This window comes from Electrophorus electricus, chromosome 13, assembly GCF_013358815.1.
Source record: "Electrophorus electricus isolate fEleEle1 chromosome 13, fEleEle1.pri, whole genome shotgun sequence".
Classification (NCBI taxonomy): Eukaryota; Metazoa; Chordata; class Actinopteri; order Gymnotiformes; family Gymnotidae; genus Electrophorus; species Electrophorus electricus.
The window spans coordinates 8,874,079-9,018,257 of record NC_049547.1 but is presented as its reverse complement, the minus strand read 5'-3'; the positions used below and the strand labels follow the sequence as shown (position 1 = coordinate 9,018,257).

Sequence of the window (144,179 nt, the reverse complement as noted above, 5' to 3'; positions counted from 1 at the left end):
AATCCTGCAGTTGGGAACTTACTCAATCTTAAACGTTCATAGTGTTATATAACGCAGCCATTAGACTGTTATATCCTTTGAGAGAAGCAGTAGATTCGGTCTGCATGTAGACAGTTCTAACAATAATAATAATAATGTGTGACTTTTAGGAATTTACATCTGTGTGACCTGTAACAGACAGGTGTGCAACTATGGAGAGGTTTCAGTGTTTTATGTCTGTCATATTTTGACATCGTTCAACACTGTGCCTTTGTGTGCATGGCATGTTTGGTTTTTACATTAAATTATCGGTACAGGCTGAGATGGTTCCAGAGATGGCTAGCTATTTTCAGAAGTGAAGAGGTTTGCACACGCGTGTGTGCGCGCGCGCATATGTTTGTGTCAAGTTTTGCTTTGCTGTTGTGGGGTAGAGGTGTGTGTGTGTGTGTGTGTGTGTGTGTGTGTGTGTGTGTGTGTGTGTGTGTGTGTGTGTGTGTGTGTGTGTGTGTGTGTGTGTGTGTGTGTGGATATAAGGAATGTTAAGAAATGTGAATATCCTATTATAGAAGAAAAATATGTCCACTGATTTCTTTTTTGTGAATATTTGTTTGCTGTGGGGTTGTGTTTGTTTTAGTGTTAGAGTGTCAGGAAGGAGTGTTTGAGGATGAGTGTGAACAGGGAGCAGGGGAGTTCACGAATTCTGCCCCCACGCAGCCTGGACCTCAAACAAAACTACAATGCCAGCACAGGAAAACTACAGTCCCTAGAATCCCCCATGACCATATCATCTGACCTCAGGCAGGACTTAAGCATGATGGAACAAAGGAAGAGGGTCACACAAACACTGCAGAGCCCGGTAACAAACATATACATATACACCTATACCCACACACAAACAACAGTACAGGAGTTCCATAAAATGAATTCATTAACAAAGCCACACAGACACACAGGAAATTCCAGTTAAATATCTCATGCACACACATACACACAAACATGCAGTTGATGTCAGGTACATCTCATACATTTGCAAACAAAAAACAGTAGTCCAGTAACACACACACACACACACACTGCATATCTGTGTATTAAGAGAAACCCACGCTAGAGTTTGATTGCATAACATCCAAACAGTGGATATCCATCACCATGGCAACCATGTGAAGAGACTTGGAGGAATGCTGGCCTTTCCCCAGATGAACAGCAGTGGAGGTGGGACTGTTCAGCACAGGCTTAGTCTAGCTGTTTATGTTTTCCTTATGCTGCATCCATATCAGCACCATCATAAATGTCTACTCCTATACTCACACCTGAATTAGCTTCACACACTAACATCAGAACCCAGAAACACTACACTTAAATGGAACTTAAATGGAAATCTGGGAAAAAGCAACTGATTCTGTAAGTCTAAAAACCTGTTAATGCCTCTTCTTCCAAAACTCTTCCCTTCATTTACATTTCACATTTCAAGTATTTGGCTTTTGCTGTGTGCTGCTTGACACAGCATTTTATCCAGATCTTACACAGGTGCTTTGCTATCTCCTTGTAAAACTTATGTCAGTGTAAGTGTAGTTTTTGCCATACTTGTGGCTTTAAGCATGCAAGGTAGGATTTGACCTTTGCTCTTTTGAGGGAAATGATCTACTTTTGCTCTGTGTAATGCACAGACAAGTTAGTCATTTTGTAAGTGAGTCATTTGCATTCTAAACAAATGATTTACATTTTAAACAACTTTTATTTCTTGAAATGAAGTGTCATTTTAAACATTAGAAAACATAAACACCACTCAAGCTGAGCTTTTGCAGCAAAGCCATCTTTCTGGGAAGGTTGTTAATATTGGCAAGTGGTTCAGTGCATTGGAGAAGCAAAGCATAGGGATTGAGTCTAGAAAAATTGAAATATTTTGTGTTTTAATGTAGAAATTTTAAATATTTCCTTACTGATGAGGATCACAATGTTCATAATTTTAAATGCAGTGCAATGTGTGTGTTTTAGGTATTTAAGGATGAATTGGAGTGTTTGGTGAGGGAGCAGAACTCTAAATGCAGTGGGTTATTCACTCTGAGCCACATTGCTGACCTCATCATCAACAATACACTCACACACACTACAGCACACAGCTATAATGGTGAGTACACATGCACACGCACACACACACACATCTCAATATTTAACACCAATCAGACAAAGAGACATATTAAGATCAAGAAACAAAGAGACAGGCAAAAAGAGAAGCACAGAGATAAAAAATAATAAAATAAGACTGAATGTACTAACAATAAGTTAGTATTTCTGATCTTACTGGCTCACAAATAGTGTCTACATGGCCATATGGCAGACTTTGCTGGTGTGTCCAGAACATCTTCATTCATACTGTGGAGTCTTGTTCCTACCAAGGTTTCTTCCTTAATCCTGCCCAGGGAGTTTTTCCTTTCCACTGTTGCCATCAGCTTCCTTATTAGGGGCCTGGACCCATACACTGTAAAGCTGTTTTGTGACAATGTGTTATAAAAAGTACTATATAAATAAATTTGACTTTGAAATATTTGCCTGCATGTGTGTCTGCAGGTGTTGGCTCTGTGAGTCCGGTCAATGATGTGTGTGGGTTGGAGTGGTTCTCTAAAGCAGAAACACAGAGCCGCTGCAAACTGGCAAGCCTCTACCGTCTGTTAGACCTGTACGGATACGAACAGTTTACCAATGCCTATATTACTGTGAGTATGCACATATTATTTTGTGCTCTTACCTATACCTCAAATTAAATTGAATTAGATCACTTTTATTGTCATGTCTTTTGCAGTATGTAAATACACGATATATATACACATTAACACACTCTTTCACTCTCTGTTTGTGGGGTGAAAAGGTCTCGTGGTGTACAGTGCAGTGAGCTGTATAGTTACTGTTCTCCTATGTAAATTGCAGAGTGTGGGTATGCTGTGGATTGTCTATAGAGGTCACGCTGATGATGATTCCAGTGAGATGTGTGAGTGACAGGCTGTTACTGGCTATTCAGCAGCCTAGGGAAAGAAACGGTCTCAGAACCGACTGGTTCTGGACTTGTGCTTCTGTGCCTTCTGCCACTTGGCAGCTGCAAGAACAGACAGTGGCTTGGATATTTGGAGTCCTTTATAATTCTCCTGGTCTTCCTCAGGCAGCAGGTGTTGTATAATTCCAGGAGGACTGAGAACTGAACTCTGGTGATGTGCTGGGCTGTCTGCACTACCCTCTGCAGAACTTTCTGTTCGAGAACAATGCAATTACCATACTAGGTGTTTAAACAGTCAGTGAGAATGCCCTCCACAGTACAGGTATAAAATATCCTAAGGATGTGGGAGTTCATACAAAACCTTCTCAGCTGCCTGAGATAGAAGAGGCACTATTGTGCCTTTTTCAATACCGATATTGTGTGTTCTGGCCATGTAAATTACTTTGTGATGTGAACATCAAGGAACTTGAAGCTGCTGACACTCTGCTATTGGTGATAGGGTTGTGCACTCTCTCCTGCTTCCTGAAGTCCACCATTAGCTCTTTGGTCTTATTGACATTTAGAGAATTTTCCTTGCACCAGTGCCAGTAAGCTGACATCCTATCTATATGCTGCCTTGTTGTTGTTGGAGATAAGGCCCATGATCATGTCTTTTGCGAATTTAATGATGACATTGGAGCTATGTCTGACTGTACAGTCGAGGGTGTACAAGAGAGGGCTGAGCACACAGCCCTGAGGGACTCTGGAGTTGAGTGTCATTGTGGAGGTGGATCTACGGATCTGTTATTCCAGTATGCAAATTGCAGTGGATCCATGGTGTCGGGTAGTGAGGAGCAGATGAAGTCTCTAACTACCTTGTGGTGGAGATTAGAGCAACCAGCTGCCAGACATTTAAGCATCACTGGCTATCCTTGGAACAAGGACACTGGAGGCCCACTCTCAACTTCACCTTCTGATGAATGCGGTCACTAAGTCTGCATGCTCATCGATGTCTTGGAGCATTGAATTTGATTGGTTCAACCATCAATGAACCTCTCTGATAGTGGGCAGCTCCTATTTCAGCTGCTGCTTACAGGTGGGCAGGAGCACGATGGAGTGCTCTGATCTCAGTGTAAGTCAGGCAAAGGCTTTGTACGTATCCCAGAAGGGGGTGTAACAATGATCTAAGATTTGTGTATGGAAAAAGAAGCCTGTCTTCTGTAGCATTTGATGTGTGTCTTTGCAAAGGAGCCAATCAGCAGCAGCAATCATCTATAGCTATGTTATCTATAGCAATCATCTATAGCTATATTTATTTTCCTTAATAAGCCATCTACAAATGGAAGGGAAAAGACACCCAGCCATTCTTAAGGCCAAGAACTTAGTGAAAAAGTGGAGCCTGGAAGATGAATGAAAGGGTATCAAAACAAGATGAAGGGATGAATGCATCCTTTGTCATTTTGTGACAAGCCTATGCCTGTCATGGTTTTTGTAGTAGCATTTGAGATACCTCCTAAGCTCTTGATCAGCCTCTACACATGTCTGTTAGTTTTGAGATGATTTCCAGAAATCAAATTTACATGAACTCCAAAATGTTCTATAAAGCCTTTCCTTTTTTAGTTTTTCAACCCTTTGACATAAACTTCAGTTTTTGATCTGCTTTTGATGACATCCTCTGAATGGCAGAAAACACAGTGGAAATTTGTCTTGAGCTAGTAATGGGAAGACCAGCTTGAGACAGGAGGAAAATAGATCATCCACCATGAGGATCATGGTATTATCATAATAAAATGGGAGGTCAGGATGCACCGAGGAAATAGTGGTTTTATCAGGTATACAGTTAAAAGTGCAATGTTAACTCGTATGGAGTTGTTTTACTTTCTCAGTCCCTTTTGAGATCTACACTTTTAGGAGCTAATTTAATCCTTTAAATAGTAGAAAACATTTGACTTCCATGAAGCTCAAATTCAGTATGGTGGGAGCTTCATTTTACATTTTTTGTTTTAGTTAAAATAACAGTTTAAGGGGTGTTTAGGGGTAGTACATATAAATCTGATCCAGAATATGCCACCTCAGTAATTTATTCTCATGAGTCATTTTAAATCTGACCCAGAACATGCATCACACTTAAATTAGTGCATTTCAGTAAGAGTAATTTTATATCGGATCCATTCTGATGTCTAATATGAAAAACACACTTTGGTCTTAAATCTTTTCTCTGAGTTTTGAAATGGAGTGGGTCCTTCAGTCACATTCTGTATGCTGTGATTCGATCAACAGGGTCCAATATAAAAGCTTTAGTTGGCACAATATCAAATACAAAGGTCAAATGGTCTATAGAACAAAGGCTGTAACCTTACCATTAAACTGTTGTCCTCACTTTCAAGCACTTTTAAAAGCATAATGGTGTTCATCAATGGATATTTCAAGTAGCTCATTCATGGAGGTATTTATTAACCAGTACAGAAACCTGTTCTGTCCTCTTCAATTTTGCAACAAAGTCCCTGGTGTACTGCACATCTGGCTGGTCATAAAACCTTTTTAATCTCCTTGATTTGAAGTATATGAGACATGGGATGACAGTTAGTTCAGCTAAGGATTTGTCTGTGACAGGTGAATAATAGAGATGGTCCATGTAATATTGGCCAGAGAGTATAAATATATTTTTAAGGACAAAAACTTTATTTTGATTTGGATGGATTTCTAAATTCCTTAGTGGTGAGTGCCAGAGTGTGCTTGTGCTGGTCCAATGAACACTTATAAAATCAGTCCCTTTCAACCCAGGTGCGTTTGGGCAGAGAGCAGGATCATTTTCTGATTCTTCCTCGAGGTCTGTCCTTCTCTGAGGCTACAGCAGCTAGTCTGGTAAACATATAAATATTATAGGCAAACAAATATATCATAATAAGCAAAACTAAAAAGGACCTATACACTTACTCTAATATTGTGTATTATGTTTGTAGATGAAGGTGAATCTGATTGGACAGGTGCTGGAACACAACTCAACAGGACTGGATGTTGATGAACCAGCATTTAAACTGCATGCTGTGGTTTACTCTGCCCGTCCTGATGCCAAGTGTGTTATACACACACACACACCTGCTACTGCAGCTGTACGTATATACACATACAGAATTCCTAAATTCAGACACTTTGTTGAGAAAATATCTTATCAATACAAGTTCTATAAAGTAACTGCATGTAAACTTGTGATGAGCAAAAATGACAATTACATCAGTGTAAATGTGATACATTTGGTACGATATACAGTAAAATATGCCTTCTGCCACTGCTGTACTTATATACCAGCTGCTGTTACAATATGAAGAGAAACACTTTTGTGATTGTATGGGTACACAAAGTTAAGAAAAATTAGGCTAGTACAATTGTATAATTTTCACACATAGTAGCAATTCAAAGTGTTTTATTGCAATACACTGTCTTGCAATACATTAAAACCTAGTGACCTCTTGACAAAAGCAAAATTTGAGCAAAATTACTTTTTTCCACAATCATGTACAGGTGATTTATCAAAATGCCCACAGAACACTAATCTGGAACATCATAGACTGGTCAGAATGTTCACATCACACAATACTAATTTTCATACAATCATATTTGAGGGTTTGTTTGCATATTGCAGACCTCTGGGATATTGATTTAATTTAATTTAAACTGCAAAGAACATGATGGGTTGTAATTTTCATTTTATAGGTCTCTTCCATGAAGTGTGGCATCTTGCCCATCTCCCATGAAGCTTTGTTGCTGGGGGAAGTGACCTACTTCACTTACCATGGTGAAATAAATGATGGGCAGGAGAGGGTGGACCTTCAGAAGGCCTTGGGCCCAAACGCCAAGGTAAAAGTTCAGTGACTACGAGGAACAGTCACCCTTAAACCTGTTACTAAATGCCATGAAGTAAAGTCAAGACAATGATGTATGACTTCATTAGATATTTTGTACACAAATCATAGTTTACACATATGAAATATTTAAGTATATACTTGATTTGAAATCTCTTGTATGCCAGATTGTTTATATTTTAAGGGCAGCCCCACCATTCTCTCTCTCTGCCAAGTGTAGAAGAAACTAAGCCCTAATTCATCAGTTTTATGCAGAGAAGGCTTTTGTCTTTCAAGTGAAATTTGAGAATACACATGAGGGAAAAACGGTTTATCCAGCATGTGTACAAGACTGATAGATACCACGATAGATAAATAACCACGCTTGTGTTTGTAACGAGCCGGAGGTGGAGGGCGAACACACTTGCGAAGTGCCGGCGCCTTGGCGGTTATGTGAAACGGACCTCACTAGGGATGCCATAACGAACGAGACTAATAGAATTTAATTAATAATAGATTTAATAACAGAAACTTAAGTTCAGAACAAAGGACAGACAGAACAACAGGCTAACAAGGTGATTGCGAGAACTGGGTGAGAAGTGGGCGTAAACACTTCGGGGAAACTAACGGAGAATAACGATGATAAATTTAACTGGAACTAAGGGGGAATACACTGAACCGGGTTACTTATGATCGAATAACAAAAACACAGGTAAGTGGAACTAAAAAGGAAAACCAGACAACACTTGGGTACATGAACAGGGAAAGAGACACCTAAACGAAGCTAAGCGACAAATACGGCACAAACAACTTAGACGAAAACATATAGAGAACGCATTACATACAGCAGAGAACTAGTGAATATGAATAGGGAAAGTAACATGCTGAGAGGGCAACGGAACGAGAATCTAGTGAGATATCCCAAAACACATATGCGCGAAGATAAACGAGATCTAACCAGAAACAAGCTTACCAAAACGAAGAGAGACGCAGGAACGGGGTATACAAAAGAATGCAATTAGGGACAAACTCGGAACAGCTGGACACAAGGGAGAACACACGGGATCATGGAGACTGACAAAAACGCGGAAGTGACTCGGTTGCTATAGAAACGGGGAACGCTCAGGTCTGCTGACGTGACAGTGTGACAGGACTCATGGACAAAAGTAATGATAAATAACCATAGGTGTTACATGGCTCATACCAGTAGTGATAAATGACCCATATGTGTTACATGACTTATATGGACACCAGTAATGATAAATGACCACGTGTGCGTATATGACATGTATGACCTTACTAAATTATGTTTGCATTACTAAATTATTACATTAGTGCTATGTAATAATTTGACCAACTATAGTATTGTTAAACATTATTGCATTTGAATTGGAATGATGTCTTAAATAATGCAACATTTAATTAGCATTTTCAGTATTGCATTTGAATTAGAAAAAAAAATGTTCTGCCATATAAATAAATGTTTTAATAAGCATTCATTTTGATCAATCCCACATTTTGCACACAATTTACACATATTTGGCCATACATTTCATTGATAAATGAGAGAGCTGTATACTGTAAAGGGTCACACTGAAATCGTCCTGGGAAATTATTTGAATACAATGTTGTATATGACTGTTGCTATATTCAGTATGTGTGATTATGGTGCAGTAAATGTATGTGTTTTGAACTATTGCAGGTTTTAGTGTTGAGGAATCACGGAATTCTGACATTTGGAGAAACAATAGAAGAGGCCTTTCATTATGCATACCACTGCAAACAAGCCTGCGAAATACAGGTGCAGTGTATACACACACTGGAAATACTCAGTTTACTGACTGTGTTGGAGAAAACTTCACTTGTCATGGCAGAACCACTTAACCTTGACTGTGGAGTGCATCGGACTTAATCTTTTTTATAAGCATGGAATTTCTTTTAAAAATCAAACCAACAAATCTATCATTTCTAGCTGTAAAAGGATATTTGAAGAAATAACATCCGCAATATATGTTACTGACTCCAAATTTGTCTGCCTGTGCCCAAAATGCTGGATTATATTTAGTGTCTCTGTGACAAAAGTGCTAGATTATATTTAGCAATGTCTCCATGTGACCAAAGTGCTGGATTATATTTAGTAGAAGCAGCTGTATTTGTAAATTTAGATTAAAATTGGAATCTCTTGACTGACAACAGCATCGTTGTATGTTATATAGAAGGTGATACAAAATGTTTTGCAAATGAGAGATTTTTTAATTTTTCAGTAATTTTAGTCCAGTCCGGGGCTGCCTTTGCTCTGTGCATTTCATTTCCAGTAGAATCTTCTTCACATTTTGGTCTATAGCATACGAGCTATTTCATTAATCTGTTTCTGAAGCAAAGTAATAGAGATACTGTTGTCTTTTCTCTCATGGCTGCATCTTCAAGGTTGCATACAATGAGGTTTTGTAGAAGTATTGTATATATTGAGTTATATTCTACTACTTTGTAGATGTACCTAGTAGACCATTATGTTTTTAGAGTCAATTGTAAATTGCAATCCTCCATTCCTGTTGCAACTATTGTAGTCTGAAGTCAACTCACTGACTGTACCAGTGTCCTGGACCATTTTATGTCTTTTTCATTAGTGACCTAAATTTGACAAGCTGGATGTTTGTAATATTAATTTATACTGAAAAAGCGTACACTGTAAATACCTTGTTACATGGTAAATACTGTACATAACTTCATTAGAAACCCATCACAGGAAAAGAGGTTTCGTTCTGTCTCTTTTTTTCTGTCTAGGTAAGCGCACTGTCATGTGCAGGTGGTGTAGAGAACTTGCATGTGCTGGATAGAGAGAGTGTACGGCTCCCTCCCTTGCTTTCAGCTGGGCAGCTGGGGGATGGACAGATCAGATGGAGTGTGGGAGAGGCAGAGTTTGAGTCCCTAATGAGGATGCTGGATAGCTTAGTGAGTGACCGCTCATTTTTTCTAAGTTGCTTTGCTATACGTGTGTGTGTTTTGTGTGTGACATTGTTACTTCTTACTCTGCTGCCATACAGGTTTTTACCTATCACTGTCCTTGTTACCAGGGTTACAGAACAGGTTACGCCTACCGCCATCCTTTACTTAAAATAAAACCTAACCACCATAATGATGTGGAGATCCCAGCAACTGTTACTGGAGTAGGACAGGAGGAACAGGAAGTGTTTCCATGGAGTTCTTACCCATTACTGGGTCAGAGGCGGGACAGAGGAAAAATGCGATGGCTGAACTCCCCAAACAGCTACATGAAGGTGCACATCCAGGAGAACTTGAGCAGCGGAATCTTCAGTCCACACACCCGGACCATGGTAGACGCACCACACATTCACACATTCATAAAACCCACAGATAACACACACACACACACAAACGACACACACAACCACCACACACATCCACACATGCCACACACCCACCCACATGCATATAAACACACACACATTCCCACACACTACATGAATACACCACACCCACATATCATGCATAAACCACACATATATTCACAACCACAGAAACAGGAGCGGGAAGGACAAGGGAAGACAAAGGGACCAAAGACAGAAGGCAGAAGAGACAGAAGACACAAAAACTGGAAACACAAGAACCAGGAACAGACACAGACGTGGGAGCAGGAACAGAACACAGAACAGAAGACTGAAGACAACTAGAGCAACAAAAGGATGAAGAAAAAAATACAGGCAACATGGACCAGGAACAAAAACTGGCACTGGAACAGACACACCGGAATGGACACACGGATGGGCATAGGGACAGAAACAAAGGGAGATACAGGCACAGAAACAGGCACAGTGACAGACACTACAACAGGGGCAAAAACAAAACCAGGCACAGGTGAAGGCAAAAAGAAAGGAGCAGGAAACATGGGAAGCCAGCAGGGAACAGGAAGTGGCATGTCAGGATCTTCCATGCTGGGAACGTGAAGTGGCATGTCAGGATCTTCCATGCTGGGAACAGGAAGTGGCATGTCAGGATCTTCCATGCTGGGAACATGAAGTGGCAGGTTGGTGTGTGTCACGCCAGGAACAAGAAGTGGTAGGGTGGCTTGCGGGACAGCCACTGGTACAGGAGAGGTGACCCTGGAGGAACACAAAGAACCTTCTCAGCAGCTCCCAAGGCTCAAATGGGCTATAGGGAGTTTGCAGTTGTGCTTGAGAACACACCGATTACCTAAAAATGGGTTATTTGAGCCTTCACTCTGCCTACTCACATCTTGTGCTGCAGGCCGCTCCTCCCTGCAGTGTTGGTCAAAACAGGCGGGCTCATGGCCCTAACCTGAGATCTCCTTGTAGTCATAATTTAAGTGAGCTATAAGTTTTTTCCGGGAACGACGAGATGCCTGTGTACCCACATTGCCAGCGGATTTGCTATCTCTGGATTGGTGGCGCTGAGACAGGGTAGACTCAGCCGGAGATTTGTCCCAGCAGAACAACCACATACCAGAGTTTAGCTCTCTACCTGCGTCCTTAGTAGGCTGGTCATTCTGTAATGATGAACGGTTAGGAGACGGATGCATATGCAGAGAAGAGCAAGATTTATTATGCGCAAATCCAGAATCGTAATCATTAGAACAGTCCGGGGTCATAGAGTCAATATGCGGAGTCCAGGAATACACCATAAACTACATGAAACAAAACGTTATGACAAAAGGAGAAGCAGGCTATAACAATGACATCAGCAACGATAAGAACAAACACTAAACACTAGAGATCACAAAGGAAGCTTGGGTAACAAACAGAAGCTAGGATTCACAATGACCAGCAAACAAACTGGGAACAAGACAGGCTCTAAATACACGTACTTATAAGAATTAACAAGATACAGGTGCTGCAAATGATGGCTGGAGATGAACGAAAGACGGAAGCAAAACAAATACACGAGACCGAGTAACCATGACAATATAGATGCTAGGAGGGGCCAACAGTGACACACACACTACACATACCGTACACAACTACACGCCCTTCACACACATTTACACAGCTGCACACAACCCTACAGACACCTACACACCCACAGACACCACACACCTGAACACCCTTCAGTCACCGCACACCTACAAACATCTCCTATGCACACCAACTTCATGCATGTTTTGGTGTAGACTGATAGAAATAAACTGCATTAATAACTCGTGTACTGCATTAATAATAATTTCTTCATTGATCAGTGATGTCTTGAATTGACTGTTGATATGTAAGCAGATGTAGTAATTTTGCAGATAAGATTAACATGGTTATTATTAGTTCAGTCGACCCAAGCTGAGAAAAGTGGAGACTACTGACAGCTATAGATGTTATGGTGGTGTAGGGATATAAAATGCAGGTTGATTGTTTGATGTTACAGTGGATGAAGTCAGAGGAGTCAGGCAGCTGTACGGATACCCCAATCAAGATTGAGGACCCCAACCAATTTGTCCCTCTGAACACTAATCCAACAGAAGTCCTGGAGAAACGAAATAAGGTGAGCAAGTAATATAGGGTATAATTAAACAGTCATACATTTTATCTATACTTTAAAACAGTGGTATATATGTTGTTTTAGATCCGAGAGCAAAACAGAGTGGATTTGATGACAGCTGGGCCAAAGTCTCAGCTTTTGGCCAATATTGTCATAGACACACCTCCAGGACCTGTGAGTAATTTTCAGACAGGAACTAAGTTTTTAAGTATTTTCAACAGTACTTCATACATTTTACCCTAATGCATGACGGTCTACATCACACCATTGCCAGGAAGTTATGGTCTATGTTACAATTGCTAATTTTTTAATATAATAAGTACTTTGAAGCCAGTGTTACCAGCAGCGGATTGTACTTTAAAACACACCATTAAAAAATTAGAATGCTAAAATCACAGAACTCTACATATTTAATTATGTAATATTTACCAATCATTTTGCTAAGCTAAACCACAGGATTATGCCTTATATAAGTACAGTTTCATTACAGAGTTAATAACTTTGGTTTGGTTGTGATGTATCGATGTTTTTGTAGGCTTTCATCTATGAGGATGAAGAGGAAATGTCATCTCTACCACCCAATCCATTCAGCCAATCAGAGACAGAATTGCAAGAGTATACACAGATTGTTGAGAATAAACTCAACCAATCAGGTACCATATACACTAAGTATTCTATTCAAACACTCATGCACACACACACAAAATCTGGCCAGTTTATCTTCAGATGTTTCCTGTTCTTTTAGGCAACTCTTACAAATGGAGAAAGGTCAAGAAATACATTTGATTTATCTAAAGCAAATATTATTTCAGTCATATTTAATTAAACATCCATTATTATACTGTTAACCTAAGCATGATTATTAAATGTTCTAATGGGTCACTATTTCTCAAACGTTTTAACACGCCATTTTGGTTAAATATTTATTCTTAGAAACTGGAATTGCCTCTACCATGATATGTTACCAAGTCTTTGTCAAGTACTACCCACTAGAGTGAGAAAAAATGGAACAAAAACATCAGTGCAGATTTAGATTGGGTTAGATTTTTATATTTATGTTGGTATACAGAAGTGCTGTGTGTAATATGATTTGACAAACAAGGAGCAAACAAACGGATAACCTTAACCTAAACAAAGAACCAACAACACATCTGGAACACAAGGGGTTTAAATGCATGGGACAGCCAGTGAAAAATGAACACAAGTGAAACCATCCGAGGTAGGGAATGACATGATTGGTTGAGAGTGGAGACAGGGATGAAAACAAAAACAAAGAGCACATGGATCTGGGTGCTAAGGCGAAAATGTGCTAAGTATCTAAATGCAATATTCAGCAGTGATTTCCTAAAGATCAGTATGAAATCTGTGCCATTTAATAATGTCCATGTTTTGAGTCCCACAAGACACTTAAGGAGTGTGCGCATGTACAGAAGCATCTGAGAATGTGTTTATAGGGGTGTGTTTCTAAAATCACATTCTTATTCTCTTGCTCCTCGCAGAGGCTGAGGATGTCACTGATGTGGAAGAGATGACCACATATGATGGCTCCACCATCTCCCTCTCATTCTCTCCACTGAAGAGTCCTGAGAAAGAAGGCAAAACCTTTTTCTCGTTCTACCTTATTCATACCAGATGATAGATTTTCTTATGTAACCCTTTCTGTTCATTTTACCTAACATTTTTGTTTGTCCTACAAAAAATTAATTACATTTAACAAAGCATCACAGAACTAGCCCTCAATATTTTCCTTTATTAATTGCATTAATTAAACATTTCATTAAACCACTAATTATTTTTTTCTCAGACACACTCCTAGATCTGTTGCACAATGGAGAGGATGAGTTGCTGCAGGATGATGACATCACTCTACAGGTCACTGAGCTCAGCATCACAAAAGAGATGCAGGTTTCTATAACATCCACTGTCGCTGACAACATACCTGACTCAGGCCCTATTGGTAGCCAATCAAAGTCCCCTCAAAAAAAGAAAAAGAAATTCCGTACTCCCTCTTTCCTAAAAATGAGTAAAAAGAAAGGAAAGGAAAGGGGGAAAGGAAAAGAAAAGGAGAGTGAAAAGGTGAAAGAAAAAGAGAAGATGACTGAAAAAGAGAAAGAAAGAGAAGAAGAAAAGGAGAGGAATTAAAACAAAAATAAGTGAAAATGAAAATTGAAACATTTGAAATCAGTGGCCATACAGAATAGACTTATGTTTTATGGGTACATATTAAAGCAATGACGAGCCTGAATGGCTTAAATACTATACTCAGAGAACTTATCTTTCATCTTCGTTACATTTTTGATTTTTTTTAAACACAGTCTTAATAAGAGCTCTTGTAATTTATGTAAAATCCCACTGATATATTGTTATTTTCGGGTATAGTTTACATTACTACGTTTAAGTTACTCTATGCGTACACACACACATACATACTCATACACACACAGACAAAATGTGTTGGTGGTTCTCTATCTGACACAAGTGCTAGTTTAGCTACTGATGAACTTCCTGACTGCATAATTGCTGTTTTGTGCATTTCTGTGGGACACAGAGTGTATTTGCTGCTTCTGTGAGTGATGTGTGGATTAAGAGTGAAGTGAAGTAGGGAGAGGTGTTAATGGCTGTAATTATTTTTGATACACAGAAGTTATTCAGGATTTATGAATATGGACATTGGTAGTGTGTTATATTGGTGGGGTGGAAACCTTTCCTGTTAGAAGTGTAATGGTGCCATAGTGTGAAAACACTTCTCTGACATCATCAGCCATAGTTTCAGTGCTTATACAGTGGCTTCTCACACTGCTCTCAGCAGTACTTTTAAAAATCTGGTACATTTTAGCTGTAAGCATAAAATGCTTTTAAAAGTAGGTTAAATACAGAGTAAAAAATAATTTTGTGAAAGCAGGTCTACAGTATCTAGTTTTGTGTAAATGCACTGGATGCTTTTCCCTATTCTATAAATATGCAGTTAAATGTGTTTTGTAATAGAAACTGCCAGTGATCATGACTTTCATGGCTGGTTAAATATTGCCTTTGTGGGTAACTACTGTAGTGTGGTGGTGATGTGTACATGTTTTGTATCCTTATTGCAAGTGTTAGTTACATTTTTAGTTTTTTATTATCAGTCATCTAAATCAGACCAGTGCAGAAGAGCCAAGGTCCTGTATAATTCTGAATAGAGGAGGCTCCATGCACTTGTTTTTGATTGCTATATATATTCCACAGATGAACTGACCTAATGTGAAAAATTATTTTAGGTATAGGAGTTGGTTAGCTATCTGTCCAAGCTATTCAGACCTGTATATTCTCTAGCTACAACTGCTACAGCTGTAAATGTTGTAAGCACACACTTCCTACGAAATAACAACTAATGCCATAGTTTGTATTCATCTCTTATCTGACATTGAAAAAAAAATGCTCAGATTGCTCAGATTAAGCTTTGTTCAGGGGACCTGGAAGTACCTTGTTAACATCAATGCCAAAGGTTAGAATGATCTAGTATGTGAGTAAACTTTGCAGATTCGATGACATTCTAGATAGCACCAATAGAGAATTGGATACAAACGCTACATTCAGAGAGTCACTTTTTTCTTCTCTTTATGGACACTTAAATCCCCAACTATGATAAATTTGTAAGTAGCCAAAAAGATGTATCACAATTTACAATATTCCTATAAAACCTCAGGAGGCTTATGTGTAGTAACAAGTGTAAACAAATTTATCTCTGAGAGTAACATTTTAAATCAACAGTTCCAAACACGCTAAACTGACGATACTTATATCCATATTCAATAAATTCATTGCAGTTGCATAGTTTGTCAGTTTCTGTCAAACAAAAAACAAAATTATACTCAATAAACATTATGTAATAACATAGCTATTGGTTATTAAACATGCTATCAAAATACCATGAAAGAGATTAATTTAACTTTGGAGAGCAATGTCATTTCCCATTAGGGCACAAAGTATGTCCTTAGCATGTTTCACCAGTTTGAATAGTAAAAATGTGTGGAAAAGGATTCTGTTGGAAAATTTTTCAGTGCAAAGACATCAATACCACAACCAAGTGTAACTTTGAGTACTAGCTCAACCATTATCTCATTAGCTCAACAAATATAAGATTTATATTCTGGAAATTCTGGAAAAATCATAACCTATAGAAGTAAAGACATTTTAATACTTTCTATGAGTTTTATCAGAAAATAATATAATTTTCATGTCAGCGGTTACACAGGCGTTTCCTGCGTACCAAGACTGCGGGACCCATTTTTTATATATTAGTATAACACCACGGGTTCTAAAATTAGGATAGAGAAGTTTTTTCTTGTAAAATGTAAGCTTATGACAAAACCAGTTTATGTTTTCTAATAATACAACTCTATTATAGAAGCCAGAAGCGCTAGTTTTTTCCAGAAAAGAGTCTACTTAAGGATTTCTTGCCTCGAGTACTGCAAAACTGTTTCTAACACAAACGATTGGAATCAGCAGTGGCTTAAGCTTGTAAAGATCTGACTCTTAGACATTCTCACTGGAATGAAAGACTCATACGCTTCACTAAAAGGTTTCTCTTGACTTTTTTGCAGTAAAATTACACCATTATTTCTGTAAACAGTGCTTATGTAAGGCAGCTAGCCTCCATCTGTTCCTGCTATACTTCAGTATTTAAAGCAGCAGTATTTCATTTGGAGGAGACATAAACAAGCCATCATTCACTCCATCATCATTTAACAATAAAGATAAATTAAGTATGTAGCAGGAAGAAGTGTTTTGTCATAACAGGCAGGAGTATCTTTCCTAATGCTTCATGTCCCACACACACTAATTAATTTCTCTTCCTGGTTTCCATGGTAGCTTTAAATAGATTGTTTTCAGTCTGATAGTAATGGCAATTTGATCTGTCAGGTGTATTTGCTCACTTCTGAGGTGAATAATGAAATAGGCTGGATGTGTATTTGAAATGGCAGCACATGTGACAGTGTAGCCACAAGTGTGAGATCCACAGGTGAGCTCCCGTACAATCACCTTCCAATATGTCTGTCAGTGGAAGACACTAACCAGAGCTCTCTCTTTATAATAATATCTATATATTGCATCTTCTTGTATCTAATTGAGGTATTTTTTGTATTTGATGCATTTGATAGTTAATTCAGTAGATAAAATCATTTTAGAGCTTTTAATTGAATTGTAATGCAATAAGGATATTTAAATTAGTGTTCTCCTCTTGCATTTTTTCCTGTATTTAAATAAACTTGGTTGATTTTATAAGCTATCTCTGAACTTTATTTACAAATTAAAATATTTGCAGGATCAGACCTTACAAAGCGCACATCTTGCTTTCTCTTTCTTTGAGAATGTAATCTGTAATCGATATTGCTGATATCTGTTTGCATGAAAACCTACTAGTTAATAGGTGGGTTTAGTGTGCAGCATCCATTTAGTTACGACAACATTTACAGAGAAAATGTAATAATCATTCCTCTGGACCTTCAGGACGCACAGACAATGTTTCCTCACAATTAAAGGTGATTTTTGGCTCTGGGACCTCCCTGCACGGAGAGACAAGACACATGAGGGTGGCTCACAAATGGATGGCATCACTTGAGAGGATGTTCTGCTCTCAATATCTTTACTAATGGCTAATCTTGGTTTGGTGCCCAGAGTAATTTCTTCTGCAGTTGCTTTGTGGAAAACACCCAACCAGAGGCTATAGCCCTGATACATGCTAATTTAATTCCAATAAAGCATTGCTCCTCTTTCAGTCATACAGTCAAGTTTCAATATTTCATGGAATCTGAATATGTTTACACTTACCTCATGAAGGGATGTTTAGCATTTTCACCTGCTGCATCCATTTGCTCTTAGATCTTAACCATGTCTGGAAAACTGGAACTTAATGTGTTAGAAATGGCTTCATGTTTACAGGTGAGCTTTTAATTCTCTCCTGCAGACAGCCACCTTCCATTAAGTCTGTTAGTGGTATATAAACCTACACTGACAATAATTTTTAATTTTATTTTATTTTTTAAAGCACTGGGTTTATAGTGTGAATCTGCATTGTTAGCTATACTACTGATCCATATGGTATTTCTCATAGTATTTCCTTGCTACATTATTTAAGGTTTATATTCCTCTGCTTTTTGACTATATAATCAAATCATGAACAGCTACACTTGAAAAGAGGGTGAATTACATTTTACTAATAACATGTTACATTTTGCAACATTGTGATTGGCAGCAGAGCAAAAATATACAGCAAATAAATTTTTTTCTATTTAGTTTGAGTAATCAAAAATCCCACCCATGGTCCTCTAGTATATGGTACCAGTGCATGGTGCAGTAGGGATGGGTAGTATGATATTTAGATGATTAATGAACTTAATCATAATAGCTCATACACTAGTTTCATTCTGGCTAAACCACTGGTGCCAGTCATGACAGTTGCTTTTTGTTTCGCATGTTTTGTTTTTACGGATTTAATAGTGTTGAATAGTTTTATGAAGGGTTTACACGGTTTACATAAAGAGATTAATCTGTACTGAGTGATCTAGTTTTTGTGTAAGAGTAGAAGACATTCTAGGCCCAGCATTTACAAGGTTTGCTAATTCCTCGTCTTTAATTCAACTAAACTGCATAATTCAGCTACATTATCCAGAAAAATATTAATGGATTGACTTGAAAATCAGCAGATAGTTAACTTGGATCAAGGCAAAAAAAAACTTGTTTGGGACATCCATAATATCTTAATTGAACAGTTTCACAACCACGTCACAGATACATAAGGAAACAAACCAATAGTGAATTATAAATACATAGCTCTCTAAGACTTTTAGAGTGGTTTTACACAGGTAACGTCCAGAGCAAATACAGTACTAGTCATCTAGTATTAATACAGTACTAGATGACTAATCAGTACTAATCACCAGCTGGCATTAAAGTTTAAGAAAATGTGTCGAAAAGGTCACCATTACAGCATACTCGCAGCTATTCCCCCGTCTGAGCCTGCGGTAGAGACCAATGTTACTGGAATTCCCTAAAATATGGGGCTTACAAAGCCAGCTTGCACTTTCAGTCATTTTTGATAGGGAATAATGGTGGAAGGGTCAGGAGAAGAGTCTATAAGCTTGGGCAGATGCTCAGCAGGTGCATAGGATAGCACCCAAAGACTCAAAGGTTATGTCTGCTCCTCACTAACCTGGCAGAGCAAGTAGCACAAAGTGTAGGGTAAAACCAGGGCTGTGGGTTTGATTCCCATGGAGCATGCATGCGGTCATACTAATAAATGTCAATTGCTCTAGATAAGAGTGTCTGCCAAATTATGTAGACAGCTGTTGATTGGAATTTTGGACATCTGAGCTGGACATGAAATGAAAGGGATTCACATGGACTGAGCAGAGTCAGGCACAACAGACCTGTGAGCAGGGCACATTATGGGGAAGCTGATGGATGACTTTGGCGGCTGGCTGTTCCTCAACAGATGGGGTAAGTATGAGTTCTGTAATAGTAAGTCTGGCTGCATCAGAACCAAAGAAGCGAGCGAGCTAATGCATTTTGTCATGAAAGAAGGGAGAATGTTTAAGGATTTAACAGAAAGGATGAGTGTTTAAGATGAAGTGTTTTAGGCTATATGGAGTCACAAATTTTGCTGACAGATTATAACCCAGATAAACTACTGCACACTCATCAGCTACAAACAGCAACAAAAAAACACCTTTATTCTTTGTAAAGATGAAAATGTACAAAACTGAAGCAAAATTATTACAAGTGGCAGCAGAAGGGTTGTTATTCCAACAGCTCACAAATAGACTTAAATTACTCTGACATTTTGGCAAATAACCAATTTGTTATTTGTTTGACATGCAGTAAGAACACATTAAACACAGTCTTTCAGGTCTTTTATGAAAAACCCAGAGCAAAGATTTCATACAATCATTTCTAACAGAATTCAAATGAATTTAACATACTTTTCAATCCACCCTAATAAAACAAAGTAAAATCTCCCAGAAATATAAAGTTATAGAGACAATCAGAGGAGTTAAATTACAGTCCACACCAAGTTGGGTGGACATGTAAAGTGGTGCTAAGGTAATGTCAACCACACAAGAGCACCTTCCTGTCTACAACAGCACCCTCTGCAGGATATGGAAACTTAACTATAAATCTGCACTGTGTAGCTTTTATACATATGATCCAAGTTGCAAAGTTTTCTCCAAATGGCTATGGACTTATTGGAGGCATGTGTGTAATAATTAGGCAATGCACCTTTTTTTTTTGGTAAATTTTAGTTCAATATTTTTGCTTGGTATCAAACAACAGCAGATGATGTTACTCACAGAAAGACCCACTAAATTCCAGAAGTGTCTCGACATGCTTACTGCATACCCAAAATTTTGAATGAGGTTGATTTGCTCAAAAAGCCAGAGTTGTACTTAAAAGAGGCCAACCTTTCTCACAACAGCTCCACTGGGTTCTAAATACTGTACTTCTCTAGAGTGGTGATTTATGGTTAGCTAGAGTCCAGATTAAATTTAGTTAGGCTTACTCTCAAGGTTACACTATTGTCTAGCAGTAGTAAATCAAAGTGGCTCGAGTTTTTGTACAACCTAAAGATGTTCTATATTGGAGAGGCTTCATGGGTACATATGATCAACAGAAGAATAAATGTCCTCAGAAAAGAGGTGAAACATTTTCAGGATTATACACCAAGTCCAGTCACCTTGATTATAACTACAACTGTTAATCTTCTCAGACTTACTCCTGATAGAAATGTGCAGGAAAGAGTGTTGGTGAAGGGTTTTTGGAATGGACTGACAGGCATTGGAGCTGCAGTGAATCATTCTTAACTTATTGTTCTTAGTCATCTGGTGGCCTACTGGCTGGTTCTTAAACTAAAACTTCCAATACACGAGAGGTGCGCCCTAAGATGAGGTTACTCTGCTGAATCCATAAAGTGTCCAGTCCAGAGTCAAAGAGTCCACTGGCTGTTGCTGAGTGGGAGTGGCGGACATGAAGTTGAGATGAGCACAACCTGTTCACTGTGGCATCAGATGCCTCACGTTGTATTTGGAGGTGTCATGGTACTGAGTCATGGGTTTATCTGCAATCCCACAAGTACCCACACCAACCTTCCCATTCACACTTTCTGGAGAGGCAAATATACTGCGCTTTACCTGAGAGATGGCAAAAGGGAGGGAGGGGGAGAGAAAGGGAAAGACAGTGTGGGGGGGGGGTACAGAGAGTGAATTTAAGTCTAAGTAAGGAAGTGCAGACTAAATCAGAATCTTTCAATGCTCCCCATTTCCTACCTGCCCCTTCTTGTTCTTGGAGTAAGCTTTATTGTTGAACTGCTGCCATTTGGATTTCTGCTCCTCCCTCTCCTGCTCAAGCTCCTTCATCCTCTGCACTTTTTTTTGTGCCTTCTTCTTCTTATATTCCCTCTGCTCTGCTAGCAGCTCCTTCCTGTAAGGTTACACAGACACACATACACGCACAGGGATTGTTCACACAAATCAAACTCTCAGCTTATTTGTTTTTTAATTTCAGAGAAAAGAAATTAAAAACTGCCTCTTTTTTAGCCTGAACAATATGTCACTTTACCATCAAAGGCTGCTACTGTGTATATATGAAAAAGGTGAAATGTGGACTAATAATTGGTTATGGATATTGCATTCAAAATGTATGACTATTCAAATATATATTTACATTTACAACAGAATGCATGACAAGTGTGGTTTTATGTATACTCTACATGGCCAAAAGATATGAGGAGAACCCTCCTAATTATTAATTCCATGCACTTCAGTTACATACTACCAATAGGTTTATAAAATCACACTGCAATGTAATCTTTATGGAAATTCACAGAAAGGGATGTACTGAAGTGACTCAGTGACTTTATACATAGCACCATCATAGAATGGCGTGTTTGTCATGAGAATTCTTGAAAGGTTTTGCTCTGCTAGATTTGCCTGTGTTAAGTGTAAGTGCCATCACAATATAGAAGTGTCTAGGAGCAAAAACAGCTCAGCCATGAAGCAGTAGACCATATAGAATTTTTTTTTTCCACTCTGATTTTATCTTCTGTTGCATACAGAGTTCCAAACTGCCTCTGGAAGCCTCATCAGCACAAAAACTATGCAAAGTGAGCTTCATGAAATGGGTTTTCATAACTGCACACAAGCCCAAGATCACTATGTGCAATGACAAGCATCAGCTGGTGTGGTCTAAAGCTCTGGGCTCTCCAGTAAAGGTGTGCTCTGGAGTGATTAATCACACTCCACTATCTAGCAGTCTGATGGAAGAATTTGTGTTTGTGAATTGTCAGGGGAATGCTACCCATGTTCAAAATGCAAAGTTAAGTTCAGTGGAGAAGGGATAATGCCTATTTTCCAGGTTTTGATTAGGCCCCTCAGTTTCAGTCAATGCTAATGTTAATGCCACAGCATATAAAAACATTTTAGACAATTATATTCTTCCAACTTTGAGGCATCAACCCTGTTCTAGCATGACTCTGCTCCTGTGCACAAAGTACGGTCCACAAAAACAAGGATAGATCAGTCTGGTGTGGAGGAATTCCAGTGGCCTGCACAGAACCCTGACCTCAACCCCACTAAACACCTTTAGGATGACTTGAAATGTGAACTGCAAGCCCAGCTTAATATCCAAAATCAGTGCCTGATCTCTCAAAAGCACTTTTGACTAACTGTGCAAAGGTCTCACAAACACACTTCAAAATATTGTGGAAAGCTTTCCCTAGAAGATGAAAGGCCATTATAGTTGCAAAGGAGAAGCCAACTCCATATTAATGGCCTTGGTTTTGGAACAGAATTTCCAACAAGCTCATATACACCAATTAGTCACAATATTGAAACAACCAACAGGACAAGTGAATAACACTGATTATCTTGTTACGATAGTACCTGTAAAGGGATGGGGAATTAGGCAGGAAATAAACAGTCAGTTCTTGGCGTTGATTTGTTGGAAGCAGGAAAAATGAGCAAGCAGCTCTGACAAGGGCCAAATTGAGATGGCTAGATGACCGAGTCAGAGCATGTCCAAAACGACAAGTCATGTGGAGTGTTCCCAGCATGCAGTGGTTAGTACCTACTGAAAGTGGTCTGACGAATGACAACTAATGAACCAGCAACAGGGTAAAGGGTGCAAAAGTCTCATTGATGTGTGTGGGGATCAAAGGCTAGCCTGTCTGTTCCAATCCCACAGATGAGCTACTGTACCACAAACTGTTGAAAAAGTTAATGCTGGGTATAACAGAAATGTATCAAAACACCATGCATCCTGTGTATGGGGCAGACAAGTCAGTGCCCATGCTGACCCCTGTCCACTTCTGAAAGCACCTACACTGGACACATGAGTATCAGAACTGGACCATAGAGCAATGAAAGAAAGTGACAATGGTTGAACTTGAAACTTGAACTTGGAACTATGGGAAGAAGGCAAGCCAGCAGAGGCAGTGTAATACTGGCCCAGGCAATGTTCTGTTGTGAAATCTTGGGTCCTGGCATTCATATGGATGTTACTTTGACACATATTACCCACCTAAACATTGTTACCCCTTCATAGCAACTGTGCTCCCTAATGGCAGTGGCCTCTTTCAGCAGGATAATGCACCCTGCCACACTGCAAAAATTGTTCATGAATGGTTTGAGGAATAGGACAAAAGAATTAAAGGTGCTGATTTGGCCTCCAAATTCCCCCTCTCTCAATCAGATTGAACATCCGGAGGATGTGCTAGGAAAACCAATCAATAGAGGGCCCACCTTGCAATTTACAAGACTTAAAAGGATCTGCTGCTAACATCATGATGCCAGATACAACAGACCACTTCAGGGATCTTGTGGAATCCATGCCTTGATGGGTCAGAGCTGTTTTGTCAGCACAAGTGAGATCAACACAAGGCAGGTGGCTTTAATGTTAGTGCTGATCGTGATAGGTGTATCATTTCCAACCTTGCATAGCACATTTAAGTTAATTTGCACCTTCACTCATACATTATATTGCTACTTGGAGAGCATATACTGAACTTCAATAATAGTCTTTTGCCAACATTCTAATTAATTATGAAATTAGCATCAATATTCTAAGTAGTACTCAGATACACTTTTAGAAACACCAACATACCTGTAAAATGGCACTCGGGCCAGCTCTACCATTATAGCAACCATTTCATAGCACATTCTGTATTATATTGCACTGAAACACACCCTTGTGAAATTACATAAACTGCCTGCAGAAACATTCAGACACATGTATACTTACATGCATATGCACACAGGGGCAAAGACACAAATGCAAATGCTCACTTGGACTTGGGTTTGCTTCCCTCTTCTTTGGTGCCCTTGCCCTGCTCGGCAGCTCTGAGCGCGTGCAGTGGAACCACCTCTGCATTTCCATAGCCAGTGAAGGTGATGGCAGCCGTACCATTCTCGCCGTCTATCTCCTCAATCTCCGCTTCATACAGCCTGACAAGCACACAGCGCTGTAAGCAGGTGAGTACAGGTGTGCGTGCAAATGCACAAACACACACACTCCCATACATATGGTAATGTTTCCTGAACAACATATATGCATTCTGAGTAGAACAGCTTTTCTTGTCACACAAATCTATACAAACATTTCAGAAAAGAGCAAACTGTTCATTTCTATGCTATGATGGAAATTAGCACACTGCCATGATTTGACCTCCAATCAAACCTGAATATGAACACAACAACTAGTGAATGACATCCAAGAGTAAAAAAGGCTATATATCCTTGTAATGGGACAGTTTTAGCTCGTCAAGGTAAAGCATATACCATAGTGTACTTTTCAAGCTAATTATTTATTAAAATCTCTTGTAAATACATGGTTATACTATATAGGCCCCACTATAATCTACCCTTCACTGTACTTTTCTATAAGTCAGGATAACATTTGTACACTGATTAATAGGAGCTACAGAGAGAAAGAGTCTAAAACAGCCCCTCTCAAAACACTCAACACACACTAGCTCTCCATAACTTAGTTTCTAAAACTAACAAAGAGTTATCCAAACCGTCACTGTAACAGTAGGAAGAAATAGAAACAACAATAAGAGCTTCTTCCTACTGTTACTTTCACTGCAACTGTAGGAAGAAAAAGAAAGAAAGAAGAAAATAAGAGCTTCTGTAAGCGATACTTACAGTATTTTTCACCTTAATGCACTGGTTCCCCACTCTCCAAAGGTGGGAATGCATGATACACATGAACCATTGGAGATCCACATATCCATGCAGAGGACTCTTACCGAAACAAAAAACATAACTGAGCATGTGTGAGTGAGTGATACTCACTGTCCATCCTGGCTCCACACTGCCATGCAATTATCTCCTACTTTCCAACAGTGTTTGGGTAGAGCTGCATCTGAACTATTGGCACTAGCTACGCCCTCCGCTGGCTGAGATGTCAACAGGTCCTTAGTCAGTTCAATCACCTCCTAGTATTAAAATAAATGAATAATAAAAATAAGTTTGTCAACAGAATATGTGCTGACATGGAATGACATTACAGAAGTAATGCAGTACTAGCTTCAACAAAAAAGAAGTTACATTTTATGTAGAATGTGAACACACTGAATTTAAAATAAAGTTGAGCATTTAATGACGAGCTTACTCTGACAAGCTTCAATAACCTGTAGTTTAATTACATTTACTTAAAGTTGTTTTAATTACATTTAGTTAAAGACATCAGCTGCGTGACTACTGCAGTAGTGCCAAGATGTTACAAACTCTTTAAAAACTAGTGCCGCTACCCAAATGTTATTGTTCCAGTGCTTTCAGCATGGGGTCTGATTACCCTTTGTAGTGTGACAATTTTTTTGGAAGCACCGATTAATCATTTTAGTTAGGCACATCTCTGAAACCAGTAATTTGGCTAATAAATCAATATGTATTTGTTAAATGAATGACATTTATTAAAACTATCTTTGTTTTTGTAGCTAATATATTAACACTACTGTTGTAGTAAAGTAGCTGTTAATTTAGAGACACTGACAGATGTGGACACTGTGTATTTGGAGCAGCACACTGGGCTGGTGACCATACCTGCAGATCTTTCTGCAACTTGAGTAGATCTTCATTCTCTGGGTCTGTGGAAAGTGCTGCCTCCACTTGCTGGAGCTGAGCTCTATAGCTGCTCAGCTGTTTTACCAAGTCATCAGACATCTGGGAAAAAACAACCACTGGTAAAGCACTTACTCACTCTACCATTTTGTCCTCGGGTACAATGCAGATTCACAATATACATAAAGAGAGAAGGCTTCTGTTGTTCTCCGAAGATGCTAATTCTGGAACCACAACAGTATGACAGATTTTCTGAGTAGCCAACCAACTGACAGTCAGCTAACCTTGAGTTACCATATAAATCTTTACCACTATTCAGCTAGAAACCTACCTTTTTTCTGTGAATGATGACGACTAACGAGCTAGTTTAAGTGAAATCTATCACGTCAGGATACTGACCAAAAAAAATGAAAACAGCCATATATTTTTCTAATTTGGAATCATACAGATGATGACAAACTTACTAAACTTGGACCTCCTGCTTTGAGCACAGCTAATTAACAGAAGTATGTAACCATGACAACAGCACACAGTAAACACACCCGAACCACTCTTGGTAAGATTAATCGAAAAACTGTACACGACTACTGAGAGGGAGTTACACAGCTACAAAAGAAGTTTTTTTTATTTTACTCCATGTCCTCGATACTTCTTGAATAGCGCTCATTCTTCCAGTAAATACTGGTCAATGTAAAACTAAATCCTTAATCTAACATAACTTCACACTTCGTGTGATCAAAGTGTATCATATGCACTTTGATAAATAAGTGCCTGATACAATTTAATAAAGATTGCGGTTCTATGATCAGTTGCGTTTTTGTTCTGTAGCTAGTTAGATTCCTAAAGAAAGCAGCGAGCTGATGTTAACACTTCATAAACATTAGCCCATGTTAGTTAGCTAGGAAGTACAGCTAAGCAGCACACAGCACGTTTAAATGCGGATTAAGATAGCTAAAACAGATAGCCTAAAACGAACTGACGGATCCTAGCTAGCTAACAGTACAAGGGCATGTATTCGCCTTACAGTAACGATTCAATGTTAAAATCTCAATTGTACCAAAGTCATATTTGTTTGTGCCTAAGGAAGGACACTTTTTGTATCATAACAGCGATGACCTACAGCAGTTTTAGCTACAAGCAAGTAGCTAGCGTTAGCTATGCTAGCTAGCTATTTCGAAGGCCCTTCGCAGAGAGGGAGCCATGTTTTTGAAGACACGATTTTTCAGACAATGTTTGCAATATTTCTCTTACCTCTGTGGATTACAAATCAATGATATGTTTAAGATATGTTAAAATGCTAATATTGCTTTTAAATGTCCCATGTACAGCTTGATTTCGATGAAAATAGACTGTTTCGGCGTGTATCCTTTCTCTCCGTGGACGAGTCCTTCTGTAACCGGATATGACGATTAACCGACGTAACTATGGTTCTCGCGGTAAAACCATCGACTGAGTAAAACATAATTAGCCTGCGTTATGCATTCAGTAGTCGGTGCATTACTGACATTACAGGATGGATGCTCGTTTTGAAAAATATCTAATAGGAAACTGGATTGAAAAGTTTAGTTCCAGCATTCAGTAATATTGGCCGTGTGGAAGGCAATGTACATTTCTCATTAGAGCAACTTATTCAGATTTACATTATTATTATTATTTCGATATTATACTATTACTTTAACGTTTTTATCATTACAAGAATACTATGTTTTAATAATTTGTAATTTATTTAAAAATACATTGCTGTTAAAATTATATAGATAGATAGATAGATAGATAGATAGATAGATAGATAGATAGATAGATAGATAGATAGATAGATAGATAGATAGATAGATACATGACATCTGAAAAAAAAGAAAAAGAAAAAAACGTTTTCCCTCACATAAACCATATATTCATGAATAGTTTATATAGGCTACTAAAGAGTGTGCTACAAATTACAAAGGTTAAAAGGTTACTGTGATTAATCAGTGATAAGTCAAATATTACACTGATCACACTATCATTTAAGATGATCTTAACACTACAATGATTTTGGGAAACAGGGCCCTGATCAGTATACAATAGAGCAGGAGTGTCAAACTCAACAGGCCTGTTACACTCAATCCAATGTCAATTAGGCCAGTTATGGTCCACAAGATAATTTTAATTTAAAATATTCTAAAAATCATTTGGTGGGTAGGATAACAACCATATCTGGCCATATCTACTATGATATACTGAGCAGAGTAACAGATATGTGATGTGAACACATATAGATTGCAGGAAAAGACACATATGTATCCCATTTTGGTAAATGAAAATATTTCTTAACTCTAGGCATATTTTTACTCTTTTAAGAGGTTTTCCATCTTTAAAAGGGGGGCTAAAATGGGTTGAGGTTCCAGACAGAGGCAACACTGACCAAATTAAATGTACAGTGGAGAAAGTTCATTTTCAGCAGACACCGTTGCATCGACATCTGTGAAGCTGCTTTGGGGCAAAGGAGCAGTGAGACAATGCTGAAAGCCTCCATCCCAATTACATCCTTGCTAAATAGGAAAAGCTTTGAAGGCATTGTGAAATGTAACATTGTGTAGTATAATAATATTATATTATTATTATTATTATTATTATTATTATTATTATTATTATTATTATTATTAACAATTGGTAGCTTTATTCACATTGACATTAACCTTAATATCATACCCTTAATAATATTTTAAATCAATCAATCCAGGAGGACTTTTTCTACTGGCTCTGTATTGTTTATAAGATACATGTTATCAACTTGATAAGTATTTAGTTTTCAAACTGAGTTTACATTTCTCTTGCAGAATGACAACAGACCCTTGTTAGAGAAGTGCCTCACTAAACAATCTTACCCATTAGCTAGTTCACAACAGCTTTAAATTTATCTATCCATCTCACAATCTAATCACAAAATGAGTTGAAGCAGTGGAATTCTAGCACCTTTTTGGTCTGAAATATACAACAGAAACAGTAGGACAATAACAAAACAGCACTTCTTAACATAGATTTGAATATAGAGTTGTTCTCTCTATACTACAGTGTTTATGAGTAATCTTACAATGGCATTGAGTATTCCTATCATTTGGGCTAAACTTACCCCAGGGCCCAGTTTAACCCATAGCTAACTGTAAAGCTCTAATAACCATCAAACAATAGAGAAAAAAATCCTTCTATCACCTACTGCAGGTATTTAAATGAAGTTTGTGCAACCTTTAACAGTAGAATTAGATCCTCTGAGGTTATGGGTCTAATGTTCCTGCCTTTCATGGAACAGCAGCCACTGCTTTATGTGATCTCCTCTCCCCCCCATATACCTGCCACTTGCACCTGAGCTACACACCACACGATGACATGGCACAATCAGAGGAACCTGAGGGAGATTGACAGAGAGGAATAGAGCATGTGAGAGAATATTTAAAAAATTATGTTATCTCTCACATATCTCGCATGCAAAAATGTGTCAGTGACCATAAACCAACCAACCGGATTTCTTCTCATCACTCCTCCCACTGCTCGTATAGCTTTTGGGTTTCCCACCATCTCAGCAAGCTGCTTGTAGGAGACAGTTTGACCCACTGGCACCCTCGTCTGCAGTGTCCGCAACACGCATGCAGTGAATGAGTCTAACACAGATAGATGATAGTTGTGTGTGCTATAACTGATTCTTAAACCAGCTAATGGGGGTAGCTGTTAGTGTGCATTCACCTTCTTGCAGTAGCTGATGGTGTAAGACAGGTAAACGGAGAGAGCTCACTGACTCTGCAGACCTAAAGTAACTCTGGAGCCACTTCACACAGTGCTGCAACTCTGGCTTCAATTCTGCTGGGTGACAACTGAGGTCACTGCAACACCTACAGAGCATAACATATAATGTAAATAATAAACACACATGCATGCAAATGCACACAAACCTCAATGCAAAATGCATCAACATAATGATTAATTATAGGTATTTGGCAGCACCAGCAAAAGCATTGTATACAGTGAACAATAACATTTACCCTCATACTTTAGGTAATGTCTATTAATATGAAAGGCTGCCAATGGCAAAGACTTGATGGCTCAGGTTTTACTTGGAAGACAAATTTATAGCCAATTGTGCTACTACAGAACTGAACTGTAATATAGTGCAGCAGGACAAGCATGCCTCCATAAACAGTTCTTCACAACAAACCTTATAACACTGCATATTTGTTTATTTTTTATCATTAATTAGTGGTTTACACAAAGGAACTATTTGTAGCTTACAGTAAAACACTTTCTTTAATAATTATGGTTTATTTTAGCAGTTTAAGTTGTTCAGTAATTCTACATTGAACCTGCTGTTCCGATTGTCATTTTGTATATACACTATATTGATTCTGTAAGCAATGCAGACTTTAACAGATCTATCTGAACTCCATAGTAGTGGCAATAGTGTTTTAATGCCATGTGGTACCTTTCTGCTGTTTCCACAGTGATGGTGATAGTGTGTACACCCTTTTCACAGCCGCTAACCTGTAGTTCTCCCACAGGTGACTGAAGAGAGACCGACTGCAACACACAAGGAGTACTGACACTAACACTAAACACACACACACACACACACACACACGTTTTCATTTAGACTCAAAAGAAATGAAGGCTGACTGTGGAGACGCCATTCTAAAATGGTTCTGTGATAAAGTTTCACCTTCGTCTCATGTTTCTCCGTTAACAGTAAACACTATAATACACATTATCGTTCCTTTATCACAAGCTGGGAGGTTAAACGCAAAATACTTCCATTTACGCATTTAAATTAATTTGATGTTTTCTTCCCTTCACCATCAACGACAATTTCCAGAAAAAGCCTTTTCTGGGAGAGAGAAGTGCGAAATTGTAATGGAAATGGTTGGTACCTGAATTGTAGGATGCCACAAATAGTTTTCTAGCCGCGTATTATGCACGTTCTTTGAAGCATAAATCGAGTATATATCAGTCATTTATGCCTATTTTTTATGCCGTGCGAATGGGTCATTAGTTTTACAGACGTCTTGTAGTAAAATGACATTTCCATTTTTAAATTGACTTTATTAAGAAAATTCAATTCAATTCAATACAAAACACCAATACAAAAACCTCACAAACAATATCCACCGGAGGACCCAGACTACCTTCACTCTATACATTAACAATGCCATTTACATCTGTAAATTAGGTATACATCATCCATTTATATGTCCAAAAGAGTCTAGGGACATTTCCACCTCTCCATGTAAAACTAATCCCGCCCAAACAGGGCTTTAGGCACCATAATATGGTTAGCATGGCAAACCTCCACAGAACTGCTAAGATCACTAGTTTCGTGATTTCGTAAGGCGGATAGCTATAGAGCTTACCGTTGATGTAGCATTTTACCAATATATGTAAACTCTCACTACGTGACTTCTGAAGCGTGTGGTAACTACAATAAACCTAACTAGCTAGTTTCATGTTGAATTTGTTGCCATTTCTGTCTCCTTTGAAATACAGTAAATGAAGCGACATGAAAACAGACCAATCGACAACGTACCGTTCGCTAAGCACCATTATTGGATTGGTCATTTTCTTAACCCCGCCTTATTTGTGTAATACAAATTGGGAACAAACCACTGATCAAGTAACCGGTATTATAGAAATGGATAGATGACGCACAGTGAGAAATTTGCCCTGATCGTAGACTTACATGTTGCTCAGTTGCAGAGATATTCTAATAAAAGTGGAAACACGCTGTTTAGTATTTGAGAATAGCGTAACACCCGGCTCGGCCAATCAAATCAGACCATGTATATTTTAGACCACGTCCATCAGCCAGTGACGTCACCAAGCCGTTTTATAATTTTACGACAGTTAGCTACCATCAAGCGGACTAAATGGAAGTATCCTGAATAAACTCCTGTTTTATTGATATATCCCGTCACATAATAATAAACTGCTTGCTGCTCACATTAAACATGTTATTAGCAACACGCACATCCTATATAGTGCCATGATAGAAACTACTAAAAAAACCCGAACATTTTGTAAGATGCGTGGTGTATCGTGCGACAGTTAAGTATGTTTAGGACACAGCCTTGGAATAGCAGATTTTCTTGCACCGTGTATTGTATATTAGCTAGCTAGCCAACTGTGTAACGTTGTGTACGTGGATGTAAACGGACTAGATAGATAGATAGATAGATAGATAGATAGATAGATAGATAGATAGATAGATAGACAGACACACACACACACACAATGTTGCTAGAAGTATTCGCTCGGCTGCCCTCGCACGCATATGAACTTCAGTGATATCCCAATCATAATCCATAGGGTTTAATACGGTGTCTGCCCACACTTTGCAGGTATAACATCTTTAACTCTTCAGGGAAGGCTTTCAACAAAGTTTAGGATTGTGTTTGTGGGACTGTTTAACCATTCTTCCAGAAGCGCATTTGTGAGGTCAGACACTGATGTTGGATGACAAGGGCTGGCTCGCAGTCTCAGCACTAATTCATCCCAAAGGTGATCTTTTGGGTTGAGGTAAGGACTCTGTGCAGGCCAGTCAAGTTCATCCACACCACACTCACTCATCCGTGTCTTTATGGACTTTGCTTTGTGTACTGGTGCACAGTCATGTTGAAAAAGGAAGGGGCCATCTCCAAACTGTTCCCACAAAGTTGGGATCATGAAATTGTCCAAAATCTCTTAGTATGCTGAAGCATTAAAAGTTTCTTTCACTGGAACTAAGGGGCTGAGCCCAACTCCTGAAAAACAACCCCACACCATAATCCCCCCTCCACCAAACTTTACACTTGGCACAATGCAGTCAGACAAGTAATGTTCTACTGGCACCCGCCAAACCCAGACTTCATCGGATTGGTAGACAGATAACTGATTCCTCACTCCAGAGAACACGTCTCCACTACTCAAAATTTCTGTGGCAGCGTGCTTTACACCACTGCATCTGACGCTTTGCATTGCGCTCAGTGATGTAAGGCTTGGATGCAGCTGCTCGACCAAATAAACCCATTCCATGAAGTTCTCTATGCACTGTTCTTGAGCTAATCTGAAGGCCACATGAAGTTTGAAGGTCTGTAGCGATTGACTGCAGAAAGTTGGCGACCTCTGCACATTATATGCCTCAGCATCCTCCTGACCCCGCTCTGTCATTTTACGTAGCTGTTCCCAATCGCTTCCACTTTGTTATAATACCACTGACAGTTGACTGTGTAATATTTAGTAGCGAGGAATTTCACGACTGGACTTGTTGCAACAGGTGGCATCCTATCATGGTACCACGCTGGAATTCACTGAACTCCTGAGAGCGAACCATTCTTTTACAAATGTTTGTAGCAGTCTGCATGCCTAGGTGCTTCGTTTTATATACCTGTGGTCATGGAAGTGATTGTAACATACAAATTCAGTGCAAATGCAAATTCAACGTGAATGCAAATACTTTTGGCAATATAGGGTAGTTCTATTAGTTAACGTCTTTGAGGCATGTAATAAATCTTATGATTGTTCAACATCTTTATCCCGATGAGAACATTCAGTAATACTTATCTGTCTTGCAGGTATCTAAATTAATTAACAGTCTCTGATGTATATAGTAAAGACTTGATTATACATTGAATACTATAGTCTTCCAGGCATATATTACTGGTTAACAGCCTCTGAGGCATATAGCAAAACACATTGAATGACCACTTTATTAGAAACACTGTCCTGTTTACAATTAGAGCTTCCTTGTGTGGAGACTTGTTACCTCTGAGTGCAGCATAAGATCAGGCAAGCATATTTTCTGTGGATCAGTTTTAGTGTGAATCCTGATTAGAATGGGAAAATTAAACAATCTGAGCAACTTCAAACAAAGTATGGCTCAGTGCTAGACTAGCCAGGGCCAGTATTTCAAAAACTGCCAACCAGAGGAGCTTGTCAAGAACCATGCTGACGAACAGACAGGGTGCAGTCAAGCAGACTGCAGCCAAATACAATGCTGGTGCTGCAGTTAATGTATACTAATACATAACTGTCACGGTACGGCCCCTCCCCTCTCAAGTCTGCGTGCATGTGGGTGTGCATGTCTGTGCATGCATGTCTGTGTGTGTTCGTATTGCCACGCCGTCTTGTGTTGTGCACCTGATCCTTGTGTGTAATTGTCATGAGTGTATATAAGTCTCGTTTCATATCATCAAAGTTGTCGGTGTTTGATCTAAGTAGTCTGTGTTAAGACATATGTTTCATGTGTGAATAAAACATGTTTATGTTCGACGCGCCTCGTCCCCGCATCCTGCTTAACCCTCGTCCGTCATAGAAACACCGACCTACAAAGGATGCCTGGGAAAGGCAAAAAGAAGAAGGGAAAGAAGGCAAGTCAATGCCCTCCCACAGCATGCGCAGCGAGGTCTCCCGTGGTTGTGGGCACCCTCCTGACTCCAGGTGCGGACCTGAGCTGGTACAACGACTTCCAATGCTCGGAGTCGGACTCTGTGGACTCATAATGGCCAGCGGAGAGGCCTTCCCTCATCCTGGCCTCGCTCCAAGGAACTACCGGGAGGGAGGAACCCGGTGAACAATTTTGGGGGGGCCCTGTGACGTGTATGTTTCATGTGTGAATAAAATGTATGTTCGACGTGCCTCGTCCCCGCATCCTGCTTAACCCTCATCCGTCACAATAACTTGTTCCTTAGGACTGATGGGCTCTAACAGCAGATGGCCAGTGCAAATGGCCAAAGCAAAACTCCAGTGGAAAGAAGAATGCAAAAATTGGGTCACTGAGCAGTGGAAAATCATTGCCTGGTCATATGAATCCAGATTTCTGTTTCACCATGTTGATGGGAGGATGAGATGCAAACAGCATGAATCGATAATCCCTTCCTGTCAGGAATCAGCAATTCAAGCTGGTTGAGGTGGCATAATGTTTTCTTGGTACACCCTGGGTCATTTGATATATGTTGACATTTTAATCCTATAGAGCATCTCTGGCACCAGGTAAAATGGGTAGGTAAGAAGATGTCTGTACCTCCATCTAATTTGCAGCAACTGGGAGAAGCTATCCTGTCTGCATGGGCCAAGATTCCTGCAGAATGATTTTAACACCTTGTGGAATCTATGCCATGAGGAATTGCTGTGGTTCTGAAAGCCAAAGGAGGTCCCACACACTACTGGATCAGTGTCTCTAATAAAGTGGCCATTCAGTGTATATCTTTCTATACAAGAGCAATATTGCTTATCTGTCTTAAAGGCAGAGGTCATTAATTAACATATAAAGCATATATCAACTCATATAACTGCATATAGCAAATGTTACATATCTTTTTTATAATGATGTGAGTTTTCGATATTTTATACCTGTCTTGCTAACATATAAGGCCATATAAGGCCAAGTTCACATTTCGTGCCACATAGCTCAATGCCATTTTTTGCTCAGTCTGGATTTGCCTATCTTGATGGTTCATGTTCATAACTGCAGTTGACCTCTATCTCTCTGTACTGTGAATGCACCTCTGTCCTCCAAAATGGCATGAGCACATTGATACGTTTTTGCACAAGTCAAGATAAACAAATCCATGGTGAGCTAAAAATTAGAATTAAACAATATGGCTTGTATGAATGAATGAAGGTACACTTGTATAGCACCTTTCTCAGAACCCAAGGATGCTTTATAATCAACACACAGCTTTTTACATCCGGTCAGCACACTAGAAGCAACAGCGCACCACAACCCCCAGGGAGACTGCGTTGGGCAAAAGAAAGGGAGAAAGAAGATAACATCCAGGACAGAGCACCAGCCATCACTGGGCATGCAGGCATACAGTCATTCTCATACACACTCACACTTAGACAATTTTTTGCAGGTTTTTGGACTGTGGGAGAAAATCACAGATCCCAGAAGAAATCCATGCAGATGCAGAGATGACATGGAAATTCTACCAAAATAGAGGCATAAATCTAAGACCCTAATGCTGGGAGGCAAACATGCCAAACACCAAGCCACCATGCTACTCAAATCACATTTGTAATAAGAAAGTAGCATTATGGTAAAAAATTTGATTAGAGTCACCTCAGGTTGGTAGTGTGAACATAGCCTAAGTGCATTCAATACACTTATGTTTCTACTAGGTATCTATTAGCAGTGAATGACGCATATAGCAAACCATAAGGCTACCTGTAGAAATTGTAACATACCTTTAACATATTCTATGCCTAGATAAGAACATTCAATACCTTTGGTAGACATGCCTTCTTTATCCTGATAAGAACATTCAATACCACTTCTTACCTGTATCAATCACTGGTTATCAGTCTGTGAAATGCATAAAAATATGAACCTGCCTGCTCTTTACCTACTTCATTCTATTCAACTGTATCGTCCTTGTAAAAAGCAACTACTTAACAGCTTCTGAAGCACAGGGCTAGCAATACTTGCCTCACGTAGGCATGGCATGAAGGAAGTAAGAGACGACTGCTGCCATGGAGAGGGCACCTGGCAATATGTGTATTGCCTGGCCTTGATGTTGCATGAAGGGAAAGCTTCAGGTTATCATGTGGCATAATCACGTATGACTAAAATATACCTGTTTCCCTGTCTTGTTCTTTTCTAGGGGGCCCACTATGTCCATTCCTATCCTCTCAAATGGAGTTTTAATTATAGGAAGTGGATGCAAATGTGCTGTCAGGACTGATCTGTTTGATGTTAATTGGCACCTTTTGCAGGTTTTACAAAACTTAGTCACATCAGTATACAAGTTTGGACATGTGAAACATGCAAAAATGCGAGCTAGTATTTTATATTTACCTAAATGTCCTGCCCAAGGTATGAAGTGGTCCAGTTTCAGTGTTAATCTCATGACTGCTGGAACAACTAGCAGCTCAAGTTCACCTCTATGTTGATATAGGATTCCTTCTTTCTGAATGTAAACCTTTTTTTTTTTTTTTTTTAGCCCTGTACCCTTCTGCTTTAACCCATCACTCTCAGACACCTCACTGAACCATGGTTACAAAGTTATTCTTGAATCTGCAATGTAGAAATATTTGACATAGGAACATTAATCTTTTCCTGATGTATTTGTACTGACCTCAGAAACCTTCCCCTGCGTTAGTTTTGCTGGCTTGCTAGAACTGACCTCTATTTCATGGTCTTTAGGTAACTCTAGCTTCTCTAGCACTCTAGGTCTACAAAAACTGGCATGTCCCAGCCTAAAACTATTGAATAAGGTAAATTAGCTGCTACTGCTCCCATTACCAGAAATGTTTGGCTATCTACTGTCAAGTAAATCTCACCAGTGGGGCTTCATCCCCAAGTAACTTTTCATTCCCATGTATGCAGCTCACCTTTACTCTAACCTCCTTCCAGTTTTCTCTATGAGTCAGACCTTCTGTAACTGTTTCAATTAAAACAGTTTACTATTGACCATTTATCAGTACTTGGCAAGAACAGTAGCCTTGACTTTTTCATAATCCTCAGCGTGCTCAATGTTCATGTCCACATATGTACCTCAAGCTTTCCCAGTAAGCAGGGGAGCTAACTGAATTGCCAGTGGGAGACCTTCGCAATCTGCTTGAAGGTCACCAAGAAGTGCTCAGTGTCTTCTTCTGGAATCAAGGGATGAAGCTTGGGCTCTCTGAAGCCAGGTGGTACTCTCTGGTCCCATTTTTTTCCTGTCTGAACACTGGCTCCTTCACTGGCATCCTCCATCATTGCTGGTCCTTGCTGGTCCCCTTGTAGTTGTCAGAACTGGTGTTGTAGGCTTAGGCGGATTTGTAATTTCTAGGGCCCCAAGCAAAGATGTGTCTGGGGTCTCTAATCAAAAACATTTTTACTTTTTCCTGCAAAGTACACTTACCCACCTTCTACAATCTTTACCCATGTTTTGGCCAGCACGGGGCCCTATGATCTCTGGGGATCCACACATATGTGTGGTTTGCGTAGTGGTAAAAACTGCCACTGTGTCGGCTCCATCATCACTGCTCCTGTCTGATGGCTTCTCGCTCCACCCACTGTTCCCTGGTGTCTTCGCTCTATATGAACCCCTGGAGCATCTCAGTCAGTTCTTTCAGTGATGTCTCTGTTGCCTTGGTTTTTCCCATTGCTTGCGTTGCTTCATTGTGAGTGGGATCCTTGCCTGAGATGTCAGTCTTACCTTGACTCCTCAGGATCATATTACACCTCTTTCAAATAGCAGAATCACGCAGGAAACAGTTCCCAATACTCCTTGTGAGGTTCCACTTCTGTAACAGTAATACCACTTGTGATGGTCAAGCGAAAAAGACACATGGGTCTGCCTCAGATTATGGTGCAAACGAATGTGTTTATTCAGTCCTAGTGCTAGACGTGAAGAAAATTCTAATTTACCCAGTGACAGAAATAAACTTACAAAAAGAAAAGGAAACATAATATTTACAAATAAATGGAAGTTCAACTATAAAAGCTCACCAAACCAATGCTACTGCTTTTCTCAAGTAATGAAGGCATGTCTGCCTTTTTGGAACTGACTCACAGGTAAGTATTTTTCCTTTATTACTTATTTACTTAGTTAAAATCTTTTTTTGGTGTTCATCATGATTCCTGGCCAAACATAAAACACCTAAGCTGTACAGCTATATGCTAAAGCAAATATTAACATTTTAAATTAAACAGTTCCTGTTCAACATTATGTTTTGTTTCCTCCTCCAACATTATGTTTTGTTCCTCTCCTCCTCTGCTCAATAGTTAAACTCCAAGATAAACACACCATCAATTAATAAAGGCTATTTAGATAAGCATTTGTCTGTTCATCTATATATTTAAATGTCCATAATAAATCAAATGTACATGCACATATACTGTGGTGGAGGGCTGCTCCATCACATTCCTCCCTTTCTAATCTTTTATTGACTTGCAAGCCATTGTAAGTAAGTCTCTTCCTAAAAGAAGGAAATGCACAGAAGTGAACAAGGAAGCAAATAAAGGCAATAAATAACACATTTAGAGAATAACTCCTCCAGGCAGATGTAAATTAGGCAAGGAATTAAAGAATACAGAGTGTGTGGGTGGGTGTATTAAATGACATGGAGTGGGTGGATGCATGAATGGCTATATTAAAGGCCATGAGTGAATGTGTATTATGAGGATAGATATATTAAAGGATACCAAGTGTGTGGATGTGGCTATATGGATGGCTGTATTTAAAGACACTGAGTGTGTGGATATATGGATGGGTGTCTTATAGCTCACGAGTTTGTGGATGGGATGTATTAAAGAATGCTGGATGTGTGGATATATTGATGGGTGTATTAAAGGAAATAAGTGTGTGGATGTGTGGATGGGTATAGTAAAGGACACAGGGTGCATGCATACGTAGATGGGTATTCATGTTGTGGAAGACGCAAAGAGTGAAAGGGAACTTGGAAAAGAGACTATAAGGAAAGAGGGCACCAAGAAAAGGTGGTCAGGGTTAGATCATTCACTGGCAGCTCCCCATTATTCACTGACTGCTCCCCAATGCCTAGTCTGTGTGCCACTGGCACACCAGCTCAAAGTTGTCTCAGTTAGCTAGTAATTTTAAAAGCCAATAGAAATAAAAGAAAGTGGTAGATATGTGACAAAAATATTGCTTCAGACTAAGTACTTTTATATTGCCAAACTTGCCCGAATGACTAAGGGGAGAATTGCATAAATGTAATTATCTACCAAACAATTATTTACCGTTTAAAATAAGATGCTTCTTTTAGTGTGTGTCTGGGTGCCCTATTCTATTAGAGCACAGATAAGCTTTATGCCAACATTATTTCCTTAGTTTCAGCTGCTGTAAGCTGTTAAATCATTAACAGCAAAGCTTTTTGGACATTAACCATTAGAGTAAATCTCCCCTAAGCCCTGCATTAAAGAAAAGCTCTGGAGACTGACAGAATGTCTGGAGCACCAGCTCTGGAAACTGAAGTCCCCTAACGACAGAATGGGGCTGTGAGTCACTCTGAGGAAACCATATAAAAGTGTATAAAAACTAATACAGTCTGTTCTGCAGAATGACTAACAGGTGAGAGATAGAATGTACCATTTTAATCTCTGTAAATATTTTATCCTGTGCAATCATTGCAGCCAGAAAAGGTCTTTATTTAAGAATAATTATTTATTGCACCACATCCTGTAATGCCTTTAGCTCCAAAAAAGAATTAAAATGATGAATGTTAGTCAGAATGTTCTGTTAATCAATTAGACCTCTTTTTATATACTGTAAAAATATTTTGAATGTTTATGACTGTGCATGTGCCACCCTTCTGTGTGCCTGTAACAAAAGTGTACTAATGCCTCTGATTACACGCTTCTCTCTTTAACAGTATGAAGTGTAGTCAGCGATTGCTTGTTGGTTTGCTGGTTCTGTCATGTGTGTTCAGTGTCAGTGTGAGCCAACACTGGTCATATGGTTGGCTGCCTGGGGGAAAGAGGAGTGTGGGTGAACTAGAAGCAACATTTAGGGTAAGAAACAACTCACTATGTAAAATTAGCTTTACTTATGTACTATCACTGCTACTTGAAACTATTTTCCACTTTTAAGTAGTAATGCTTAGAATTCTGTATTGCACTGACTAAGGTGGGATTTTTTTTACTGCTTTGAATTTTATTTTTGTTTTCTTAAGATTATATTTTTGGCAGCTTCTAGTGAAAAATCTAATCTGCTTAGTTTTCTATATTAAAAAATATAAATATTCTATATTTTCTGCATATAGTTAGATTTCCTGTCCTTAAAGTTCAATACTGCACTGTCTAAGGTTTGATTTGTCTGTTTCTAATTCTTGACTCCTATACTGCTATACTCCTATACTGTATATGCAAATGCACAGTATCATTAGTCAGCAGCTCTATACAACCTGGCAGAGTTGACAGAGCATAGCTATTTTGATTCTGCTTCACTTCTCTGAAAGAGAAATACTGAAGCTCCTCTGGAAGCTGACATTAAGCCATTGCTGAAATGTCTGTTTAGTCATTTTATTTCTCTGCTTGAAATTGACCCAATTAATCTTTTGTTGCCACAGCTAAAAATGCTTCCTTAGGTTTTGTGAATATATTAAGACAATAAAGATTTCTATGGAGTTTAAATTATATTTTTAACTTGAAATGTTAATTTTTCTTAATAAATATATTTTAAGTTATAACAGCAAAGATTTTTTTCAGTAGTACTTGTTATATGTAATTGTATCTTTTGCATGTAATTTGAATATTGTATTTTATTATCACCATCATGTGAAAACTGTTATTTTGCTTTTTGTGTGCTCCTTTTACTGCTATTACAGTGGTGATATCCTTCCGCAGCATTCTTGAGAGCAGTTCTCAGTAAAGCCTTTATTGCAGTAATGAACTGAGCACATAACTCTTTCAGATGGTGGACGCAGGGGATGCAGTTGTTCCTCAAGACTCTCCATTAGAGCAACTATCATCATTGAAAATTGTGAGTGTTGCCCACTCATGTACTGTACACATGTTAACTCTAGCTCCCTCCACTACCTAGACACACAATACCCCAATGTAAACACATTAACCTCAGTAATATCTTAGAAATGTGTTTAACATGTCACCAAAATAAAAGTAAATAAATAACATACTAATTGGCTGTTTAGGTGGTGCATTTTATCAGTGAAACCAAAGATGCTTTACTATTTCCTCTCTTTCTGTTAAGCAGCTGAATGAAGTGAACTCTGAGGCTCTGAAAAGGAAGAGAATACCCTACAGAAGATGGCAGGAAGCAGAATAAAGTAGTGGTAAGCAGAGTACCCATCACATCCCTCTGCACTGAAGATGGAATAAAGCTATTCTATTACACCCTATATTAGAGCCTGCTGGGGGTTTTTTTTTTGGAGTTGCTGGTTCACCTTGATGTTTGTCCTGCCTTTAGAAAGAAGTTATACATGAATGTACCATCCTCTATCCAGCCACATCGCAGAGCTAAATTTGCCCATTGTTATTCTTTATTTTAAAACCTTATTTAATCATTAGAAAAATTAGCAACATGCCGATTAAACATTCTCTCCAACAAATCAGAGCAACATTTATCAAAGCAGCCAAATACAGGAGCAGCACTGTATTTTATTTATATATATATATATATATATATATATATATATATATATATATATATATATATATATATATATATATATATATATATATATATGGTTACCTCTGGATACCAGTCATTTGGGTGTTTGCCCTTGTCAGTTTAGTACAGTTCAGAAAAAACACCATTGCTAACCACAAAGTGGTTTCTGCCCACTTCTGTATCTTGAGTAGGTGCTTTGTCCGTCAGAATTTGCAAAAGAATGTTGGCCCGACCCACTTAAAGGCTGTTGTTTTGAGCATCAGTTGCTTGATGAGAGGCTATGGACACCTTTACTGACCCCCGAGAGATTTTGGAGAGTCTCAGCATTTATGTTGCCTCACCAGTACCGAACAGTGAAGTCCAGCCTTATAGCTGCATAGTCCACAGGGTCAGCTTTGCAGACAGTTTCAGATGGTTGAACATACAATACAGAGTGGCACCATGAAAACATGGTGGAAAGCTTGCATAATGTCAAAACTAAAACAGATATAAGACCTCAAGTGTCATCTGAGTACACTCAATTAGATGTTTTGTGAACGCACAAAGAAGAAAGTGGAATCTCATTGCCAGGCTTCGCACCAAAAAACAGTCCCTCTTATCTTCCTCTTTCTGCTGAAAATGGAGCTGAGTCTCAGTCAGCTAAATCTATATCCTGCATCCCTTCAAACAAGTGAATGTTTTATATGACAGTGTACTTCTGAGAGATAGAGAAAAAGAAAGTGACATAAACAACATAATAGATGAAAACACGGATAATAGCATCTAGTGAGCATTGAAAGAAGCTGACAGGAGTGGTGCAAGACTAGGATCAAACACATAAAATTACAAATTCAAACTGGGTCCTGTGGAAACCGGAATACTGGATTCACTCATATAGGAAGTTCAAACAGTTTTTGGGGGTTAAAAAAAAATGGGGTTAAAAGGTGCAGAGCAACAACAAGCAAATGCCACTAGAACTGAAAGGTAGAAAAAACTGGCAAAATCCTGCACTGTATTTTGCAACCTTCATGCCAACCTTTAGTCCACCATTTCACTGCGCATTATACTGTGCATGACTATGTATGTGACGAATAAACCGAACTTGAAACTTGAAACTTGAAACTAGTTAGACTTGAAAAACCACCCTGCAAAAAACAGGGAAGACAAGGCTCATGGCAACGATATGGTGAAATGAACTTTCACTGGCTATCTGAGTCCCTACTTGTCTTTATGTACAGACTAAATACGCACTTCTTCTTTGTGTACTTAAAGCAGCACTAGTCCTGTAGTTACTATCTAAAAAAAAGAATGAAAAACTGTGTCTCTGATAGGACTTTAACTTCATAGTTTGCATAGATTCTAGCCTACTTGAATTAAGATTTTCCATGGAGGTAACAAAGCACCTCTGTACGTCACTCTGTATAATAGCATCTGCTAAATTATGTAAATTTAAATGTAATGCAAGGGAGTGTAAAAATCAGAGCAAGGATCAGAGCAAAACCAAAGTTTAATATGAATGCAGTGATGGTAATATTATACCTCAGAATATGGCTAAATGGACAGGTATAGAGTAGAGGCTGGATTAAAAAGAAGTGGCCATGTGGGAGCACATCCCTGTTGAATACCTAGTCCACATGGCAACAGAGAAGCCTTTTATAATTTCCAAACTTTACCACATAGTGCTGAACCCTACTGAAATTGCTCAGGTGTTTTCTTAAGATTGGTTTTCTTTGCTAAAATGTTTTGTACAGACCAAACCTAAGTCCCTGGAACATAAAGGAAAGGTTTAGTATGAAATTCCTCACTCATATACAGGCACTCTCATTGGCCTTAAGATGGCACTATAGTGCAGCATGAAATGTTTTGGCCCAAGTCATAGACTTAAAATAGAGACCAACATTAGAAGTATGAGTAATTTTGCCAATTTGTTTCTGCTTGAATTGGAGGTATGTATAGTTACTTCTTTAACATACCTCAAATAAATCCAAAAGCACCACTCATTTCAACACATCCTTATTTAGCTATTTTGAATTTTTCTCAAAATGGCTTATTGCTTAGTGTTCTTGGAAGAAGAGCCCTGATTTCTCTGTTTTGCCATTGTGGTCTACATGATTCCCTTGATTGCTTTGCTATGGTCTCTGTGGACAGGGGAAAAGGAACATCGTTCGACTCCCAGTGGACCATTTTTTTTTATATTTCCTGTGTTTGCTCATGCTTGTCCTGTGTATGTTCATGGAAACTCCTCCATCTTGACTGATAAAAACAGCTTAGAAATTCCAGCTGTGATGAACTGAGGAATGAGGTACTTACTTCTTGCCATCTCATGACCATCACACTGCATTTCTGGTAGTGACAGAGGTGGTGTATATAAAAACCATTTCATCATTTTCAACATTGACATTCTCATGAATAATTCTGAGGCTAATGGGTGTTGTAAAACTGCTACAACTTGAGGAAGCAGGTGGAAAACACCAAGCACTGTAAGCTGTCAACCATCAGAACAGTCTATGCTTTCACTGCTAAGCATTTCACTAGAGGCCTTGCACATTTCGCGCCGGGAGATAAAATGTTGTAACAGTCATAACAGTTGAGTGTGTTACAAGGTAAGTCAAAAACTGGCTATGTATTTATTCTTTTTTCTATGGTATTCATATTTGTTTTGGTTTATTCCTTTGTCAGAAAAGGTATGTGTTGATGATAACCATATCAAGTTTTGGACATGTCATGGTACAGCCCCTCCTCTGTGATGGACACGTGGTCGGCAGGTTCCGAGAGCGACGAGCCTCCGGCGCCCAAGGCTCCGCCCAAATCACGCAGCACTAGAGTCGGCAAGCTGCCATGCGTGACTCGCAGAGTTGGAGGCGTCATCTGAGGACACCTATAGCTCGTGTGCCTACGCGCTAGTCTCAAGGGGGCAAGAAGGAGACGTTATCAGTGCCCACCCCAGAGACAAGCAAAACAGCTGGTGCGCTTCCTGAGGCGTCTGCCTCAAAGCCAGAAAAGCCACCGTCAGCGTGTCCGTCCCTGTCTTCCTCTCGTCTGTCCTGCTTGCGCTCGTGTCAGGTCGCTCGGTCCTCCGGCCTCGCCGTTTGGCGTTGGTTTCGGGGCCGTAGCCAAATAGACTGGCGCGGCGGGAGTTGTGCCGTTTGGGAGGGGCTCTGTCACGGTTCGGCTCCTCCTCGTGTGTGTGTGTGTGTGTGTGTGTGTGTGTGTGTGTGTGTGTGTGTGTGTGTGTGTGTGTGTGTGTGTGTGTGTGTGTGTGTGTGTGTGTGTGTGTGTGTCCACGCCCGTGTTTCACACCTGCTCCATGTTTTGTGTCGTTATTGTCTCTTGTTTCATTGTGGATGTTATCGGTATTTGACCTCACCTTAGCCTAAACACATTGTCTTTGTTGTCTCTCAATAAACGTCGTTGTCTGCTTGTCTTTGCATTCTGCTAAGCCTCCTCGCGTCACAGGACAATTCTTGTATATTGTGATTCCTGGCATAAAGTAATATTTGGTGATTCCAAAGGTATTTAACATTTTGTTTGTACTAAAAGTGATTTGTTTTCTAATGGTCTGCAGGATAATAATGACTAGTGATGGGCGGATGAAGCCCCATTGAAGCGTTAGGAGCTTCTCCCTGATTGTGCCGAAAAAGATTCGATCAAAAGATTCCTCCTAATGGCATTTTATTAATATTTAGAAAATCTGTCCTTTTAAAACAATAAAATAAAAAAATTGCCTGTGTAATCTTTAAATGCCATTTGAATTATGGTAAGCAGTATGGTGACCAACCTATGTGCCCATGAGAATATACATTTGATTACAAAGCACTTCAATAAGTCATTCTATACAAGGGCATCTGCCAAATACTGTAAATGTAAGTCATTTAATTTTCCTCCTATAACAAGATTCCTACCATTCATTCTATAAACTTCCATCTTCTACCTGAAATGTATGCTTTTTAGATGAAATTTCAAGATAAATCCATCAAAGCATGATCTGAGGAGTGATAGAAATAAATTTTTCACACTTCTATGACTTTCATCCCTCGTGTTTATTCATTGACTTCATTTTTCACTGTCTTCTAGCTCCTGATTTATACGTTATAACCACCAAAATTACTATATGTAGTAAGTCTGCTCTCTTACTAAATCAATAGATTCCCATAGGAATCCATTGATTTTGCAACTCCTTCAGCTATAAAGATAGAACAAATAAATTGCTGTACTGATTGAACTATTAGGCCCAGTCACCATACTGCACTTCATACTGATGGTACTTGTCTATTCATCCTTTCTACCTTTTATTCATCCCTCCATCCTCCCACAGGAATCCAAGCTCCCTTAATTTTCAAGTAATAGTTATCAAATTTGGTGAAAGGACTCAACAGCTAACCCTGAGCGGAAAACTGCATTTCATAACTCCTTGAGCTGTTAAGATTTAACAACTAATTTAGATGTAATAATCGAGTCACCAAACTGCACTTCATATTGATGCCACTTGTTTAGCCACCCCTCCTATCCTTTCATTCATTCCTCCATCTTCCCATAGGAACCCATTGATTTGAAAACTTCTTCAGTTATGAAGATATAACAACTAAATTTGCTGAACTTGTTGAACTACTGGGCCCTAGTGGGAACTACTATACTGATTTTCAGTTAAAATAGCCATAGGTTTCACCCTGTTACAACAGGCTTTGTCAAGCCAACTCAAAGTTTGTTCACAAACTTTAATTTCTAGTTATTAGTTGCACCTGTGACTTGTTTGTTTCTCCCTCCCTATAAGTCATTGCAAAGTTTTGTTTGCTTAGTCTTGTATTTCTGAGCTCTTCTGTATTTTGACTATTGCATGGTTTCTGGTTTTTCCCTCTATATGGTCTGTTTGCCTGGATTTGTTGTTATCTTGTTGCTGACACATGCCTGTTTTTTTGGCACTGAGTTTTTATTGTCCTTTACTTATTAAATATATTGGATTTTACCTGTGAGCAACTTTGTCTCCGTTTCCCAAGCCTGAAAAGCCCCATATTCAGATAATGATGATTGATATTCATCATGGTTATTCATCTGTGTCAGGTAAATGAGTAAATTATAGAATGAAATTAAAGACTATGCTTAAGCAACTGTGTTACTGCTGTTCAGTATATAGCACTGCAGCATTAGTAAGCTAGCCATTCTTGACCAAACTGAAAGTATTTAAAGCTTTGGTACGATGATTTGGACAACCGTGTAACACTGTTGAGCAAGATTTCTCATAGTGCACTGAGCACCCAGCCTGAGGGACATGCCCATTGATATGCACACCCACCACACCTGCTCTGCTTCCAATCACCTGATTACTAAACATGAGCACCCATGCCTTGTTTCTTCTCGCCCTTATTTAAAGCCCACAGGTATTCTCCTCCAGTGCTGCAAATTGCTTGTTGAAACAGTGTCTTAGAAGATACTCGAGTCAAGTCTGCTCATCTAGACTGTTGCACTATGAGCCTTTCACAAGTGTTTCTAGCCGGTTTCATGCTGTGCATTTGTGGGGGGGGTTTATTATGGAGAATAAAGAATCTCCTTTCTTTGACTCACATCTCACTCCTTCCCTGTTTAACTCTATACTCCAAACTATGGAATGATTACCAGAAGGTATGGCTGCATATATCCTTTTATGTGAATGTGCGTAGAGTTCATACTATAGGCCAAACACACTCATATATATGTGTGTGTATGTATATATGTATATATGTGTGTATATATATATATATATATGAGGAACAGGTGTGATATAGTGGGAGGGTGTGGCCATACAAATGAACACACACATACATGGAGATATCTGGGAGGAGGGACTGTACTGTGACAATAAAATATGATCCAGAATCATTCTTAGTTTTCTTTGTTATGCTAAACTGCTTTTGCAACCCAGGGTTTGAAATCTATGACACTATTTTATAGTCTGAAACCATAAACTGCTTAAAAATGAACTGATGATTCTAATTCTAATGAATCTCTGCTGTGGTCCTAAAGAGCTGGAGTTTTGGTCATTTGAAGCAGTTATTAAAACACAAGTTGTGTGGTTGCTTTTTTTTGCTCAACCAGCATAATAAGCATTGCTAATTTCTAACATTGGGCCAGAGGTGGTCAACTCTAGTCTTGGAGGTGTTTCTGGTGATTTCCTTGTTCAAACACACCTGCTTCAGCTCCTCAGGTAAACAGATTTTGTGGTTGTTTCAGAAAGAAAATCACCAAATTGTCCTAGTCTGTGAAATAGCGGTTTTTATCATTACTCAGCAATTAGTTCCCTTGTGCAGTTTTCTTTCAGATGTAATCTGTTTGAACTATCTAATCAGCATTTTCAGGAGCATTTAAATTTCATTTAAAGTTTAAAACATGACATTTTTAATTAAGCATTTAAAATTGCTGACTGAAATAAAGACAAAAACATATTGCTTGTGTATACATACTTTATTTAAGTTATCAATGTTCAAGCATGAAAAAGCACTTGAGGGGACTTCAGAGGTCTCTTAATTCAGCTTGTTATGCATTTCCTCCTTTTTCCTTTCCGTGCTCATGCCCGTGACCCTTTCCGTGCTCATGCCCGTGGCCCTTTCCGTGCTCATGCCCGTGGCCCTTTCCGTGCTCATGCCCGTGGCCCTTTCCGTGGTCACTCCCGGGGCACTTTCCATGGCCCTTTTTGTGCTCACCCTTTGTGTCCTGGCAACCCTTTTCACATGAGTGCAAATTCATACATGCATTCACACACACACACACACATATATATACATTACTTAACGTACACAAGGTTTCCATAGAAACATTGACATCCTCTTTCTGTATCCTGTATCCACTACAATTTTGAATATCTGTATATTTATATATTTTCAGTGTGTGTGAATTTGTGTATATGCGTATGTTTGTATATCTATACTGTCTATACTGAAAAAGGGAAGCTGACATTACCATTTGTGGGTCATGTGGATCTAAAAAAAAAGGGTGCAGAACATTAGTTTTTATTTAAGTAAAATATCTAAGTAAAATGGTAACTCATTTATACAAAATACTCACTTGGTTGTGGCTCACTCATTATGAAGTTCTCTGTTATAACAGATCTGACACTGCACTGCATGATGAAAGAGATCATTAACACTGCCTAACTAACTTCATTAATTTCTCTTTTAATGAAGCATTCTTTTTCATGCTATCATTCATTTGATACTGCAACAGTTTTTCTGCCATGTAGTAGATCAATGATGAAAAGTGTTTTAAAAACAATACTGCTGTAGGGTGATTAATATATGTCACTCTAATAATGGAAAAACAACTCTGAAAAGTAATTCAATGCATCTTACCTGTTGTCTCGACAAGTCCACCTTCAATGGAATACTCCTTTCTGTGGAAATTTATGATGTAGCCACACCCTATTGCAGATAAACAGGTAAAGACAGGAAGAGCTTGTTCAGTGAGTAGAGGGGAGGAGCCTTAGTGGTTGATATGGGTTATGGGAATGTTGGCTGATCTGTACTACAATATATTCCAGCCTATCATTATGCTTAGTTCAGTGTTGTGGTGCTGTTCTCACACCTAAATTGCACAGAGAGGAAGAGAAAGAAAGAAAGAGGTGGAACTAAATACAATACACTTTGAACAGTAACACTTACTTGTTTAATTTCCCGCACTTTGTATCTGAAATGATTTAGGGTATTTTTTAGAGATTAAATGGCATTCAGACACCTTTAAAGTATTTCCAGTTTGTCAAATGAATGCTCTCCCCATTTTACCAAAAATGTTTGGACAAGCTTATGCAGTAATGTATGTTTCATGTATAGTTTAACTGTTCCTCATAAGTAATTACAAGTAGGTCACAGATTGTGTAGATCATGTTCCTAATGATTTGCTTTCTATAAATGTGAGCTGATGTGAGCGGATGTATCACCTGAATAAGTGAATGGAAGCTGAGTAAAGGAAGTACAGTTGATACAGCAGTATTAAACTAAGGACATGATCAGCAGCCCTGGTTAAGCATTCACTAGCAAGAAGGTTGATGGATCTTTAATGTAGGAACACCTTTGCAACACCTGTACGCACCTAGCTAATAGAAAAAAACCTGAAAACTAGGTTTCCTAATTCTGCAGGCATCCTACAATATGTTTGTCATCTTTTCATGGCACATCCACTATAGAAAGTGAAAGAAATTTCAGAATATTTCAAGTTAAAACCAACAGCCTGAATTTTAGTTAAGTTAAACCAGTGGTCATTGTGTCATGATTTCATCGTTTGTATAAAAGTATTGCAGTGTAAGTAAATGTAATGAAATGTGAAATGGTACAAATAGATTTGAAACCTCATATATTTCTCCTTCACACCTTGCAAAATGCACTAAAGAGGGTGTTATTTGCGATGGTGAAAGCAACTTATTTAAAGGAAGGGAACTCTTAGAAAAAAACAGGCAGGAACACTGACAGCTGAAAAAAAGGAATTATAATTATGGTTTGCATTTACACACTTTACATACCAGACAGGCAGATACCTGTTTCCAATAAAAGGGTGTCCCCAAATGCTTTACGTCAGATTATGTTTACAACACTGATAAAGCAAGCAGGAATGTTTCTAACATTTCTACACTTTTCTGTTTGCAGTCCTCCAGTGAAGGTTATGGAAAATAATTTTTCCTGATTCTGAATGCTTGCTTTCTTCTTTTATTCTTCTAGATTTAAGAGTGCTGGCATTACATTTTGGAAAGGGTTTGTAGTGCGTCATTTGATATAAGCCAGAGCTGGTGCTTCAGCTGAATCAGTGGAGTTAAAGAGAATGTAACACATTTAGCCATTAAATATCAATGAGTCCAGAAAATGTTATACTTTTGGAACATGGATTTAGTGCCTGTCAAGACACTTTAACCAGTTATATCTTGTAACCCATATATTCACAAATTTCAACATGAATTTATTTTTAGCAACCATGTTTTAGTATCATTGTTTTACTATGATTTGTAAGTGCACAGAAAATCTACAGTGTAATTTGTATAATAAAAAAAAGACAACACACCCTCATAAATGCCACAAAAAATGCAATGGGGCATCAACTGTCAGTGAAATCCTGTCTGAAATGTCTAAATCTCAGGCAGGTTGGGCCAGGGGCTGAACTTGTCACATGATTCTGGCTTTGTTTACAGTGTGTGCATGTGGGCACTCCCTTTTTTGTAACTGCTCATACATTTGAACTGAATAGAAACATCCTGTGCCTGATCCTCAATTCTTTAATGTTATCATTAGATAAAGTAGACCTGTCCTGTAAATCCTTTATTTCCACTAATTAATGTTTTGAAATATCCCATGTTTATAAGTATCACACTTTATAAGTATTAATCTGAGTGCTTCTTATACCATTTCATATTTAATCCCTCTGTATGTCCTCAATTGGCATTCCATTGTTTAACATGATCTGATCTGTATTCTCGTGCATACACACAGTGGCCACTTCAAAACTGTGCCTAATTTACTGACATATCTCATACAACTAGTTATGAGTTACAAAATAATTTGTGTTTGTGTAATTTGTGTTAACTAACTTGCCAGGAGTGTAACTGGTTATATATGACCACAAATAGTTATGAAGATTAGTGACTGCCTGGAGCGCAGTTAAGACGCAACAAAGCATATGCACTTTGTTACTGTACTTAAGAACATTTTTTATACATCTGTACTTGAGTATTTCTGTCACTTCATACATTTTATTGCTACTTATATTTCAGAAGAAAAATCTGTATTTTATACTCACTACATTTTAAAACCATGCTTGTTGCTTTAAATGTTTAGTCATTATTTTAAAAAATAATGCTAAAAAAAAATGTCAACTTCTATTCAGGCACTTCACCAACTACCAAGTTGTTAACCATTCAAAATATAACTGGATGTGAAGCCAGAATGTATCCTTTGGGAAATATATCTGCACGTTTCTACCAGTCACCAGTCATGACTGCAACCTCTGCAGCTTATAGGTCCTGCCTCAGCAGCAAGTGAGTGACATTTCATCACAGCTGGACTGATTTTAGTCCCAAACGTTATGCATATATTCATGCATAGATTCAAAGAATTTTGAGAAAACATTCCGTGTGGCCGTTGATTAGGATGGTAGTACTCAAATCTTGCTATTTTTATTAAAGATGGCATGGTTTTACATGGAGATGGGCATCTTTTTTTTTTTTTTTTTTTTAGTATAGACCATTACAAGTATAGACCATTACAAATAAACAATGATTGCTTATTATGTTTTTAAACCCACAGTTGGAGGCATTTAAGAATTTGACCATGTGTGTATTCTAAAGCCTACTACATACTACATGCATACTGATCTAAGAGCATGTACTTTAAAAAGCTCTATACAAATACCAGAGTATTTATACTTTTACTTGGGAAAGGGACTTGTGTAGTTCTGTCATCTCTGGCCTAGAGCATATAAATAGGTGCACTATGTATCCACTGTATTCACTATGAGCTCAGAAATATGGCAACCATCTTATTGCATCATATGTATATGACAGGTATAGCTAAAAATATGTTTCTTCTAAAATGGTTGCTAAGTGTCTGTCTGTGTGTATCTTTCTCTCTCTCTGTCTCTCTCAACATCTGAAGAACATTCCAGGGAGTCAAAATTACAGTGAAGTACTCAACTTTTAAAGAACAACAGGATGTTTTGGAAAACGGTCCTTCATTCGTTGTGCAAAGTGCTTCTGCTTCTGAAGAGGAGGTGAAACCAGTTTGTTAGAAAAAGTAAATGCTTAAATCATAACATATATTCAATCATAAATTCAATTCCCCACTTGCCCTCAGGTGATCTTTTTCCTTCAAGCTCGGGTCCTCTACCAGAGGCCTGGGTGCCTGAGTGTCCTGCGTAGTACCTTAGCTGTTCCCAGGAATGCACTCTTCTGGACCGAGATCTCTGATGTTGTTCCTGGTATCTGTTGGAGCCATTCTCTCAGTTTGGGGGTTACAGCCCCTAGTGCTCCGATTACCACGGGAACTAAAGTTCCCCCCCCCCCCCCCCCCCACATATTTTCTATCTATTCCTCCAGCCCTTGGTGTTTCTTGAGCTTCTCGAGTTCCTTTTTCCTGATGTTGCTATCACTTGGGACTGCCACATCTATCACTACGGCCCACTTCTGCTGTTTGTCCACCACTACTATATCCGGTTGGTTAGCCATTACCATCTTGTCTGCCTGATCTGGAAGTCCCACATTATCTTATCAAGGTCATTTTCTACCACCTTTGGGGGTGTAGACGTTGGAACTTTCAGCCTGTACATGGCACAGGTGTTTCTGTACACTATGTCAGCTACTTGGTTATGGCGTTCCATGTACTGCCTGCTAGAATCTTGCATCCCGCTGCTATGCGCCGGATTGTCTCAGGGGCATCTTTGCACAGCCTGCATCAGGGGTCCTGCCTGGTGTGGTAGATCTCAGCCTATACTGATTATGTGTTTAGTTCTTGTAACTGTGCTGCCATGATTAGTGCCTCTGTGCTGTGTTTCAATCCAGCCTTTTCGAGCCACTGGTAGGATTTCTCCATATCAACCATTTCCACTATCTACTGGTGGCACATACCATGCAGGGTTTATACCTCCCATAATTGTCCCTGTTACTCCTCTTTTCCATCCTCCTCGGGTTGCTGCTGTCTGTGGTACTCACTAAGCACTTGGTCATTTGGGGCCATTATCTTGGTGTATTCCTGGATATTGGTTGTTTCACCCTGGATAGCGGCTCTTATGCTCACTAGTACTCGACCCACATTCTTCTGCTTAGTGTACAGTCTCAGAGTGCTCAATTTGGGGTGAAACCCTCCATGCATTGAGAGGAGTTTCCTTGTATTGACGTCAGTGGCTGCTATCTCTTCTTTAGGCTATCTTATTATGCCAGCAGGGTACCTGATGACTGGCAGGACATAGGTATTGTTAGCTTGGATCTTGTTTCTCCCATTCAGCTGACTTTGCAGGACTTGCCTCACTCTTTGTAGGTATTTGGCTGTAGCTGCTTTCCTTGTGGCCCCTTCATGATTCCCATTTGCCTGTTGGATTCCAAGGTACTTGTAGCCTCAACATCTTACCCTCTGATAGTGTGATCGCCTCTGTTTTAGCCATTTTCCCTATCCTTGTAAACATATGACCACACTTATCAAGTCCAGACAACATTCGAATGTCGTTGCTGTATATCCTTGTGAGCTTGATTAATTAATGACTCAGTCACTTCTTACAGTTTGATGTCATCCATGTGCAGTTCTTTGAATTCTTGATGAAGTCTCTTAAAAGTCCTGTTGATGTTATACAGACTCAAGCATTCCAGGATCCATTGTGGGGCATTGAATTATAGGCTTTCTTGTAATCATAGGCTTCCTTTACAACAAGCTGTCCATACCTGAGGCATTGGAGACTGCCAAGCAAAGATTAACAGCTCTGGCTGCCCGCTTGAAGAGATACACACAGGTAGAAGCCAGGAGAATAAGCAGGATGTTCTCTCATATGCCTTTCTAATATTGGTCAGTCTTCAGCTTTGGTGGATTTATGCTTATGCCCTGCCACTTGGAGTACATTTTGCACAGCTCGTGGTAGAAATAAGCAAATATTCTAATTTCATAAAAATATAATACTCCAAACAATGCGCAAATAATTCCAAAAATTATAATACTCATGGTAGAATAATTTTAAGTGAATTGATCATAACATTACATAACATCAGAAAAAGTAGCTGAAATGTTTAAGAGAAAATAATTATGTTTTAAAAAGCAATATTACACATTGAAATGGAAACGCTGCTCTGAGTATATGGCTAATAAACTTTAATTGCTCAAAGAAATACTCTTTCATTCAAAACTTAAAAACCTGCTTGACAATATTATTTCCATTCAAAATTCATACGTGAAAAACACATGGGCTCCATTCAAACAAAAAACAAAAGTTTATTTTTACTTTTTAATTTATGAGAAAAGCATTATTTATTTATTTGCCAATTAATTGGTTCTTCTCTTAATGTGTCCAAAATAAAAAAAGATTCAGTTTCTTTTGCATAAAGACAGTGCTTTAAATAGGTCATCATGCTAATTGTTTGTTGTTTAACAGTGTGTTTTTATAACTTAGCATGTCCAGAATATTGTGTATTGATATTGATTAACTTGGCCCCTATTAGCAAAACTTCTTAAAGAAAGATTGCTGATCTGGGATCAGAGCCCTTTCTTAATTACTGATGGAAACAGATCTTAGATCAGCACCCCTGCTAGTGAAAAGCTTTAAAATACAGACAACAGAAGATATGCGAACCGATTTAGTCTTTATTTTCCGAAAAACATCTTTTCTTTTAGGGTTCTAGAGTAGGCCTATACTTCTCATCCAAAAGGACTGGTGCTAAAATGTTGGCAGCAAAGAGATTTTCCCTTTACATTTATAACCTAAAAATGTGCTTGATACAATGTTAACCAATACATATGATAAGCATGCACAGGAATCATGATGATTAGGAATAGGCCTTAAAAGAGGTGCAGTATTATTTCTAGTAAACAAGCACATACCACGAGCTTTACCCCTTCGTTGATAAGACCCAGTTGTCTGGAGTAACAATTCAGCCGTTATAAAAGCGTCTCGGGTCTGCACGCATGCATATTTTTATCCAGTGTCCAATTCATTGTCTATGAGAAGTGACTCCTGACTTAGTGTCTACTATATCCCAGGAAATTGCACTGCCGTTACTACATAATCAATGCTGTTCGCTTCTTCAGGGTTAACTAGCTGTTAATGTCATGGTTGACTGATACGTTAATGAGATATTATTATATGTGTTAGACATTTTAGCTAAACGGATTCTGCAAAGGAAATACTCTAGTGTTATCTTAATTTACCTACCTATAGCTAAACTATTCATTTAGAGTTTCTTAGCTAGCTAGCTAATGTCATATCGGAGGTTAAGAGCTACTAAAAAAACCAAAATGCCTTACATAAATCACATTAGTTCTTTGTGACAGTTTCTTATTGGTAAAATACATTTCAACTATACTAGGAAGTAAGCCAGTCATAAAGCTAGCTAATGTCAAAACAAGCTGGTAAACTCCCTAGCTTGGCAATGAACATTTAAATAATATTTAAATAAATATTATGCATGTGATGTAAATGGTGGACAACAACTCAAGAAATTGAATTGTAGCTGATGCAAAATCGCAAAAGCGTGTTGTCTTTGGCTGCAATAATTCAATGTACAGTGAGATCCCCATGCACAAATAGCCCAAAGATCCCAAAATATCCAAAAAAACTCAGAAAATTCGTCAATGTTAAAAGGGCACATTGGAAAGGAACAACTGCAGTGCTTTACCACAACTATGGGATGCAGAAAGCTGGGCTCACACAATGACTGGCTCTTAAGACTGCAGCTTTTCCAACAATATGGGCATGTAAAGAAACTAAAGAGAGGTGTTCAAGAGCCTCTGTGTGCGTGGAAGTAAACAGATTAAGTGCAATTACTTTGCTCATTTTACTTGACATTAGTTAACATTAGCTAGCCTTGCTAGCTAGCTACCTAGGTTAGTAGCTGACTTGCTAAACTTGGTTCCACACTAGGCTAAAACTACTCCACGTAACGCTAGTTGCATTAAAGAAATGTATATAGTATTTTATGAATGCGAATTCAACGTAGATCGCTTTTACTTTTAACTGAATATTTGCATTTAGCTAGACAGTGCGGAGTTTCAACCCTACTCCAGGTGTTCGTGTATGTGGGGAGAAGAAACACAATCCTCGAACACACTCGGGTACACAATTAATTGCGCCTTTATTAGAACTCTCCGGAGAGCCACTACACCACGCCGGGTGCACCTAAATCAGGAAGTAGCTCTGCCTTTGCCGACGAACAAACATACATATATAGGGAAGACTGCACCCCAAACACCTCCTCACAAGCATTCTTTGCGTTTCCCACTCCATTTGTTTAACTTAATGCGTTCTCCTCCATTGCGAAGTTTCTTTGTAAAGCTGCAGTACTATATGCAACAAGCCTATGCATTATCTAATACTCCTCACCCTTTAAATAATGCACTGTAATTACTCGCCCACATTCTATACTTCATGCTATGTCACGTGCCTTCTATCGCTAACCCCATCCCACAAGATACTGTCAGTAATAGCTAGTGCGAAGTTGCTAATGTTCGTTATTTACCTAGCTATATTTCCAATAATGATCCAGCATCTTTCCAAACACTTGAGCGGTTAAAATTGGCAGTTTTTTAAAGGTTTTTTTTTTCAATATACGGAGTTAACACTAGAAATTCAGTAGAGTCAGCTATGCATACATTTTAAGGCTAGACACATAATTAACCTACCAAAAATACATATTGGACCACTAAAGCAGAAGCATTAGCTATCTTACAACATTATCAAAAGGGGGCACTGCTAACTAGTTAGCTAGACACAAGGCAAGCTAGTAAAATGAGAAATATAACCAGTAGCTAGCTAGCTAATCAAACACCCCTGATATAAATAATTGTTAAAAGACAAGATTACGTTTAGTAATACTTTTTACATTTAGGATCAGTTTCATAATCTTTGTCAAATTCCAAAATATCTTTGGAACCTGAAGAACTAGCACTGGAAAATTCACAGCCTTTAAGAAACTGTCATAATTGGTGCACTGTTAAGAACTGCCACTAGAAATCTGATTGGCTGGAGTTTTGGCACAAACATTGCAGCGTTTTACACCAAGCAGATGTAAAATGTGAGAGATTTGTGGAACTGAGTGCAAACATAGCTCACAAGCATGTAAGAGTTTCAAATGCAAAGAGGCTTATTACGTTTTCATGTTTTGAATGGAATGCAAGTGTATTGCACCATTTAAGTGTATTGAATGGAAATAACACTGTCAATCAGGTTTTCAAGTTTTGAAAGCTAATTTTTGAGCAATTCGAATTTATTAGCTGTACGTTCAGAGCACTGTTGTCCTCTCAGATTGTAATATTACTTTTTAAAACAAAACATCTCTCAAACGTTTTGGCACAAAATTAACTTAATAAGAATCTTATTCATACAAAAACGTACATAATCTCATTTACTACCTTTGGGGCAACACCAAAATACTTATGTATACAAAGACTTTACGTTTAAATGCTTGCAGAGGCTGGTTGTGGACAGTGGTCACAAATTAACAGAAGAAATAATAATTTATTGTCTTTTCTCATTTCATCATTGTGAGTTAAAGATCTAAAGATCTAATCTAACTAATATAAATAATATAACTAAATAATTTATACTTAAACTGCTAATGTCATACAATAGTCCTATGGAACACAAGTCTTAAGGAAAATAGGGAGAATAAATAATAAATGAAAGCACCCAAGCAAACATAATGATGCGTGTTGTGAGTGCAACATGATCATATGATGAAGTGATGCATGAATTCAAGTTAATAGAAAATACAACACTAGAAACTCACTCATCTTGTAGTAATATTAATGCCATCTGCACGAGTTTCACCCCTGAGGAAACATGTAAAATGTTCCATTACAAATTACTTCCTTATAAATTAATGCAGTCTGAGGACTATCAGAATTGACTCCCCTGGAAGCCATGCATCTGGGTATTAAGTCAAAATGATGTTTTAAAAGCATATTGTCCAATAAAGTCTAGCTGTTTTGCAAGTAAAACTAAATATATTTTGAAGTGCCAGTGAACCTGTGACGTACGGCGTCAATAGGTTTTAATGGGTCCTGCTTCCATGGGTCTCTAAGGAAAAAAGTCATGTTAGATTATGATGATCTGCAAGAAATTACTGCTGAACAAACAAGCTGTGAAGTTAAACACTTCCTAGCCCAAAATATTGATTTAGAATCAGAGCGTTACATATTTAATCAAGAAACTTTTGTTTTGACATTTTAGAGGGGGCTGGGCTTCCCGTGTAATCTTAGCAGTCATCTCTGCTGCAGCTGCTCATTCCAAGGGCAAACTATAACATGCTGTCAAATCTGCTAAAAAAAATTGCAGGCTATTCTCATATCCACTGAAAATGATGAGTGAAGTAAGACTGCTGCCAGATCCTCCCACTCAATTTCACCTGTCCATAAAATTCTTCTGGAAAATATTTGTTACAACTAGAACCAGCATACAAAGAAATTTTGTGTTTGTATCTTTTCCACTACTAGCACTATCAGCCAGTGCACCAAGTTGTGCATGGTCAAGAAAGTTGCTAGTCAGTTGCAGATGATGTGATAAACCTTTCTTCATTACCCTGTATACACAGTAGGATACATAATTAGATACCCATGCAATGACATGCACACTCAACCTACACTTCTCAGGTCTGAATATCAAACACACAGAATTTTAAAAATCCAAAGAAAGTACTAGAGAACACTGTACTGAGGCTAATTTCTTTTTCAGTAGGTTGCCAGAGCCAGAGAGAGAGTTCCTTTTATGCAGAGCCGCACAAAGGAAAATACTGAAAAAGGCTCCACTGCACCTTTTTTGGTCATATTTAGATAAATAATAATGAACACTGTATTATACCCCTGCATTCTGTTTCCATGCCTAAGCTAGGAAAATACTACATTTATCTTAATGCCAGGATGTGCTATACTCTACATATATTCTAGAGTAGGATGGATTTTAGAAAAGGAAGAAATAAATGTGTGCATGTATAGTTGTATTAATTCCTGCATATACATAAATGATGAAGTTATACTTGTATAGCACCTTTCTCAGAACCCAAGACCCACTGTCTCTGTGTCTTCTAAGTTGAAATAGTGGCACAGCATCTCATTGTTATGAGGAACACCAGCTAACAGACATGCCTTTTGTTATTCCCAAAAAATCATTGAAAAATATTTGTACAAATAAATATTTGTAAAAACCCACTATCTGTGCTTGGCCAAATGCCATATTCTTATTTGGCTCCATCCCTACTAAACAAATTTATGAACTGAGATGCCCCTGTTCACTCCATTGTCCCTATCATGCACATCACTTGTGGATGACGGGATGTCTAGCTGTATGATCTGTCTCTGGGCTTTTACAGGTCTGCCAATACCCAAATTTTAATCACAAACCTATCTATGGTTCTGCTGCATCATGAAACAGGTTGCCATGATAGTTTATTTAGTCTGGATACATGTGCATGTGAAACAGGATTCTGTAGGACATGCTTTATCTGTCATGCTTTATCAATTCTTTTGCAAAAATTGAACAACATTTCAAACATGAAAACCTAATCAAGAGGAATCATGAGGCAGCAACTATTAGATATGAGATCTACCCTTGGAGTTATAGCTGAGATAGTTTAGAGTTAACACAATTTCTGACAGTGTTAAGAATATCTGTGGGAGGGTTAATTTCAAGTTCTTCTCTTACATCAAGAAAATGCTTTAAATCTCCATCTTTATTAGGGATGACTGTGATTAAATATTTAGTGTCCATTGAATAAAGTAGGGAGTTGGCATAGAAAAAGATCAGCTGTTATCAGCCATTTGTCTTGTTTCACTGTATCAGTTTCAAAAGATGTAATAAACTGTACACTGGAAAATTGATTATTTCACTGAACACCTTCAGGTTATCAGAAGTAAGGAATTATTGTTTTCAGGGGCATAATACTATTAATAATAATAGACATGATAATAATGGACATTGCATGATTAATCTACATTGCCAGTTGTTGCTATAGCAGAAAGGAATTGAGGCGATGGAAAAAGAACCAATCTACATGCTCTGAACTTTGGACCCCATGAAATGTTATGATTTAAACATCTGATATTTTGAACATAAACTGACTTCACCTCATAGAACTTCACAAGTACTTTGTTTGCACAGCTGATGTAGGACCTCTGTCCAAAACATCCTGTTTTTTGGAAGCCTTGGTCTCCACAAAACCATTGAAGATGTCCTGTTATATCTGACATCAAGACATCAGAAGTCAAAGACAAATTTATTTATACAATACTTTTTACAACATGCTTTTAAAATATTTAGGTCCAGACCCCCAATGAACAAGCAAGTAGCAACAGTGGCAAGGAAAATCTCCATGGATGGATTAAGGAAGAAACCTTCAGAGGAGCAAAACTCAAGAGGAAACCCATCCTCTTCAGGCAGCCCATCTTATAACAATCCATGCTATGCTAAGCAGCTGATGCTTTATGATCTGTAAATTGTAAGGTGGAGCTTCCATAGATTGGAATTTTTATTCCAGAACATCCAACAGATGCTTAATAGAATTGAGATCTGGGGAGGTTGGGGGGGCAAATACCTCACCTTGAAATCTGTAATGCTCCTTAGATCATTCCTGAAAAATACTTGCATTGTGGCAAGTTGTACTAATCTGCTTAAAGCCATACACAGATACATATAAGATATATATTACATAATGTATACATTATGTATAAATAATGAATATATAATAAAGATATATTGCATATTGAGTTCAGGCATTTCAGCTGCTCCCATTTTACAAGTGTAAAAAGCCAAGCACATCTTCATAGAAACTGGCAGTAGAAAGCGTCATAAAGAAGAGTTCAATAATTGTAAAAATAGAACTGTCAAAGAGATGCCACCTGTTGCCCAAACTATGGTCTATTAAGTTCTTATCTACCTCTACTGCTATGCACATTTATAGTCTTTCATAGAGATAAAGGTGATTAAATCACATTGACCACCATAACCATGTTCAACCACAGATTGATACTCAGGACTGTAAATCAGTGATGGACCATGTTCCTGTGGATCAGTGATGGATCAGCGATGGACCATGTTCCTGTGCACCAGTGATGGATTAGTGATGGACCATGTTCCTGTGCACCAGTGATGGATCAGTGATGGACCATGTTCCTGTGCACCAGTGATGGATCAGTGATGGACCATGTTGCTGTGGACCAGTGATGGATCAGTGATGGACCATGTTCCTGTGCACCAGTGATGGATTAGTGATGGACCATGTTCCTGTGCACCAGTGATGGATCAGTGATGGACCATGTTCCTGTGCACCAGTGATGGATTAGTGATGGATCATGTTCCTGTGCACCAGTGATGGATCAGTGATGGACCATGTTCCTGTGCACCAGTGATGGATTAGTGATGGACCATGTTCCATTAGTTCCTGTAATTGTGATGCCTGATTGTTGTCGTATGGTGAAGGTGACACCAATATGTAGTCACTTTTGATTAGTAAGTGGCTTGTTCAAGCTAAGACTATATGAATTCAGAGTCTGGAAAAGTGGAGTTGAGAGGAGCTGGGCAGAGCTGGTAGATGCTTATGCTTTTTTTCTTTCTCTTGTGTTACTTTGTTACTCACTTGTCATTCAGCTCTTTAGATAGAATTAAGTAATATAAATGCTTTTGTACTCACTAATTAAATGACGAACCAGACACTTTGATCAATTGCCAGCAGATTTGATAGACTAAGCTTATAGTCATCCAGCTTGCATGGAAGGAGAGCAATCTCATGTATAGAAAAGCAATTATTATGACTCGAAAAGCCTATCTCACGACCCTAATAGAAAATTAGAGAAATAATCCTAGATTTATTTTTAGTACAATTGCACATCTAACTAGGAATTAAACTGACACCAGTGCTCAGATGACATCACACAATAGTAATGAGTTCATGAATTTCTTTAATGAGAAAATTAAGCACATTAGAGATAACATTAAGAGTATTAATATGACATTGGGCAGCTACTTAGAGATCAGAACAACTCAGCCAAAGATGACTCTACAATCCTTTACACCTATCCAAGAGCCAGAACTTACATCTCAGATCTCGTAGCACTAATTAAAGTAGTTAATGTTGTTGGCTTCTGTCTCATATTGCTTGATTTCAGTGCAGCATTTGATAGATCACAGCATTGGATAGATTACAACATTTTCCTAGATAGACTAAAAATGTTGTTGGGATTAGTGGAATAGCCCTTTCCTGGTTTAGATTTTATCTAACCAGTTGTTACCAGTTTGTTAACATAAATGGAGACTTCTCAGCCTACAACAAGGTTAGCTACGCTGATGATATTCAGCTATATGTCTCAGCCAAACCAGAGGACATATATCAGCTTAGTGTCATTGACGAATGCATAAAGGACCTCAGACACTGGATGTTGAGGAACTTTCTCTCATTTAATCCTGACAAAACAGAAGTGCTTCTATTAGGCCCAGAGACAGCTAGGTCCTCACTCTCTGATTACTCAATGAACCTCAGTGGTCTCCCAATCACATATTTTCTAAGAGTTAACGATCTTTGAGTTATTATGGATCCTAGTCTCTCATACGAAGCTCATGTAAATAATATTTCTAGGACCACCTTTCTCCACCTTAGGAACATTTCAAAGATTAGGAACATTCTCTCCTCACATGATGCAGAAAAGATAGTCCATGCATTTATTACTTCAAGATTGGACTAAACAAACTCCAGCTAGTTCAAAATGCAGCAGCCAGAGTTCTTATTACAACTAGAAATTTTGATCACATCACTCATATCATAGCTACTTTACATTGGCTCCCAGTAAAATTTCATATTGATTCTAAAATACTTCTAATAATCTACAAAGCACTGAATGGTATTGCCCCACAATACCTTAGAGAACTCTTAATGTATTACGATCCACCATGTCTGCTTAGATCAAAAGGTGCAGGCTCTTTACTAGTACCAAGAATAAGAAAGTTCTCCTATAAAGCTTCCACACCATGGAATAACCTTCCTGTACATGTTCAAGACTCAGACACAGTCTAAAAATTTATGGCTAGGCTAAAAACCTGTATATTCAGGCATTTTATTAACTACTTCCCATATTAGGTAAAGGTGTAGATCTGGGGGTCCATGGGCATTGACAGTTATGGTAAACTGGGATGTTATGATTGTCACAATTATTCCCTCCCAGGTTCCATGTTCCATGTTTTCCCTGTCTTGTGTATTTTTTAGTTCCATTCCATAGTTTCATTTTCTCCACCCCTCGTTTGATTTTCCACACCTGTCCCTTGTTTCTAGTCTTATTAAGTTCATGTATTTAAACCCTGTTGTGTTTCCTGTGTCTGGGCTGTTCATTATATGAATGGTTGTGCTTATGTGTTTGGTGTAGAGTTTGATGTTTTTGCAAGTTTGTACTCTGTGTACCCTAGTCTGTATGTTTATTCTAGCATTCCTGTTTCTTAGCCTCTGTTATAGCCTGCTTCCCCTGTTTGCCTTTGTGTGTTTTGTTTTGTCATGTATTCTCTGAATCTCTATGTTGGCTCTATGACCCTGGACTACCCTAACGACTACGACTCTGGATTCGCCCTTAATAAATCTCGTTCTTCTCTGCACATGCGTCCGCCTTCTTACCGCTCAACATTACAATGATGCTGTCACTTCACCTCTCTTTTGTCACTCAAGTTTGTTGACTAAGAGCGGCAGAGTGCTGATGTTCCAGGGTGCCCTCATGCCAGTGTTTCCTTCTGGCTCTATTCTTTTAATTGTGCTGCCATAGCTAGATCTGCCAGAGTTCATCTTTGCACATTATAGTTCCCTGTTTTACACACCCTTGTACCTGGACATGCCTAATAATCTAGTCTCTCTTTCTGCCGAGGTACACCTTCCCCTGATGTCATGATGTTACTGAGCCTCAACCCATCTCAGCTGCCATGGCTGCTCCCACCACACCTCCACCTCAGCCAACTACTTGTCCATTGCCCATAATGGACCCTCTCTTGCAGGATGCGTTCAGACACATGCACACCATCGGGACAAGACTGGGACCTCTATAAAATTGGACTAGACATTAATTCATTTTTTCATTTTATTATTAGTTATTTGTTTTTCTCTTAAAATTATTATTGTGGTAACTGTTGTTGGCCAGAGGAGGATGAGCCCCCCCCCCCCCCCCCTTTGAGTCTTGGTTCCTCTCAAGGTTTCTTCCTCATGCTCTAGAGAGTTTTTCCATGCCTCTGTCACCCTTGGCTTGCTCACTGAGGGATTTGGACTTGGACATTTGTTAAGCTGCTTTGTGACATCTGTTATATAAACACTATATAAATACATTTTGAAATTTTGATTTTGATATTCTTGGTTACTATGGATGGATTTCTATCTGAGAGTGGTATTACAGTTTTTACAATCGTTTTCTCACTTGTCTCAATACCATGTTCACTTCAAAATTCTTCACACAATATACTTTTGAAACACACATCTCAGCACATCAGTTAACGTCAACCACCAAAACACTTCATATTTCATCCAAAAATGACTCATGCTGACATAACTAACATGATTTTTCTCACAAGATATATAACAAAACAATAATATACACTTTCTCTCACAAGAGCTTCAATATATAAACAAATTGTAACATTGCAAAATGTGTTACTATGTTACTATGTGTTTCCCATTCCACTATTTTTGCATCCACAAATAAGTCAAGCCAGCTGAAGAAATATTTGATCTGTAGGCTTACCTCACACAATAGATGTCATGATTTTCTTAAATTTACAGTAGTCTATGAATGAATACTTTACCATATCGGGAACCCAGAATAGCAATATTTATTGTATAATGTAAAACAATATATGATAAAGAAACAAATCACAAAACTCAAAGTATTCTTCAGGGGGTTTGCAGTATTTTGCCATTTGTTCTCACTGTGCAATATATTTAGATCAGAAAAGAAAAATATAGATCTATAACAAATACAGTACTGTAATATCAAATCATAATTTTCACTATATATAGTAATTCACACAATTCACACATATTTGTCTGCCTTTCAGTATCAGAAGGCTACTGTTGGCCTGGTCTGTACATCCTGTCCACTGCATTTGGCCATGGATTTTCATCAATATCACAACGAATATATGGTAACAGGGAACAAACAAAAACACCTAGGTAGGTCATTAGCTTAAATGACAGCCAGATGTTTCAGCAGTACATGCACTGCAGTAATAATCGAAATTACCTATATATCCCCTCTATACATGCACATTTTAATGTTAGTATAACCACTTTTCTATCAATGGAACAGTTTTTTTTCTGATTGGTTATACACATTTCTCTGAACATTGCACCCATTTCCCAAACGTAAAAACTCGAAGCTCTTAACTATACAAGCTATTCTCAAAACCTTACACCAGTAGAGAAAAACTCACTTTTGACTGAAAAACACTACACACACTCCTCAGAACTAAATAATCCACACAGAATACCATACACATACATCAGGTATATACGCACACAAACCACAAAATTATACTGTGTGCTGCAAAACACTCTTATTACAGTTTTTTTTCTGATTGGTTATACATATTTCTCCAAACATTACACATATTTCCAAAAATGAAAAACTCAAAGCTCTTAATCATACAAACTATTCTCAAAACAACACATACATCTGGTATGCAAGCACACAAACCACAGTTATACTGTATGCTGCAAAACACAAAACTCATTTTATCAAAATATAAAGACCTCAAAAACAGCCACTGAATAAGCTATTTTCAGTACTTACATTCATATTACATTCAACTGTTCCCCTACCCATAAAATGTGCTGCTTTAAAAGTGAACTGCTGTATTACAGTAAAAAAAAAAAACAGGCAAATGCAGTACTGAAGCAGTAATGCATGTTTACAGTATATTTACATAAATGTCTCAAAACAAACAAAATAAGTTACTGTTATAGTAAAAACAACCAAACAGACAAAAACCCACAATGTGACGCATCATCTTGTCTATCATGAGCTTCCTTCATGCTCATTTCATGATTTACAGTATGACACTTTGACAATTTTAATTGCTCAAATTTCTTTCTCGCTCCAATTTTGTATTTTCTTTGCTAAGTATGACTTTTCCTGAATCAGGATAAATTTAAAATTTAAAAGTTTACTAAATCAGTTTCTTCAGTAATCTTCCTCTTTACATTAGGGTAAATACTATAGCGTTATAATCAGAGATATTTATGTGAATTATTTGTGCTGTTATGGTTACTGAAAACGGCACTAACCTATTCACAACTACATTAACGTAAATTGAGCCTGTTTTCTTGAAAAAGAGCTAAATTCTGTGAAGGGGGCACGAAATAATGAGATTTTTAGCAGTGAAAGTGCTCTACTGGTAATCTTAAGCAATTCCATTATTTTCCCGCTAGAGGGTGCTAAAATGTCTTCTTCCAGAATGAATACTTGAGTGTCCTATCCTGAGCACACAGGTTTCATTTCTATTTCTTCATATTCAGTCTTAAAAATGGAGTAGGGACAGCAGTATTTTTTTTTTTTTTAAACTTAAATTAAATTAACTGAGATTGTGTGTGTGGGGGGGGGGGGGGGAGGGCTGGTTTGAAAAGGCTGAAACCTTAAATTAAGGGTTATGAACTCACAAAAAGACTATATCCACAATCCAATTTAAAGAACATAGATAATAAAGCAACAGATGAAAGGAACCTGGCAATGGTATAATTGAATTTTCAAATACAATACATAGGATACTGCATGAGTACAGATGAGACTCTGTATAGCAGTATCAATAAAAGCTCAAACTGACTTATTTTCCAAACTGCTCTGCTTCCTTCAAATATTCATCACCACCACAAGCATAAGTACATATAACCTGTAACTACAAAAACAAACATGAAAATAACTACATATACAATAACAGACAAGTGTATAATTTTCATGCTTACCTTAACATTGGTCTGGAAGACTTCAAAAGGAATCCTTCACTCCTAATTCACTTCCAGGGTGCTGTCTCCCTCAGCTGCAATGACAGATCAGCCATCATCTCTTGCAACATTGTGGTCTGAAGTTTTTTCTTGATTAATTGAAGTCATTATGTTACTAGGTGGTGTATCTTCTCTCTGGGGTCTGTGTATCAAGAGTTTGTTCTTCATTTGAACTTCTAAATTTACATATTCACTGTAGTATATAAACAGGTGTTGAAGGTATCAGATCTGCTCTGTTGATGGCTTTTTGAGGCTTCAAGAGTGTTTGAAAAAAGGAGGGGTTTCATTATTGGACCTATCTGGGATGCTGCCCATGCAGTCAAGAGTTGCAAAGAAAAAATGAACCTTCATCTCCTCTTTTGCACTCATCTCTTGCTGATTTTGCCAGTTGTCCTCCAGTCTCTTTGAAACATTTCTTCTCCTTCTTTCACTCCACTGAACATTTGATATTTGAGGTCACCTTTGCCCCCATTTCTTCTCCCCTCAGGGCATGGGTCCTCAGGGCAGACTGCTCTGATTTACAGTCATCCACAGGCTGTGCTGCAGTGCTCATGTCCATGTCTGCACCTTGGTATTTTGAGAGAATACTAGTCACTGAGAGAATTCTACTCAAGGTAACCATGTGAAGACAGAACTCAAAATCTGTGGCTTTCCTCACTACCAGTGTAGTTCCTGATGTGTCCTGATTAAATGCACCCCAGAATCCATGGTAATGAGAAGGATTCTGAGGTTGTCAATTCATGCTGCCCATCAAAGCCTTCAGTGTCTTGAGTCTCTTGGGTTCCTTTTCCATCAGCTCCTTTTACACATCTGTGAACAAGCCATTTCTTTAGGTGGAACCCTTAAAGAAGTTACAAGAGGCTATGTTCTTACAACACATATCAATCACAACTAGGTTCAATCAATGAACAAAGTATGCACAAAAGCAGTTAGATCCAGCGCTGTAGGTTTATAGGTTATCCATAATACCATCAGTGGAGACTTTTTCATGACAGGAAAATGGCATCATCATTCTTAAAGATTATCACTGTCAGCAACATCTACCAAGAAATTGCAGAGCCACTAAAGTCACTGCTGCTAGATATTGAGATTCAAGGCAGGTCTTTTTACACATTACTGTGGAATACTTTTCTAAGAATCTAGAGGTGCAACAGCTTCTTCACAAAAGAGATTGCACAGTGATCGCAAAGCTGAAAGCTGTATTTGCCAGGCATGGCATTTGAAGAGAAATAATACATGATCATGTGCCATTCGGTAGTGCTAAAATACTTCAGTCTGCAAATGACTGAGGCATCACTTACAAGGCTTTTAAAGCCCAGGTGGGCATTACAACTTTTCAATCCACAGTTAAATGGAATGAATGAGCCAAACAGAAAGAATAGAAAGAATGATCCAAACAGTGCCCATGATGAAGAAGGTAGAAAAACAAAAACAGACATTCCTCTAGGTCTTCTTGCCCTTAAAAATACCCATGTGGCTGGTCTAGGGCCCTCACCTTCTGAAGTACTGATAGGGAGAATCCTTATAAGTGATATCTCAGTGTCCTTTGCTTTGCCGACCTAGACAGCTGACATTAGTCAAAAGTGACAAAGGCAAGTGGCTTATTACTGTAACAATTGCACACACGTAGAAGAGGATTCAGTTGCAGAGGTTTTATTTTAGCAACCAAACTGCTTATGTGCAGTAAGACAGGTCGGGTCGGTCCGGGGTCGAAGCACGGGGTAGCGATCAGGAGGTGTCCCAGGGTCAGGCAGGAGATGAGGTCTAGAAAACAGGCAGGAGGCAATAACCAGGAAAACACAAAGGATGAGGAAACGCTCCGTACGCCACATAGGTAAGCAATACTTCGCGGCTAGTATATGGGGAGGAGAATTTTATAAAGGGGTTGGTAATGAGGGGCATAGGAATCAGGTGTGTGCTAGAATTCCGGTGAGCAGATAGGTGGGTGTGTGCAAGTGAATGTGGCTGTGTGGGTCTGAGGGTTGTTCCTGGGGTTTGTAACAATTACAACAAACACACATGACTTCTCAGTGTGTTTGAGTACAGGTAACACAGTTAACATGGCAAGTACAAAAGGGAGGACTGTTCTATTTGAACATAGGAGAGAACATTGGGTAGTCTGTTCTGTTTGATCATACAATATAGTGAAACTTGCAGGCCAAACATACAGATGAAACTGATGACACCTGAGGCCTCTCCAAAATACACATGTTACACAGGACAGCAATGACTCCAGTGATCTTCAGCAGTGCTCTGGGGAACAGATGCTTGATCCACACATACAAAACTCTTAAAGTGAGCAGACTGATCAATCAGCCTGTTAAGTTGTCTACAATATTGTATGTAGACCGCTTGGATTAAGAATTGTATTCAATGTAACTTGGCTTTCCAAAGCTTGGCCCATGAGATTCACCACTTCACTCCTTGCTCCCATCTTATCCAGACTCCCTATGGCCACATTGCAAATATTATTCTGGCTCACCCTTCTGTGATGAATCTCTTGTTGTGGTGATTTGTAGGGCTGCTACCCATGCTACTGATTCCATGAAACACTGTGTCCGCCAACTCCTTGTAACTTAGCTACGGCTTAGCATCCATAGCCTCTGCTGCCCTCCACTTCTGTTCAACCCTGACCTCAATGCGTGGTGGGGCTATCAGTATTGCAGCACCTCCCTAGTGTGGGAGGTGAATTCTTGAATTCTTCATTAATTCTACTGCTGATGGGGAGCTTTAACTTGTTATTCTGCCCGTATACGGTGATGCTGCTCAAACTCTAGGGTAGCCCCATGAATGGTACGTTGCTGAAGTGGATAGAAGACCTTTTTTTTTTTTTTTTTTCAAATGTGTGAAAATGAAATGCAATTAATTATAAACATTTAGTAACATTTGAGAAATAAAGGCATAGTTCAATTTACAAGTTGACTAGATCACAGATTCTCTGGCTACTCTTGGTCTCAGAAGGGCTTTGAGAGGAAGAACAGCAGATCCCTATGGAAGTGGTTGGGGCTAACCTAGAGCTTGAGAAAGGTGCTGCAATCCTGAGAGTCCCACCATGCAAAGGTCTCTCAGGCTAGTATTGAGGTAACGATAGAAAAGAGGTGGAGGACAGCAAAAGCTGTGAATGAACCGTTCGTTCATCAAGCATTCAACACTGATATGCCCAGAGTTCTGTGTGTGTGTGTGTGTAACGTTGAAAAGCGAGGCAGGATTCAAAGACGACCCATATTCACAGGCGTTTATTTTTAAACGTAAAAAACTAAATGTAAAACACAAACAGGTAGACCACAAAAACAAGGCAAAAGCTAAAAATAAATAAATAAACAAAATTTAAAAAACAAAACAAAAAAAACATGACAAGGCAGCTAACAATAGCATACACAGGAAAATGACTGAACAGAACCTTAAATGTACTTATGGACCAATTAACAAGGAAGGGCCATTCATCTGTTAGCTAGCTAGCTATACAGCTAGTTACTTTATTACTTATTTCTTACAGTAATAGGATAAGAGTGAAGAATAGTCTATTGCTTTGATTAGGTGCCTAGGTCTACTAGGCCTACTTGCACGTGTACGACATCAGATAGATACGGCCCTGAATGTCTCAAGATGGCGTATTACATGCAGAATAGTGATTGAACAGCCGAATTGGAATTTTCCCATTGCCTTGACAGAGCTTTGTGTGAGAGCGGTCGGATACATTTCATGTAATTTAACAGGAACACATAAACGCCACAATATTATGAGCAAGAAAGCAGGTAAAATGAAAACCTCACGGGGTAAAGTCTTGTATAGTGATTTCAAAAGCGAAGACTTCAAAGACCAAAAAGATGCCGCCCCCCACTTCACGATAATGGATTGTTTTTCAAATCTTTACATCTATGAAAAGGATAACTTGGAGGTAAGTATGTGTTTCCTGAAGGGAATATATGCACGACTTTGTAGGTCGATTTTAACATACATTTGCTCTGGTTAAAATGATCTTTTTATCTAACCAGTTATTTAGCGATTAGCTGTATAAGCTGTTCTACATGCCAAGTTTAATTGAAATTTGTCATAGACATTTTGATCATTTTACACACTTTAGATAGCTAGCTACCTTTTTTTGAATAAAATATGACAAGTTGCTTTAAACGTCGTGTCTCAGAACAATTCGCAGCTTTGTCAGTGTGGGCCGACATTCTGTCTAAAAGCGGTCGAATATTCTTGAATGTTTGCACCCTTGACAGGCAACGCCTGTATTTTAAAATTACAGATAACCCTACATCTGTCATAAAAATAAGAAAAAGGACCCCCCTGAGAGGCTAGGGTGTTCTCCAGCAGAATGGAAGCAGGGAGAGGGTGGGGTGTACGAGGTTTATTTTAACTGCGAATAAGTGCTACAGAAGGGGGGGGGGGGGCTAGATGGAGCACGGTGGGAGGAGTGGCGAGAGAGTGAGAGAGAGAGAGAGAGAGTGAGAGAGAGAGTGAGAGAGAGAGGGGCATAAAGTATGAGTGATTGTGTGCGCGCGTGCAAGGGAGAAAGTGGGCCGTTGCTATAAAATTTGTTAGCAAGGGCGCTCTTGTGTTTGTTGGCGATCTTGGCTTATAGCCCGACAGCGTTTTATTTGTAATCGAGGCATGCTCACAGACTTCATGCAGCTCTCGGTGCCTTCTCGGCTTCCTTGTGTTTGGAAGGAACCCAGCTTTTGCCGCTGACATGGATAGAGCTGTGAGTGGCTTGGTTGGTCTCTCTTTCTCTCCTTTCCATCTCTCTGTCTCACTCTCTTGTTCTCTCTTGCTAGCTCCCTTTCTCCCTCCTCCTCTCCCTCTCTTTCTGTCTGTCACTCTTTTGTTTAGCTCTGGCTGTCATCTGCGTCTCCTTCTCCCTCCTCTTCTGACGCTCATGTCTCGCTCGGGCTTTCTCTCGCTCTCTCTCTCTGGTGTTCTCTTCTAGCTGTCCAGCTAAATATGGTTTCTTGGGGCAAGTGCAGCGCTGTGGTCAGCCCTACGCTAGCTGCCATCATGCCCTCACCACATGCGCAGTGGCGAGAGCGAATGTTTGCTGCCTAAGCTGGGGAGGAGGCCAGTGTAGGGAATCTGTCGTCAGCTGATCGTCTGTGCTGATATGTTTTGGCATTTGCTTTGTAAGATTCGGAAATGGTTTGGGGGTGGGGTGGGGAGCTGTGCTTGGATTATCATGTTCTCTGTTCCTGTTTCCACACTGGTGACTCGTTTTGGCATTGCCAGCAGGGCATTCTGCCCTTCTGTGTGTGTGTACACTGTGCCCAGTGTGCAGTGTGATGTTGTGTTTGGGTACCCTGACAACCGAAGCTGATGTTTCTCTGCCTGCTAAACACTCCCCTTCTCTAAGCCCCTGCCATGATGTAAAACCCTGTCTGTTGTCTGTGTTGATCTTTGAGCATTCATTGGCTATGCATCCCCCTCTCCTTTCCCATTTGCAATGAGCACTTTTTTCTGTCTCACTAGCGCTACTATTCAGGCCCCACATAATGTGCTCACTAAGATGTCAATTTGATTTACTATAGTAACAGCACCAAGAATACAGAGAATACTAAGAAATCTACATATTCCACATTTAGCATATCTTATTTCATTAACATCAACCAATCAAATCTTGGGTCCTCAAATTTAAGGCATTTCACAGAAGACAGATTAAGATTCCTATTAAAAGCTTGCAAGTGTAATATGTTAAAAAGTTGGTTTCAGCAGCTGTTGCCTTGTGCCCTTTTTCCCAGGTTGTGTTGGCAGACTCAGCCCTCCTAGTTTGTCTGCTGGTGTGTGTGTGTGTGATGTGACTCATTATTCTGCTTTGAGTGCAAAGTCACATGGATGAGTGAGGATTCTGTCATCCCTGACGTGACCAGCTGCTTTTTGTGCTGGTTTCCCCCACCTTGCCAGTCTCTCTTTCTTTTAGCCTCTTGTTTGCTGACTGGCAAATGAAGGGGCAGCTGCAACTGAGAGACTATCACCACAGGAGCTAATTGTGGCAATATAGTAGGAATTCTTTCTCAGATGGTGTAATTGGCAAGCATTCTTGTCTTTGTTGCTATAAGAGCTTTTGCTCATGGCTGCCTATTAGTGTTTGGTGTCTAGATTACAGACAAATGTTATTTTGATATGAGGTGATGGGTCAAGGTGAAATATATGGACTCAGGCTGGATATTTGTTTAAGCATTCTTTGAAATTCTTTTCATTCTATATATTGTATATTGCAATATATATCAATATTGCAATCAGTTGTCAATTACTATGTTGAAAATCCAGGCTAATGAGTTCATTTGTTTTTTTTACTTGTATCTTGATGTTCCTTTTCCATCTTGAGAGTGGGGGATTTGCCTAAAAGAAACATGATGGAAAAACTTTTATAGTTACTAGGTCTATTCGTTATATAGTTCAGTATAGCATGAATACACTTATTTTCACTTAAAGCCTGGCTAATATAAAATATTATTAATATTCAGGATGCTTCCTGATTGACAAATTTGTCTCGCATGCCGTCGCTTCCATTTCACATGCCACTTTGGCTTTGATGATGGGAATGCAGTGGACACACTGATGCATCCTTCTCTCTCTGAGAGTGCAATACTGAAGCCCATCAATGTTGTAGAGCCTTGCTGAAGACTTTGGTACCCTGCCATGTCAGAATGAAATGCCATGTCTGTGCCTACAGAGAAGACCTGTGGTTAAGCTTTTTGCTGCTCTCTTTGCTAACCCTTTGTGAACAGTTATTTGGATCTTGAGTTCATTTTTTATTCTGTTTTTAGGACGTGCACTGGCAGGTCGATTGCTGCTTCCAGAGCAACCCTACTTCTCCACCAGCTCTTTTCCTGTAACATAATTAATGCTGATTTTAAGAGAACATATTAAAAATGATTAATACAAAGAAGGGCTAATAGCTACACACAATCATGTAAGTATGTTCTTATAAATATTTTGATGCCAATCAGCAACCTTAACAAACAATTGACAAAAGCATCAGTTTATTAATTTATTCAAAGTTCTAGTTACGGCTAGGGGATATGGCAAAAATATGATCAGTCAAACTTTGATTTTGCTGCCAGTTTGAAGAGACCGATAATGACTGAAGCCTAAGCATTCATTAGGTAGACTTTAGAATATTTTATTTGCAAAAATAGAACAATATAATGTAAACATTTTAACTGCAAGCATGCTTTATCTGCCTTGAAATAAAGTAACATTAAATAACATTATGTACTGCTTCTACATCTCTCAAATGTTTTAAAGGTAGAAATCTGTGTAAAAAAATGCAAACCTGCAAACCAGTAATTGGTACATCCGAACTTGTTATATCATTGAAACTGTGCTTGTTATAACCTTGTTCTTTTTTTTTAAATCACTTTTCATATGGGGTAATGGCTGCAAGAGATGATATGACTTATTGTTTTGGTACAACTCCACTAGCATTGGTAAAACATGGATGGGCAAACATTGGCTGCGTTTTCCACACTGTGGTCAGGGGGATGGAACCCTTTCAGGTGATAGAAAAGATTTGTTGTGTTTCCAGTCTTGGTTTGCACCAATTAGCAACATATTTTGCAAACTGTCTTGATATGTGCTTCATTACTTTTCAGATACCCAGACCACTTCCATATAACCGATGTTTAGAGGATGATATGAGTTCACTTTCACTTTCGTTCCAGTGGCTAGTTCCACTAATTTTTCCTAGTGTTCAGAGTTTTCTTCAGTACTGGTACCTCAAACAATGGTTGGTAGGAAATAGACATGCACTTTGATATGCAAGCCAAAACAGACTGACTGGCTGTTGTCACATTTATTTCTGCTGTGTGATAGGCTGTTGCATTTATGCTTATCAAGTAAAAATGTTAAAATCATGTCATCATATTATTGTCATAAATTTGATCAAAGTTCTTTTCCAAAAATATTGTTGCTCAGCACTATCTATAATCTCTCTAAATATTTAAACTATGACAAACAAGACTTCTAGCAGAATAGTCAGTAAGAATTCAAAATATAATTATAACAAATAACACCAGAATATTAACTTTAGCATGACTTAACAGAAACCTTGAAATTCAAGTCTGATAAACACTTTTTGTCTGCTCCATTCTGACACTAAAAGATGAAGCTAAAGTAGTTCAAAATAACAGCGGATGAGTTCTAAAGACTGCTATCTCAGCTTTTTGTGTTATTTGAGAATGTCATATTGCGTTATCACTATGCCGAAGATGCACTATGTGGACAAAAATATTGGGACACACCTCTGAATCATTGAATTTGTGATGCGTAGGAGGTTAAGCAGGATGCGGGGATGAGTCGTGTAAACAGGATCACACGTTTTAGTTATACACAATATTAAAGACGTAACTCTCAGGCTATCAAATCCAAACACCAACAACAGTATCACGTAAATGGTAGACTTTTATACACGCATACTAATGACACAACGAGGAGCAGGTTTGGAACCCGGGGGGGTACACCGACGAACACACACACACACACACACACACAGGGAGACATTTGGGAGGAGGGGCCGTACCGTGACAGAGCCCCTCCTCGATGGTGCGACTCCTGGTGCACCAGCCTATCGGGCTACGGCCCCAAAACCAACGCCAAATGGCAAGGCCAGAGGACCGAGTGACCCAACACGTGCCAGCGTGAGCAAGACAGAGGGGGGTAAGGACAGGGACCAGGACAACAACAGACACAGGGACGGACACACGCACAGGCACAGACACCAAGGGGGACAAAGCAACTGGGACAGACACAGTGACAGGGATGGGTACAAAATTACACAAGGGATTATTAAGGAGTCCAGGTATGCCAGTAAGAGCCCCTGGGCTGTCCCCCAGTCGTCGGCTGGGCTGAAGTCCAACCTGCCTGTGGGGGATCGCCCCTCGCCGATTTGGGAGGCGGTAACTTTTGCTGCCCTGTTTCAGGAGGTGCACCTGCTACTTTGCCCATCTCTGGGGTGGGCACTGGTGTCGCTTCCCTCTTGCCTCTATGAGGCAAGGGACACAAATTCCAGGGTTGTGTGCCCTAGTGAAGGGAGTTTCTTCCTCGGATAAGGTTGCCACTAGATGTTTTGCACAGGATGGCTTGTTTGCACCTAAGCGATACCTCCTGGGCAGAGCCTTGTGCAGTATCTTAGGTGCCGGAAGCTTGTCGTTTGTGGAGATGGCAGATTGAATGTCACTGTCAGTGGGAGGATCCCCATAGAGGACCTTCTCCACCTCCATTGGCGGATCGTCCACATAGTCAAACCCCAAGTCCGGCCGCAGACTGATGTTGCCGCACTAACCCTCTATCTCCACAATCCGCGTAACCCTTGTAGTAGTCCATGTAGGGGTCGTAGGACCCAGCGGAGTCCACTTCTGAGTGCCGATCCTCGTAGTCCGGCTGGGGTCTGTAGGACTCCGCAGAGTCTGATCCTGAACCATACTCAGGGCCCCCCCAAAATCGTCCAGTGGCTTCCTCTCCTGTTGTGGGAGTATGGAGTGAGGCCAAGATGAATGAAGGTCTCTTTGAGGACCTTGCGGAGTCCGTTCTCCAAGTACTGGACCTCATTGTACCAGTCCCGGTAGTCCGACATGGTTTCGTATAACTCCGCCGAATCCGCACCTGGATCACACTCAGGGTCCCCCCAAAATCCTCCAGTGGCACTCTCCCCTGTTGTGGGAGTCTGGAGTGTGCCCAAAAGTATGGAGGGCTTTCCTGCGATGGCTGTGGGAGGGTGTTTAGGTCCTTTCTTCTCCTTCCTTTTTTTTTTGCCTTTCATCCCAGGCATGCTTTTGGTGGTCGGTGTTTTTGTGACGCGTAGGAGGTTAAGCAGGATGCAGGGACGAGTTGCGTAAACAGGATCACACTTTTATTTACACACACGCATACTAATGACACAATGAGGAGCAGGTGTGAAACACGGGTGGCCACACTGACGAGCGCGCACGCACACACACACACGAACACACGGGGAGACGTTCAGGAGGACGGGCCATACCCTGACAGAATTCAGCTGTTTCATTCAGTTTCAGTTGCTACATGTGTATAAAATCAAGCACCTAGCCATACCGTCTGACTTTACAGACATTTGTTAAAGAATGGGTCATTCTGCAGAGCTCACTGAATTAGAGCGTGGTATTGTAATATTGTATTGCTATTGTAATAGGATGCCATCGTTGCAAAAGTTTCTGAAATTTCTTCCTTCCTAGATTTTGCACAATCAGCTGTGAGTGGTATTATTTAAAAGTGGAAGGGTTTAGGAACCACATAACCATGAAGTGGCAGGCCACATAAAGTTACAGAGTGGGGTCGGTGAGTGCTGATGCACACAGTGCGTAAGTGGGCTTTAACTGTTTTTCCGAAACTCCCCGGCATTAAACATCAGCACAAAAACTTTGTTACAGGAGCTTCATGATTTGGGATTCCATGGTTGAGCAGCTGCTTGTGAGCTTCATCTCACCAAGTACAATGCCAAGTGTGTAAAGCACACCGCTAATGGACCTGTTCTGGAAACCTGTTCTGTGGAGTGACAAATCACGCTTCTCTATCTGGCAGTCTGATGGATGAGTCTGGCTTTGGGGAATGCAGTCAGGCATGTAACATTCTCCTGGCATTGGCGCCAACTGTAAAGCTTGGTGGAGGAGGGATAATGCTATGGGGTTGTTTTTCAAGTGTTGGCCTAGGCCCCTTAGGTCTGGTAAAGGGAATCTTAATGTTTCATACCAAGACATTTTGGACAATTGTATGCTTCTAACATTATGGGAATAGTTTGGGGAAGGACCTTTTCTGTTCCAGCTTGACTACTTCCTTGGGGAACAAAGTGATGTCCATAAAGGCATGATTGGGTAAGTTTTTGGTGCGGAAGAATTTGACAGGGCTGCAAAGAGCCCTGACCTCCACCCCTGTGGGATGAACTAGAATGGAGATTGGGAGCCAGGCCCTCTCAGTATCTGACTTCACAAATGCTCATTTAGATGAATGGGCAAAAATTCCCAAAATCCTTTGGAGACGCACTCAAAAAATCTTGTGGAAAGCTTTCCCAGAAGATTAGAACATGTTAGAGCTGCAAAGGGTGGACAAATTCCATATTAATGCCTATAGGTTTAGAATGGGATATCATAAAAGTTAATGTAATATGTAGATGTGCCAATACCTTTTTCCAAATATTGTATATCTTTCAGCCCTAGTGTAGGTCCTAGTTAGCACTTCTCTGAGACTCTAGCTGTATCTTTACTACTAAAGCTGGACACGGTTTTAGAAGTTGGGCTGCATAATATGGTGAAAAATGTCATGATACAATTATACTACCAAACATAGTGACATGCTTAGCAATATGTTAAAAGCACTGTGGCAATCCCTTCAACTGATATGATAAAACATTTGACCTGAAATTTTTAGAAAAATTACTTGCGCATGTTGCTTCACGTGAAAGATGTGACTGTTTTGATGACTCAAGAACCCTCCTCAGCAAAATCTGAGATTGGGTCAGCATGCTCACAGCACACAAGAAATGCTTTAATGTGTTGCATAGATCGTTTGCATATCGTGGAAGCAAATATTGAGATATTGATTATCAGATGGTGTACAGTACAAAAAAGTGCATTAGACTTCTGCATCTGTGTGCTGGATGTGTATTTTGTAAGGATGAAGGATTGGTGTGAGCAGTGAGCAGAGGAGACTGATTGTTGTGTACTCCTCCAATGTGAGCTGGATTCCCAGTACATTTGCTTCTGCTCTTGAATTACCCCTTTCTCTGATCTGTGAGCTTGTAGTCCCTGCAGACACTGCCTCACACTGTGTAGGCATCCTTTCTCTGCTCCCCTTTAGCCACCTGACTAGCTTCTGGTCCTTCAAGCCAGTTTGAGTGTTTAAATGATAGCATTTTTAGGGCAAATATTTACAAATGGACATTACTTGCATGCTTATATCTATGATCACATGTAGTGTTGTTTTTTTCATGGCAAAAGTATTGCATAAATTGCTTTAAATAGAATGCTCTGTTCTAGCAGGCATGCTATAGAAAGGCTAAATTCTTTCATTTGTCACATCGTGAAAACTGAATTTCCCTCATTTTGTTAAAACAGAATTTTGAAGTAATATTTAAATATTGTTGAAATTTCAAAAGGCAATATCTACTCCCCAATCTATGCAGTCTACATATGAAATCTAAGCTGCAAAAACATGTTTGGAAATCACTGTTTCTGTGTCACGAGAACAAACTAATTTCTATATCTCTGCCTATTTAGTCTACAGAAGTTTAGCCCCACCCACATTGCAGTTCTAAGGCATGTTTCAGTATGAAGAGAGGTTGAAGAATGGTCTTGGAAAAATGAATTATGACTATTTTTGTACCATTAATCAACAAAAATGTAAGTGGACATCGAGGAAATACCATATATAAAATAATATGGGCCCAGTAACTATGGACATTGTTACATTAATACTCATTATGTAACAATGAGCTTATTATTTAGACTTTTCCTAAACTTTGTTTTAATAAAAAACCCAAGTACAGAAAAAAAGTACTTTTGTGCTGTTTTATAGCTTAACTACGCAGTTTTATAAGGTCACTTGACAAATATCACTTTGCAGTAATTTTGAAATAAAGTTTGTATTTAGAACCAAAATCATTTGTGTAGGATTGCCATTGTATATGGAAATGTGTTATTCAAATAAACTTTGCCTATGGTATAGTTGGAACTCTGCTTAATCATTAAATCTTTAAAATATCAAACACCAAATCAAATTTTGACCTCCCAAAATTGAATAAAAATTGCACTAAATCTGAAAATGTGAATTGTTACACCCTAGTAATTTTTAGTGTTATTCAGCCCAGTTTTAATCATTTTAGGCACAACAAAGTGTTGCAAAGTTTTCATACATGCTGTGATTTTTATTTCGATTGTGGTCTGCATTAACCACACATTACAAAGTGCTCAAATAATCTGAAGCTACAATTTAAACAAACTAAAGTTCTAAACTTTGTACTTTATTGATTAGTAGCCACCACTCTTGAAGCAACCATAGTGAAGAATTGTATGGAAATCACTAGTTGCATTTGCTGCTTGGGAACCTGTGATGCAGATGATCCATGGACATGAACTGTGGTCAGGTTGTTGCAGTGACGGTCACTTGGGCAGCATGAGCACCTCCTGTTCATTCAGTGTGGGGGAGGGGAGCTTCTGCAGACCATGCTTCCATGGGCAATCGCGCTGACATTAACAGAATTTTTGGGACGTAAGGTGATCATGTTGCATCGTGGAAACTGACCCCAGTAATGCAGTATCCACAAGCAGGGAGTTGCACAGTTGAGTATAAGGGTTGCACTACCCAGACTCCCATGCTCCAAGATAGCCTTGAAAGAATAGTCTGGTATATGGTATTCCTGGGGGTTGGGCTGTGGTGTGAGGTGGTGATATGTAGCTAAAACTACAGAAGCGTCAAACATGTTGTTACTGCAGGAAATGGGCCAGGAGGAAGTACAACAAATGTACATCATAGACTTGACTGAAATAACTTGCAGGTTTAAAATAAGTATTAGTTTTTTTCTTAGGTTTTTTTTGTTTGTTTGTTTTTTTTAATTTAAAAAAAAACTTCTGTAGTTCTTTAAAAACCATGTTTTTTTTGGAAGCATATAATTCTTACTATTTATTGTTGTAATTAATATCTTGTTCGCTGAATATAGTAATGTGCATTCTATTTTGATTTCTGTATCATTATAGCATCCTTCACTGATGTCATGGTGAACCCCAGAGGGTTAATAAAGTATACTGCCCAAGCTTGAGCTGGTACTTAGAGCCATTTTTAGGGTAACATAATGCAAACGTCAGATACACTCAGGCTGGTACTGTTTATGTGAAGGAGTTTCACATATTTATGTCCTGCAATCTATTTAAACTTTAAGTATTGTGGCTGCGCTATAACCAAAAATGGTTTGAGTTTGAAACGGGACTAAAACGATTTTGTCCCCAGAGCCCCACAGACACAATGCTGCTGAAGAAGGAACAGAAAGACGCTGAGCTGGACCGGAAGATTGAAGCTTTGCGCAAGAAGAATGAAGCCCTCATGAAGCGCTATCAGGTGAGGTCATTGGATTGGACTCCCTAGACTGTTAGCTACTCGCAAACTGTTTTGTTTCAGAATACACTAAATTTTACAAGGCTATTCTGGGCAATAACGTTAGATTAATGTTTTGATGAGACAGATAGCTGGTTGTGTTTTATGATGGAAAGTTTGCTATAGTCATATAGTTCTCCCTTCACAAAGAATTGTATAGAGTAAATGTGGGCCTGAGAATCAGAATGTGACCAATAACACTGCTCAACAATGGTTTTGCTTGCTGCAATAAATACCTGTTATTTATTTTTGCATGCTGAATCCATGTGTTTTCAGAATCACCTTTAGTTAGTTTTTGGTTCCAGTATACTCATATGTCATTATGTATAGTATGAAAAAGCAGTACCAAGGAAAGAGGATCCCAGTGTATGTGAGTGGAGTGTATCTGCAGAAAAGTGTTGTGTAATCACTCCATTCCACCTCCACTCCAGTTTTTTCTTATTCCTGCAGTCCCTACACTCCAACTCCGCTCCAGTGTATCCATTTCCCATTCTCCATTCCCTTTCAAGCCAGATAAAATGCTTCTGTTTTAATAAAGCAGTAAGCCACAAAAGGCCATGTTTTTCAGTGATTTGATCACAGATAAGGACGTTCTGGACACAAGTAACGTGTTATTGAAAACAGAAGTAGGCTGCAAAAGGCTTTGTTCATAAAATTGTTTAAGATCCCCCTCCCACTCCAACAATAATATTGTTGTTTTTCCTTTTGTGCATCCTACAGGGACACTTCCCAGTGCACAGAAAACTGTCGTGTTTAAGATATGTCTTGTTAAATTCCAGTTATTTGTGGTAGTGATTACCACACCGTGCTCATGTTGACCATTAGGAGTTTTAGACACTTTTATTTTTTTATCATTTACGTGGACTCTGTTAAAAATACCTAGACAGCTCCAATCTTGTTAAAATGTTAAGTGCAACTTAATTATGCGCTATTGTTACGTGTTGCCCTTAAGTGGTACTAGAGCCATCTTGGAGCAAGACAAAACCCCAGTGCTCTGACTTGTGACAGCTCGCTCCTCATTCCAGGCCAAACTGCATTGCTTTGCTCCCTGCTCCACATTCATGCCGCCCCTCTCGCATACTCTGGTGGATTCCCTCTATGGTAGCAGACTACTGCTTGACTACTGCTGGAGATGCTATGAGGCCAAATATAGGCAAAACTCATACACTGTACATTTTAGAAGTACATTTGTACACATTTTAAATGCAATAACAGCCTTATTTATGAATGTTACATTAATTATATGTAAAATTTAACTACATATCACTAAATCGCATGAGATAGAACATTTCTAAAAACAGCTTTGAATTTTTTTAAGGTCCACCTTTTATATAATTTTGTTGTACAGTCTAGTATAGTCAATGCTGTAATATAAGGCAAATTTACAAGGTTAGATCTTTATTGGTAATTGTTATTTTAATACATATTTTAATACATTTTAAATTGTGGCATGCCATTCAAAATTTCCCTTAATCCAGGAATGCTAAACCCCATCATGCTGCCATGTTGGTGAAAGCCAGAGGGCCCCAGGCATGTTGCTCAAGACTAGCTTTGTTTAATAGTTAGCACCTTTTAACATTTTGAAGCAAAGTATTTAACCCATGTCCAGGGCTACAGCTACTAGAGCCAATCTTTTTGGAAGCAGTCACACCTGGCTGTGTGCATTGGTTGACTCTCAGCTCCATTGTGTCTTGAAGGAGGTGGAGGAGGATAAGAAGCGGGCAGAGCAGGAGGGCATGGCTCTGCATAGCCGGAAAGGGAAAGTTGAAGACCTCATCATCACCATCAACAAGTCCCCAACAGTGAGTGGCCTGGTGCCCTTCTTCATTTGATGCTGACACCACCTCCCAGCCCCCAATTCATGATTCATGTGGTACTGTATTATGTATTGTTTTTATTTATTGTTTTATTCACTTTGTGTACTGAAATTGTTTACAGAGATTGTCTGCTTTTCCATGACGTTGTGGCCAACACTGTATGAAAGCTGGCAAAGATTACTCTAACTGGTTATCATTAACTTAGAATCAGTAGTATTTTTGAGTTACATGTTATTTTGAAGGGTTTTAATACTGTGAACAGCCAACTGCATGTCCTTATAGAGTATTCTGATTGAAATCTGGTAAACCTTTGCAATGTATTATGTTGCTGCCAAAATGCCTAGAGGGACAGCCTAGAAGACATTTTTACTCACTAACTGACTGAGTGCCATTGTTCAAATGCACATGCACAAGGCATCTTTGTGCATCTATGCAGTAGCTAACTTGCTGGGCATCTAGCTAGTTATTGGTGCACACAAAGTGATTAGCATTTTTTATATGAGTAGTTAACACCCCATAGTTGACATGTGCATAAACAAAAGATTCAAGGGAAAAAATGTATTGTTCATGTACAAGTAATTATTATTATTTATTTACATGGAGCCTTTCTCAGACTCAAGGATGCTTTACAGACAGATATCGGCTTTTACAAACACTCACCATCCATGTTTTTGGACTGTGGGAGGAAACTGGAGACCGCGAAGGAAACCCACACAGACACAGGGAGAACATGGAAACTCCCCCCAGATAGGGACTCAAACCCAAGACCATAGCGCTGAGAAGCAAATATGCTAACCACCAAACCTTGCCCTACTTTGTAATGGTTACAAAGTGGACTAATCAATTCCTCTTTTTTTCCCCTATTCTCTTGTGGCGAAGGAAAAGCGTGTGGTGACCAAGAAGGGCTCAGGGGGCACAAGCCCCAAAAGCCCACAGGAGCAGGGAGAAACAGGGTCTGCCATTTTCAGTGCTGGCCGGGGCAAACGGAGGCAGCTGCTCGTTACAACGTCAGGAAACACCAAGGCAAGTCCTGAACTGTGTGTGTGACATATGCCTGAATTAGCAATGCAGTTTTCAAGCTTTGATATGGGAACCATGAGATGAGTAAGTGTCCTCATGCTGTGAAATGGTTTAGTTGGCAGTTGCCATAGGTACCTGTTTCTTTTGAGACTGAGTCAGGTTTAGCCTGTGGATTGGTTTCTGGAATAGGCTGGATTTTATAGTTCATTTGAATTGCTATATGAAGGTTGTGAAACAGCTTGTGTAAAACCGCTCCATTCATGTAGCGAAGGAAATTCATGCATGTGGCACAACAGACTACAATTGATGGAAATCCTTAAAATTCCCTAATTGTACTAAAATAACATACTTAAAAATGTTGTGATAAGTTTGAGTATCTTTCATTTGGTGTGAAGTGAAGTCTGTGAAGGTCTGAGACCTGCCCTGTTGTCTCAGGGGAAGAGGGTGGTCAGTGAGAGAGTGGACAAGAGTGGTCCTACAAGCCCAGTGGGCACCAAGCTCCCTATTGAGGACAAGGAAGGCCTGGCAGAAACTACTGCAGGTGGATGGCATAGCCTAAGCACCAAAGGAGGCACACAAGCCCAGGTGTGTGTGTGTGTGTGTGTGTGTGTGTGTGTGTGTGTGTGTGTGTGTGTGTGTGTGTGTGATTTTTTTTTTTTTTTATATATAATCTGCATAGACATTATGTTCTGGCATGCTGCTGTTTAACAGTATTATGTAGTTTAGTGCTAGGTCAATTCAGTTCATTTTTATTGTGGTTGTACATGTACACCGATGTACAGTATAAGGTAGAATGAGGACAATATTCAGGATCATACAGCAGACATACCAACATCAAGCGCTCTGCTGTGAGAATGAGTTGCTGTAAGATTAGATGCTTTCTGTGAACTGCCTTATTGTTCTTGAAGCTGCTAAGAGCCATATGCACAGGCCTTGTATGTTTTGCCCTCGCCTGAAACTTTGGGCCCGTGCAAGATACGGTGATAATACTGTGCATCCATGCACTGCAGGGCACACTCACATCAAAGGAAGCCTTTCCCATGGTCTCTATGGTACAGCCACGCTTCAGTCCTAGCAAGAGTCAGTGGTCCTGTTGTTGCAGCCTCTGTTGGGTACAGTACTCTGTCAGCCCCTTGGTACCATTACCTTTGGAGACACATTGTAAACAAGTCCATATGGATAAATCTCAGTTTTGCTCCCTCTCCACTTAACTCCAAACTTGCCCCCTTTTTTTAAATTCCCACTGCCTTCCTTCACATTGACTTGCGTACTCAGCTTTCTTTGTCTCAGACCCTGTTGTGCTGAATAGCTTCTAGACATGAAGGAATGTCCTGCACCCCACAGTCTCAAGAAACCCAGACTGTTGCACTTGGGGGGAGGGTCTGCTGAGACTAACCATTCTCAGTGCCACCTGTGCTTTTCAGAATTCAGCAGAGCTAATGTCTATTCAGAACCATGAAATAACCATGATTCAGCTGTTCCAAGTATTCCACTAAAAATGTAGTACTTTTGTACCACGAAGTCTACTCCTTTTATCTTTCTGTCCTCAGTCCATTAGTTGGTACCTTTTGCGACATCTGTTATATCAAAATTAATTTTGAAATGAGATCAATACCAATGTGTTTGAAGTTTTTAGTGGCCGTTATCACAATTGATAGATGGGTTCTTACTTGTTTGTATGCATTCTGCTTTGACTTGCAGCAAATCCAAGCATTTTCTTGGCATTGTTTTTCTGTAGCATTGCACAGCAGGGTGTGCTGGTTTGGACTGTAGATTTCTGTCTTGCTGATGAGAGACTCCATTAATACTAGTGGGAGTGAAGCTGAGTCACAAACGAGCGAGGCTCCCTGAATTCCTGAGCTACGTCACCAAATCGTTGGGAGCAGATCACTGCAGGATGACTCTGGTGATGGTCGTGCTGCAGTGTGTCAGTGCAGACCAGATGCTTGAGAGGTGCCATTGCTTCCGCTTCGTCTGGGACTGAGTGCATGGGACAAATGCGATTCACATACTCCCAGTGTGTAGGCTAGACGCAACCACAAAGAGGAGAGAAAAGGAAGGCAGCTTGCTCTCTGATTCAGCACCTGCTCATCATGCTCTCTGTTCTTAATCTCCTGTCTCTCTCTCTCTCTCAATGGCATTGCTTCCTGACATAATCAACAGTAGGTTTTTAATCTAATTAACATTTAGCTGTCTTTGTTCTGAAAGGCCAAATTATGCAGCAGCTGAGAGGAGAGGAGAGGTGGGGTTCCAGAATTGGCTGGCTAAGAGGCTAAACATGTCTCAGTTTGCATGTTTGTGCTCTGTGCATGTGTGCACTCACAAGCATGTGTATTTATTTGTCCCCAAGCAGTGAGTCTGACATTCTCTCTCTTTCAATTTGTCACTCTCTCGTCTGTCTCTGTGTTTTATCTCTCCTCAAACAGTCTGACACCTTTCGTTTGCTTTGTGTGTGTTTATGGGTATAGTTAACATAGATAAACCATATATTGTTCCTAGTAGATCAGCTACAGTATTGTGTCTATAAATATTTTCCCCAACTATTGTTTCCTGAAATGAAAGGAGAATGCTATTGTTGATGAAGTAAGCCTTTTCTAAAGAGACTGGTTTTGTCCAGGTGAGGGCAGTATAACCCTTTATCCACACGTGCCCTTTATGTAATATTTACTTTTGTTATTTTTATATTTTTCCATAGAAACACAGACAAACATGCAATGTTGTAAAATCATTCTTGACTTTTTTAAATGTGTATTCACTTCAAGTGAACTTTATTTAACGACTATGTGGAACACTATTCTGTTTGGTCAGTCAGGGCATTCTAAGGTGTATGCAGGTTTGCTTTTTTTCCCCTTTTTTCTTAGTGGATGCTTAACCAGATAATAAAATGCGTTCAGTACTGATCTTTGTGTCAGGTCGTTGAGTTTTAATTTTTTTCCTTTTCCCCTGGTAAGTAGCCGTGTAATATGTAGGATAATGTAGAGTGTTTTAATGTCAAATAAAACACCTCCAGGGTTGATCAAACTTGACTGCTTAGAGGAAGTAAGCTGTAACTAGGCCATTGATCATGATCTCTGGGTTTGTTATTATAATGACAAATTGGCTTTACATTGTCTCTTAGCTGTTATATGTTTGTTTCTACAGCAGTTGTTTCTCTTATGTTTCTATGTTTCTTTCTCTCTGTCTCAAGGCTGGGAGGAAATCCGAACAAAAGAGTCACACTGAGGCCAGTTATGGACTTGGCGAGTATGATCCCTATCCTCAGGTGAGCTGTTCCTTTCTCTCCATCCCTCTCTTACGCTCTCTGTCTCCTTTCTTTGTTGCCTTTCTATTCCACCTCTGTCTGCCATCTTCCTGTCTCTCCAAGTTTACCACTAGTATAATGCCATTCAGAAAGGTTGCTTCGAGTGCTAATGTCACCCTAATGTTTCTACTCTTTATAAAAAAGAGGTACATATTTTTTTGTGATGGTGATGTATGTCTTGGCAGTAGCAGAAACCAAAAGACCTTATGCCGCAATTTGATATTGGCCAGTACTAGTTCTACCACTTAAAATTAAAAGAGCAATGCAAAGTTTTTAATTACTGGCCAGGGGCAGGTATGAGAATGACCTTAAATTATAGAAAATATTACTTAAACAGTACCACTAGGAAGGTTTTGCCCAACATAACTGCCCATGTTATAAGGGTTTGAGGATTTAGGTCTCCTTCTAGGGAAATGTTTCCCATGAATAAAGCTGTCTCTGCCCATTTTGGTTGATCTGTGCATGTTCCTCTGTTACTCAGTACTTGCTGAGAACACATCCACCATGCAGTGGTTTATAAATTACATTTGGTCACGTGTTATGACATTTTAGGATTTAAAATTTCTACCACATGTAACATGGACAGCTGAATTAGCTTCCGAACTGGAGAATAGAAATGGAGAGTGTAGTCTGAAATGGTCCTCCTATAAGTTTCTTCAGCATCATTTACACTTAACTATCACTTTTTCAACATATTTATGCTTTCAAGAAGAGTTTATAAACAAGACAAAAATGTACCATATGCAGTTAGCTTCAAGAGTGGGGTAAGCAGTGGAGGCCCCTGGTCTAGCACCAAACCATCACAAGCGTATGAAACATCAACCTCATGTGGACTGATATTTAAAAGGAATTATTTTCTTGTAAGTGACTGATTACTAGAAGTAACAATATTAATTGATTTCTGAATGGTTTGATTGGCTATCCCAAAGCCCTTTGAAGATGATGAGCCCACACAGTAAAGACAAGCTGAGGAAAACTTTACTGACTCCATACCCTTTTGGATAATTTCAATTTTGGAAATTTCATTCACTTTATGATCAAGACCAGGTCATTTACAAGTGTCAACAATGTACCATCTTACCAATAGCCTGTTTAATTGCCATTTTGAAAAAAAGGGTGATTTGCATGTAAATTTGCATATTAATTTATAATATTTTACATCTTGTGTGCAAGGTATATCAAACAGATGATGTGGAGATTTGAGCACAGCAAAATTATTTTTAGTCAGTTGTAATGAATCCTATAAATAATGATAGCATTTGAATATGGAACATATTCATTGCTTGCGGACATTCATAACTTACTGAGGCAGAGATATGTTCGTCAGCTTATGTGATTAAAGATACTTGCTTTTCTTTATGATGTTATGAGCTTAGTTTATGTTTTTTGGGCACTGTTCTAATCAAATACAATTACAGCTGTACTGGATTTAGTCCAAAACTGGAAAAGGCACTGATCCAAAACCATATATCGAAGGTGAATTGATTTAAATAAGACAAAATGGCATTTTAGCACTGTTCACTGCCATAGAACCATGACAAACAGTGATTTGTTTTAAGTCCATTACATAAAAAACGATGACATTTCCTGTTTGGCTGTGAAGTACAGGAAGTTTGGGGAAAGAAGAAAGAATATCCAAACAAGTAAAGCACTCTCCCTCTCTAAATTCATGAAGTTAATTAATATATGGCTTTAGTGTATTCAAATCCCAGGAAAAAATGCTGTTTGCCATTAGCCTGCTGAGTTGGTGGACTGGGAATTTTGAATAAGAAGCTGGAGAATAAGCTGTAGACTTCAATTATTTATTTGGCTAGAAAGAATAACTATCTTACAATTGTTATCATATTACATTTCTATTGGTTTTAAATGAAGATACACTCATAGTACAGTATCCTCTCTGCTCACATAGTGCCTGGTGTGTAGCGGGTAGAACAGCGATTTATCACTGAAATTCACAAGAACAACAATTACAAGGTCAATATTAAGTTCATGTGATATTACTGTTGTGTTCAATAATGAAAGAAATGCAGATGATCTATAGTGTAAATTTCAGCAGCCATGCTAAGCAGAGAGACAATGTGATGGGGGGGGGGGGGGGGGGGGTACAGTACAGCTGAGAACCAAGAGCATGATGACAAAGGCAAGAAATGTTCTCACTAAGAGAGACACTGACTATATGCCAGTGGAAGGAAGGAAAAATATAAAATGCTTTAGTCTTGTAAACACAGATTTTTTTTTAAAATAGTGTTATTTATATTTCTGTCAAATATATGAAATTATAATGTCAGATTGGATCAGTATTAATATCAACATTCAAATGCAAGATATTGGTATCAGGTCCATACAGAAAAGTTGGTATCATGTCATCCCTATCTGAAACCATAATGTACATTTCTTCTCAAAATGATTATGGCACAGAAGGAGTTTCAATTGACAACTGAGCAGTAGGTATGATTTTAGAGATGGCTGGAATTAATCTATTTTTAACATGACACTGCAAATTATTTTATTAGCTTAATATGATTTCTTGTAAATTCATGTCGTACCAGCTTTTTTCCCTTCTAAATCAACAAATAAGCATTATGGCACAGGACCAAGTTGAGGGTGTGAACTGCATAGTGGAACATACACTTTTCATGCAGACAGGGAAGTGTGAGAGATTGCTAACCCAGAGGCCTATCCCCTGAGAGGAGGACACCGGACTGTCATGCGTGCCATGTTGCTGACTGTACCTAGAGGATTGCTTCCTCTCAGCCTTCACCTGATTTTACGTCAGAAAATACCTCATACTTTAAAGGCACAGGGAACCTAAATTTGCCAATCTTTTCTTCTTCTAGGTTAGACTTTGTAACTTCTACATAGATGTTATCACAATTTATGCCTTTTCTGTGAAATTGGGTGTCCCAACAACTCAAGCCTGGCTTTTGTAAATACATTTTTATCATTTTACGCTCTGTTCACTGGAATTGATTTTTTGTAGTCTAATCTGCCTTATTTGTTCATCACAATCACCATATATATTAGACTGCAATGAGGTGACTATTTATGGTTGCATTGACAAAAGTGCCAACAGTTACGGTCAAAATCACAACTGTGCCAGCCCTGCCAATGTATTAGGCCAGATTTCCTTTGTTTGTTTATAATGTGTGTGTGTGTGAATTCCCATCACTGTCTTAATCAGGTATTTTCTTGTTTGCAAGAACATGAGCCTCATTCCTGCAAATGTTCCCCCTTTGGCAGTTTGCTTATTTATCTGATGATGAATCCAAATGAGAAGCAACCTCCACTAGAATTTTGGCCTCTTGATTTTTTTTTGTTGTTGTTGTTGTTTTAATGTGTTTATTTATTTATTTTTGATTCCTGAAAATTGTGCGTCTTGTGGGGCATGCATGACTGCTGGCTTACTCTTCACTCAATTTTAGTCAACAGATGGCCCCGATACTGTGGGCAGTGCTGACCTTGACGTGGCCACGTCCCGTGAAGGGCAACTGGAGTATTTGCGCTGGAAGAAGGAGCGTGATGAAATCGATAAAGAGCGCGTGGCCCGCCACCGGAATTCCCAAGGACAATGGAGGAGGGCCTGGGACATGGACAAACCAGAGCTTATGTAAGCTGCTGCTCTCACTGCCCTGTGCATGATGCATGCCCTCTGTGCCCTTTGTGTGCCTTGCCTTGGCTTGGGCATTCATTTGAGTTTCATTGAGCTTGTTTGCTTGATTCCTTTTTTTTCTTTGCCTGTTGAGCAGTTTCTGTTGCCATGCCTAGTTGCCTCTTTAAATAGTGATAAATTGCTGTTTTGTGGAAACTGACTTGAGTCTTTCTTGTGTGCTAGTGACTTCTTGGCTTTGCTCATGCTAAAAATGGCATCAAAAACTAACAAAAAAATATTTCATGGCTAACGTGCTAGGATTTTCCAGGTGCATGCAGGTTTTATAAACTATGTGTTTTCTGCAAAGGCATTACTAATCCAGTCAACAAGACTTGAAATGTGATTCATTAAAGCAGATTTTAAAAAGAAAAACACACAAAAATAGAATAAATGAAAAAATTAGAAAGATGAGTGCCTCTAATCTGACACACCTTTTTTTGTTGTTGTTGTTTGAAATAATGCACAGATTCCAAATGGTGTACTCACTGACTTTCAGCTCTTGAGCTGTTAGCCACGGTTGTTAGTCTTTTTGTTTGTTTGTTTTTGGTCCATGCTCATGCAGACATCACTGCAGAGCTACCTGTTTAGTTTTGGGGGGTTTTTAAGCATGAAAGCATGATTACGCATGATAGTTGTTATTCTTCACTTTAGCTGAAACACAGACATTTTAAAGCACTTCAGACAGACTTCAGTTTTGTCAGTTCACTTGGGATGAAATTTTACATCAGGAGTGTTCCACAGTTGTGGAAAGTTCAGATGGTTTTTGTTGCTTCTTTCTTTCTTTCTTTTTTTGACCGTGTTTTGGCTAAATCTTTTTTGACCGTTTTGATTTCTGAGTGTAGTTGTGTAGAAATCCCCTAGTGACTGTTGATATTATTATATGACAGTAAGTTTGAGGGAGCAAATTTGAAGCAAGTTTTATGAAATGTCTGTTAATGTAAGAATAATAACAAAGTTGGCTAACCTTTTAGAAAATACACATTTAAATAAATGAGCCCTTGCAATAAAAAAAAAAAATACATATCCATAGACTGTTCTTCTGCATTCTACAAAACAAAAACAATAATGCAATAATGCTTTATAAGTTTTATTTTAATATGCCCACATGACTGAAGTAAAGTAAGTCCAAATAAAACATATTTAGCATTTTAATGAAATTTTAATGTAAAGGTTTTACAAAAATTGAAAAAGTAAAATAACTGATTATACAAAAAGGGGAAATGGCTGATGTTTTTTGTTTTTTTTATTGCAAGGACTCAGTTGTCACCCCTGGAATATCTATCTACCTAGTGTAGCAAGAACAAGAGTGGCAAAGTCTTTCAGATCAAAACGCTTAACCCATCAAATACAATTGTTCCATCAAAAGCTGAAGGATGAAAAAATTAATATTTTGTATACCCAAAATTGTGCAGTTTAAAATGGAGGAAAACCATGGGTTATCAACATAATGAGTTAAAGGAGAAACCAGCGAGAAATGTAAGGGGTACCAGGTATGTTTCGATCTCTGTTGTGCAGTATATTATAGCAACTTTGATGATAGAAACTAAACCCTTGCATCACTCATACCTCATACTTCATTTTTATTTGAAAACTTTTTAGAACACTCTTTCTTAGTCATGCAATGACTAACTTGACTGTCTGGCAAGTAGAACTTGGGAGACCATTATGGGCTTTGGGACAAAATCAGGTCCACAGCAAAATATATTGCAGCTGGACTTCCAGCCTTCTATGGCCACCATTTAATTCCTCACCATTTCATCACTTTATGGACAGGTCAGAGCCCTGGCTTCTAGTCTGTTTCTGTGGTCCGTGAGTCTACAGTAGGGTTTTTTTTTTTTGTGTGTGTGTAGATATGAGAATGTGGAAGGTCTACTGTGCAATAAGTGCTGTTCCAGTGTTTAACACTCCCATGTCTGGACGTTCTCAACAGAACAGCATTTGACATACTAAAATGATTCCCTTCTGAAAAAGACATTGAGCATGAGCCTATTTTTAGAGTGGCTTAGAATGCCTTGCCTTATTTGGGATTGTTTGTAAACCCACAGTGAACTGAAGGGAGCATGAAATTGAGGCATGAAATGTTTGAGTACTGCATACACACAGAGGATGACTGTTGAATGATTAACAGTATTATCAAAATATTATATTTTTTAGAAGAGGCTTTCTAATATGCTTCCATAGAAAGATACCATCCAAAATGAGAAAACTAAGTGGACAAATTTCACATAGGCCTTTATGTGAACATCTGAATTTTGTGTTGCACTTGTGTATTAGCAGTGTGACACCTACTTGCACACATTATTGATTGACCTGGTCCACCTGGATTGCCTGTCAACAAATTCTCTTTACAGGTTTTCTGAGAAAGTGCAAGGGACACCAAAGAGAGGAACACAGAACAGAGGTGAGAGCATTGATATGAAATCAGTCTTTAGGAAACTAAACATTTTTTGATGGTTGAAATGGGTCCACTTGCAAAAGACAAGATATGGGGGATCGGGAAAGGGAGTATAGAAGTAGGGGTCTTTCTCACTTTTTTTCAAAACCATTTAATTTACTGATTTTTATCTCTTGTGCAAAGAAAGCCATAGTATGCAATATTGTTTGTTTTGAAGGAGGGTGATCACACAAAATACTTGAGAATTTTATACGTTACTTAAGTCTTCATTTATTAATTAATAACTGTTCTCTGGAATACCAGGAGGTAGAAAACCAAGAGGGGGGCATTTAAGATCCTTGGCAGCAGAATCTCGAGGTAGGCAAATCTTATGCCCAATCTACAAATTATTTCATTTTTTTACTTTCAACCCATGTGCCCTGCTGGCATCTTTGCTAACTATCTTATAATCTCATAATGGCCACTGCCCTTTCATCTGACTCCACCTACACATGTTTATAATCTCCTACTGGTCCCTGCCCTTTCATCTGACTCCACCTACACATATTTATAATCTCCTACTGGTCCCTGCCCTTTCATCTGACTCCACCTATGCATGTTTATTGTGGTATGTTTAAATGAAATTTGAAAGTGTTCATGATACATGGGGACTATTATTAAAACATGTTTTGTTTCCTAACACTTACTAAAAGATCATTTGTCTTTCTTTGTGATGTTCTTGTGTGAACTGCAGTGACCATGCATAAGCCACAGGTCAGAAGGAAGTAGAACACAGCATCTTGTCTTATTTCATGTAACATCAACCACATGTGTAAAATTATAAAATCCCATGCTTTTAAAATTTGTAATTTCAATTATATTTGTCACTGAAATGGAATGCTCTGTCATGATGTTAATGTTACATGCTGCATTGTCATATTATTAAGGTCACCCAGTTAGACAACATGATAAGAGAGGGAAGAATGTTCCTGTGGTTGGCAGCAAAGCAAAAGGAAAGGATCGTCTGACGGGCAGAGCCCGGAGGTGGGAGAAGCTGTGTAACACACATTTAGTCCTGGACTGCTTTTTCGTGCTTCCAATATTACTTTAATAATATTGTAATAGAAATTCTGATCAGTAAGCTAATAATTTTCTACCCAAGGCTGCTTAATGTTTCCATAAATACTTTCTTAGTTTTCAACAAATTTGGACACACTAAATATGCATAGCTACATTAGTCTTGGTAAGTAGACAACTTGGCTAAATATTAAATTAGATAATTAGCTAAAATGAATAGATTCCTAAAATATTTTCACTTTTATCCTATAAAGGTCCATTAGTGGTGCTTCCTAAAGAGTTGGTCTCAATAACTGTACAATCATGAGTGCATACTCGTACAAAACACTGACTAAATACTACATTTCTGTTGTATCATGTTGTCTGTTCATGTCCACTGAAACTGAAAGATGAGTGACGGGTGTTATTTAATGTTTGCATGTTAGTTGCAATATTGGCCTTGTAAAGAATGTTGTAGTATTTAGTAATTTTGAAAATCTTTTTCAAAAGTAGAAGTGTGTCTCCTTAGTTTATCTAAATTACAGGCTGTTATTCCCTTATGTCTTCCTATTCTTTAGTAGTATATGCGATTGGTTTGTTACTGCAGTACTTGATACAGCTGTTAAAAAGTATACAGATATATATTTTGTCTTTTTTTCAGATGGGATGCCAAAACAGAAGAGGAGCAATTACAGGTTAGTTTTGTACTGAAAAAGTAAATAACTGAATACCATTTTCAGTTATACAAAAGTTTAATAAATACCATCACTTGAGTGATGTCATCACTTAACTCATCAATATGAGATGCCCACAAAGTGGGCATATTAAAATTAAACCTAGTACTCATATTGAGTTTCACATAGCAAAATGTTTATAGCACACAAAGTAATAATGGCCACATTACATTTTTTGTAAGGTAAAATTGTGTAGAACTAGTGATTAAGGGAAATGTAGTTCGCTTTATAGGAATAGTCCTACAGTACTTTTGAAACCCTGAAGTGATTATTCTGTAATTCTACAATTCTATAATGATGTGATGGTTCTATAATAAGTAGAGTAAACCTGATCTGTTATGAACTGAATCTCCAGGCATGTTCTGAGACCAGTTTAGAAGAGTTTTTGGAGGAGCTGGATGCTCTTTGTCATCCTGAGGTTGACAGCAGCACTCCAGATGCTGATGCCCTGGAAGCAAAGCCTGGTGTGTCTGAGACAGTTGCAACCAACAGCCTTGTCTCTACAGATGCAAAACCAGTGTTTCAACATATTCCTACAGCATCAGCCAACTCGGAGACCTTGAGCTCCAAAAGCGCTGAGAAGAAGGTCCGCTTTTTGGAAGACATCATTCAGTTAGCGTGCGAGAAGAGCAACAACACTGACACAACAGAGACCAAGGCTTGTTCTTTAAAGAACACCTTACAGGCCAAATCAGCTCCTGCAGAGGGGGATACACAGCAGGCCTCCGAGTACCACCAGGAAAGTGTTAAAAAATCCCAGGAACAAGATGTCATAAGCATGCTCTTCACTGCTGTCCAAACAAAAACACCAGGTCAGGAAGATGCCCAGGAGACTAGTGTTAAAGAACTTGTACAACCACCTCAGGGCTTCCAAAAGGAAGTAACTGGGAACCACTCTAAAGGATCACCCTGTTATACCCTCAGTTCTCAGAATGGTAGCCATGCTTCTGCTTCCACTGAACAAGAACTACTTCACCCTCTGAAAAATAACACCTCCAGAAGTACTGGTACGAGAGCATCCATGTTTAGCTGTAGCCTTCTATAGTTATTGATTGAAAAGTCTGATAGGAGGTAATTTTGCATTGGCTTTGTAGACTATTTTAACTTAAATAAGCCAAAACGTGTATGTTCTGTTCTATATTGGGTATCAAAAGCTGGAAATGTGATTTTTGTGTTTCCTAACTTCAGGTTTCCTAGTTAAAGAAATATTTTAGCATTTTTCAGCCTGCCACTGATATACTTTTTTGCCAAGAATTAAACATTTTAAATTTAAAATTAATCTGATATTGGCATTTCTGCAAATAGTTATAACTGTCTGTGCATGTGTATTTATTTTTACAGCATTGGCAGAACACTTACAGTACTAGAAGTTTAGTACTGTAGAGTGTATGCTTCCTGGGATTCAAATTTTAGTGTTCATCATTGATAAAATTGCTTTTCATTGTTTAAGTATAAGAAACTGGCTGATAATCAACTGACCTTACACTACAAATAAGGTAAATGTAGAATAGGTTAAAAAAAAAGGAAAATTCTTAAATTAGAAGATATTTGTTCTAGACCTTTTTTAAAACTAAAAATATATTTTAGCATACTGTGTGGAATTGCATTGTAGAATTGGCCAATGTCAGGACTAAGGTGTACCAAGATGCATAGCATGGTAGGGTTTGTGTGTTTCTTCTTTGCAATGAGAACATTGCACTCTCCTTTACAGAGGAGCTGATTGACTCCAGTCTCTCAGTCTTGAGTTTGAAGCCTGAAGAGCCTGTCCCTGACCACAGCACTAGCACTGATAAGGTAGGAGAAAATTTCAAATGATGAAATGGACGTGTAGATGGGTAAAATCAAAGACACTCTATTGTAATGATGTGCATGTACACAGTTGTAGGTGAACTCGGGCAATAGGTATCACCTAGAAGATGTACCACTGAACTAGAACCAGGCTTCCTTATGTGGAGCATGGTTCAAATTCATTTTCTTTTTTAGTCATGAAGAGGCTTGATTTAGTGAAGCTTTGACTGCTTGCTGATGAGAATTAGTCATTTGACTTGCAAATCAGAAGTGTCCCTGACTTATGTGGCTGAGCAGTCCACTGAAGCTCCAGTAGAGAGTTCAAGTGATTCAGCAAGAGGTTTAGAAATGGCATGGTACATGATAAATGGTTCACTTCTTTCTACATCAAAAAGGCTTGTACTGGTGCGAAATAAAGAACGTATTGGAGTTGCTACATCGGTTTCCTATGCCAGATGCTTAGGTTCAGCACTTTCAGAATTATTTAAGTGAATCCCCACTTTGTATGATAAAGGTTTGCGTCTTTTGTTCTCTAGCATATTAGCAGGAACATACTTGGTTCCATTTTTTTACTGCATTTATCATAAGCAGATCTCATAAAGAATGACATTAATAGCTTTGGATTGCCTTAAATATTAGCATGTATAATTGAAGAAGTGATAATCTTATATGTAATTAAGAAATTATAAAGTAATTAATTTTACCAAAATCTTACCCCAGTTTTAATGTATTTAATGTTTCATTTGCATCAGACTGTGAAGTAGCATGAAATAAAGATGAGCAACTCTTAAGGAATACATGGGTGATTAGTAGTATTGTGCAAATGAGGTAGATGCATATAGGGAATCAACGATTTCCATGCACTTGACTAGAAACACAGGTGTACAGGTAGAAACTGTGGCCCATCTGATGTCTTGACCACATTCTCATAGCCATTCAGCAGCTCTTCATTGTAAGTTGTTGAACAAAGTACTGGAATTGGCTGGATATTTTTGGTTGGCAGACTAATCTCAACCCAGCAGCTCTGACAAATGAGGTCCAAACCCTGAGAAACTGCTGGTGTCATCCTACTGCTGTTCCATCGAGAGTCTGCTGAGCTACTGCATCTCTACTTGGTTCTTAAGACGCTCCTCACTGGACTAGAGTGCTCCAGAGGGTTATTTTCATTTCCCAAAAAATTATCGGCTGCCTACTTCTCTTCCATGAGGACATTTTATAGCTCTCACTGCCTTCACAGTGCCATCAACATCCTTAAAGACTTATCCCACCCAAGACATCACCTGTATAACTGGTTGCCCTATGAAAAGCACTACAAATCCATTTAATCAAGGACAGACAGACTCAAAAATAGTTTTTAAACCAGAGCCATCATTTCAGTGAAGTGTGCCCAACCTTGAGCATTGCTTTTACTTCTCTGCACTTTTTAGGATGCAGTGTGTTCAAGATTCTCAGGATGCAATAATGTGCAATATTCTAAGTTTATTATATTTTTTTGTTTGTTTTATTTATTAGTTTAACTATTTTCTTTTCCTTCTTTCTTCTGCATCTAATTTCATTGTAATTTGTGCAGTGACTCTAAAAGGAATTCAGAAATTCAAGTGTAAAGACTTGATATAGTTATATGCATCAATACATTAATTAATTTTTGTAAAGTTTCAGGGGTATATATTGTGATCTAATGTTTCTTTCTTCTTTCCTCACCCAGGCCAGAGAGAATGGGAAAATAGTTTAAATGGAGCTTTGCTTTGTATTAACACCTGGGCCGAGACTTGGAGTTTAACCAAAATTTGCAAAAGGCTGTGCTGAAATCTGAACGCTGAAATTTCTGTGTTGAAATTTAAACGTTCTGTGTGGAACTAATGCAAGGTTATCACAACTTTTGTTTTACCTACGGTAACACATTTTGCTAAATTATAGGACATGGGTAACTTGAATATTGTTTTCACCGAAAACAGAAAATGAGAATGGGTGATGAGAGAAAAGCATCTGAAAGTAATGCTATTATATCTTGCTTTGAAATTGTTTTTCATACCTTCAGAGATAAATCTGAACCATATTTGTTTACCCTGATTACCTTTTGTTATATGTGGCTACACCCAAAAAACCTAACATTAACTGGGTTTTGGGATTTCATGAATTTTAAATAAAGCACATTAGACTAAAAGCACTATACAGCATATTGAATGTTTAACTTAAATTTTCTTTGTGGAGTTCTGGCATTGCGTGTATGCAGTTGCAATACACAATTTTTTGAACTGGTAGTAAATCAGATCTTCCCTGTATGCTTGGTTCGAATTGTATACAATTTTACACACAGTATACCGGTACCTAGACAAACATATAAATGAAATGTTCATTTGCTGTGGGAGCCTCCTCAACTATCAGTTACATTTATTTTTGTATGTACATGTGTTTTTGGACTTGGAATTTTGAGTGACAGTTTGAGCAATGTTTACTGCTTTCAATGATTATTAAAAGCACTTTATTTTGTATGAATGTTAGAACAATTTTGAGAGCTATCACACCTTTATGTCCAGAAGTAACTTAAGCTTCAACAGCCTTGTTTAAAATAGATTTTGTAATTGCACATGTTCTAAGATAGGCCTGGAATGATGCACTTGTTACAGTATCCACTGATGATTCATATTTTGATTATAGATTTGCAATAGGCTACTCCAATAAGATAAATGATTAAACAACTGTTCATAAACAAAATAAAGATTAAAATCATTTGGAATACATTTCAATGGGACAGATATGATAGTTTTACCGTACCATATAAATATTTATCTATCTATTATACATCTGTGATATTTCAGCTTTTTTAATGTGACATTACATTTACAGGCCCATTCTGATCATTTAGTATTTGTAAAACTATCAGTAGGTTTTTTTGAGTGTCTTAACTTAAATTTTAACATAAATCATCAGTATTTAGTTTGAACATAAATTTAATGACTAATATTTTAAATATTGCTGTAATTAGTATTTGATACCATTTGTCCTGTTGTGTTCACTCAGATTTGAAATGTAGTGCACTGCATAATAAAGAGACTTTGGCTGACCTGTTTGCACTTGATCTTATTAACAAATATTTATTAAAGTATTTTTACATTGATTTATACTTTGATATTTATTTGGTTATGTATCATATGTATTTTGACTTGTAATGAAGTAATTAAAAAAAAGAATCATAGTTAATTCTCTTAGTCATAAGTAAATGGAGCTAGGCAACAACAAAATGATAAACACCTCTTTTACTGTTTTTACGTATTGCACGTATAATGATGACATAATTTGAATGTCATCAGAAACAATGCAAATATCTAAATATATATTCACATAATTTGTTAGCCATGTTTTGTTTTGTTTGTCATGTTTTATTGTCAGGTGACCTGATATGCCTTATATTGGTTCAGCAGGTAGGCATTCAAAAAGTGAAAATAGGTCTGTTTTATTGATCTCTGTGTGGTAACGTGGGTTCTATAGCAGCAAACAACCTGTGTGTTTTGGGCAGGAACTGTATAATGCAGCATTCAAATTATGAAAGCGGTTCAGAGTAGCAGTTAGGAGAGAAGCAGTCTTGTAGCTCAGTCTGCAGTTCTTAAATCAAATTGTGTGAAATTGGAGGGTGGGAGTTGAAAAAGTGAAATCCATGGTGAGGGTACATCATTATTAGCATCCCTTAAAACTGAATGAAAGTACAAATGGCATTAAAATCATTAGATGCTTTGAAAGGATGTTCAAAAGAATAATCCTATGTGAAAAGCAACAGATGTGGAAATAAAATGAGACTCAATAACTTTTTTGTGATGGTTGCTGCAGTTTTTTGTTTTTTTTTTCTTTTTTCTCATTCCCCCCCCCCCCCCCCCATATATATATATATATATATATATATATAGTACCAAATTTAAGGAATGACATCAAATAAAATATATGTATAAATGTATTTTACATTTACAGCATTTAGCTGATACAAGTACCTTAACGACTGAGCTATCACTGCCCTAGCTTTAGCTTGCAGTTGCTGTATTTGTTTATTAATAATGTGTCTCTTTTGTCTAATTGTGTTAGAGGAGTATAGATTTGCTATGAAACAAGTGCACCAGTGAGAAGATTAATGCACAGAAGTTAATATTCTGTACAAAATAATGTACGCAGAGAAAAGGTGGTTTGAAAATGGATGCCTGCCATTTAGTATTGGCTGTGTTAAGGGGCTTCCATTTGGGATTAGTCTCTTATTAATCTTGAATGATCCATCCCCCGGGCCTGTTGCTCTGGAAATAGCTCCCTATGCCTTATGAACAGTGCTTTCCCTTCTGTTACTCTTTTAATTACATTTTCCAACAGGCCCTCTCTGGGGCAGCTTTATCCTCAGGGATGCTGTGTTCCACATCTAGGTCACATGACTAGGTGCAGCTGTTGCCTTGGTCATGTATGCTACAGTGCTGATTGTAGTGGGACAAAAAAAAAAATGCTCCATATCTCTGTAAGGATAGAAGGTTACATGGATAGACTCACATTATGGTGTGTAGAAGGTATATGGGCATGTGAGATTTAACATGCAGCACAGAAAATTCCATATGTGTGTGTTTCAACAGATATACAGGAAGATGTATTCACATGTCAGAATAAGATTCACTTTATTCCAAATATGTTACACATACAAGTAATGGTGAGTGCATCTATGCATGACATGTATGGGAGGAGACTGCCAGCCAACAACAGGAGCTTGTGAATTTCATGCAGTTTCTAAACTGACAATGTATTTGTATTAGCTTCATCTGAATACGGAGAGGTCTCTATAAGTGGAATGTCTGCCTCCATATCAGATTTTCTCCTTAATCCCCAAATGCCAATCCAGCAAGAATCTTTTTCAAAAGGACTGAATTACAAATATATATTTGAGATGCCATTATCCTCTCTACAACATCAGATTGATTTTATGTTCAAACTTAAAGCATCAGGGTCTTGGAAAAGGTAATAAAGTAATGAAGGTAGCTTTAGTCTTTTAGATATCCTAAGTTAAAAAGCTTTGTGTTCACATCTTCACTTTGCTACATGTAGCAGTCATTAGATGTCTATTTTCTTTAAGAAGTACATTTAAAGCTTTTGGAAATTATTGTTTGGCTTCACATAGTAGCACTTACAAACTGCAACTTTGACAAATTTAAGACATACTGTTCTTAAGAGAAATCAATACAGTGTTCTCAAGAACTGTTACTCACAGCATCACCTATTACTTGATTACCTGCAACATTCCATCCTAGGGAGTTCCAGCTCCACTGAAATATTGCAAGGACTTGCAGGCTTAGTTGTCTAGTAGCTTCATAAATAGACTCCATAGATCTGCTTAAATTAATGAGGGGCCAAACATTTCTAGAGACTGTTCACCACTGAACTCTCTGTACTCAGTTTCTTCAGCTGCATTACATTCTAAAATGGTTTCCAATTCTCTTGATAATTATCACAGTCTATTAGTTGCACCTGGGTCCCGCTCTGAAATCATGCACTAAGGTTTGCATAAAGGACTACAGGCACTTCTATACTTGAGAGTGCCCTATGCTATAATTTCTGGTAACAGATGCACTGAGAGTTGGAAAGGGGTGTGTCTGTGGTCCATGTGTGGCTACAGCACTTTTTGACCTTCACCACTGGTCCCAGTTCTCTTTCATCTTTCATTCAGGCAACTAATGCAGCTATTTCATATCCTGCTGAAAGACCTATTATAACGCCATAGCTTTAATTTTCTCTCTCCTTGTTCAGAGCTGTATGGTAATAATGCCTATGACTTCACAATTTGACAATGAAGGGTAATGAGACAAAAACACACAGTCAGAGTCATGAACAGTATGCCTTTCTCTCTTTAATAATATACAGATTCAATGTTTACTTATTTTGTGGTGTTATGTTGTCTCAGTAGTGACTTTCATATTAAAATTGCTTCACTAATTAAAGCTAAAGTGATCAATTGACATGAGAATCAATACATTTTAATTACTTGAAGTACATCTAAACGGTTGTTATTGATGCTGATGATTACTCAGTTAAAAGGCAGTTGGATCAAAGAAGCAGACTGGGACACCTTGTATGGAACACTGTTTTTTATCACCATAGCTACTGTATACTTTACATAGAGGTAAAGTATACAACGGATGTTTTGACTTACTTGTTTTTAATTTAAGCTATCCCCACTCTCAACCCCCTCTTTATGTTTACATTTGCGAAACTGAATTTGATATTTGCCATCAGCACACCAAAGCAGTGGTATGGTGAAGAGAGCTGTAGCTGAAAATAGAGCAGAAGTAACGCGCTTCTCTGTTCTTGTGTTTAACTTAAGAGCGATAAATCGATAGCCCTCCTTCACGCGCTGCTTTGCTGCCAAAACGGTGGAGAGCCAGTAGGTCGGGAGAGAGGGAGCTTGAAATGACTCAGAAGATGAACGAGCTCTAAACGCTGGATCCTGATAGAGGACCATAAACACTACGCCCGTACACACAGACTCACACATAGAGGAAATACAGGGCTGCGGATCTGAGAGGAATTGGCAAGCAGCGTCCAGCAATAAAATACTTTTTTTCAAAACTCTAATTTTTCTTGATAATTCAGTTTACCACAGTCTGCATAGTGTAGACTCCAAGCAGACGTGTCTGATTATTTACCTTAATAATTAAGTGCAAATAGCTTATGTTATATCTTTATTTTTATTTGTGCCTTTTTTGGAAACATAATTTGAGCCCTGAGTTAAAATGACTTGGATATTCGTAAAATTATTAGGGATGATGTGTTCAAAGTTAGTTTTAGATGTAGTGCCGATTATATATAATTATAAACGTTTTCACACGTTCTTCTCCCTAACTTTATGCCCGATGTGTTTTCCACGTGCATATTTGGTGTTTTACCCCCCCCCCCCCCCCCCCCCCCCCCCCCCCCCCACCCCCATCAACCAGGGTTTCCAGAATCTGTCCTTATTTGGCCAGCCCCAAATACTTGTTTAATGACTTTCTTTATTTTACTCTTTACCTTTGTGTAACATTGTCTTAGTAGCAATTGCTGTATTGCTGTAACAGTTATGCTTCGTTAAAACAAAACAAAAAAAAACGCCTTAGTAATATTCAATAATAAAATGTTTTCTCACAAAATAGAGGAACAGTGTATTTTTACAAGGGCGTTTATTAGCCTTTGTGGTGATATATGTACCTAGGATACATTATTTTCGTAAAAAGTATCTATGCTGAAAGTTCAAGGCCAGGGCGTGTGCCCTATGTACATTACCAAATACACAATACATTTACATTAATATTTGCACGTACCTGAGCAGAACTCAACAAGGGTTCCTATGAATTAGGAATCCCGATTAATTAGTAGGCTATACGGATGTGATCCGTTAAAATGCAACGTAAATGCTTTTCCTTTTACGTTTTAACAACCTGGCAGAAAAACAATCTGTCCTAAAAACGTAATGTTTTCTGTTTGCAATTCAAATAAATACGTCTTACATGTATTTAGCTATACTCTTTAAGAATTTGCAAGCACATAAACGTGATTTCAGAATTTTATGCTTCATATGATGCCAATTACAGCTGATTAGATTTGACTTCAAGTGTAGCATACATAAAATTGGTGCCATGTGTCTAATAAGGCAAAACAATAAATGAGAGATTACATTTTGACGGTTTATGTTACATGGAAATATTTAAAGAGTGGAACACTATCCAAGCCTTTGCTAAGCAGTATCATAAACTTGGTGTCCATGCACCAATCCTGTAGGTTTGTTATTCCACATGCGCTTACATCATCCGCGTCCTCAGAAGTCGCGACCCGTCCTGCTGTGTATCCAACAGTTAGCCCATTCCATCCTTTCTAGTCCTCTCCATGCTGGTCTGTGGCAGGGGCTGCGGGGGCCGTCGGCTGAGCCTGCGTGGACAAACGCAAGGCTTCCGCCAGTGCTTTCACGGATTCGCGATTTTCACTTTTTGCATCACGACGATGCGTAACGGTGTCTGCGTTTTGATCATACATGCTGTCGCTGGCACCGTAATGCGTCAAGTGTCTGTGGTTGTCCCTGGAAGACCCTATTCCAACAGCATCTTGTCTCTCGTTTTCAGTAGTTGTGTAACTGATAGCAGCTTCGTACAGATCCCCGGGTTGCGGATGCCCGTTTTCTGACAGAAGCGCCGGTGAAAGCTCAGTCGTTCTCTTGTTCCTGCTGTCCCGTTGAGAGGGCTTGCTCTGTGCGAAATTCGACGTCGTCACATTAAAACTGAAGTCTATTTGTGTGAAATTGGTGTTTGTGCCGTTAATGCTCGTCGATATATTTGTGGAGATGTTGGTGGTTTCTGTGACCTCATCCGGCACCCCGGGTCTCCCAGCCGGAGGGGAAGCGACCGTGGGCTTCCATATTAGACTATAGTAAATAGCCAGTATTATTGCCGCAAGGGATACAGATAAAACATACGCAAAAACGGTGGCTAGCCTTACCCACTTTTTGTTGGTCTTCGCAGCCATCTTAGCTTTTTTGTCCCCTGTGTAGGTGGCTGGTTTGCCCCTTTCCATATTGGGCATGAAGTCCCTCTCCCGCATGTTGCCCCGGTTTTTTCCTCGATGCTCCACCACCCCGTCCGTCTTGATGGGTTTTGGTGAGCCACAATCTGAGAACAAAATATTTAAAAAAAAAACGTAAAGACAGAAAAGGAGCACCGAACACTTCGGCCTGTTTGGCTGCTCTGCGGCTAAATTGATTTCCTTTCGTCCATTTCGCTTCTTGAAAGGTCCGCGGTATCTTAGAAATCCATTATAGTATTGCAGCTTATCATGGACGCCCGCCCAAGACTTCCGTTGCTTTTCAGCATCCAACCAGCGATTTCCACAAGCGCAAATGTCAAGGGAGCGATCGGGCTCGCAAATGTATCTGACGAGATCCGAAATGCCATTTACCAGAACGATTAGACTAGATCATATAGTGCTGTTCTTACTCACAAGCTGAAGAGGCTTGCTCAGCTAAAAATACAGTAGAGGGGGCGGGCAAGGGCTCTTAAAGGGACGGCTATTGCAGAATGGGTATTAAGTAATGACGGGAACAACGTGGAAAAGGGCGATGATCCTCCTGGTGCTTAAGAGAATGTGAGATGTTCAGAACGGTCTGATCACAAACGGTTATTAGAACTGAATATCTGAACGAAGTCGGGCACAATAAACTAGATACAAGTGAATTCAAATTTTCTTATTTATTTTTATTTTATTTATTTTTTTGCTGCGTAAGCCATCTACTGTTTAGGTCGTTGTTTAGTATGGTGCCGTAAATGATTGAAACCCACGCAGAAGACCGGTTCAGAATTAATACACTGTGCCAGTCACCAATAGTGAGCAAATGTCAAGGGTATTGTGTGTCTGCAGTACAGGTGTGTATGTGCATGTGTCGAATCAGTTCAGCACCTTGGAGAGCAGCATACAACTGAGGCAGATGATAGCTCTATTCTGTGGTGACTTTTGATAAATATTTTACATCCTCAAATATGTAAGTGATATTTTATATCAGTGTTTTTCAGCTGTTATCGCACTCTGTACGATGCACTTGATTTGCTTTTCATGTTTATTTAATAGCATGCCTAACATTGATTCAGTACCACCCCCACCCAACACTGGGGCAATATTTAGATGAAAGACTTCATGCCCCATATGGAAAGGGGCAAACTACTCACAAAGAAGAAAGAAAGAGATAATTATATCTGCTACAATGATCCCTTTACTTCGGCAGCCTATATGTTTGCTCACATTATTTTATTAAGTTGTATTTCAGATCAAAGTTAACGTCCAAACCAACTTCTATTAACCATTCACAGCTCTTTTTTGACTCAAAAGATACAGCTATATTTTAGCTGACATTCAGCTTTTGTCTGCTTTCAGAAATACAGCCAGTCAGGCTGAGTGCACTACATATTCTCAGTGGGATTAATCAGATTTGAGAGTGCTTCACTTCAGTCAGATGCAGAGCCAGCAATTTGGCCTCAAGAATGTGTAACCTGCCATGTCTTCCCCATGTGTTTCAAACGTAAATGCAAGTTTCAAACTTTAATGATACAAGCAATTGTCAAACCTAAATGATACAGTGAACAAGTCATGGTAAGTGGCATGCTTTAGACTTATACAAGAAAAATATTCAGACTACTTCCAGTAGATGGCCAATAACATGCTAAGGAACTTTATGTGTTACTATGCGATCTCTTCTTCCACTAACAGTTGTAACGGTACGCTCCCCTATCCCACACATCACATGGTACAGCCCACCACGTGCTATGGGACTCATACTTTTTGACTCTGTTAACTTTGACTGCCTCCTTATCTGTGACCACGCCCCCCCCCCCTTGTCATCTCATACCTGAACCTTTTTGTTCACATCATGTATGTATGTATATAAACCCCTGTGTGTGTGTGTGTGTGTGTGTGTGTGTGTGTGTGTGTGTGTGTGTGTGTGTGTGTGTGTGTGTGTTTAGTTGGTTGTCGATTATTGTAGGTGTTAGTGTAAGTATTCAATTTCTTGCTCAGGTTTCTGTTTTATACTCATGTTTATGTTAACATGCTTGTTTCTTGTTCATCGTATTCGTGCTGCACTGATTGTTATGTGTAGGGAATGTATGGTTTATCATTTGTCTTTTGTGTAAATAAATGTTTGTCTGTGTCAAGAGATGTTTGTGCATCCTGCTCCTTGCCCTGTGGGACTCTGGTTGGTATAGTTTTGGTTGGCATATCATGTTGTGGTTCACACAAATAATGTAGTTAAAAACAATAAACATGATGCAATAATAGATACAAATATAATATTATGATTATGCTAAAAATCCAAACTCCTCAATTTAATAGTAAATATATTAGTAAATATATAGTAAAGATATCAGGTTTTACATCAGCATTCAAACCTTTGCATTCTGTTATTTAAAGGATGCCAATCTTTGCTTTGTAATAAGTAGTTGTATAGATATTTAATGTACCATAGACTGTAAAGCAATGGAAAATATATTGACAAATCATGTAATATATCTGATCTGTAAGTACACTAAAGACATGAATATCTCTAATCTTTTGGAATATAAGTCTTCAAGCTGTATGGCTTAAAACATAAGTGTGAGTGGTTGAGTAATTTTTCTTGCTCTCCATGAGAAGCCTGAGGTTTTCTAACACCTGTCTTCAGAATTTACATTAGCTTTTGTTGGGCTAGTTGTCATTTGACTATTACCCAAATTACTTGAAGTCTAATGTCTGTACTAAAACCTGTTAAAATATATTAGTCAGTTTCAGTACTATTGCATTGTTCAAGTATAAGCTTATTTCAGTCTATGATATGTGATATATTTGGAGGAACAGAGGCCAATGTTCTGGAAAAATATCTCACAAATTAAGATTAGTCCTACAATAAGAAGGTTTGCAATGGAGAATCCCTATTGGTAGTATAATGTCGTCCAAGGGTGTTTTTTATCTACAAATTGTTAATCATATTCCCATAATTATGAGATGTGTGTGTATAACAGACAATTTAATACATTCCACCTTTAAAAGCATAGGTGTGAAAACTAAAATATAAGTAAATTGTCCAAAGTTTATTCTCATGAGAAGTTCATTTATGTTCATAACCCACAATACAGGTATCATCATCATCACCATCATCATCATTAATTTATGTATGTTTCAGCTATAAGTGTTACACAATTAAAATACAATAAAACGAAAGCAAAACCAATATTTTCCATTTAATTAAATTAAAGCTCTTATAAACCATCCAGAAATGTTCCTGTTCTCGATTACAGCTAGGTCCTCCTCCCTCATTTGCAATGCATATTGAATGCATGGTGATTTTAGTAGAGTCATCTCAAGGTCTACTGCTGTCACTGTGTATGTCATCTCTGAGGCCCCACAGTGAGCTGCCAAAACCAGGATGATCAGGAAAAGGTACACTCTGAAAGAGCCTGAGGTCAAAGACTATCTGATCAAAGGAGAGAGGTTCATAAAATGGAAGGAGGTAAGAATTCAAACATTCCTTTTCATGATATGCCACTCTGAGGAACATGGTCAGCAGCAGGCAGCATACCTTTGTGCACAGTTTGTGCATTTATCATAGGATAGTACTAGTGTTGTGCTCTTTGTGCTGTGTTCTGTTACAATGCTGTCTAGAAGCTATGTAGGTCAGTTTCAGTACTTGTGAACTTTTCCTGCAGTTTTCCATTTTCCATTTTCAAAGCTGGAAGGGTTCTGATATGTAAATGGAAACTGCACCCTACAAAGTTGGAAGTATTAGACAGTATAGACTTTATGCTGTTGTTTTAGAGATTTATGTAGGACCATAATTCACTATACTACATTTTATATTACTATTTATTAAATCATGATATAATCTCATTTAAGGACTCTACACGTACTACACCAGTTATAATGAAAATTGATCCTAAAGGATTCTACCTCTACTGGATCAACCAGAGTAAGGTAAGCAGTAACAGCTGTTTTATCCATATTAGATTTACAGCTTATAGTGCTTAAGCACAGCAAATCTCTCTCTCTCTCTCTCTCTCTCTCTCTCTCTGTCTCTCTCTCTCGCCCCCTCTTGCCCTCTCTTGCCCGCTCTTGCTCTCTCTTGCTCTCTCTCTCATCCTCTCTGCCTGTACAAGGAGCAGCATTTTCATGCTGTGTTAAAATTTAACTTTTACTTTGTCTTTTATCATCAAACACTTCAATTCATATATGCATTTTGTTTAATTATGTCTGTGATCAAATCACTGCTAATAATTATTAGTCTGTTTGTGTTTCTCTTTATTGTAGGAAATAGAATTCTTGGATATTGCAACCATACGGGACACAAGAACAGGAAAATATGCAAAACTCCCAAAAGTAATTGGGATATTTTCTCAATTATACAAATATTCTTTAACATGCTCATTGCTTACAGAACCCAATAGCTTCTCATTGAAAAATTTGTCGAGCAAACAATGGCATTCAGAATTTCAATATCATCATCTAATGTAGTGGAGATATTACTCATACACATACATATAAATGTACATGTGCCAGCATCCTCCAACACACACACATGAGTAACCGAGAGGAAGAGAAAGAGTGGGAGAAAGAGAGAGATCTATTGACCATATCATAGATGAGAAAAGTAATTAACTTTGACATTTGGAGTATCACCTGCTAAGAAATGGTAATGAGTATTTATGGGAGCCTGCAAGAGACAGCAGTGAGGAGATGAAATAAATACAAAATTTTATCTGATAGCTTAATTGAATGTTCTTTATTGATTATATGGTTTAGCTACATTGGGATAAAAGAGCTGTGTGCACTGATAAAGTGTATGACCTGTGCATTTTTCCTAGGACAAAACCTCTCACACACACACACATGCAAACAGCTGGGGTCTCTGATGCTGTTTAGAATTTGCATTAGGACAGATTTGCTTGTTCAGCTTGGATTGTACTCACAAATGCCTGTGTATGGAAAGTAGAGGCAAGGGCATTTAAAGTTTTGATGCACGGAGCCAGTGAGTTAGTCATTTCGGAACAGTATTTGTTTGATTGAGAATTACATTTAAAAAAATACTATGAAATAAGTGTGTTTTCTACTCACTGGTTATATATATATATATATATATATATATATATATATATATATATATATATATATATATATATATATATATATATATATATATGTGAGAGAGAGAGAGAGAGAGAGAGAGAGAGAGAGAGATTGATTCAAAATTGTAGTGAAGTACACAAGGTTTCAGAGTAACAGGATGTTTCAGACAGAGGTCCTTCATCTTGTGCCCCAGCAAAGTGCTTCTGAATTAGTAGGAGGAGGAACAAGTTTCTATATCAAATTTAGATGTTTAAATGATATCATTCATTTCATGGAGTTCTAAAGTTCCAAGAGTGCAGATCAGTCCTTTTTCTTTGAGTTTCCTCATTTCAAAGCTGCCCAAGCAACAACTGGCAATGCAAACACAAATGTCATTAATGGAGTCCATTAGTATTAGAATGCCTTGCCACTGGAAATGACAAATCCTTAATTCTGATGGTCTGTATTCCATTCCATTAATGACATATTATTCCATTAATGACATGTCTGTTTGCATTACCAATTGTTGCTATGGCAGCAATGAAAATTATTTTCATCCTTAATGTCTTGACCAATTCTTAGAGTTGAAAAGATGTTGAGCCTTTGCACTCTAGAATGATTTAACTTTTAATCCCTGTCTGGGATCAGTTTATGTGATCAAAAAACAAGCTTTGGATGTGAATACATAAAAGAGGAAAGCCTCCACTTCATGTTAAATGGACATATCTGGAATGTTGTTTTCTGTCAACAGCAGCCAAAAGTTCGTAATGTGTTCAATATGGACTTCCCTGACAGCAATCATTTAGCCAGAACCTTAACAATAGTGTCCGGTCCTGACACTGTCAATCTTATGTACCACAACTTCTTTGCCAGCAAAGAGAAAATAGTACAGGTAAGACATTTCTATCATTTCTGCCTTTCATGGGCCGAACACTTTCTTAACAGATTAATTTTATTGCTAAACACAAATAAAGAATCATATGGATTGGGGAGAGCTAGTTTAGTATAACTAAACTCTGCAAACTGTGCTGATTTTAAAATATATGGTCTTCTGTGAAAATATCTCCTAAAATGTAGTCTAGATGGCATTTAATAATAATAATAATAATAATAATAATAATAATAATAATAAAAATCCATGTTATAGTATCATGCTTCTTATAGTGACATTGTAAACTTTGCTCTGCCTACTGAGAGTACTGATCTCGAGACTTGTGTGATGATTTCTAAACATATACAATAATGGATCAGTATGATAACTTGTCAGCTGTAATTCAGTCTTATTTGAGGCAATATTTCTGACATGTAAAAGCTTATTTCAAATTCTCAAGCCAGAACACTATTCAAGTGTTCTGCTGTTTATTAGCTTGCACCAAAGCCATGCAGACTTCCTAAATTCATTTTAATCTCTCCAATCACTCCAGTTAGTACCTGAGCCACAAATGTGTGCCACACATTTATGAGTTCTGACACTCCATACAAAGCAGCTCTGGTGGTTGAAGCTAGGCAAATGCAGTTTATGAGTTTACAACTACAATATCCTGTTCATGCATGCAGATCCATTACGTCCATATGTTGCAACATGTCTTTGAAGGAGTAGTTCAACCTGCTACAAGTACTGTGGCTAATGAGAGACAGCAGTGATGGTTGGCATGGCATCAAATTACTCCTCTGAAGTGCAAGTTTGTCTCATGCCCTCTGGTGGACACTTGAAGAGTAGTGATATAATATTGCTAAAGAGCAAGTCTTCCATTGTCAAATTTGCTCTGCCTACTGAGAGTACTACTCTTTAACTTTGTGTGATGACTTCTAAACAGATACGTTAATGGATCAGCATATTAACTCATCAGTTCTCTCATTATTTCACAGTCAGGGAGGTCTTGAACAAGGAAATACAATAAACAAGTGACACAGTAGATGACAGCCTCAGAAACTAATATCAGTGCTGTGCCTCTATGTTTCCTCTGTCTCTCTGGTGTAGAACTGGGCAGATGAAATCTTGGCAATTGCCTACAACTCTAAGAGGGCCAATATCTGCAGACAAGATTTCCTGGACAAAGTGTGAGACATAAAGTGGATGTGGTTTTGTTTTGCTATAAAAGCATTATGATCCAGTTGCATTTGCTCTGTTAACAAGTTCTTGCACTTGTATTTAAAAGAGAGAGAGTGCTTCTGTGCAGTTTTATTACTGACTGTTACAATATCAGATTGTAAGATTACAATGTCTTTCATTTAATCTGCTTGTCTGTTTGGTACAGGTATGTTCGTCTCTCACTGCATACCAACAAAGATGGCAAGATACCAGTCAAACAGTAAGAAACAGAAAATATATTGTTTTTTATGATAGTTTTGTCATGTTGTAGTATATGTTGTATTGGGTTTTATGTTGTGTAGACTGCTGTGTCTCTAAAAAGCCAACCATTGCACTGTAGTATCCATAAGATGTTTCCTGCTGACAAGAAAAGGGTGGAGAACGCACTGGCATCTGCACACCTTCCCAAGGGAAAGGTGAGAACTACATGGGTGTAAGGGAGTCATTTTAATTACATTTTTTTGTGTGTGTATTCAGTGATCACCAATTTGTAATAATGCACAAGAAATATTGAGTAATATTAACTGCATTAATACTCACCTTGTACCAAGTGCATAAGCTATATCTGCATGTTTATAATGTGTAGAGGTGGGGAGATGGCATACATGTTACAAATGTTTGTATCTTTCTAGTTTGATTCTATAAAGCCTGACGCGTTCACTGAAGCTGCATTCAAAACCTTCTTGTCAAATCTGTGTCCAAGGCCAGATATCTATGAAATCTTCACCTCCTAGTGAGTATGTCATTTTACTCCATGTTATGTAATACTCATTGCCTGAAAAAACACCTTTATCTGTATGTTATCTGCAGCATTCCCTGGGAAATGTACATTTATTGTAATGTGCGCCTGAGTGCCGAAGGGCGTGGAGCAGGACGCACAGACTCCCTCAAGTTTGTGAGACATTTAATGATATTCAACGGGGCACTCACACATAACAAAACAGTTAACATAAACACACATAAACAGTATTACACAAAGTGACCGTTTAACACAGACTAACTACACATCGACAAAGACTAACTTACATAAGCACACTACCTCAACAATGACCAACACACTTCACACTTTGATAAGGGTTTATATACATATAGACAAGATGAGGTGCAGGTGTGTGTAGGCGTGGCCACAAACAAAAGATCCTCCCACTGCACGTGGCGGGCCAAACCACGTCCTTCCAGAGGACACGAAAGTGTACACATAAACACAAACATACAGCACTGCAATGCCCAGTGCCCACCCAGTACCAGGCGGGCCGGGTGCCGCCAGCAAGGGAGACTTCGCAGCGAGAGGGAGAAAGGCAGCCTCACTGCTTCTCTCAGGGTAGTCCGGTACACTCTCAACAATGCTGCGCCTGTAAACATAAAAGGCGCAACCACAAACAAACAATAGCGCCCACACATAAATACATATACTGCGCTGTGATGAGGGGCCCACCTTCCGTGCAGGTGCCTTAATGTGTCCGAGGTCTCAATGGACACGCAGGGGTGCACGTCCGCCCTGGTATCAGACGTACTACCCTCCAACAGTCCTCTCACCTGCCACTCTAGGACTGTCCTACACATCGACGAAGACTAACTTACATAAGCATGTTACCTCAACAATGACCAATACACTGCACACTTTGACAAGGGTTTATATACATATAGACAAGACGAGGTTCAGGTGTGTGCAGGCGTGGCCACAAACAAAAGACCCTCCCTCTGTATGTGGCGGGCCAAACCACGTGACTCACGAGAGGCGAGTGTTCCTTGACATTTATGATACTGTTTTGGGCATAATTTTAAGGTGGCATTACCACAATTTCACACAAAAAACACAACACGTTTGACTAGGAACATCCCAGCTTGTTTGTGTTTCACAGAGAAAACTGAATATATTCTTGGCACAGACAATTAGTATTGGCTGCAGATACCCTGTAATCATTTTGCTTGATTGCATTATAATTTAGCTCTTCCAAGCCCTACATGACAAAGGAGAACTTTTCCAAGTTCCTTTATGAGAAGCAGCGTGACTCACGGCTCAATGAAGAGCTTTATCCACCGCTACGGCCCGACCAGGTGAAGGCCCTCATCGACAAGTATGAGGCGTGCTCCCCTAACGCCAACCGAGGTGAGTCATTAGCTCCTGTGAGCTATCTCAACACTAGTAACTATACTGAAAGATGACATTTGGAGTGTATCACCTCACATCATCATTTTCATACACTGTATTTGAATCACAGTTTGAGAAAATTGTTTGTTTATGTCTATGAATAGTGTATATTTCTTATATAAAAAAACTCTAAATAAAGAGATTTATGCTGCTCTGTTCCAGGCCAGATATCCCCTGAGGGATTTCTCCTCTACTTAATGGGGTGTGAGACATCGCCTGTGATGTTAGACAAACTGGCCCAGTGTCATGATATGAACCAGCCTATTCCCAACTATTACATCAAATCCTCTCACAACACCTATCTCACTGGTAATATGATTCAAATATTTTATATTTTTCTTGTAAACCAAACACGTGTAGAAATTAAAAATTAGGATGTGCTTTGAGAAGTCAGCCAATGAAGCCTGTGATGATGATGTTCATGTATGTCAGTGAGGGCTGCAACATCCCTGATAATGTCTGACATTGTATCAACTATAAAACTCCATTGTTCTTTGAACATTGTCCACCAGCAAAATCTGTTTTAGGTGATAGAGCCCAATTAAATAGATTACCATTACTCTTTAGTTTTTCTTAATTAATTTATTCATCTTTAATTCATTCATTCTGTATTCAGTCTCTTTTGTACACTTCAGCATTTTGATATGTCATTTGTAGACTCTGTGCAAATTGTGCTAATTCTATTCTGTGAATATTACAGAGCCTTCAAATGACTAAGTGGTCCTTTCAACAATTCTTCATCCGTGTGTGTGTGTGTGTGTGTGTGTGTGTGTGTGTGTGTGTGTGTGTGTGTGTGTGTGTGTGCGTGCACAGCTGGCCAGTTCTCTGGTGTCTCCTCTCCAGAGATGTACCGCCAGTGTCTACTTGCTGGCTGCCGCTGTCTGGAGCTGGACTGTTGGAAGGGCAAACCACCGGAGGAGGAGCCAGTCATCACCCACGGCTTCACCATGACAACCGAGATCCTTTTCAAGGTCAAATTTCCTCTAATCAGGGCAGCAGCTGTAATTGTGAGATAACATCCTTACAAGGAGTTTGTGATGATGTTAGCACAGGCAAAATATGTTAGTGTCAGTATGTTGAATGTTCCTTTACATTATATGTACAACAAGCAAACCAGTTCAGTCAACTGAGTCAATTGAAGAAAAGAAAAACAGATTAATTGGTTACAGTAAAGGTGCTTTAAGGTACTTCTAGAAAGTGTGTCTCATAAAACAGTTGGTGAGTGTATAGTTGTCTCAAATACTTCATATGTTTTAGGATGTGATTGAAGCTATTGCAGAGAGTGCATTCAAAACATCAAAGTATCCAGTCATTCTCTCCTTTGAGAACCATGTGGATTCGTAAGACACTTTTGCTATACACCACACTGTCTTCATCTCTTTGCACTGCACTGTAGATTTCTTTTTTTTTGAGGGGGGGGGGGCACACATGGTATAAATCATCTCTGTATCTCTGTTCACTGGGGTTTTTTTTTATTCTTAGAGTAAAGCAGCAGGAGAAAATGGCTAATTACTGTAAGACAATATTTGGAGATGCTCTACTCACTGAACCCCTGGAGAAGTATCCAGTAAGTGATTATGTGTGAAGAGTCTAGTGCTTAGGATCCATGCAGAGTAAACACTGAGTTACCACTGAATGTAAACACTGAGTTAACAATGAGTTAACACTGAAATTAAATACTAAAAAAGTCAGTCAATTGAACTAAGGACAGTGGTTCCAAATGAATTGTTTCTTTAGCAGTGCCTTAAACATTTGCATTATTTAAATAACACGGCAGTATATAATTACATTCAATATTAGTTTAATAGTAATTATTCATTTATGAATAGCTTATATAATCATAAAAACATTATATTATTAAAGTGAACACATGATCTCATTTATTATATTCAACAGACTTTTAATATAACTACATAAGACTGGAGAGTCACTTTGAATATCAATTTGGCTACTGGATATACTACTGTACATACCTAGTAAATAATTTATGATGATATTTAAATTTGCAGTTATATTGGATTTTGTTGTGTGAGAGAGTTGTTTTGGTTTGTATTGGGCATTGCTCGTAGCTGAAGCCAGGCCAGCAGATTCCAAGTCCTGCTACGCTGATGGGAAAGATCCTGATCAAGAACAAAAAAAACAGCACACCAGAGCCCAAAGCAGACCAGGCTAATGTAAAGAAAGCACCTGGTCAGGATCAGCAGCAGGGTTCTGGCAACCCAGCTGATCCCAGCCAAACCGCCCCTGCTAACCAGGAGGGTCAGGGTGAGAATGCAGCACCCTAAGCACGGGACATCATTTCACCTGAACGGCAAAGATAACTGCATGCACAGTCAACAGTGTCATTGTGTTCTGTGTCTTTGGAAAGGAGAGCTGGCCATGGAGTCAGAGGAGCCAGAGGAGCAGGAGGAGCAGGATGAGGAGAAGATGAAGAACTCCGATGAGGTACACATATATAATACCTTTTCTCTACTGGTAATTCCATACACCAGATGCGCCCAGTTCCACTCCTGGAGAACTGCAACCTTGCAAAGTTTAGTTGCAACCCTAATCTAACACACTTGATCCAGTTACTAGGATTTTAGTGGTATCTATTAGAGCCAGGTGTACATCTGGCAGTTGGCCACCCATGCCACACATTAACTTACAGTTTTTGGGTTGTACATGATGCTCTGGCTATCCAAAGCCTGTTGTCATTTTAATTTGTTGTTCATTCATGAATCAAAATTGAAGCAATTAGATTATATTCCATTTTAATTTGTTTCCTCATTGTTAGGGAACTGCTGGACAGGAAGTAACAGCCTATGAAGAGATGTCTGCGCTGGTCAACTATATACAGCCAAACAAATTCATCTCTTTTGATAATGCTAAGAGTGAGCCCTGTCTGACTTGTTTTAATTTGATGCATAAATGTTCTAGTCTAATGCAGCTCCAGGGTTGCTGACCTTTTGTTTAGACCTTAAGTTCCTTATTTCAAACCATAAATAGCCTCACCTTAAATTATTTCAATATGTGGAACTACTGCAGTGATTAGGCTTCCTTTGGGATTTCATTCATGGTTTTCTGTATATTTCCAAGTATAGAAAAGAACAAGAGTTATGTGATCTCCTCTTTTGTGGAAACCAAAGCAGAGAGTCTGATGAGCAAAACTGCTGTGGAGTTTGTAGAGTATCCTTTCAGCTCTTGAATCACCAACACTGGAAGAAAAATATAAGGATAAAGGATAAGGATAACGCAAATGTAAAAATCAACTCTAAAATAGCATTCAGAATACAGGAAGTTTAAATAGCACTCATTAGCTATAACGTCAGTGTTCTCATTGTTTTGATTTAATCACTAACCAGTCAAACAGCTTCCTTGTGATAAATGATGAAACAAAAATCAGATGGGACATGAAATCAGCTGTGTTGATCTCACACTTCAGTTACAGCCTCCTCTTTCAGATTAGTCACTGACAGAAGTTTGATGTATATGTTTATGTTTTTGTAGTTTTTACATAAGTGTGTCAGGAACTTCCTTTACTGCGTATTCCAGATATAACAAGAGGCAGATGAGCCGTATTTATCCAAAGGGAACGCGCATGGACTCCTCCAACTACAACCCTCAGCCCTTTTGGAACGTAGGATGCCAGATGGTGGCGCTAAACTACCAAACCATGGGTAACAGCCTTTCTTATTTATTGGCTTGATATTTAACTCATGCGGTAGTTTTACTCAGACAATCATGATTACACATGACGTATGTAAGTCTAATCCAGTCTAGATTTTGGAAAGCATTCGTATATATGGTATATAACGATTGCCTGCTATCATATTAATAATAATAATAATAATAATAATAATAATAATAATAATAATAATGGACGTTAAATTGTACTGCCATTACAATTCAAAAGATGTCTTTTGTTGAGGACACCAACTATCATAGGCCCAGTAATTTCCATTAATTAACTGGATGTGTTTGACTTGTAGATTTCCCCATGCAACTGAACATGGCGCTGTTCGAGTTTAATGGGAGAACAGGGTACCTTCTCAAACATGACCTGCTGCGGAGAAACGACAAGACGTTTGACCCCTTCACAGATAGGTTTGACACCATTGTGGCCAACACTCTCATGATAAAGGTAAGTCATACTTAACAGAGCACCCAGTGTACCCAACACACAATAGAGGCTGCGATGAGCATTATGTAGATCTTGTTAGTGTTTGTGTGTGTGTATGTGTGTGTGTATGTGTGCACGTGCGCATGTGTGTGTGTCTTTCTACTTCTGGGACTTAACTGAAAGCATTGCCAAGTACAAATTTCTAATTTAGATGATTTGACTCTCTGTCAGACCCTTCAGTGAAAAATGGCTTCATGTATTTTTCATACATGTACAGTAATGTTCAAAGGTCTTAGGCCATGATTAGATTTGTTGTTTTAGCAATGGTATAATGACCATAAATAATTATTTCTCAGTCTCTATAGTAGAATATGACCAGAAAATACAGGAAATTTGCGTGCAACAAAAAAATCCCCCCCAGCTGTAATAGGCTACAGTGGCAAGTATTTAGTGTGAACTCCCCTAATACTGAGCAATAGCAGGAACTTGGCTCTATTAAACCTAAATGGAATGGAATGTGAAGGGGATAATACTTCAGTTCAGTCTCCCCAAAATAGTTCAGGATGTACTTACTACCAAGGGAGGTCACACTAAATACTGACTTTTACATGTAGATGCCATTTTGTTCAGATTTTTTTTGTGTGTGTGCCTGTGTGTGTGTGTGTGTGTGTGTGTGTGTGTGTGTGTGTGTGTGTGTGTGTGTGTGTGTGTGTGTGCTTATTTCCTGTATTGTCAGTTTGTATCTTAATAAAGAGACTGAGAAATAATAATATATGGTCATTACCGTTATCATAAACAACAAATCTAATGGTGGCCTAAGACCTTTGCTCTGTACTGTATAATTGTAAGATGTTTTCATGTGCATTTAGGGTGTGTCCATGTTTTTTATGTACATTTTCAACACTTCCCTCATTCCATATGCATAAAGGTCTACTCAGGCCAGTTCCTCTCTGATAAAAATGTGAAAACAGCAGCGGAGGTGGAACTCATAGGTTTGCCTGGGGATTCCAAACGCAAGTACCGCACCAAACTGTCGCCCACTGCTAACCCCATCAACCCTGTGTGGAATGAGGAGTCATTTGTGTTTGAGAAGGTGTGTGACACATCTAGGATACCCAAGTGGTGAGATGTTATCAGTGCAGAAAACTTTGACATGGTTTGTTTTTTCTGAGCATATGTTTAAGTTCTTGCAGTTTGTCAACAGATTCTGTTGCCAGAAATGGCATCTCTCCGGATAGTAGCCTATGAGGAAGGAGGAAAATTTCTTGGTCACAGAATCATACCTGTTGATGCAATCCAATCAGGTAATTTAAAAGGGCTGTGTATGTCACAGTGGTAAATATGTGCCCAAATATGTTTGTGTGTGTGTGTGTGTTTGGTGTCTGCTGTTATGTATACTTGAATATTATTTAGAATGTAAATATTGCTGTAAGGGTGTTTATAACATATACACAATATGTATAAATCTATGTGCTAAAAACAATTGGTGTGTGCTTGTGTACCTGTGTGTGTGTGTGTGTGTGTGTGTGTGTGTGTGTGTGTGTGTGTGTGTGTGTGTGTGTGTGTGTGTGTGTGTGTGTGTGTGTGTGTGAGAGAGTTCTCCAGGATTCCACCATATTTGCCTGCGTTCAGAGAGTAACATGCCTCTGACTCTACCATCTTTGTTTGTCTACATTGAGGTGAAGGACTACATCCCTGCTGCTTTTGCTGGTATTGCCATTTCTCTACTGAAACTAAGGTTTCCCTCTGCAACATTCTTTTGGGTTCTTACAAGCCTTATCATTCAGGGTTGTAATTCTATGTACATGCTTTGATTCCCAGATTTCACAGATGCTCTCTTTAATCCTGTAAAGTCTTCAAAGCCAGCAAAACAGGAGGCAAGTTTTTAAATACAGTACAGTTGCACAGAAAACTGGGCCCATCCACCTAGCCTTGACAACATACCCAGTGGATTGTAATTTATCCACATGACTTTAAAGGATATACATACACTTTCTCAAGAGTACTTAGTTGTTTGCTAAAGTTTGAAAAATGGTAGCTGTAAAGTACCTATTAATAAATGTTATCTATTAAGTAAATAATCTAAAAAAAAAAAAAACTTGAGCCATCAAGTCATCAGTAATGGGAATGATCTAAAAATAATTAAGATGTTGCAATATATTTATCCGAGTGCTCTGAATCTCGTATGCTTCCAGAGTGCCACTTATGTAAGCCCATATGAGTTGCCTCTTGCATCTGCTCCTGGGTCTCTTCCTGTAACAAGTAAGTCAAATACCCAAATATTTTCTCTTTGGAGTATGATCTATAATGCCCTGCTTGGAAAAAATAAAAATAAAAAAATTTAATAGTCTTTTTTTTCTGTAGCAATTTTTGTGATGCGCGTGATGTAAATAATTGTCCAGCAGAGGGCGATATTAATCCTACAGCTCAAAACGGAACGTCTGCCGCTGACACGGGCATCTCTGACACAGAGTCACTGGTCTCAGAGCCCACCGCCCTAGCAAAGCTTGGCTTAGATGAAAAACCAGCACTGTGTAATCAAGAAGCAGACCCTCCTGCACCACCTTCTTCTGGAGGTAAGGGGTACTCATGAACAAAATGTATTTGCCATAGGTGGATGTTGGATATTATGATCCTAACACAGGTGACCAACTAGTATGATCTGATTATGAACCAGATTCTCCTGAGGTCCAACCTAATTCTGTGGACCCTAGAACCTCAGAGGAGCCTCTGGAAGTAAATTCTGCACTGTGTAGAATACCTGAGACAAAAACATCAACACAACGTCCCCCGGATTCCTGCAATATGCCTGATGAAGAAGTGGAGCCAGAACCAGCATCAGACATTGAACCAGCTGCCAGTGTGGAGCAGGACTCCATGATAGAGTCAGGTTCTGTAACTGATGCAGAATCAGCTGTAGCCACTGAGGAAGTCCCTGTTTCAGCCCAAAGTTCAGATACTTCCATGGTCTTGGATTCAGAGGGTATGGCCTCCTAATTCTGCACAAGGGATTGCAGGATCATTAGCAGGATCATTTATATCACAGGCTATCACAAGCTATCAGAGATGTAAACTAATGCAGAATGAGCTGTATTGTTACAGTGTTGTTTACTGGTGCACAATAGCCTTTTTTTTACATGTACACTGACTGTCAAACATAGTATGACAAATGCATGGTTTCAAAAGGTATTTGCTCTAAATTACTTTAAAAAGCCTCTCTTACTCTCTTATTTACCAACCTTTTTTCTTTGTCTCTCTCTCACACTAAATCTCTCTGTCATGCACACATTCACATATACACACACACAAAAACAAAAAATATATATATAAAAAAATTATATATATATATATATATATATATATATATATATATATATATATATATATATATATATATATATATATATACACACACACACACACACACACTCACATATATATATATATATATATATATAAACACACAGCTCCATGCTCTGTTACCTGTGAGGAACTGCTGCAGCACAAGAGCTTCGTGAAGGTTACCAAGAGGCAGGAGAAAGAGATGAAAGACCTGGAAAAGAAGTTCCAGAGGAAGAGCGAGGAACTTACTCAGAAATATAGTGACCTCTTCAAATCTCTCAAGAAGAAGTCCTCACTCAAGAAGAAAGAGTAAACATGAAGCCAACTACTGTTGTTTTTTGGTCCTATATCTTTTAGGTCCTATATGTTCTCTGAATATGTACTCTATGGACCACAAAAGGTTCTTTAGAGCTCTGAATTTGTAAACTCTTTTGCATACACTTGTGTTCTATTTGGGGTACCTCAATGGATATGGCCAAAATTTCAAGTCTTTGTTATAAATCTTAGATAAATAAAATGTTTAAATTATTATGCAAAGAGTAAGTCCTAATCCTAAAATATAGCATCATTCCAAAGAAAAGTTTCAAGTTCCCAATGCATAAATGGGACACATTTGAATAACCAGTGCCCTCTCTTCAACCAATCAAACTTATATGTAGGATTTAAGATCTACAGGAAAGTAAATAAAATAGAAATGTTTGTCTAGGTGTGGATAAATAAAACACACAAGCATTTATATACATTTTGCAGTATATCATAAAAATTGATGCTCATAGGTCAGCCTTTATTAGTTACTAAATATGCATTGTTTGCTGTGCAGGGCAGATACTGAAGGTGTGGATGCAGTGCCCAAAGCAGAGCAAATCACTGAGCTCAAACAGAGGCTGCAGACAGAGCTTCGGGCCCTATGGGTGGAACAATATGATCAGCTAAAAAAGAAGAAAGAGCAATTTGCCACTGAGGTACCAAACCTGCTTTCTTTCTCTGCCTCACTAAAACTATGATTATTTGGGATATATTATCTGTATTCTGGTGGCTTTCCAGAAATGTAAAGAGTCTGTAAATTAAAAAATGCAAATTTATATGAATAATTTCTGAATAATGAAAAACTAAATAGTTAATGGGTGCCCAGTCCATTGAGGTCAACTATGTGGCTCTCTGAACCCTGGATAGCCACAGTACTGCAGTTTTTCTTGTTTTAACACATTAGATCAAGCTCATGAAGGACTTAATAACTAGTTGATGAGTTGTGTCAGGCTTTTCAGTATCACAGGACCAGATTTAGTGACTCTTGGCCTTGAGGCAGCTCAAGTACAACACCTGTAGTACAACACCTGAATGCACTAATTAGCAAAATGTCTTTGGAGATCTCATTAGTGAAACCAAGCAGAGTGTTGTGCATGAACCGAGTTCAACCTACCAGCTAATTACCAAGTCCCAAGCTCAATCAAGTGTGATTGTGCATAGAAACCATTAAACTGTGCATTAATAGGAGCCTCCAAAACTAGAGTTTAATACCTATGCCTTGGGCATTACCAGTGTTATAATCACATCATCCTTCAACTTGGCCATGGCTCGTACTCCTGGTGTGCTACATGGAGATGGCTTTCTCAGCCTAGGTTGGATTTATGCTCATAAGGATTAGGGCTCACACCAGACTCTGCCCCTCCCCTTCCCCCAAACACTACACTCCAAACCAAGACCTGTGACTAATTACAGATTCCAGTTCATTGCCAAAGATATTTTTTGAAATCACTGCTATAGATGTGAGAGCTAGCCAAGTGAGGCAGTGGTTTTAACATAAATTCCTATCCCTCATGTTGAAAGAAAAATTTCATATTTTTTACATTATGTAATAGAGCTGGAAAGAAGCTCCTGTCACACATAGCAACTGAGCAGAATCCTCAGGGAGTGCAGAAGCACTTGGTACATCTTTTTTTTTTCACTTCAGTGCCGGCTAACTCGGTTCAGTAACCAGTAATTAAACCTGAAATAGTTTGTCCATGATACTGAAGTGGGAGAATATCTTCACCTGCACATGAGCTAGGATCCATTTTTCCCTGGCCCTACATATAATTAACATTCCAGTTAGCCAATCTCAATGCAGTATCATCACATGTTAACTACGCCCATTGGTATTATGCTTCATCCTCAGGTCATCTGAGACATGTTTCTCACCATCAGAGCCCAAGCTCTGACACCGTCCACCACCCCCACCCCCCAATTTATGAAATCATCATCAATGAGGTTTAGTCGGGCCTCTTTTCTGGATTTTAATACACATGCACTTGCACATTGCCCACAGTCACTTCCACATGGGCCAAACCAAACAGTAGTGCTAACACATTCCTCTCCACAGTGGGTCTTCTTTTCTTCTCAATTTCCACAACACAATAAAATGCTTAGATATGCTTGCTTATTATATGCTTAAGGCATGAACAGACAGATTTGTGTTGGGGTAAATGTATTCATTTTTGTTTATTAATAGTATGTGATTAATTATTGTGTATTACATATACATAATTCAACATTGTGAAAAAAAATATCAAGTACACAGAGTAATTATGAACTGCAAGAGCTAGTTTAGACATTATTAATCTACTAGTTTGCAATTACAAGTCAGCAGTGAGATACTTTGAGTCAGCAGTGGGATATTGATTGCTATCACAGCAAGTCAGTGGCAAAAACATAATCATGGGTGTTTGTGATAGAATGGCAGAAGTTACGTTCTCCGTTCTCTTTCTCCTTTAATATATGGCAGAGTGACTGTGCCCAGACAGGGCAGCTGGTGTGTCCTTGGTGTGTAAGTGCAACTTCCTGTGTTCTGTTTTTCTGTGTCCTGTGTTAAAGCGTTTGGCAAAGCTGCTAGAGATGGCTACAGAAAGACACTCTAGTGAACTGAAGGCACTGAACAGGTTTGTGTGCATGTATGTGTGTGTGTGTGTGTGTGTGTGTGTGTGTGTGTGTGTGTGTGTGTGTGTGTGTGTGTGTGTGTGTGTGTGTGTGCATGTGCGTGTGCATGCACGTGTCTGTGTGTGTAGCTGTGTGGGTGTACATGTGTGTGTGCCCTTGACCTTTTCTGAGAGACAAAAATACAGAAATGAGTGATGAGTCACTTTGTGTTGCAGGCTATTTAGCTTTCCCATTCTCCTAATGGATTGCAGTGCAAGGTGTGTGTGTATTTGTGTGGGTGGGTGGGTGTGCATGTGCGCTCACACTATTTTCTTTTATGCTGAAAATATTGTGATTATGAATCTGTGGTTTTTGTTGTAGCCACATAATACTGATGTATTTTGCCTGTACTTGCCTGTACTGTTGATTGTGTGCCTTCATTTAGCTGCTCATGCTGCTTTGCTTTCTCTTGAGTTGGACTGGATATATTTGTAAATGCTAGCTAGTGCTTCCAGTCAAATTCAAGTGTATGTATATGTGAGAGACAGAGAGAGCGAGAAAGTGTGTTCAGTCAGTTTCTGACTGATAGAGTTCTGTAACAGTCATGCTTTCCTATTTTCAGTGAAAATAAAGAGGGTAAAAAGAAAGAATCAAAGCAGTCAGGTTCCAAGAAGAGCAGGTAACACACACACACACACACACACACACACACACACACACACACAAAAAAAAAAATCGTTATAACAAGTATTTTGTTTTCGTTTTGGATGCAAAGATGTCCAGGCCAAACAGTATCACCCATTACTGAACAGTAATGAAAGTGGCAGGAATATACTTGCTTTTCTGCTCCTCATAAAGGGGGATCAAAGCATATTTTTGTCTTTTTACAGCAGACAGCAGGGCTTACATGTGGGGCTCTTGTTTGCACTCTTCACGTCTTTCTCTGAATAATTAATATACGCACTTGATTCACATATTTCGCTTATTTGCATGGGTCAAGGCCTTCTTTAAGGCTGTTATGAAGTCCAGTGTGCAATGCATGACTCCCTAGTCCCACCGTAGGCTGCAAAAGCATACTGAAACATGACAGTGTGCCTTCAAAGTCCTTTGTGTGTGAGCCACCTCAAAGTGAGTCACACATTGCTTTGTTTTATTGTAACACTGTTGCGCACTGACCTAAGCCTGCTGCCCTGTGTATTCCAGGCTGAAGAGTAGCATGAGCATGGACCAACTCGACAAGGACAATGATGGCCAGGTAAACCATGCTGTCCAAGCAAAGGAAGTTACGGGTGGTGGGATGGGGGGGTGTTGGGGATGTCTGACAGATGGGAAGAAAGAGCATAAGAGAAGATGAGAGCATGGATGAGTGGGAGAGTAAGCTGTAGAGCTAACAAGTGGTCGGACCAGTAACCATGGCTACTGTAGAGAGCTTGTAGACAAAAAAGCCTTGGATTTGTTACACATGTATGCATACATGCACCCCCACACACACATACATGAGGACACCCTGACTGAAGAGTGGTTCTCTCTTAGTCATGCTGTTTACAGCTGGTGGGGACAGTGAGCATGTGGGACCTGACTAATTCTCCTTCACATATTGGCTCATCAAAATTCATTCAGTGTTTTTGTGTCATCAAGCCATCACTAGCAAATCTGGAGTGTCAGAACAATATGGTGCCTGCATTGTCAAAGAAGAAAGTTTGAAGGAATTCATCTAGCTTATAGCCTGAAATTAGACTTGGTGGAGTTTTCTGAAAAGAGCACATGTAAGACAACAGAACGTACGGGGGCGGATTTCAAAGTGTCTCATTGTCACATGCCATGGGAATTTGTCTCATTTCAGATTTTTTAAAATTCAAACATCCACAGAGGGTCAATATCTTTAACAGTGCAGATTTGTTCAGTTCTTGCAGTAAGCTTTTACAGTTTCTTGGCTTCTACTAAGACGTTGTGCTAAGACGTTGCTCGCGAGTAGTGCATGAATAGTGGACATGTCCCCCCCTTCATATCGCTATTCATCTCATTCCTGTATATGCACACAAATCCTCTTGTTCCAGTGATGTATCTGGGTTCTGATATGTCAGATGTTGGAGTTTTTGCAGAAATGCCCATGTGTGGTCATGGGTTTGCGTGTGTGCATGCCTGCATCAGCCAAGGATAGAAATTTTCCTCAAAAGGTGCATTCTGTGCATCTCCAGAACTTCCTGAACTAAAAAGAAATCACTGCATCCCTCACATACTGTTAGTGTGTGATGTTTGTGCTTTTTCTGCGGATGCCAGTGTGTGTTTTGTCACTATGGGATGTTTAATTTGTTCTTTTTGTCCTTCAAAAATTGATCCTTGTATTAAAGTGGGCAGTTATTGCTACTGCTTTACTCAAATATATTTGCATTCATCAGCAAATAAATAGATGCGTGCACACACTCATTTACATGTCATATAATTCACACTCAGTTGCATAAATGTAAATACATTCAATTATATAAGCCTAAGTGTGAGAAATATGTATCCAGTATGAATCATGTGGAAAGGTTAATCTAACTGGTTCTTTACCACTCAGTCTATAGGCAGTGGTAGAGATTCAGCACAGGAAAAGAGCCTAAGGAAGAAGCAGACTGCCACTCTGGCTGACATCAGGCTAGTGACCAGCCAGGTAACCTGCATCTACACAGTCTCATCTCCGTTCCCTTTAATTGTGAGTTGAATCACATGGAGTGTGCATTTGTAAGGGATATTCATTATTTGGCCTATCTTGACTACTCTAAAAGCTTGTCCTGTTGTTGAATTAGAAGCAGTTGTTGAATTTTCTGCCTGCCATAGTTAGGGTGTTGACCTCATTGCCTATGCTGACGTGATCCCATATGGAAAGATTAAAGTCAAAAAAGTAAATCTCACATTTAATGCACATTGGATCAGATTACTGCTCTTTCTGTCCTTGAAGTATTCGTAATCGATGATAGCATTCATACACAGTTCACCCAAACATTACAGTGGCTACTCAAGAACTTAATTCAAGGTAAATATATGTGCATTTCTTTCTGATATTAAAATGTTGTGTGGGACAACCAAATTTCAGCACCACAGGGTCACTCTTGACTGTATATTTTTAAGTGGCCAACCACTTTTAAACCTGTAATGAAACCGACACGTACAAACTCCAGGAACACTTCTATGCCCAATACAACCAACTTAACACCTTTAGCCATGCCACTACCACATCAGTGTCCATGCCCCAAACAATACTGCATCACTAGTGGACCTGCAGTCAGAATCTGACCAGTGATGAATGGGTAGAGTGTGGCTAACAACAGTCAATAATTGTACAGCAAGTCATTGTACTTCTAAAAATTAATTAGGTGTATCTAATACATCAGTCAATGAGTGTAGTCAAAGCATCTGTTTTGAATAAGGTGGCTGGTGACTGTATCTAATTATATATATTATTTAATATTAAATATTAGGCATTCTAATCGTGCATCTGACATAAAGCAAAACCAGTGAATAAGCTTTAACCTCCCACCTTTTCACCACTGTGCACCTTCAGCTGAATCAGGAAGCTGTGTCAGATCATGTTAAGAAGATGTGGGCTCTGCCATGTGACCTCCGGGAGGCAGTCAACAGCTGTGTGAGCCCTCACTTCCCTGAGCAGGTGGACAAGATCGGGGAATCCAGGCCAGAGCATGGAGGACACTATGGCCATGTCTTCCTTGGCTGAAGTCCGGGTAGTTATTTGGCTGCTACAGGCCCAGTGGTCCAGGATCTCATGGTAGAGTACACTGATCTTTCAGTAACTTATTTTTATCTTCCTTTTTGTTCACCATGCAAAATGTTAATATAGTCTTTAAATGAATTGTCTCTTTGGATGTGAAATGGTTTTCCCCAGACGTTTGTGGTGGTAGCTGTGGGTAGTTTTGTATGCAGTGTCTCCAATATGTATGAGAGGTGGAGGGGTGGAGTCCTGGTTACAAGCTCAATACCTGTAGTGCTGTTATGTTACAGGAATGTGAATTTTATTTTTAACATATATGAAGTGTTTGTTACAGAATAGTTCTATGGCCTCCTTATAGCTTCTGTCACAGGGACATAGTTTTATGGTCTTTGTTTATAGTATGACTGTTACAGATATCTATGGTCTCAGATTAGCTCCTCCAGAGCCACTGTCACAGGGGCATAGTTCTAGCGTCTAGGGTTGTTTAGGACCACTATACATTTGTATGCTATCAGTCTGGAAATGAAATTTGTATCACCCTAATTAATATTATTAAACTAAACAAGAACACTTAGGTATGAATTATAATGTGTTTATTTAGTAATCTTTTGGGTTTATGTAAAAATGTAAGAAATATTAGGTTTACAAAGAATAAAATATGTGTTTCATTTATTTTTGTTGAATTTAATTCTGATATGTGTAAAAGAAAATCATTGATAAAATACTGAAATGTATCTGTTCCTTGACAGTACTGGGTACATTAAGTGTAATATCATAGAAGTGTGGTTTTCATAGCAGAAGTGAGGTTTCATTATGAACCCATAAGAGATTAAAGTTGTAAACATCAGAATCCACATTTTATAACTATAATCCTTTAATGCTTCTATCGGATCACCATCTCCTCCAATAAATGACACATTTATGAGTGCTAACTGGCAGAAGACTGCCGTTCTGATTTTCTCAGGACACATATTGAGTGCAGACACTGTGTTAGTTCATCACATTTCAAACTGGACTCACTCTTTGAAATCACTCCACACACCTACTCATGAACTCTGTCTTTCAGCCAGGCAATTATTAATCTATCTTGTTGAAACTGTGCCCTGGATAAGATGGACTTGGCTTGAATATCACCAGCCATAATAAAAACAAAGATACACTGGGAAGATAGGTGGCATTATCAACAATATCTCTCATTTTCGGATGCAAGAACAAAGGAAAATTATTGTTATAAGATTAGTGGCAGAAAGTAGACTGGGAGCAAGTGGCATGCAGTCTCTATAAAGGTATTGCCAAAATATACAAACACCAAATAGAGGCAGAGTAGAAGAGAGGTGCCCCCAGAGTCCTGTGGCACAGGCCCCACCGAACCGACTGTGTGAAGACCTTAGAAACACACTTGGCAGATTCAGCTCTAATTTTCCTTAATTACCACTATTATGGTTCCAGAAATGGTTCCCTAAAATGGCTCCCTCACTTTAAATTGATGAGATGAGTGAAGAGCTTTGGCATACATGAGCAGACCTGAATATCTGAAGGTAGTCTCTTGGTAGTCTCTTGGCTGGGTAAGAAGCAAAACAAATATCAATATAATCTCTGTCCTATAGCCAATGCTGTGGTAATAATCCTACTTGGCTATTGGTACTTTGTAAATTACATGCTATGAGTGAGGCAAACAATAAGATGCAGCAAAACAGGGACAATACAGCCTGATAAGTAGTTAATAAAGTACAATTAAGTAAAATGAAACAAGCATGGAAAAACTCTTTAAAAGTAATCTGCCAGAATTAGCTGTGGAACAACTACAAAAGTAAAATTCAATTCAATTCAATTCAGTGCAGCTTTACAAAAATTTCCATGGCACCCAGAAACAGTTTTTGAAGTGTAAAGCACCACTGTCACCAAACCTATATGCACCATGTGATCCAAGTTTGCATTCCTTAATAGGAAATAAGTGCAGTAAGTGCAGGAGTAAGCCAGTGCAGTATTGATAATATCAACTTAATATGGTAAAACTTATTTTCTGGTTTTTGTAAGCTGCCACGTTCTGGACTAACTCAAACTCTTACTAAACATCTAGTTATCAGGGCATTACAATAGTCCAACCTTCAGGAAATTAAATAATTTCCTAGTTTTTTGGCATCATGTATGGATTTCATAGATTTGCAATATATCGAAGATGAAGGACAGATACCTATAATTATTACATATGTATATTAAAGAACAGGTCAGGATTGGTTTTGATGCCAAGGCTTTTCACAGTTCCTATATATATATATATATGTGTATGTGTGTGTGTGTGTGTGTGTGTGTGTGTGTGTGTGTGTGTGTGTGTGTGTGTGTGTGTGTGTGTGTGTTCGTTCGTCCGTATGGCCACGCCCTCCCTGTGTTTCCCACCTGTTCCTCATTGTGTATCGTTAGTGCGCATATATATATATAAGTCTCGTGTTTAAGTGTGAATGTTGTTGATGTTTGAACCCTGTTAGCCTGCGAGCCACGTAGTTGTCCTTGTTTTGTGTTTCAATAAATGTGTCATTGTGTTGTACACGACTAGTCCCCGGATCCTGCTCTGCCTCCTCGCATTACAGTGTGTGTGTGTGTGTGTGTGTGTGTGTATTTATATATATATATTTATTTATTACATACATTATTTATTATATATAAATCTTCAGATTGTTATATTTCATATTTATATTTGTTTATTCTTATTCATTTTTAGTTTGTTTAGTTTAATTTAGATTTTGTTTATTTTTACTCTTCTACTTGAGTAGTAAGGTTTAATAGGGAAGGTAAATAGACAAAAAGCCAGAATGCATTTTGCTGTTTGTACATGGAATAATAACCAGTACTGAATTAACAGCATTCATGTAAATCAAGGTTGACACAAATATACAGCAAAAGAAATAAACACTGTAGTTGGTTAAGGTGCTTGACTTATAATCACATGGTTGCCAGTTCAAGCCACACCACTCTTGGGCCCCTGAGCAAGGCTCTTAACCCTCAAATGCTCAAAGTTGTACTCAGCCGTGATTGTAAGTCGCTTTGGATAAAATGTAAATGTAATCTAAATGGGTTAATAAACACTGGGGAGTTTTCTGTTGGAACCTGGGTGTTTTGTTGTAATGGCATTAATTGGTTTCATTCTCTTACTTCCGTTAAGCATAACTGGTACGCATAACATAAGACAAATTAACTAGGAATACAAGATCCAATAAAATGTTAATGTTACAGTCCACACAGTCCTATTGTGCTCATTTGAGATTTTCTAGGCTTTTCTGCAGGTATTTTCAGTCTTAGTTGTGTTGAGAGGTTTCTGACCTATCTCCTTCTCAGCAGGTGAAATAAATGGACACTTGATTAGATATTGTGCTAAAGTGCCATTATTCCAGCCAAGGTAAAGCAAATAAAACAAATAAAACCAAACACTCTGCACTTTTGCTTTATGCTGGGCTTTTCATTTTTATTCACATCTCCTTGAACATGATGCACATCTAGTGATCTTTTTACAATCTTTGCTCTCCTGCACTTGCTAATCAGCACCTATCAAAGTGATTGCATATATTTTTCTCAGCCCTGCCCCAATAATGCTTGCTCCCCAGCACTCGTTTCTTTAGCAGCCTGGCCAACATGTGACTGCTATGTCCTTACACAGTATGATGAGTGCGAGGGGATGAGTCATTTGCCATGAATCACTTTCTTATTGAATCTTCCAGGGACATCTCTGCATCTCACCAGGCTGGTGGCAATGGAGTCTCCCTGTCCTGTTGTAGTACTCAGGTTCACTGTGGTAAAAAATGGGCTAATGAGGTCTGGATGTTTGAGTGAAGGGGTAAGGAAGGGAAGTAACAGGGAAGAAGAAGGTTCAACATAAAATCCAAATGCTCCTAGAGTATCTGCTTGATAGATAGATAGATAGATAGATAGATAGATAGATAGATAGATAGATAGATAGATAGATAGATAGATAGATAGATAGATAGATAGATAGATAGATAGATAATGGTGCATAGAACATTTCAGACTGTTAACAATAAACAAAACAAACAAATAATATAGTGGATTTTGATATAATGCCAATATCAGTCCTGAGCAAAAAGGAATCTGTATAAATACCCAGTGATGCTTTTATCTATAAAGATTGTCCAGGCAATAAAGCTCTTGCTAACTCTGCTTATGTTCCTAACACTATTGTTTCATAATTTTTCACAATCAAAATCATATTTCAGTACAGTCATAAGTACGAAAGCTTACTTTCACACCTTTCTGATGTCGTCATGTCTACACACTGTTTGTTGCTGTTATTAGACTCTGTAATGACTGACAGCATGCAATCATGCACTTTTACTAATGATCCAGCTCTTTAAAATATGCACATACCAGCTGTTCAGACTTTTACATTAGCTTATTAATTAATGACAAGTGTTGCTGGCTGTTCCTGTTTGAATGTTGTCTTGACCCTAGAATATTAAATTACCACACCAGAACGGCGCATGCTCTGAGAGCCGCATAAGGGCATGTAGAGCAAGCTGCCTGCAAGTGTGGGAGCAGGGCCGGGCTGCAGGTCCTCTTGCAGCATGTCATGTGTTTTTTTGGATGCATGCCGCCTCACCCTGCCGGATGGCCATGTGCTCTGAAACGTGGGGTGTGGTGCAGCAAGGGATTAGTAAACCACTCCCCTGTCAGGCACCGCTCCTGGGGTGCTGTCATCATGCAGTCATCTCGAACGCCTCCTGATTCTGGGATGCTCCGTCCCATACTGGAGCCTGTGAATGGTGAGGGGACTGGACAGGGCATAGCAGTGCAGATGGCACCAGGCTCACTCTCAACTGGTAGGTTCGTTGGGTGCACCAGTACCCACGAGCTGTGCGGACAATGTTGATATGTTCCATGGATTCTGATTGTTAGTTAATATGATAGAGCTTGAGACTCCAATAGTCATAGCCTGTCCAGAAGAAAGCCTCATGGCCTCAGGGAACAGAAAAATAGGCTCCAGTTGCACAAGGCAAGTCATTAGAGTGCATAATCGAGTTCACTGCTAACCCGGGTTGAAGCAGATTAGAATGCCTTGTTCCCCACTGATCCACATATAATGCCTTTTATTCTGGTCAATCAGGTGAGGTGAGGTACAGCTGGGAGCACTGACTCACCAGCCCTTCTGAGCACCTCCTTTAAACACAAAAGATCTCTTGCTTTTGAAGCCTCTCCACCTACCAGAGCCTCCTTTCACCAACCCTAAGCATTCCCTGCTTCTCTTCGAGCACTCCTCCCTATCACTGCCCAATGTCCACAACCACCAAATCCCCTCCCCTGCATAATCCCCACAATTGGCCAATCCCCACCACTGCCAATCCCCACAACCATCCAATTCCCACCTCTGCCCAATCCCCACGACTACGTGATCCCTATCACTGCCCAATACACTTTTGTAGTTTTTGTTTTTTTAGAGTTTGACTTTTTTTTCTGTTCATAATAGCCTTTTTCTGTCAATTGAAATTAACACCCACCGGTCCTACTATAAAGGAAACAGTAGTGGTGACCTCATAGAAACTGTACTCTCTGTGAAACTCCTTTCAGTTCAATGTCATTCCTCATAAGTGCAAACAAACCAATCTATGCCCCTTAGTGAGTGTGATCTCACCAAAATGGAACAAATTAAACCATGCTAGAGACATCATTTAATTCCATAAAAGTCATACGTGAGTAGGTTGTACAAATTCATGATTCACCATCATTAGACCACATTCCAAGTGCTAGTTTTAGTTTTTGTCGATGTGTCATCATTTTTTAAAACTTCATTTTGCTCACATTTCAGGAAAAATTAGAAACCTGCAGTACTAGTCAGCCATTCATCACATATTTTCATGTTCGTTTCTTTTGAAATTGACAATTTGAAATATTTCGTGTTCATTCATATGTTCTGTTCAGAAGCAAAATATAATAAAAATTCAGGGCTGTTTTCTCCAGCCAGGATTTTAATTCTTTGCTTAGAGCTCTTTCACATTATGAAAATGAGTGTCAGGCTATATTAACGAACAAACGGATGTGCTCAGACTGCTTGAGTGGCTCTTGAGAAGCAGCCATTGAATCACACCATGGCAAGGGTCCTGCTGCTCCAAAAATTCAATTAGAGACTGAAATATTACCAACAGCATGTAATCATCTTGCTCCATGACAACGGCATTGCTGAAAGATCTAAAAATATCAGTTTGTTGGTGGTCACTATATGTTTTTTTTTTTCCTCCAGAGAACTGGAAAGGCAAGTAACAAGGCTGATAGACCTGTGGATGCTAAAAATTCCTTAAAATATATAGATATTAAATATAGATATAGATTATAGATGCTGGTAACCAACAGGTATTTATCATTGCAAAGCTGATAAGTACAAATGCATCAATCTTGAAACTGTGAAATTTCCTGGAGCTAAAACTTCAGCTCTGGGTGAATAATGGCCATGTTTCTGCACAGAGAAATACAATGTGCTGTAATCTGATCAGTTAAAAGATAATTGGAAGTAAACTGGAAATCACAATACATTTTTTTTTCTATAACCATTCAAAAGCATCTTCTGATTTAGCTTTCCCTTGTTATGCTCATCTCCTACCTGTTCATTTCCAGCTGCATCACCACCTTCATTTTCCGTAAAAACAAATTAGTGTCCCATAGGTATAAAAACAAAACAAGCTGAGAAGCACAACAAGGCTTGGATCACTTTATGTATAATGATATAACATGTCTGCATCTATAAATGGCAAAGACACGAGTTCAGCACCATCAAGAGCCATGTGAGAAAACATGAGGGTAGGAGGCCTTAGAACACGTCCATCATCAAGAAGCCATGCGATTCTCTTCAGTGATGCAAGGCTGCGGGCGGTGCTTTCAGACTCTTCCAATGGGTCCTTTGGTTTCAGGGCAAAATTGATATTCTTGGAGTTTCAAGAGAGGCATCCAAGTAGGAGAGATTTCTAAGTTTGAATGAGGCAGCTGACAGAATGTCATTGTTTCTAACAAATTGTTATGTAATGACCTTATAATGTCTCCTGTATTCAATAATTCATAAGTTATGAATGTTGACCTTACATTGAGTTAATAAACCTCCTAGATTTTTGTTCTTATCTGCAGATCTCTTAGAGCTTTGTCCTATATTAGCTCACCCAATCCAGTAGTGCCTGTTGAAATGATGGTTCATTAAGATTCCTGATAGAACTATCTTCTCCCCTCTTTCTGTGACTGGACCAAAGGCATTTGATGTTACCACCCCAGCAGAGTCCAACGAAACAGTCCAACTATTAGCACAGCTGTTCAAGAAGAACTGAGCATACCTTGGCCTAGCGTAGGCATGCGAGGAATACATCTGTTATGCCACCGTGCAATTTACTGAGCTGTCAGCGGGCATAGCCGAGAGGAGAGGGGGCGGCCCGTGGCTGGCAGACTGTCGGGTGTCAGGGAGGGGATTGCGGCTGCCCAGGTTTTTGTTTCAGAGCAACCTAAACAACCCAGCCGCAGGAGAATTTCAATTACCGGTCTACCTGATGTCACATCTCAAGGAGATGGGCACAAGTGGAGTGTTCACAATCACATTGGCTCTTTTTTTTTTTTTTCCAGTTTTTTTGGATGTGCAGGAACAAAGCTACTGTTTCTGCTGATGTGAATTAGATCAGTTACCAGATGTTTTTGTTTGCAGGTAAAATATTAAATAAGCTAGTTGTGCTGAATAGATATTTATGCAAATTATGATATTACATACAAGCCATATGGGCTTTGCTTAATCCAGTGTCACAAAGTTGTGTAATATTTTGCAAGTGGTCCACGCATCTTTTGGTCTCACCGAGGCAAATAATTTTCATGCAGGTGCACATAAACATAACATTTGCCTAAGATGCAACTAGTTTCCTTATTACCTGTTATTTGTATGGAAACAAACACTGGAGGCACAGACAGATTAGTCTTGCTTTGCTAGTTAATAAGGCTGAGCATCTTTGCATACAGTCATGGGTATTAGGTATAAATTTGCTTTAATGCCAAGTCATGTAAACAGCATTTGAAGGAATATTGGCCATTTTCAGGTTGTATGGGCATGTAAACATTCACTAAATATAGAGCAATGACTCACAAAAAGATTCTAAAGAAAATAATAATAATTATGTAATAATGTACATGGTATTTCTTAACCTGTACCCAGAAAATGATTTGTGATGTACCATAATTTGGACAAAACTACACAGAAGTGACACACATTCCACTTTAATTCTGCTTTGTTTTTCTCATTAAGTCTGTCTCTCCCTGATTACATAAGAAAACAAAATTCACTGGAAAAAAAAACAGTAATGTTCATCATTGATGAATGTTCCAAATTTAGACAATGCTTCAAAATCTGGGATATTGGCCATTTATCATGGCACTATCTACTTAAAGGTTTATAGTTAAATGAATTGCTTTGAAAATGATTGCCTAAAAGTGTTTCTGTAAGATCTGTAAGTCTCCATTTTCAGACTGTGAATGTATTGGAAATGTACTAAACCAAACTAGAGCCTAGAATTTATGTGTTCATTTTAATCTCCAGACAAATAAGTCAGTATTTTTAAATATGTCGACAAAATCTAGTCACTAGTCACATGTAATTGGGTCAACAAGGTGGGCAACATTTAGAAAAATTTATATAAATCTCTCCTCCAAATGTCTCTGCAGAAAAGCTATCTTTTAGATTGGCAGTGGATGACACTCCTTTTCTAATTACCTTTTTGCATATAGATGGGGAGTGGGCATAGTCAATTTGTAGGTTTAAAGTGAAAAGAAAGTTTTTGAAAAACTTTATTCACAGCCTATGCCATCATCTGTGGTATATACAGTTTGATGTACTCAGATGCTAGTTTATCACTTTAGAGAAATCTTATATCTGAAGGCCATTCATGTAAATGTTTTATAACATGTTACAAAATATATAATCATACTTCTGTAAAGTAAAAGTAAAAGTAAACATTTAGTGAAAATATTTTCAGAATAGTAAGTGAAAATCAATACATTTCATTTCCCTAATTTCATCTAATCTAATCTAATCTAATCTAATCTAATCTAATCTAATCTAATCTAATCTAATGTTTTTGCAACTACCATATATTAACCATATATTAATGTTTAATTTACATGCATTACACATATATTAAATTACACAAACATGTATTTTATCAGTTTCAGTATTTCTTCATTTTACAACTCTTAACAGGAAATGATGTATATAAATAACAATATGTTTTTAAACCTAATACATTTGCATTCTGATTGAATATTTCCTAACTAAATTGAGAGAGTTTTGTTTTAATAATAGATATGTTTAAAAAGATGGCCTTTTTCAAAAACATCTCTTCAGCATCATACACAAGTGACACCAGTTTGAGTTAGTGCCATAAATTTCAGCACTGAGTAAATTTAATAGCAGTTTTGATTTGCTTTTTAATGCAGAAGCTTTTGTATAACAAGCGAGCCGTTGGGAAAAAAAAAAAAAAAAGTCCACTGTTACTGTTTTCTGCATTCTACAAAATAATAACAATAATATAAAGCATTATGGCAAGTTTTATTTTTAAATGCCCACATGAATGAAGTAAGGTAAGTCTAAATAAAATTTATTTAGCATTGTAAAGTCATTGTAATATAAAAGTTGTATAAAATCAAAAACTCAAATAACCAATTACTCAAAAAGGGGAAATTGCTAATGTATGATTTTTCGTTACAATGGCTCAAGTATAGTATAATACAATATATTTTCAAATGCCTTTCTTCAGTATACCAGTTTACTAAATTTTGCCGTGGTGCACACTGTGATCAGTTTTTATTTTGCATACTTGACTTGCACAAGCAGAATTCTTGGAAACCTCTGTCTCGTTGGTGCAATGGCATTGAGTATCTCTTCATATCGTTTTAGTTTTGCAGCAGGGATGCATTAGCCTGAGATGATTGTAGAAAGCTTAGTTCCGGCATGCACGGTGTGTGGTGGTTCAGGATTGCAGCCTGCGCGTTGGCGAGTGCTAGTGACACCTGAATTAGGGAAAATGTCTAGTGTAGCAGAGCCAATTGTGTGCTGCCAATAGTTGGCTAAGGAATACAAAATGACACCAATACTGTAGGCAATGTTTCTGGTACCAAGTGTTACATAACGATACCAGACTATGATAAAATGAGGAGGTATGTTATCTGCAACGAAAAACATGAATTTTGCCTACAGGCTTCAGTTTGAGCACTGGAAGATTTAACAGAAAATAAAAATAAATAGCCTGAATAAATAGACTCCTTCTTATGTGGTCTACTAGTCTCTGTCTGAATATTATGAAATGGTTTACTATTAATCATGACTCATTTGTATCTTCTCATTATTCCTCCAGATAATCCCATTTCCAGCAAGTGACTTTCACATGTATGAAAACAGTACGCAAAAGTTACAAGAGAACAAAACCACTCAGAGCTGAGTCAGTGTTAAACTGATGGAGTGTTCTTCTTCTTGTGTTACTGTCCTACAGTCCCAGGGTCTTTCTTTGAGGACGTGCATGCTGCTACAATAGCGATGTCCAGCTGCCGTTGCCAATCTACGGCATACAAAACTTCCGCTGAACTCAAGCTGTCACCTGCCACATATCACATCACAATAGCGAGGAATCAGAGACGAAGAGGAAGCAGAGAGAGAGAAAGAGGGAGAGAGAAAGAGTGAGAATGGGAGAGAGTGGAAGGGAGAGAGAAAAGGAGAACATGAGAGTTAGAAAGAGAGGGAAAGTAAGGGAGATTTACCTTACTGTTGTATCAGCTATTTAAAGCAGTTTCAAACAAACACCTTAGTGCGTCTATACACAGGATTACATAGCAAAAAAAAAAAATGGAATATGGTATCACTGCAAACAGCCCAAATAAATTCTGACAACTCACTGTCATGACAAGAAATAAAGATTTATCCTAAAGCAGGCAGTGAAATTTATATGACCTGTATACTACAATCACCTTTAGGCTTACCTGTATTAAGTGGGAACATGCGTGCTTAATGTGTCATTATGAAACTTTAATGAATTAATCAGGTGTTCTCTGGTTCTCTGGTGACCATGGCTTTCCTGGTCTTTTTTTTTTGGGGGGGGGGGGGTTACCTTTTGTTCCATAGAGAGTGTAGAGGGATTCCCACAGGTTAGAACAGCACAGAACCCAAAACCTTGTTTCCCTTCTACTTTTGTAATCAACAACCAGTGCCTTCTATGGAAATAAAATTAGTGCTGCTCCACTGATGAACATGTTGCCATGTTATGGGTCAGTGTCAACAAGCCATTGTGTATTATAATTTGAATTATGTATCTCAGAGTTCTTTAGGGACAGAAAATTCAATTAACTATGTAAAACTAAACTTTGTATCCTTAAACGTTTTACATTGCAACGGAAATAATGGTCTGCATGTGAAGAAATGTTATTATGTCTCTTGATATTGATCTCTTTCTTTTGATTTTCTGTAGTCAGCCTTATGCTCTCAAATACAGTCAAAGTTTACTGTGGCTAGTTACCAATAAAAAGGAAATAAACAGCATGATAGTACCAGATCTGTAGGCCTAGACTAGGGAAGAAGAGAATCATTGAACTCCAAAAAACAGAACACAGAAGAGAATCACAGCATTCCAAAAATCAGAACACAGTAACAGTAGTCCTACTGTGCACCAGTATGTGCTGCCCTACTTCAGGTTTACCTATCCCAAGTCTGATAAACGGCTTTGCCAGTTCAGTTCATTCATTCATCTATTCACTCATCTTCTAAGACCACTTAATCTAATTCAGGGTTGAAGGGGGCCAGAGCCTATCCTAGCACCAAAGAGAGAAAGGCGGGACCATTTCATTCCAGATAAATGGAAACAGTAGTTGTATGGGTGTGTTTTTGTTTGCATTTGTTTGCTTGTTTTTTAACATTTTGTGCGCTACAAATAAACAGGGATAACCTACCTAGATTAGGGTCATCTATAATTAGAAAATTCTTATTACACATAGGTAGGGTTAACTTATACAATACATATGTGATGCATATGCATGACCTTGTGTCTTGACAATGTATAAAAACAAATGTGTGTGCATGCATGTTGGTGTATGTACATGTTTGCAAGCATGCATATCACAGAGCCTGTACTATGAGAGACATACTCTATTTCATCAGCAGTCTAATATTCACAAATTAATAAGCATTCTCTTTAACCTACTGGTATGAAAGTTAAGGATTAGTGTTTGAGTCAACTACGACTTAAGCAGTCATAGTTCTACTATAACATTTCTGTGAAAACCAACAAACCAACATAGATGAAGAAGCAAGATACATGTTTTCACAGTCTTTAATTCCATATTCAAGCAGAGGTGTGGTAGCGCAAGAAATGAACACCTAAGAACTGGAAAACCAACAGAACAAACAAGGTCTTATACACAAAGACACCACAAAACAAAAACCATAACACTATGAAGAGACACAATAAATCCCACAGAGCATAAAATAGAAACTGATGCCTACATACACAAAAGACAGCTAATGCTGGCTAAAGACCAGCAGAAACAGGGGAGTATATATACAGGTAAGGGAAACAAGGAATAGCTGAAACAAATTAATTGGGGTCAGTGATAAATTGGAAATGACAAGTGAGGAGCAAAACAAACAGTAGAGAAAGCTACCAAAACAAAAACAAGAGACATGGCTGACAGATTAGACGGGGCAGATCACATGGAGATTAGAGACACACTGGGAAAAGCCTGACAGTGCTGTTGCTTGTGAGAATTTCTATGAGGTCTATATTGTGTTGTGTTGACAGTTTGGTTCTATTTTCCACATAACTGGTTTTGGCATCAGCTGCTAAGGAAGCAGCCATATTGGAACCAACATTTAGTACAAATTAGACTGTGATAGCCACCAAATTCATTAGTATGGACAAACATTTAATGTACCTGGTCAGAATAATGCCTTGACAGGATTATCATATTAGTTCTTTTTCACAAATGTATAGATGTGTTTCTGGCTTTGTCTAAAATTGCTGCTAAAAAGTTACCAGTGTCTAGGTGGCCTCACTCTAGCTACCTTTCAGTGCTTATCCTTCCATTATATCTTGCCCCAGCAACACAGTAGAGGGCTTTCTAATGGCTCCTTTATAAAATCCTGAGAGACACGGCCATGCAGCTTGGTAAGTAGAAATATCCACTCGTTGCGAACAGACGCGCTTTTGACTGATGTTCGCGCATTAACTTGAAACGAGCTTTAATGTCTAATTAGCTATTCCCGAAGCTTGCTTCGGACGAAGGCTGAGTGGCGAATGGGAAATTCGGTATTTATGGTGACTTCTCTTTTCCGCATGCGTCTGCTCAATTACGACATCCCGCTGCTGTCCCTTCGCTCCCCTCTTTGGCAGTTCTTGCAGGTAGTTTGCATAATGCGGAAGATATTTTTAAAACCCGATTATTACGCTCCCTCTTCTTGTTGAATTATCGAAAGGTGAAGCGAATTAAAGCCATGTCAACCCCACCTCATAAATCAGGACTTACTTTACATTTTGTCGTGTTTGCTCGGCAGGTGAATAAAAATGAATCTACGCGTGCGTGATATCTGTGTGTCTGGGGAAAAATCATCCTCGGGACTGCTTTGCATTTTTTTCTAGGCTCTTGTAACCTAAAATAGAAACATGCGTATCCCGAAAGCCGCTATCTTCAAGCATGAATTATCTGCGACTGCCCCAACACTCTAACTCACTTCGAGCAACAACACTGTCTTCAAGGACTGAGAGATCTATTTCTGGACCGGCAGACAGCTAAAATTGCTGCCAAGGGTAGGCAGCACAAAATAATTAGGCATAAAGCCATAATAACACCTCCCTTAAGCATCCATTTTAAAGACGTTTGAAGACTTTTAAAGACTTTTAAGGTCTCACACAAAACCAGAATCCTTGCAATTAAACCGAAGCAGAGTAACCCGTTGTAATGTAGTCATATTGTCCTGTAACTCGTTGTTCTGTAGTGATATTAAGACTTAATAAACTTAAGCAGTACTTCTAATGCACAACTACAATTATGCATTACTACAATTGTGAAAAAAGCAGTTGGACAAAATCTCTTAATTTAGCCTAAACTGTGACAGATTAAGGTTTGGGTGCATTAGATCACTGACACGATTAAGGTTTAAAACGGTGAATCAATTTCAGAGCAGGATATTGAAGCATTAAACATCTTTATTCTTGAGACAGGAGATTAATTAAGACTTCAGAAGAGCCCTCTTGAGACAGATATGATTGTTTAACACAATGACAATTATTCTCATGAAATAAAAGTACGAGCAAATATGAGCAAAGACTTTGAATCTGACTGACATGCGTTGATATATTATTTAGGGTGATTG

The 144,179-nt window shown here is 38.7% G+C and overlaps 8 protein-coding genes across 13 annotated transcripts in view; 4 read left to right on the top strand and 4 right to left on the bottom strand.

Moving 5' to 3' along the window:
• The window catches only part of add3b (adducin 3 (gamma) b), a 17,929-nt gene extending 186 nt beyond the window's left edge, over positions 1 to 17,743 (top strand). Inside the window, exons 2-15 of the mRNA XM_027000285.2 lie at positions 614 to 835; positions 1,975 to 2,107; positions 2,548 to 2,693; positions 5,732 to 5,812; positions 5,911 to 6,060; positions 6,662 to 6,805; positions 8,492 to 8,590; positions 9,574 to 9,741; positions 9,864 to 10,124; positions 12,178 to 12,294; positions 12,376 to 12,465; positions 12,827 to 12,944; positions 13,791 to 13,886; positions 14,096 to 17,743. Of these exons, the coding sequence (XP_026856086.2) occupies positions 644 to 835; positions 1,975 to 2,107; positions 2,548 to 2,693; positions 5,732 to 5,812; positions 5,911 to 6,060; positions 6,662 to 6,805; positions 8,492 to 8,590; positions 9,574 to 9,741; positions 9,864 to 10,124; positions 12,178 to 12,294; positions 12,376 to 12,465; positions 12,827 to 12,944; positions 13,791 to 13,886; positions 14,096 to 14,433 (2,133 nt within the window). The 5' untranslated portion in view covers positions 614 to 643 and the 3' untranslated portion in view covers positions 14,434 to 17,743. The remainder of the gene's footprint in view (positions 1 to 613; positions 836 to 1,974; positions 2,108 to 2,547; positions 2,694 to 5,731; positions 5,813 to 5,910; positions 6,061 to 6,661; positions 6,806 to 8,491; positions 8,591 to 9,573; positions 9,742 to 9,863; positions 10,125 to 12,177; positions 12,295 to 12,375; positions 12,466 to 12,826; positions 12,945 to 13,790; positions 13,887 to 14,095) is intronic.
• Positions 17,744 to 19,973: 2,230 nt separating this feature from the next.
• smndc1 (survival motor neuron domain containing 1) lies at positions 19,974 to 27,777 on the bottom strand. Its single transcript, XM_027000257.2, has 6 exons — positions 27,633 to 27,777; positions 26,364 to 26,483; positions 25,614 to 25,756; positions 24,606 to 24,764; positions 21,591 to 21,744; positions 19,974 to 21,455 (listed from the first exon to the last, which is right to left on the bottom strand). Exons 2-6 carry the CDS (start codon positions 26,481 to 26,483, stop codon positions 21,318 to 21,320), a joined length of 714 nt encoding a protein of 237 aa, XP_026856058.1. The 5' UTR covers positions 27,633 to 27,777; the 3' UTR covers positions 19,974 to 21,317.
• Positions 27,778 to 28,190: 413 nt separating this feature from the next.
• mgmt (O-6-methylguanine-DNA methyltransferase) lies at positions 28,191 to 31,866 on the bottom strand. Its single transcript, XM_027000252.2, has 5 exons — positions 31,757 to 31,866; positions 30,835 to 30,960; positions 30,102 to 30,247; positions 29,880 to 30,019; positions 28,191 to 29,766 (listed from the first exon to the last, which is right to left on the bottom strand). The coding sequence occupies exons 1-5, from the start codon at positions 31,768 to 31,770 to the stop codon at positions 29,644 to 29,646; spliced, it is 549 nt and encodes a 182-aa protein (XP_026856053.2). The 5' UTR covers positions 31,771 to 31,866; the 3' UTR covers positions 28,191 to 29,643.
• Positions 31,867 to 40,252: 8,386 nt separating this feature from the next.
• gnrh3 (gonadotropin-releasing hormone 3) lies at positions 40,253 to 42,174 on the top strand. Of its 3 annotated transcripts, none has more exons than XM_027000256.1 (4): positions 40,253 to 40,396; positions 40,755 to 40,836; positions 41,738 to 41,806; positions 42,035 to 42,174. In XM_027000256.1, the coding sequence occupies exons 1-4, from the start codon at positions 40,386 to 40,388 to the stop codon at positions 42,107 to 42,109; spliced, it is 237 nt and encodes a 78-aa protein (XP_026856057.1). In that variant the 5' UTR covers positions 40,253 to 40,385; the 3' UTR covers positions 42,110 to 42,174. The 3 variants fall into 3 exon arrangements, with proteins under 3 accessions (XP_026856057.1, XP_026856056.1, XP_026856055.1); XM_027000255.1 differs by having other exon boundaries at positions 40,698 to 40,836; positions 42,038 to 42,174; XM_027000254.1 differs by having other exon boundaries at positions 40,698 to 40,836.
• A 6,685-nt stretch (positions 42,175 to 48,859) lies between these two features.
• On the bottom strand, positions 48,860 to 49,800 carry si:dkey-248g15.3 (zinc transporter 7-B). The gene is made up of 4 exons (XM_027000281.2): positions 49,753 to 49,800; positions 49,469 to 49,523; positions 49,364 to 49,383; positions 48,860 to 49,126 (listed from the first exon to the last, which is right to left on the bottom strand). Exons 2-4 carry the CDS (start codon positions 49,485 to 49,487, stop codon positions 48,941 to 48,943), a joined length of 225 nt encoding a protein of 74 aa, XP_026856082.2. The 5' UTR covers positions 49,488 to 49,523; positions 49,753 to 49,800; the 3' UTR covers positions 48,860 to 48,940.
• Positions 49,801 to 72,546: 22,746 nt separating this feature from the next.
• LOC113571339 (coiled-coil domain-containing protein 9B) lies at positions 72,547 to 100,978 on the top strand. 4 transcript variants are annotated; one of them, XR_004776786.1, is made up of 14 exons: positions 72,547 to 72,789; positions 82,032 to 82,139; positions 83,873 to 83,977; positions 84,872 to 85,015; positions 85,448 to 85,597; positions 88,200 to 88,274; positions 91,736 to 91,920; positions 94,314 to 94,363; positions 94,661 to 94,714; positions 95,284 to 95,380; positions 96,054 to 96,087; positions 96,482 to 97,133; positions 97,468 to 97,622; positions 97,838 to 97,914. XR_004776786.1 is itself a non-coding variant. In XM_035532823.1 (14 exons), exons 1-14 carry the CDS (start codon positions 72,778 to 72,780, stop codon positions 99,644 to 99,646), a joined length of 1,776 nt encoding a protein of 591 aa, XP_035388716.1. In that variant the 5' UTR covers positions 72,547 to 72,777; the 3' UTR covers positions 99,647 to 100,978. The 4 variants fall into 4 exon arrangements, 3 of the variants coding, with proteins under 3 accessions (XP_035388716.1, XP_035388718.1, XP_035388717.1); XM_035532823.1 differs by lacking the exon at positions 97,468 to 97,622 and adding an exon at positions 99,620 to 100,978 and having other exon boundaries at positions 97,838 to 97,920; XM_035532824.1 differs by lacking the exons at positions 72,547 to 72,789; positions 97,468 to 97,622 and adding exons at positions 74,284 to 74,991; positions 99,620 to 100,978 and having other exon boundaries at positions 97,838 to 97,920.
• A 4,091-nt stretch (positions 100,979 to 105,069) lies between these two features.
• On the bottom strand, positions 105,070 to 106,915 carry LOC113571361. The gene has a single exon (XM_027000244.2). The coding sequence runs from the start codon at positions 106,495 to 106,497 to the stop codon at positions 105,778 to 105,780; it is 720 nt and encodes a 239-aa protein (XP_026856045.2). The 5' UTR covers positions 106,498 to 106,915; the 3' UTR covers positions 105,070 to 105,777.
• Positions 106,916 to 109,843: 2,928 nt separating this feature from the next.
• plcb2 (phospholipase C, beta 2) lies at positions 109,844 to 130,362 on the top strand. Its single transcript, XM_035532899.1, has 33 exons — positions 109,844 to 109,927; positions 110,311 to 110,388; positions 110,722 to 110,790; positions 112,268 to 112,408; positions 113,498 to 113,577; positions 113,775 to 113,828; positions 113,949 to 114,024; positions 114,241 to 114,341; positions 115,558 to 115,718; positions 115,923 to 116,069; positions 116,574 to 116,731; positions 117,018 to 117,100; positions 117,243 to 117,327; positions 117,830 to 118,025; positions 118,150 to 118,205; positions 118,537 to 118,633; positions 118,844 to 118,928; positions 119,295 to 119,419; positions 119,732 to 119,883; positions 120,791 to 120,955; positions 121,067 to 121,166; positions 121,468 to 121,572; positions 121,684 to 121,739; positions 122,058 to 122,124; positions 122,268 to 122,438; positions 122,540 to 122,845; positions 123,330 to 123,513; positions 124,025 to 124,166; positions 126,055 to 126,119; positions 126,719 to 126,775; positions 127,300 to 127,351; positions 128,657 to 128,749; positions 129,641 to 130,362. Exons 1-33 carry the CDS (start codon positions 109,844 to 109,846, stop codon positions 129,809 to 129,811), a joined length of 3,762 nt encoding a protein of 1,253 aa, XP_035388792.1. The 3' UTR covers positions 129,812 to 130,362.
• Positions 130,363 to 144,179: the final 13,817 nt, after the last annotated feature.

What these genes read in the sequence shown, in the direction of transcription:
- smndc1 (XM_027000257.2), bottom strand. Translation starts at nt 26,483, where the DNA reads ATGTCTGATGACTTGGTAAAACAGCTGAGCAGCTATAGAGCTCAGCTC. An exon ending in GTGTGGAGCCAGGATGGACA is followed by an intron (nt 24,765 to 25,613) that starts GTGAGTATCACT and finishes TGTGCTTGTCAG; the next exon opens with GCTGTATGAAGCGGAGATTG. An exon ending in GGAAGCAAACCCAAGTCCAA is followed by an intron (nt 21,745 to 24,605) that starts GTGAGCATTTGC and finishes GTAACCTTACAG; the next exon opens with GAAGGAGCTGCTAGCAGAGC.
- mgmt (XM_027000252.2), bottom strand. An exon ending in ACTGTGGAAACAGCAGAAAG is followed by an intron (nt 30,248 to 30,834) that starts GTACCACATGGC and finishes TATGCTCTGTAG; the next exon opens with GTGTTGCAGTGACCTCAGTT. An exon ending in CCATCAGCTACTGCAAGAAG is followed by an intron (nt 30,020 to 30,101) that starts GTGAATGCACAC and finishes TATCTGTGTTAG; the next exon opens with ACTCATTCACTGCATGCGTG.
- gnrh3 (XM_027000254.1), top strand. An exon ending in AACTAGAAGCAACATTTAGG is followed by an intron (nt 40,837 to 41,737) that starts GTAAGAAACAAC and finishes TAACTCTTTCAG; the next exon opens with ATGGTGGACGCAGGGGATGC. An exon ending in AACTATCATCATTGAAAATT is followed by an intron (nt 41,807 to 42,034) that starts GTGAGTGTTGCC and finishes CTTTCTGTTAAG; the next exon opens with CAGCTGAATGAAGTGAACTC.
- si:dkey-248g15.3 (XM_027000281.2), bottom strand. An exon ending in ATCCACATGACCCACAAATG is followed by an intron (nt 49,127 to 49,363) that starts GTAATGTCAGCT and finishes TCATGTGAAAAG; the next exon opens with GGTTGCCAGGACACAAAGGG.
- LOC113571339 (XM_035532823.1), top strand. An exon ending in CCATCAACAAGTCCCCAACA is followed by an intron (nt 83,978 to 84,871) that starts GTGAGTGGCCTG and finishes CTTGTGGCGAAG; the next exon opens with GAAAAGCGTGTGGTGACCAA. An exon ending in ACAGCACTAGCACTGATAAG is followed by an intron (nt 97,921 to 99,619) that starts GTAGGAGAAAAT and finishes TTCCTCACCCAG; the next exon opens with GCCAGAGAGAATGGGAAAAT.
- LOC113571361 (XM_027000244.2), bottom strand. Translation starts at nt 106,497, where the DNA reads ATGCGGGAGAGGGACTTCATGCCCAATATGGAAAGGGGCAAACCAGCC.
- plcb2 (XM_035532899.1), top strand. Translation starts at nt 109,844, where the DNA reads ATGATCAGGAAAAGGTACACTCTGAAAGAGCCTGAGGTCAAAGACTAT. An exon ending in CTCCCCTAACGCCAACCGAG is followed by an intron (nt 115,719 to 115,922) that starts GTGAGTCATTAG and finishes GCTCTGTTCCAG; the next exon opens with GCCAGATATCCCCTGAGGGA. An exon ending in TGGGTCTCTTCCTGTAACAA is followed by an intron (nt 122,125 to 122,267) that starts GTAAGTCAAATA and finishes ATTGTCCAGCAG; the next exon opens with AGGGCGATATTAATCCTACA.